Genomic DNA, 143,389 nt, shown 5'->3' with positions numbered 1-143,389 from the left:
AAATCCTGCTCTCCAGAGTGTCACCGATTGGTATTTTTCCTGGTCCCAAGGCTTCAGTATCTTGGGATTTTTTGGAAAGAGGACAGTCTAGATCATCTGGTATTTAATTCAGCCAAGAGAACGTGAGCTCTCAAGATGGCAGTTCTTTCAATTTCTCATGCTTAGTCTTTTGGATTCAGGACCCCTCTCATGATGGGATGGCTGAATTGGAAGGAATTATTCTAATTTTCACACGGGAGCAACCCCTCTTTGCATGCCTAGCAGGGTTCTAGCACTGAGCAAAGACCATCTGTTGAGACTACTCCTTCCCTCGTGGTCAATCTCCTTTGTGTCCTTTCCCTGTGAGTGGATCGCATTGAGGACAATCTCAATGCAGTGGAGGTCTTAAATGGCTAATTTTAGAGTCTAAAAAGAGGGATCAGTGTTTTCTTGTCTCACCTACAATAGCGCCCAACTTTGCATGCCAGGGGCAGCTGCAGTTAGCTGACGAAAGGTCGTGTTATTTCTGTAAGACAGTAGATTATATTTAGCTAATTAAGGATCCACTCTAGAAGCTTCCTATTCATAACAAAATCATACTCCAAGATAACTTGTCTCCACTCCTAGACTTAGGGAATCCAGTCATAATTTTACATGTTTTAAATATGTGTGTATATTAAACCTGGTTTTTCTCAACCTCTTTGTAACACTTGCTCTCTGCAATCAGACTCTCTCCTTTATGAAATACTCTCGTCCTGCCTTCTCGATTATTCCTTTTCTAATTCCTCTTTCACTGACCTAAATGGAGCCATTCCTTGAGTTATATCCTCTGCTCTCTGCTTTTCCCTCTCTACCCTTTTCCCTGGGGTTTTCATCCTGTGTCACAACTTGAAATATTACTTGTGTTCCTCAGCCATTTTCTCAAGCCAGAATTCCTTGCTTCTAATATACCTGACCCCCACTCTCCCTGTCTCTCCTAGATATCCTGTATTTTGATTGTATCAAATGGACAGACCTTCCAGCTTCTATAACTACAAAGATTAGGGAGAGTACATACATGAGTGAGTGGTATAGGCAAGATAAAAACAAATCAGCCTCAGTGGCAGGACAGCAGAAAGAGATGGGGACTGTAGAGCTTCTGGCTAGAAGGGCAGCTGCTACTCGGCTCCCGTGAATTGTTTTTCAGGTTTTCTGTTTTTAACTGTCTTGTCCATGGTCATGGTCTCCCCGTTTCTAAACATCGACAACTAAATTTTGAACTTGAGAAAACACAGTGCAAGCCAAAGAAAATATATCTGGCAGCCATATTTAGCCTCCTGGAAACCAGTTTGCAATTTCGGACCTAAATGTAGACCGTGGAAGAAACTCCCTGCACAATCCACACTCCTACCCCCACTCTCTGCCTACTCCCTCTCATCCTACTCGATTGCTAGGTTAATCTCCCCCACCCCTTTTTTTTTTTTCTTTTTAAGAGAGAGAGAGATGAGAGAGAGCCAGTGTAAGTGGGGAAGGGCAGGGGGAGGAAGAGAGAATCCTACGCAGGCTCCACGCTCAGTGCAGAGCCTAACTCGAGACTCAACCCCAGGACCCTGGGATCATGATCTGAGCCGATGTAAGGAGGTGGACCGTTCAACAGACTGAGCCACCCAGGCGCCCCCTTAGCAGAGCTCTCAATGCTTCCTTCAACACAGTCCCGATTTTCCCGTTCAGCTGTATTTCCCCGGCTTCTCTACGTGCATCTCATGCCTCTGGACTGCAGTAGAGGCTTTCTTAACAGACTTCTCCGCATAACTGCCTCATCAGACCAAGACAAGATCTCCACTCCCAGGTTAATTCACATTCGGTGTGTTCATCTAACTTTTGTTGAGGTTATGCTCTTCAGGGTTTGGTTGCTTGTAATTCCCAAGTGTACTTGCTATTTAAAAATGTTGCTGAGGGGCAGGCACCTGGGTGGCTCAGTCAGTTGAGCATTTGACGCATGGTTTTGGCTTAGGTCATGATCTCACCGTTTGTGACGTGGAATTCCCAGTCTGTCTCTGCACTGACAACACCGAACCTGCTTAGGATTCTCTCTCTTTCTCCCTCTCTCTCGGCCCCTCCCCTGTTCGTGCTGTCTCTGTCTCTCTCAAAATAAATAAAGTTAATTTTTTTAAAAAAAATTGTTACTGAAATTGGGCAGGACAGTATAAAACATTGGAAGAAAATAATAAAAGTCTCAAATTCTGCAATTGGTTTGCTTCGCAAGTGTCTATGAATTCACCTCACACTTTAAAGAAATTGGGGCTGGATATTCTAGATAAATGCTTTATAAGAGAATGATGCCTTTGGAATTCCAATCCATACTCAAAGAAGGGAACTTGGTTTTAGGTTACAATGTTGGTGAATGAATATACACCTATATCTTTTAGATGAAATCTTCCGGTTTTTATGATCACCTGCTTTAACAAAATTTGTAGATTGATCGAGTGCATGCCAAATTATCTTGGATTGAATTTGGTATTTTGCACCGTCATTTCACTCCCAAGCTTTCTCGACATTATTGTTTTATTGATGCCGTTCCTTTGATCTACATATAGCTCCCCCCCTCTCCGTTTCTAATTTTCTCAAATTCCATAAATTGTGTGTAAATGGCTCAGATGCCACCCTCCCCATCACACCACAGATGTGCGAATACACATATGCATTCACATCCACACACGCACCCACAATTTCCCCCTTGATATCTCCTCCTTGATGTGAGCTGTCCATCCTTTGCACTTTCCTTGGTCTTTGCGCTTCACTTTCTTAATAGCACTGATTGTATTTTTTTTATATTGTATATAACAGTATGGAATATATCGTCATACATGTTCTTACCTTATGCCGCTAAAAATGCTACCTTCTTTGACGGCGGATTTGCTTACTTATTCATTTCTGTGTGTCCCATAGTACCTAGCATTGTCCACGCACGTGCGAAGTTTTGAAGCTGGCTTTGATTCTTGGGCCTCAAAACTCTTCTCTCTCTGACTTGGCACCAAATAATGCTAATGGGCAGGCTCTTCGGGGCCTCAAATGGGTGCTCAAACCTATTGGTAATCAGAGGGTTTGGGATCGATCGTATTTAAATACTCAAGAGACTTAGAATCTGTCTCAGAAATTGTAGGCCAGTTGTAACAAACGAGCGTCTCCCCTTTCTCTGTCATTGGAGGTGACAGATGAACCAGCCCCTGGTAAAAAGATACAGTTAGATTAGAAATGGTATGTTGCCAGACCACTGTCGAGTTGATGTTCATTGCTTTTAACAAAATCCTTGGATTTTAATGTGTGACCGATCATGTTTGCAGTTTCTCTGCTGATTTTACAATTTGAAGAATTACACACACACACACACACACAATCTGCGTGCTTTCCCTTTGTGTCATTTATTTGGAAGGTTTTGATTGTTGCTCCTTTAGGGGGGAAATTTAATAAACAAAAGGATCCACAAGATACTTATTGACCCTCTTGTCTTACAAACAACAATAAAAAGCTAAATGTTGTGTATGCATCACTAAGCATGGGACACACAAAATTTGGCAGTCATTTTAGAAAGCAAGAGAGACATGTGTGCCCTTTGGGCTCATTTTGGAAACAAAAATTTTTTTTTAAATGTCAGGTTTCTAAGAGCAAAATCCTCTGTGAGGTGCCAGAAGAGGGAACATGTTTAACACGAGTTAAACATGGATTAGGAGACTATCCTCAAACGAGAACGTTCATGGGCATCGTTGCTTGGCAATGACAAAATAATTTTTATGCTTTTTGTTTTTTTAGAGAGAGAGAGAGCACAAGTGGAGAAGGATGGGGGGGTGGGGGGGGAGACAGAGACAGAGAGAGAGACAGAGAGACAGAGAGACAGAGGGAGAGACAGAGAGAGAGAGTCTTAAGCAGGCTCCACACTCCGCACAGAGCTGGTCCTGGGGCTTGATCCCACGACCCTGGGATCATGACCTGAGCCAAAATCAAGAGTCAGACAACTCAGCCGACTGAGCCACCGAGGCATCTCAGGGCTTTTATTAAATCAAATAAAAAAATGTTTCCAGTTAACGCCTACTCATGTCCTCAGAGGTATTGTTAATATTTTAGTGAGTTTTCTTACAGACCTTTGGGCATGTCTATATGAAATTGTACTGTAAAAAATATAATTTATGTATGAAATTGTAGTTTTTAATATCTAAATACCGTAAACATCTAATACATTTACCGAAACTGCATTTTACCACATATAATGTTCCACAACTTTATTTTTAAACTTCATCAGATGCATATGTTCTGAACCTTTGATATATGAAAACACCTCTTCTTTGCTTTCTTAAGTGAATGTTCTACTGGTGGGAATTGTGCTTTAGGATGACAGCCCTTTCTCAAGACGGTAATAAATATTTTCTCTCTTTTGCGTTCTCATTTTGCATGTAAACAATCCAAAGCCAGTTTGTTTCCCTTATAAAGTATATTTTGAAATACGTACTCTTGGAATGCTTGGGTACTTATTCTTGGAAAACATTCTCGGATACATTTGCCTATCAGACTAAGGAGCATCAGTGGTGTCTGTGTGCATTACACGTGTTTAGATTGACCATTCGATCTGAACAATTCACCTCCTTTTTCACCCAATGGTGGCTTACCCTTATTTTGTTTCTGTGATTATTGCCTCTGCTCTATCTCTGCCTTCTCTTTTTCTTGAATTCCCACTTTTTATAGTTTAACAATCTGCGTATTCTGTTCTCCAAATCTTTTCTCTCCCCCCCCACCCTGGGTTGCCATCATTTTTCTTCATTTTTTACTTGATTTATGATGGTCTTCCTTCATAAATCATGGTCTACTTTTCTTTTTGGTACATCGACTTATTTTTGTAAAACTCAGAATCAAGTTCTTAATATCTGGAACGTTTTAGCATTGAATTATATCACCTTGAAATTACCAATTATGTTTCTAAATATTCTCTTCTAATTAGTATACTCACTCTATCCTAGTAAGAGTCCCTTGTTCACTGTGATGGCCCCTGCACATGCTAATGATTCCTGGTTTTCTTATTCCTTGTCTATGTTGCAGGTACTCAATCACCCCCTCCCACCCCATTCTTCCTATCCCATCTGAGGTTGAGGATTATCCCAAATTTTTGGTACTGGCCAGAAGTCTTCTCTGAATCACCTTCATTTTCCTTATTGTAGCTCTGGGACCTACCAATCAGTCTAAGGATTGAATCAAGGAGTGTTTCCTCTTTTTTCTCTTCTCCTGGTGAGTCTCTGAAAGATAGGCATGATCTATTCCTTGGAAACTTCGTAGTATTCAACTGTAAAGTCATCTGGGCCTGCTATTTACTTCTCAAGAAGATCTGTACATTTTTACTTGACTTTATACACTAATTATAGGATTATTCAAAAATTCTGTTTCAGGCTGCCTGGGTGGCTCAGTCATTTAAGGGTCCGACTTCAGCTTAGGTCATGATCTCACGGTTTGTGAGTCAAGCCCTGTGTCAGGCTCTGTGCTAACAGCTCAGAGCCTGGAGCCTGCTTCGGATTCTGTGTCTCCCCTTCTCTCTGCCGCTCCCCCATTCATACTGTTTCTAGCTCTCATACATATATAAAAACTTTTAAAAAATTAAAAAGATAGTTCTGTTTCTTCTTGAGCGATTTTTAATAACTTACATACTTCTAAGACTGCTCATGTCATGTAAGTTTTGAAAGCTTTTAGCATAATATTCTGCATGGTATCATTTGATTTTCTTTTTGTTTTTGTTTTTAAATTTTTTTTAACGTTTATTTATTTTTTGAGACAGAGAGAGAGAGACAGAGCATGAACGGGGGAGGCGCAGAGAGAGAGGGAGACACAGAATCGGAAACAGGCTCCAGGCTCTGAGCCATCAGCCCAGAGCCCCACGCGGGGCTTGAACTCAGGGACCGCGAGATCGTGACCTGAGCTGAAGTCGGACGCTTAACCGACTGAGCCACCCAGGCGCCCCTTGATTTTCTTTTTAATCTTCATTAACTATTTAGTTATGCTATCTTTAAAAATCCTAACATTTGTTTGTCTCTTCTCACTTTCCCCTTTCAGTTTTGGCTGAGGCTTGTCTATTTCAGCAGTCTTTAAAGTATACATGTTATCTTTGTTGTACTTACTATATTTTGTCTTTTACTGATTTTTGCTTTCAAAATTTTCTCCCCTCTACTACTTTCTTCAAATTTAGTCTACTGTTATGTATCTAATTTTTTAGAATGGATTTGCGCTTTTTAAAGTAATTATTTAAGGCTATACATCTCTTTCTAATTACTAGTTCGGATGGATCCCATGGGTTTTGACAAACATTGGATGTGTATTTTTTTATTGTTTTGTTCTAAATATCTTAAATTTGCATTATGAATACTTATTTTGCAAATGAGCTATATAGAACTGTGGCTTTTTTTTTAGAATTGTACTTTATATTTCTAAAAATATAGGATACTTTATTTAACTTTTGTGTTATTTTTTAAAAAAATTTTTAATCTTTATTTATTCTTGAGAGAGAGACAGGGTGTGAGCAGGGGAGGAGCATAGACAGAGGGAGACACAGAATCTGAAGCAGGCTCCGGGCTCTGAGCTGTCAGCACAGAGCATGATGTGGGGCTCGAACTCACGAACCTAGAGATTGTGACCTGAGCCAAAGTCAGACTCTCAACAGACTGAGCCACTGAGGCACCCCTACTTTTGTGTTATTGAATCCCTTAATTACACTGCAGGTAATATAGTTTGTATAATAATTATTGTTTACGATTAGCTGGGATTTGCTTTTAGCTTGTTACATGGTCGCCTTTTTTGTTGTTGTTCCATGTGCATTTGAGCAGATGTGTATTCTCTAATATCTGGATGCCAAATCAATCCAATTCAATTTTTTATACTTGGCCATTAAATGGAGACAGATGTTTAGAAATCTTCCACTTTTTAGATTTGTCAATGTCTCATGTTTAAATAAAATGTTGCTTTCCATATTTTGGAGTTATTTTATGGGCGTATAAGTGTCTAGAATTATATTTTTCTGATTACTGGAAACTTCTTTTTGTTTAATGTTTATTTATTTTTGACAGAGAGAGAGAGAGAGAGAGGGAGACAGAGAGAGGCATAGAGCAAGGGGGACACAGAATCCAAAGCAGGCTCCAGGCTCTAAGCTGTCAGCACAGAGACCTACACAGACGGGGCTTGAACCCCTGAACTGTGAGATCACGACCTGAGCCGAAGTCGGATGTCCAACCGACTGAGCCACCCAGGTGCCCCTGGAAACTTCTATCACTATGTAGGGATGTCTTTGTCTCTAATACTTTTTGGACTAAAGTCCATATTTCTAATATAAAATAGATATTACGGAGTTTTTTTGTTGCAGTTCTTGATTTGGCATATCATTTTCCATGTTCTTAACACATTTGGATCTTTATTTTGTAAATGTGTCTCTTGTAAACATAACATAGCCAGATTTTTAAAAGTTCATCCTTAAACAAATCTATCTTTTATTTGGAAAATTTAGTTTTATTTTATTTGTTTTGGTTATTTACTTTATTAGTATGTGTTCTAATATCTTACATTGTGCTATTGACTTGTTTTTTCTATGCTTTTAAAAATTCTCCTTTAGGGACGCCTGGGTGGCGCAGTCGGTTAAGCATCCGACTTCAGCCAGGTCACGATCTCGCGGTCCGTGAGTTCGAGCCCCGCGTCACGCTCTGGGCTGATGGCTCAGAGCCTGGAGCCTGTTTCCGATTCTGTGTCTCCCTCTCTCTCTGCCCCTCCCCCGTTCAGGCTCTGTCTCTCTCTGTCCCAAAAATAAATAAACGTTGAAAAAAAAAAAAATTCTCCTTTCAAAAACATAGATACATAAAAATAAATAAAAAATAAAAATTCTCCTTTTTAAATGAATGTATTTTGCCTTTGCTTTTCATTCCATCAGGTTGGATTTGAAGGCATACATTTCCAGTTTGTTCTTTCAATGCACATGCTTGAACTTGTACCACGTGCACTTAATAATCTAGCAAGGTCTGAAGTTAGTAGACACAGTTAACCTCTTCTTTTGAAGAAAGCAAAGATACTACCCATTAACTGTGATCACCCTTCTCTTGAATTGTATGCTATTGTTTTCCAGTATTTCAATTCTTTCTTCCAACCATACAAATATGATAATAATGATTATTTTGTAAATATTTATTACTCTCATCCTTATTAATTTCTTACCATTCCTTCTGGTATCTCAGATAGTGCTTCTGACATCATTTTCTTTCTTCCCAATATTGATCTTTTCAGTGAGAGTCTAATGGTGAACTTACATTTCTTAATGTAAGAAAATCTTTATTTCACATTTTTTGAAGTAAAGATTTGCCGGATTCATGATTATAGGCACATAGCAGTTTCTCTCAAAACATTGAAGATTTTATTTTACAATTTTCCTTATTCAATTTTTGCTCTTGAGAAATCTGCTCTTAATTTATTATCTTTGCTAGTTTTTTTTTCAGTGAATAATTATAATGTCCTCTTTTTATCTTTGATAATATACCTTTTCACTACAATATGTCTAGGTGTTAATTTCTTTTGTTTACCCTGAATGGCATATTACATTTTGATTTCATTGCCTAAGGCTGCTTATCTTGCAAGTCAGGGAATTTTTCAGCTGTATCTCTTGAATATCACCTCTCCTTCATTCTTTCTATTCTCCCCCTCCACATTTTGAATTTGATGTGTGCTAGAAAATCCTATTCTATACGTCTGTGTTTTCATGTAGTTTTTGCATATTTCATCTCCTAGTTTCACTTTGTTTTCATCTTGATTTCTTCATAATTACTTAATTCTTGATAATTTCTTCACACGGTCCTTTCATCTCTGCTTAATCTCCTATTTAATCCATCCACTAAATGTTTAATTTCAATGCTTCCATTCTCTAAATATCCTACCTGGTTCTTTTTCAAATTTTCATCATTACTTTTTTGTCCTTGTGCATTGAAAGAAAAGTCGGTCTTTTATTTTTAAAAATACTTAGTACATAGCTGTTTTATATTCTGTATCTGATAGCTCCAATATCTGAAGACTTTAATAATACTATGTGTTACTTCTGGTGACTCTTACATAGGGCCACATGTTTTTATGGTGTTTTTTGTTTGTTTGTTTTGTTTTATTTGTTTCTTGAGAGAGAGAAAGCGTGTGCATGTGCACACCTGAGCGGGGAGGGGCTGAGAGAGAGAGGGAGAGAGAGAGAGAGAGAGAGAGAGAGACTCCCAAGCAGGCTCCATGCTGTCAGCACAGAGCCCCACGAGGAGCTTGAACTCACAAACCATGAAAGCATGACCTGTGCCAAAATTAAGAGTTGGTTACTTAGCCAATTGAGCCACCCAGGCACCCCTTATGGTATGTCCTTGATCACTGTAGCTCTTCACCAAATCCCTTTTGAGAATTTATAACCCCTTGAATATGAATATGCTTATAATCCCTTTAAGCATAGAGCAGGATAGTTTAATGGTTTTCTATTTCTTAGTGTATTATCTTATTTTCTTCTCCTTTTGTTCATTTACAAAGGTTTTTGTAGCTTCTGGTTGAGGGTCTCATGTTGGACCCTTTATGTTTGTTACTAGTCTTGAATGAAGAAATTAATGTTACCAGCCCTTAGATTAAGAGCAGTGTGGAACACACTAATGGCTTGAGTCAAGGCCATGGACAGCTTCAGATTGGGAATGGTGCCTCACCAGTCCTCATCAACTCAAAATTGTTTATTGACCTTGTTGCATGGTTCTTTTGGGGGTGAGCAGGTGAACTCGTCTGAGGTCATCTTGGGTTTCAACAGAGCCTCTTGGCTTACTGTGGTTTTAGAAGTGATCACTCTGGATTTATTTCTGCTCAGTTGCATTCATCTTTAACTACAAATCTGGTCTTTGTTCTCTTTCTTCTTCTTCTTCTCATGTTACCTCCAGATGGATTTTTTGAGGTCAAAACTTTTTGAGCCTCGGTATCAATTACTTCTATGCTATTTGCGTAGTGTTGATGTTGACTCTCTTAGGGCCATTCCCCAAGTCTTTTGTGGACTGCCATGCCTTTATTCCTTCTTATTTTATTTAAAATATCATTGGAAACATCGTTAGCAATTCTCTGGCTTACTTTAAATATGTATGTTTATAGCTTTTGCCTTCATTTTGGTCAACATTGTACAGAAACTGGTAGATTTTGTGAATATGGTCCCATGATTTTTTGTTTCTATGTTTGTTTGTTTTATAACTCTTTTCTGAACTTGTAATTGCTCTTCCCCATTTAAAAAGTTTTTGACACTTTTCATAGATGCCAAGGAAAAATATAGAATAAATATGCCTTTAATCTAATATTTTCCAGAAATTCCAAATCAAACAATTTTAGAAGGATAGGGCTATATGTAAAGCCTGTTTCTTTTTTAATGTAAGCCTTCAGGATAGTCCTTTGATGTGGTGTAAAATGAGATGCCACCTAAGGTGGCCAACCTGAATGGCAAAGTTAGAGAAAAAGTGCATATGCCATTAACTTCTTAGAAAACATTTTTAGGAGGGTCTCTTTCCCATGTTACTTTGATCATAAAGAAATGGCACCTTGCACTCCCGTTTCCATACACCAGAGTCTTATAAATATTTTGGATCACAAAACAGTATAGGGGCTTTCACTTATAGCTTCCTTTCTCCATAGAAATTGGACACTAGTTCACATGGACAGTGGGATTGGAACCAAAGGACAAATCCAAGTAGGATTAACCGCCAACAACTGTAGCATTTTAACAGTGTGTGATCAGATTGAGTTCTTTCCAGAAAGGTTCGCTCTCGTTACTGTAACTTGGTTCTACATGGACCTCAAGAAACACACAAAGATATTTATATAGAGTTTAGAATTTCTACTCAAAGAACATTGTTGGGTAGAATTAAAATTTCTCTTAGCATTTATCTAATGCTTACTATATGCTCTAGCACTTTTCAAACTCTTATCTGTACTTTATGTCATATCTATTCATCTTACTTTGAGAGCCAGTTATATTATTGTTCCCATTTTTCAAAAGAGGAGATTGTGGAACAGTGAGGTTGTATGTCTTGCCCAAGAGTGTAAAATGTAAAATGTGACTTTAATCAACTTTTACAATGATCAACTTTACAATCAACTTTTACATGACGGAGACTTTGGGTTTGTAGGCGCACAGCTCTGGAATCAAATCTTGCCACTACTCGTTGCTAGCTTTGTAATGTCGGGCAAGACAAAAACTTACCTTCTTTGAGCCTGTTTCTTTCGCCATAACGCGGAGATAATAGTAGTGTCTACCTGTAGAGATCTGTAAGAATTAAATGGGATAAGTTATATATAAAGTTTAGCACATACTAAGCTCTCAATAGATGTGAGCTACAGAGACGGTAACTAATTATTACCTCTACTGAAAGCAAGAGGTTACCTCACAGGAGAGAATTCCTGCAAAACAATCTGACAATTGGAGTTCACTGAAATTTGTACCTAATGATACTTACAAGAGGAGAAGAAAATGGATTGTGTTGTTTATAAATTCACTTAAAATAGGAATCCCAACATGAGACTTTACAGGCTGTTAAAGAAAACAAGGACAAATTATCAGGCTGTATCCCATATCATACTGCTCCTTTTGAAGAATTCATTCCCATAAAATATGGCTAAATACCAGGAGGCCGTGTAAGTGGAAATGTTTCAGTGGAGGCTTCATGACATGTACTGGTGTTACCGAACAGTGCAGTGAAGTAGTCAAGAGCTAGGACTTTGGAGTCAGATGCTGGTATCCTCTGTCTAAAAATTATATGATCTTGGCCTACTTTGTTAACTTTATTCTTATTTTCTTAATATAATGTATTGTCAAATTGGCTTACATACGACACCCAGTGCTCATCCCGACAAGTGTCCTCCTCAATGCCCATCGTCCATTTTCCCCTCTCCTCCAGCCCCCCATCCACCCTCAGTTTGTTCTCTGTATTTAAGAGTCTCTTATGGTTTGCCTCCCTCCCTCTCTGTTTGTGACTATTTTTCCCCCTTCCCTTCCCCCATGGACTTTTGTTAAGATCCACATATGAAATCATGCCATTTGCAGCAGTGTGGATGGAACTGGAAGGTATTATGTTGAGGGAAATAAGTCAGTCAGAGAAGGACAGATATCATATGTCTTTACTTTGTTAACTTTAAGCTATTTTTTTTTTAATTTTTTTTTTTTCTTTTTCAACGTTTATTTTTGGGACAGAGAGAGACAGAGCATGAACGGGGGAGGGGCAGAGAGAGAGGGAGACACAGAATCGGAAACAGGCTCCAGGCTCTGAGCCATCAGCCCAGAGCCTGACGCGGGGCTCGAACTCAAGGACCGCGAGATCGTGACCTGGCTGAAGTCGGACGCTTAACCGACTGCGCCACCCAGGCGCCCCTACTTTGTTAACTTTAAAATGGATGCCAAGGGGTACCTGGTTGGCTCAGGCAGGTAAGTGTCTGACTCTTGATTTTGGCTCAGGTCATGATCCCAGGGTTGTGGGATCAAACCCTGCATTGAGGGCATGGAGGCTGCTTGGGATTCTCTCCCTCTCTCTGTATCTGCCCCTCCCCTACTCGTTCTCCCTCTCTCTCTCTCTCTCTCTCTCTCTCTCTCTCTCTCTCAAAATAAGTAAATAAGCTTCGAAAAACAAAGAAGCTTTCAGCCTAGTGCCTGATCCACAATAAAGATTCAGTAAATTTAACTACGTTTAAAAACTGTAACACTTCAGTTTCTATCTTCCCAACCCTTTTAAAAAGGTGAAAGGGCAGGGGCGCCTGGGTGGCTTGGTCGGTTAAGCGTTCGCCCTCAAACATCCGACTTCTGCTCAGGTCATGATCTCGTGATTCGTGAGTTTGAGCCCCTGGTTAGGCTTGGTGCTGACAGCTGGGAGCCTGGAGCCTGCTTTCAGATTCTGTGTCTCCCTGTCTCTCTGTCCTTCCCCTGCTCATGCTCTGTATCTCTCTGTCTCTCAAAAATAAATGTTAAAAAAAATTTTTTTAAAAAGGTGAAAGTGCAGAAATCTTTTTCATTGGTTCTAGAATTTCTTTATTCATGGCTAATCCTACTTGAGTTCTCAGAACTCAGGTCATTATCCAACTAATAAAAGTCACCTTAAATAATTCCACATTTGGTGCTCTTCTCTAGCAGCTCTGATCCCCTCTCTAAAAGTACCACTGAGAGAGAAGAAATTGCGTATCTCGTTAGCCTCTTGCTTTAACTTATTTCCTGCATTCCTAAACCTGTAAAAAAAAAAAAAAAAAAAAAAAAAAAAAAAAGGCAAGTTTCCCACTGTCTTTTATCCTGAGAGTCTAAGGTAACAGGAAAAAGTGCATTTATATAAAGGGTGGTTAATTCATTGCCACTAATAAAATCCCTCAGTATACTTACAGAGGAAGATACAGTATATTAAAGGGAAATGAAAATATGGAACTCTTTTAGTTTTCTTATTTCTTGCATTAACGCAGATTTCTTTTAAATACAAATTGATATAGTTTTGCTATACTAGTGAAGACACTGTGAATTAGATGTGAATGTGTTTTAGGTATTATATACCATCGGTCAGCTGCTTTTAAGGTGATATCTCATTTATGTCCCCCAATAGCTCCATGAAATTCATTTGGACTCCTAATTTTAGAGTTAAGGACATCAAGGCTCAGGAAGGTGAATTAACTAGCCCTAGATCACCTGGATGGTAAATAATGGATGCAAACAGGTGTTTCCTACTAGATACCAGTGTTATTGATTGATTGATTGATTGATTTTTTTGCAAAACCATGTGGCCTTCTATAAAGTGACCCCAAAACATGAATTAAGCCTTCATCTTGCTTAAGCATCTCGCTTTTGATATTTTCTCCCAGATTTTTCTTTCACCATCCCTATTTATAGTTCTTTTTCCTCCACTGATGGAAAATATTGCTTCTAGAAGAGCAAACTGGTACTAGAAAAAAAGAAAACTTGTTCTCTACTTTTATATCACACAAAAAAATAATGTGTCCCTCCCTCCAGCCCCATTATCCAATTTACCTTGGCCATTTTACCATTAATAATATATAAATACTTATCTAGTGTAGCAACACCTCCAATTTTAATTCAAGTACCACTTTGTGTTATTTATTCATGTTGACAAAATATCTTCTGTAATTGTTTAAAAAATGAGTTAAGAGAGTTCAGGGCTTTGAACCTTTAAATTTCTTCCTGTCTTTATTCCATGACTAAAAGCAGCTGGCTTATTTCCCAGATGCAATGAACTGATAAAACTGGATGTTTACAATTACCTTGAGACTTACAGAAGTAAAGCCTTATAAAATGTTCTACAACCCAAGCCTACCTTCATGACCTTCTTATTGAAATTCCCTTGCATCCTTTATAAGGCTATAGAACTAGGTTTACCAAAATACCAACGGTCACAAAGTTCAAGGAAGAAGTTTTCTATGGGAAACCTTGTGCGATCATATTTGTACTTCAAAGACTTAGCTGGCGATGCCACACTATTCTTCCATTAAGTACAATGGGTCCTGGTCATTATCCCTGTAATACAAATACAGATTGCAGACTTTTTCTCTTGATTGTTACTGTTTACCTCTACAAATACAAAGCCTTGACAGACATAATGTGATTATTTCAAATTCCCGTCACAAAGAGTTCAGACCTTTGCATTGCCTGGCAGCCTGACACAGAGTTCTCAGATTAGCCAACAAAGAAGATAAAAAATAAAATAAAATAGATCAAGGGGAAAGGCCTAAACTGCAATGGTTTGCAGCCCTAATTCTCTGCAACATTTTCCTTTCAGCGTTTCAGAAAAGTTGGTTCACTAGACTTGTCTTTCACTAAAGAGAACTAACCTAAAGAATTGGGTTCAGATATTTTTTTTCCCCCACTGAGAAATTCATTAGAGGGCTTGTAGATATGCTTCTCTTGAGTAGATTCACTTTAAATTTTTCGATTAGCAAAGACATTTTATCCGTCTTGGCCACCGTTTGAACTCACTCCGTTCAAAACCCTCTCGGTTCAAAAGTACACAGAAACTGATGATTAGAAGTGAACTTTCTTTGTATTCCCCAAGCGTGTGTCAGGCTTCTCCCCTCTCTTTCTTCCATCCTCTTTGCTTTTGCATATTTTTGCACTCTTATTTTGTTTTTTCTTTTCATTGTCCACATCGATGCTGATCAAATTTTGTTCTGTTTTGTTGTTTGCTTTTTATGCTGATGACATTTCATTGAAATTAGATAATAAGGCTGTGTGCTTAAAACAACATTGTGCAAAAATTATAGTCTTTTTTTAAGTTTATTTTACTTATTTTGGTAGGAGCAGCAGAGAAAGAGGGAGAGGGAGGGAGAGAGAGGGAATTCCAAGCAGGCTCCGCTCTGTCAGCGCAGAGCCTGACATGGGGCTTGATGCCACGAACCATGAGATCATGACCTGAGCCAAAATCAAGAGTCGGAGGCTTAACCAACTGAGTCACCCAGGTGGCCCAAAAGTTATCATCTTGGGTAAAATGTAAAGACAAAGTAGAGTCATCTGTTACTATGCAGGAAGGAAGTAGAAAATTCCACAAACTCATAATCTCTGCTCTTCCTACAGTGATCACAGAACCAGAAGGCTCAACCCTTCTATTATGTGACTACTCTTTTTTTTTTCTTTTAATTATTATCATCAGCTTTGAACTCCTACTATGCAATGCAGAGACCAGTATAAAATAAACTGGTCCGTGTTATTCAACGTTTCCAAAACGGAAATGATTTCCCTAAGTCCATTCCTATCGCCAATAATCAGAAGAAACTAAAACATGTAGCTCTGATGGGTGCCTTGCTAAAGCTCGAATTGCTTCCCATTGAATTTAGATTAAACACAAACCCCTCATCACGGCGCACATGCGCACATAGATTCTGGCTGTTGCTTGTCTAGCTGACCACATCTACAACCGCGTTCTGTTTTCTGTGCTTCAGCAACATTGGCCTCTGTTCCCTGAGCACACCCTGCCCCTGTGGTTCTCTACGCTTTGACGACTTTTCCTTCCAGTGTGCGAGCGGCGGGCTCCTCATCACTTGGTACCTCCCTTCTGAGGGCCCGCCATCTTCTCCTCATCTAAATAGGTTCCTCCCTGTCCCTGTTGCTTTTCCTTACTCTGTTCCCCACTTTCTTTTCTTTCTAGCATTTTATTCCATCTGGAATTCTCTATTATTTCCTTGTTTACAGTCTGCCTTTCCAAAACAGAATTGACAGTTTACCAGAGGAGAAGACTCATCTGTGTTTTTGACTGCAGTATCCTTAGCCTGGGAAGAAATGCCTTAGCCCGGTGAGGGCTCAATAAATGTTGGTTGACTGAGTGAATATCTCAAGATAATACTGTATTGAGAAAAACAATGCATAGCCTCTCCTACTCTGATGTGAATTCTTTATGAGTTAGCCACAATGGGACGATTGATCTGAAACAAATCTATTGTCATAAACATAAAGATATTTAAATAACCCATCCATTTGTCTTTTTAGTAATCAAAAATTTACTGCAGCTTCCCAGCTTCTCACTGAAATGATTCCCAGAGGCTAAATGTGGGGCATATTAAAATAAACATTTAAAAAAAGGCTGAGATGCGTGTATGACAAAAACCACACAGGAAATCTATATTTAGTGTTAAGTCATGTGATTCTTAATTATTATCTCTGCTTGTGCCAGAGAACAATGTGTCATGACAGTCTCTTGGGTATTTCCTCTAGGATTTATTGTCCAGATTGTAACTCAACTTGGTTTGCAGAGATTAATATGAAATATAAACTAATTGGTGGTTCTATACTTTTGAATCATGTAGGAAATCAAACAGCAGACTATGAGGAAGAGAAAGATAAGAATCAAGGCAGAACTACTGGCTGGTTATAAATTCATCACCTAGAAGGATGCCTGAATTTATTGTGCTCCTTTGAAAATTTCAAGTGCCCAGTTTTCTTCTGGGCAGAAAACAAGCACTGTGCACTTGCTTGAAAGAACTTATTTTGCTAACTGGTTACTGAGGGAAACAAAATCCTGTGATTTGAATCATTTCCGGGTTATCGGTTAAGGCATTACAGACATTTTTACAACTTATACAGAATTCCCATACTCATAAAATTTGATTCTCACACCCTGAAAGTCAGATCATAGTCTCCATTTTTCAAATTAGGAAACCGAATCTCAAAGATACTGAGATCTACTTAAATTCAGCAAGTAAGAGCCAGGGTGGCTTATGTAAAATAGAAACTTGTGTCCGTGTATATTTACAGCTTATTCTCATTTCTCTCTTTTGTCTCACTTGTTAATAAATGTTCTGGATTAGAGAATTCTATTGGAAGAAGTAAAATTATGTTCAGTTATGTTTTGTATCAAACATGCTACCAGTAATCCATTATACCTATAAGACTTAAGATTTAGTTTTTCAGTATGAAGAAAAAACAATGGGTTAGAGTTACGCTCTAAGATAATAGAATATTGGTGTTAGAAGGGACTATACGAAAGGTATTATTTACTCTCTCATACAAAGCAGAAGTACCTTCTAGAGCATTCCTCTGAGATGGTGGTGTTTGGTGGGCCATCTAATGTGTCTGCCACTTATAGCCCCTCTTACGAATGTCTCTCATACAGGTTGCGGTGTTTTTATCACATCACCCTGGCCACAACTGGGTAGATCATGGCTGAGTGGCTGTCTCAAAGGCCGCTGTCCGGAGAGATCAGTCTGTAAGGCATTTGTAAGAGAAATCTAATGGTAATGTGCTCCCCTGGATGGTTAGCAGGAAAAATCCAATAAGATGATCTTTCAGGAGGTTTTAAGGTATGTCATAGAGAAAATCACTAGAGAGCACAGATGTCAGAAGCCAAACAACAGAGAAACTAGTGAGGAGAAGCCACCAGGAAGGTTCTCCTGCCTTGAAGTATAGGAAGCCATGAAAGGGAAAGACGTTAGTCGGTTGTGGGGCAGGTCAATGCAGTTACAACAGCAAAGAGGAGAAGCACTGTAGCAAGCATAGTCAATGACTGAAGTCGCCATGGGGTCAACAGAAGAGTTTTTTGATAAACAAAGATGCTATTCAATTCTGGACCAGTAAATACACTTTTATTTCCTTTTTGAACATGGCTATGGCATTAAAAATATTTTTTTTTATTTTAATGTTTATTTATTTTTGAGACAGAGAGAGGCAGAGCATGAGCAGGGGAGGGTCAGAGAGAGAAGGAGACACAGAATCTGAAACAGGCTCCAGGCTCCAAGCTGTCAGCACAGAGCCCAACGTGGGGCTCGAACTCACGGACCGTGAGATCATGACCTGAGCTGAAGTCAGACGCTCAACCGACTGAGCCACCCAGGCGCCCCTTAAAAAATATTTTTAATGTTTTTATTATTTGTTTCAACAGAGAGACACAGCACAAGCAAGGGAGGGGCAGAGAGAGAGGAAGACACAGAATCTGAGGCAGGCTCCAGGCTCTGAGCTGTCAGCACAGAGCCCAACCTGGGGCTCAAACCCACAAACTCTGAGATCATGACCTGAGCTGAAGTTGAACGCTCAACCGACCGAGCCATCCAGGCTCCCTTGGCATTTTTGAAAATTCCTTTTTCACTACAGCTGAATTTTCAGAGTGTATTCCCATTAAGTGAAGTAACTAGAAAAACACCTCTGCTCCTTGGTGACTTTTAAGAGACTAACAAGCCCGATCTTTCATCCGTCCATTTTCTTCTGAGTCATTTTGTTATGTGACAACTAAACTTAATCCCTTATAACTATAAAGTGTTACTCCTCATTCAGGACTCTAGGAAAATACCAAGTAAGTCTATTATCCTTAAGTAAGTAAGTCATTATCCTTATCACAATCTGTTAACTATGGGAAGAATGTTAACTACCGAATCTTAGCAACCTCAAACCTCCAAATAGTTACATCAATGAAATAGTCCCAGATTCCCCAGTAAAGTCATGTGACATAGTTTCCAGAACTTTCAACTTCACTGTCAATGTCTGATCCTCCTTTAATTTGTCAACATTCTATTTCAAGGTTTCATTTATGGCCAGACATATACCTTACTCTCCCTTGATATAGACAGCATCCTCTTATTAAGGTGTCTAAGATTTCATTAACTTTTAGCTTTGTCATCATCTTTGGCTTGTGGTAGTCCTTCTCCTGGGCATTTTAAAATACACTGTTGGCCTGAATTTTGTTCTTATATAATTACACTTTTAAAATATCTAATATGTGATTTAAATTTATCGGTATTAAATTTAGTCTTATTGGTTTAGTTCCATTATAGCATTTTGCTGCCTTTTCAAAATGCTTCTAGTAGAACATTCATGTGCTCACAAAGGTGGTAAGTACACACACACACACACACACACACACACACACACACATTTCCCATCATGTTATGAGTTTGAGAAGTTTTGAATTAAAGAGATATTTAAAAAGTTAAAAAGATTGATCTCTGCATGACCTCTCAGAGTCTAATCTCTAGAAGAGAGAAACAGTATGATCTGCTTTTCAAAAAAATTATGTACCATGGAACTCTTTTTGTAGAATACCTGCCAATGTTTGCGGGAACACAAATATCTTTGTGACTTCAGACATGTTATGAATCTTCCAGAATCATGACCTCCTAATCTCTAAAGTAGGAATAATAATATTCACCTCCCAGGTTCTTAATGAATATTGAAGGAGGTGGTGGTTTGACCCATAGAGAAAGCTCGAAGTTTCCTCATGTTTTATTCCCTTAAGATTTTTACTTCATGATTTATGATTTTTTCTTGATGTATTGTCACATTTAGTCATCTCGGCCCACAAAAATGTTTAATTTGTCTCCAGTTGTCCGATGGCATTATCAGACTCCTCTAAGACTCTTTCTCTATTCTTCACAGTATTCACTTTTGCCTAGAGTTATTTTAGCCTTACAATCAAATATGAAAAAATCAGGTTGAAATTCCACTTTGTTAGCTAGTTTTAATTAAGTTCAATTCAACCGTTGTTTCTGGAGAATGCTTGCCAAGCATGTTGACATGGCCTTCTTTGCCATGTATCATGTTTCATCATATCCCTCTCCATCCTCTTTTTACATCGTAGAGTGCAATCACGTTGAGTCCAGGGGCTCTCAGAGTTGCTTTGACGGTCTCGCCCCAACCTCTACATCAGACATGCAGCTCATTCCTATTGACATGAAGAGCTGGTTGCAATACAGTAATTATTTCGATTAAGAACTCAGCGTGATCTTGGCTGATATTTGCAAAGCCTTTTCAAGGTTCGGTTTCGTTTGGTTTTGTCCCTGTTTTTCCTGTGGTCGAAATTGAAAGAAGAATTAAAGAAATGCGTGAAAATGAGACAGGGATCAAGACCACTTTTGCAACTTCTCTGTTTTGGTGGATCCCCTTTTCATCTAAAAGTACCGCTGCCTCCCCTATCTTACCCCACCCAGGTGTCTGGGGCAGTCTCAGAGAAGGCCACAGCTGCTCCTTCGGCTGTGGTGTGCAGTGACCCAGAAAAGACCAAGGTGGTGAAGGGAAGCAAGCCAAGGCATGGAGAAGATGTGGCCGGGCTAACGCATTTGCTCTAAAATACAACTCTTACTCATTTGGAATGTTAGAATCCATTTTACTTTATTTTCTCATTTCCCCCTTCTGGTACTAATTAGTCCACAGCAAAATTTATGGTAGGAACTTATGTGTATTGGCAGAACTCTTGAAATTACTCTGAGTCCGCCCTTTTCTCTCCTTTGGGAACCTGTAGTCCCCAGGCTGGATTACTATGTTGGAGAATTTTATATGTGCACATTACCCTCAGCCCTTCACCTGCCAGGTAGTGGATGCAGGTGATCTGCGTGCTCTGAAGCACACAAGGGAAATCGGCTTACCCACTTTTTCATGCTTCACTCTTTCCTTTACCGTTTCAGAGCAGACTTGCTTCCTCAATCCTAAAGAAGGAAGCTGTGTTAGACCCATAGTTACATCACTATATCAGTCAGGATGCAACCGGAACAATAGAAATCACTGTGGGGGACATAGTGGGCTCCTTATGACTTAGAACACACTTTGCACTTCAGAGAGATGTGGAAGTCTGTTCTTATTGAGAACTGAAGAGGGGTGGTAATAAGCTGTTCCAATAAATGATAATAATAGTGGGCTCTTAAAAACTGTGGTCCGAGGACTGCCAGAACTTCGTAAAAACATTCTTGGTGTAAGAGATCCTGTTGGGGCTTCTAACAATTGGTTTGTGAGAAGAACTCAGGGAAGGGTGCACAAATATACACATACATACACACACACACACACACACACACACACACATACACACACATACAATCCATGTACTTCAGGCTACCTCTACATGCCATAAACAGGTGCCAACATACATTCCTGGTCAGAAAATTTGGGAGTCACAGACTTACATATGGAAGCTTTCAGAAGGAAGCCAGTTGTCCCAAGCTTTGTTTTTCTCTAGGTGAAACTGTGTCTTCTTTGAGAAAGCTGAAGGAATCATAGAATATTTCCCAAAGTTCAGTATACGTACATGGGAGGAGTATTATTTGCAGGCTGCTCATGCTTATTCCAAGTGCTGTTGGTCTGCTAGAGATGCTGTTAATGAGCTCCAGACACATGACTTTCTTAAACTTGACAAATAAAGAAACAGTGAAAAGTTATGCATGGTAAACACACACACACATACACACACACACGCACACACAGAAGGTAAGTAGAAAAATAGAACTTGAACAGAAGCTTGGGATTCTGAATGATGGACCAATTATAAGCATTAGTAAGATGAGGGAGTCCATTTATTGTCTGTTTTCTGCAGAAGGGACAAGGGCATGGTAGCCATCTTTGTTTCTAACCACATGTATGTGAACTGACAGCAATAGCATTTGAACAGAAGAGCTGTTTCACCATCAAAAGTTGCCAGAGAGGATACTAAATATCCTTGGAGAGTTGAATTTCTGATTGGACAGATGAGGAAGAATAGTTGCTTCTTAAGGCAAGTGATAAGCTAATATTGGATGCAAGTCAATTGAAATACTTCTTTTAATATTCTAAGACATTCTTAAGATTGACATTATGAATAACACTGTTATGGAGCTGGCTGTCGTAATAGGAAGAGAATGGATTTTGTATTCAGACAGACCTGGATTTTAACCTTGCTCTGCCCTTCACAGTTCCATAACCTTGAGTAACTTATTTAACTTTCCAAGTTCAGGTTTCTTACGCCATAGAAAACAGCCAGCAAGTTTACTTCACTGGGCTGTTGGGAGGATGATGGGAGAAATTAAGGGCAAAATGGAGCTTGGTCTTTCACAAAGTAGTTAAACCAGATTCCTACCGGAGGGCAGATGGGAGTCTGGTGGAAAGCCTGTTATCGGCGAGCAGTCAGCCAGCCCAATATTCAAAGGATTCAGAAATCTAGGCTCCAATGAACAACCTAGCATGCCAGACAAATGTCAGAATTTTGGATTCTAGCCAATTATGTTATTTTGGCAGTCATCCATGTCACTTTTTTATTAAGGGCCTTAAGACCAGGAGTCAGAAATAAAAGGAAAAGCAAAGTACTAGTTGAGAAGATTATATAGGCTTAAAGAAGAAGCCAGTCAAATGGAGTTGGTGTGAACCCTACTGCCCTGGCTTCAAGGGCAGCGAATTTTAAATCCACCTCGGGCTGGCCTTCCTCTGCAGCTTTTGGATTTCCTTTTAGATATTCTAATGACAAATAATGCTTCTCATGAATATTTAAATATCTTCCATGATGAGGTTCTGGAAACATTTTGCATTTCTTTTTGGCTTAGGACTTTGAGCAACCTTCTTTGTGATTAGAATGTAGAAGAGTTATTTCCCTTTTCCTATTGGTTATTTGGAATTCAGGTATTTCAGACATTAAAATGTCAGGATCCCACAGAGAGTATGGATATGGATGAGATCCCTGAAGAGTAACATCAAAGGTCTTACCTTACCTGTTGATAAAGGTTCTCTTTATAAGATATGTGTTGTCATGGTGATGGGGGTAGAGACAGAGTTGGAAAGGAATTAGAGAAGACAGCATAGCATGGTAACCAAAGGCTTAGCATATCTAAATTATGGAGAAAGTACACTTCCTTGAGCTGGTCTTAGACATCACACACACTGCTTACAGGCTACTGGCTCACGATATGAAATCAACAAATAGCTGAAGAAATGGTTTCTTTCATCTCTGCTTTATCTGAGCTATAACTTCAAATTTGAGAGAGTGGAAGTTAGGTGTGGAAATTGTTCTGGTAGTTAACATCTGAGAAGAGCAGGAGGTATTCCTATCTTAAACAAATTTTCTTGATACGTCTAAATGTCAACTCAAACATTTGAATATTTAGTTAGCAACAATTGTGCATTCAACGCTCAGATGGTTACTGCAGGTCATGCAAAGGAGGCAGGATATTACCCTCAACTTAAAGGAGATAAAATCAGGTATCACATGCAAACTGTATTTTCATTATTTATTGATGAATCCTTTTAAAATTCTGCGGAGGAAGCTTTGAGAGTCAGTCTTAGGAATTTGTGCCAAGCACCAAAGAACTAGTTTCTTTTATTAATAAGAAACAACTTGATAATAAGAATATAACTTCATTGGCTGGGGGCGCCTGGGTGGCTCAGTTGGTTGAGCATCTAGCTTTGGCTCAGGTCATGATCTCGCAGTCTGTGGGTTCGAGCCCCACGTCAGGCTCTGTGCTTCGGATTCTGTGTCTCCCTCCCTCTCTGCCCCTCCCCCGCTCATGCTCTGTCTCTCTCTCTCTCTGTCAAAAATAAATAAACATTACAAAAAAAAAAAAAGAATATAACTTCATTGGCAATGCTACTATAATACATTTAAAAATGTGTACATTGAGGGGCGCCTGGGTGGCGCAGTCGGTTAAGCGTCCGACTTCAACCAGGTCACGATCTTGCGGTCCGTGAGTTCGAGCCCCGCGTCGGGCTCTGGGCTGATGGCTCAGAGCCTGGAGCCTGTTTCCGATTCTGTGTCTCCCTCTCTCTCTGCCCCTCCCCCGTTCATGCTCTGTCTCTCTCTGTCCCAAAAATAAATAAACGTTGAAAAAAAAATTTAAAAAAAAAATGTGTACATTGAATTATAGACTATTTCCACAGTCTTTTATACACTAAGTTCATGATTTTTGCCAAAGCTCAACTCACCTGTACTAGTTTTCACTTGTTATTTAAAATAAATCAATTAAGGGGCGCCTGGGTGGCGCAGTCGGTTAAGCGTCTGACTTCAGCCAGGTCACGATCTCGCAGTCCGTGAGTTCGAGCCCCGCGTCAGGCTCTGGGCTGATGGCTCAGAGCCTGGAGCCTGTTTCCGATTCTGTGTCTCCCTCTCTCTCTGCACCTCCCCCATTCATGCTCTGTCTCTCTCTGTCCCAAAAATAAATAAACGTTGAAAAAAATAAATTAAAAAAAAATTAAAAATAAATAAATAAAATAAAATAAATCAATTAAAAATTTTTTAAATTACTTTATTTGAAAAAGAAATGGGAAATTGAAAACAAATATTGCTTGGCATAAATAGAAGGCAATGGTAAAAAGAAATACAATTAAAACAAAATAATGTAATCAAATCGTAGATAAATGCCATTGCCTGCTGAAGAAAGGCCTTTGACCTAGTTTCTCTCTGTTTAAAAGGGAGATTAACAAGTGCTAGAAAGGTGTGAAACCGTACTAACACTGAACGCAGACTTTTTTCTTTACATAATTAGAAGGACTAAAGAGAACTGAAATAATTTTCTTACTATGTGACTTAATGCTATTTAGTACATGTCCAACAGCTGTGTAAAGCATCATGTTCCAAACTTTGGAATTCACTGTCTTGAGGCACTAAGGTCAAGTTCATGTAGTTTGTTTTATTTACCCTTAACCTTCTGAGGTTGGCACTAATAGCATATTCACTTATTTATTTATTTTAAGTTTTGTTAATTCTTTTGAGAGAAAGAGAGAGAACATGCATGCAAGCAGGAGAGGGGCAGAGAGAGAAGGAGAGAGAGAACCCCAGGTAGGCTCTGTGCTGTCAGTTTGAGGAGGGGCTCAAACTTAAGGAACTGAACCATTAGATCATGACCTAAGCCAAAACCAAGAGTCAGACGTTTAACTGACTGAGCTGCCCAGGCTTCCCAGCATATTCATTCATTAACCCAATTTTAGACATGTAGAAGCAAAGGCACAAGAAGTTACAAGGTCCCTTCTATGTTTAGTCAGTGGTGGACAGCAGACAAACCCAGATTTTTGAAAAACAAAGCCGTTTCCATTATAAGATCCTGTATTGTATTATGGTATGCACTATGCAACAAATATTTCCAGCTCTTTTTTATTCTACACCCCCCCTGCTTTATTGAGATATAATTGACTTACAACGCAGTGCAAGTTTATAGTGTACAATCTGTTGATTTGATACACATATATATTGCGAAATGATTACCATAATAGCATTAGCTAACACCTGCATCGTGTCACATAATTACCTTTTTTGTAATGGGAACATTTAAGATTTACTCTCTTAGCAACTTTCAAGTATATAATACAGTATTATTTACTATAATCACCATGCGGTACAATAGATCCCCAGAACTTATTCATCTTGTAACTAGAAGTTTGAACTTTTTTTTTATGTTTATTCATTTTTGAAATACAGACAGACAGACAGAGTGCAAACAGGGGAGGGACACAGAGAGAGAGAGAGATAGAATCCAAAGCAGGCCCCAGGCTCTGAGCTGTCAGCACAGAACCTGATGCGGGGTTTGAACCCACGAACCACAAGATCATGACCTGAGCCTAAACCAGAAGCCTCAACCAACTGAGACACCCAGGCGCCCTGGAAGTTTGAACTTTTTAACCAACATCTCCCCATTTTTCCCACCCCACAGCCCTGGGGAACCACCATTTTACTCTGTTTCCATGAGTTCAGCTCTAAAGATTCCACATATAAGTGATAGAATACAGTATTTGCCTTTCTCTGACATTTCATTGAGCTCTTTTATTAATAAATATCTCATATAAGTAACATAGAAATTAGCAATTTTTTTTTAATCAAGAAACAGGAAACTGAGCTTCCTTATATCAATACCTTAATGATAGGCATTTTATTAACTAGAGAGATATTCAACGTCTGCTAGTGATTTGTTTCAAGAGGGATATAGACTGGAAGTGAGCTTTATTCATCTGCATTTGTATATAGTGTAATAAATGTATGGAGAAAGAAGAGAATTGATATGGGTAGCAATAGAGAAATCGTATTAGACTTCTCCAATTGACCTTAGATTTACAGCAATGGAAACAAGGGCTCCTAATATTAAAAATATATATATAAGGTGACAACAGAGGGGAAAGCAAAGTTCTGAAGATCAGATTTAGAAAGGCTCAGGTCCAAAATGGGTTGCAACTTATGATAAAACCAAAAACGATCAAAAGATCTTAGCTGCAGGGCGCCTGGGTGGCTCAGTCAGTTGAGCTTCCGACTTTGACTCAGGTCATGATCTCGCGGTCTGTGGGTTCGAGCCCCGTGTCCGGCTCTGTGCTGACAGCTCAGAGCCTGGAGCCTGTTTCAGATTCTGTGTCTCCCTCTCTCTCTCTGCCCCTCCCCCGCTCAAGCTCTGTCTCTCTCTCTCTGTCAAAAATGAATAAACATTAAAAAAAAATAAAAAAAAATCTTAGTTTCATTTAGGACAGGAATAAGATCATCATAAGAACAGACTCAGGAATAGGGCAGTATTTCACCATTAGGGTATGAAGCCAATGGCTGACATAATGGAGTAGAACCTTTAATTCCTATTTTGCTTCGTCTTTTTCTGTGAAAGAGACTGACTTCTACACTGGACTATGCAGAGTAAGCACTGGTATGGAAGAATAAAGATAAAGATGAGATAAATGGTATAAGATGATCCTGCTGCTAAAAATGAGCTCAAGTTTTCTGCTGTGGGAAAACCAAACCCCAGAGTACAGTATCCTAGGGTGCAAATGAGGAGAGTAATATATGAAGAAATTTTAAGGATAAAGCGGGAAATGGAAGATAAGAAAATGCAAATGTAGATTCAAATTTTAAAAAAAGGAACAAAAAAATGTATTCTGCCATTCCAAATTAGTGAACTTTAAACTAATGTTGGGCAAGGTTCCAGAATGAATTATTAAAGAGATGATTCATAAAATCCTAGAAGAGGATCCAACAAAAGTTCACTATGATCAACTTATGACAGAATTCATCATTTTGTTTTTTAGCAAAAAACATTGCCTGTTTTATATCTGATATCCACAGGCATATTGGAATTTTTTCATAAAGTTTCTGGGGAAAGGATGAAAAAGTATGCATTTAAAGCAACCTATTGCAAGATGGTTCACATATGTCCAAACAAGGGATGCTTAACAGAATGATGTCATTCAAAGAGGATTTTTAATGTTGCCTCCCAGGATCTGTGCCTGTTTAACATTTTGTGCAGGACAGGTCTGCTGGTGATGAATTCAGTCAGTTTTTTTTTTGTCTGAGAGAGTCTTTATTTCTCCTTCGCTTTAAAAAAAAAATTAATGTTTATTTATTTTTGAGAGAGAGAGAGCAAGAGAGTGAATGGTCAAGGGGCAGAGAGAGAGGAAGACACAGAATCTGAAGCAGGCTTCAGGCTCTGAGCTGTCAAAGCAGAGCCCAACTAGGAGCTCAAATTCTTGGACCATGAGATCATGACCTGAGCCAAAGTCAGATGCTTAGCTGGCTGAGCCACCCAGGAGCCCCATATTTCTCCTTCACTTTTAAAGGATAATTTCACAGGAGATCTAGGTTGGTGGATTTATTTTTTTTTCTTTCAGCAATCTATTTCATTCTACTCTCTTCTTGCTTGCATCGGTTGTGATGAGAAGTCTGCTGTCATTCTTATTCTTGTTCCTCTACAGATACACTCCCCCTCCCCCAGCTTTTTTCATGATTTTCCTTTTTTGTTTGGTTTTCTGCAGTTTGAATATGATATGACCAGGTGTTTCTTTTGTTTATATCATTTATCCTGCTTGGTATTCTCTGATCTCCCTGGATCTGTGGTTTAGCGTCTATCATTAATTTGGAAAATTTGTGGCCATTTTTACTTCAGATATTTCTTCTGCTCCATTCCTGTTCTCCTAATAGTTGAACTATACATATATTATGACTTTTGAAATTGTTCCATAGTTCTTAGATGTTGTGCTATTTTTTTTCCTCATCATTTTTCTCTTTACATTTCAGTTTAGGAAGTCACTGTTGACCTATCTTTAAGTTTGTTGATTTTTTTCCCCAGCTTTAGTGGGTCTACTAATGAACCAATCAAAGACATTCTTCATTTCTGTTACAGGGTTCTTTTCTTTAAGTATTTCCTTTTGATTTTTGTTTGATTCATTTTTCTTCTCGCATTGTTCATCTGTTCTTGCATGTTGCATACTTTTTCCATTAAGGCCCCTAACATATTAACCATAGAAATTATATTATAAAATCCCTTTCTGATTTTCAATATCATTTCAATATCAATGACATATTAAGTCTGGTTCTAATGATTTCTTTGTCTCTCCTGACTATGTTTTTTGTTTTCTTTTTGTAATTTTTTTGGAGGGGAGGCAGTCAGACAGGTAAATAGGTAATAGGCTTTTTCTGTAAGGATTTATGTGAATCTGGCTACAAACTGGGCTATGCTTAATGTTCACTAAAGCTTCAGGTGCCAGAGGCTTCAAATTCTTTCTTAAAGGTCTCCTCTTTTGATTTGGGCTTCCCCATGCACTTTTCTTCAGAGATACTCTGTGTCTTGCAACTCCTTCATCTGTAATCCTCTGTTATCATACCAGAGCCCCATTGCTGTGGTGGGAAGGTATAGGGGAGGGAAAACATTCAATAATTTTATGATTAAATCTCAGTCTTTTCTTTGAGGGGGTACTGTTTCTCTGGGCTGTCACAACTGTTTCTTCAGTGGCATCACTTTTTAATTTATCCCTTAAAATTAACTGGTACAGTGAGATGAGAGGGGGATGGGCAGGGGGAATGGCCTCATTCAGCTGGAATAAGGCTCAGGGAAAGACTCCCCCCCTTTCCGTGGGTAGGCCTTTGTTATGGAGAAGACTACAAGATATTTCACAATGACGGTTTTTCCCCTTTTTCCTCCAGAGCCAATGGAGAATCTCTCTCAGATCTTCACCATGAGAACCTGGCTGGGTTTCTGGAGGTGCACTCAAAAATATGTGGGGCCACTCCTAAGACTACGGCCCCAGGAGTTTTTCCTCTCACACTAATCCTGACTTAGCCTCTAGCAATTTATCAGACCTACTCTATAAATGTTCCTAATGGCTTATGGTCCCAGTGCCTTCTGTTCTAAGTAAACACTTATAGACTTTGTCTCTCCAGATTACAGAGTAATGTTTTGTTTTGAAACCTGAGTTCTCTGATGGGTACAAGAAAAGTCACTGAGTTTTAGTTTAACCAGATATTTTAATCAGAAGGATGGAAATGATGGCTTCCAACTTCATTACGTTGAGGCTGAAAGTGAAGGTCCCAATTCTTCTGTTTAACATCTGTAATTCTTTGTCTGAAGATTTAGAGACTATGGTCAGCTAGTCTGAGGATGAATTATGCCAGGAGGAACAGTGACTCTACAGGATGACGGAGTTGTGATACTGACAATCTGAACCCATAGCATAAACTTAACTAAATATAATACAGGAGGGATAAAATTAAGTTTTTGGCCTTGGGTTCAGAACACATTTTCCAATGGTGGGAAAGGTGAATGGGTCCTTAACAATGACATGAAAATAATATGGGGCTCTGAGTCACCATTTAGATTACCATGACTCAAAAGTGGGGATCAGTTTAAAAAATAATTAAAGCATTGGTTCACTAACATGTTTTGGGGTATTAAACATCACAAGGGGAAAAACTCAAATACATTAGATAAACCACTTCCTTTATTGAAGACCATCTTAGAATCTTTAATGTGCTCAAGTTCAACATGATTTTGCAAGAAGATAAAGAACTGGCCGTACTCCCCAAATTTATTTGACCATTGATCTGTTTTTTAACTTTAACTCTGGCATTTAATAGTTGTGAAACAATGGATACAATATGTATCCTCTGAGGATCTTAGTTTTCTCATTTATAGAATAAATATAATGATGACTGCTTTACAGTCATGCTATAACAACAAAATGAGAATAATATTTGAAAAGACTTGCCATTGTGCTAGGCACAGAAGTGCTGAGTAAATGCAGGGTTTTTTATAAAGTTTTTTTTTTCCAGGCATTACTTTTAAAAAAGACACTTAGGAATGGGTCATGTTTAAAATAGTTAGCAATTGATATGATTTGGTCATTTACCAATCAAAAAGACAGTGGTCTAAGAACAATTCTTAGCTATTGGTCATAAAGATGTCAGGAGGGTCCCAGTTGATAGGGGAGGGCAGTGGTGAGCACTCAGGGAGAGTCTTAGAATCATGGTTTTTTATTCATTATAGTGAAACTATTTCAATATTTTGATGCAGTGTGTCTATAGCAGTGTCTCTCTGTCCACAATCAGCTCTGTATACGGGCAAACAAGAATATGTTCAAAGAACAATGTTGAACAGTGCAAATATACTCAATATAATGTAATATGAGGGATAGCTAAAGGAACCAGAGATGATTATTTCAGAAAAGGGAAGATTTGGGGGACAGGGATGGGCATAAAAGCTGTCTTCAAATATCCGAAAGATCGTTAGGTGGAAGACAGATCAGATTTGTTCTGTGAGGCTCAAAGGGTTTAATCAAGAACAATCACTGTATGAAAGGTTCAGGGCACGAAAGTTCAGCTCCACACAAGAAGAGGTTTTCCGAACTGAGAGCAGTTCAAATCATGGCTGCCCCCACGAAGTGCTGAATTTTCCATGACTTAGAGATGTTTAAAAAGAAAATAGTCAAATGTTGAACAGATGTTGTAGAGGACATTAAACTTTTGGACAGTACGTTTCATAGATTCAACTCAAGTTGCCTTCATCCCTGAGCATCTGGGCAGGGGACACAAGAGGCAGGAGTTCTCAGTGGTAATTCTTCCATTTCCATGAATTTACACACTCTTCCATTTTCATGAATTACACATTTATATATAAAATATAACCTATGTAAAATATAAATAAATATGAAAACATAAATTATTATATGTAATATAAAATAATTTATACAAAATGAAAATATGTATAAAATAATAAGTGCATTCTCTTCTTTAGCCACTAAAATAAAATGAGAGCCAGAGAACTACATAAAGTAGCCAGCAAGGTAAGGTGCTGGTAAGTTAGACTACAAATTGAGAACCTCTTCACCCCTGAGGTGTATTAACCCAAAGACAGACAAATAAAAGCAATTTGCTATTGTAAAGATGTACAGAAAAAACTCAAACCCAACTGAAGTCAGCTTATCTTTTAAAGATGTGTGTTTAAATGCTTTAATTTTCCTTAATTCACTACGTAAACAACGTATTTTAGTTACTGATTAATGCCAGTTAGTTTAATGAACAAAGACCCAAGGGAGAATAAGAAGGACTCACAGACATACAGACAAAGGGCGAAAGAGAACTGGAAAAAAGGAAGGTAATTGCCAGAAGCATGTTCTCCTTTATATGCCTGGCTCCTTTTCCTCTCTCCTGCCTTAATTTCTGCTTCACAAAACTTTCTACTTCTATGAAGGTCGAGTTTTTCATTTGTAAGAGAAGGAATTTGGGTAAGACGCATCATTTATTCATTCAACAAACACTTATCAAGTGCATATTTAGTGCCAGGCACCTTGTTAGTTCTCTGTGTATGATGCAAAAGTGCAGGTCCTTACCCTCTGTTTCTCCAAGCCCACATCAGTTCAGTGACAAGATGTCTGTGATCCTGGTTTGCCAGGAATTGCTTTTGGAAAGTTCCTTTTTTTTCTTTTACATTTATTTATTTTTGAGAAACAGAGTGAGACAAAGCGTGAGTGGGGGAGGCGCAGAGAGAGAAGGAGACACAGAATCTGAAGCAGGCTCCAGGCTCTGAGCAAGCAGTCAGCACAGAGCCTGATGCAGGGCTCGAACCCACAAACTGTGAGATCATGACCTGAGCTGAAGTCGGATGCTCAACCGACTGGAGCCACCCAGGCGCCCCAGCTTTTGGAAAGTTCTTAACTGGACTCAGTATGAAATGATTTGCTTCAGTGATATCAAATGAATGCCTGGTTATGAACCCTGGAATGCTCCATCTATACACACATAATTATCCCAAAGCCTGTGCACAGACCATGCGGGGTTAGAAAGGAGAAATGAAAGAAATCACTGTTGAATTGCCACCAACTCCCCTTAAGGATGACTATGAGTTCTGACTACTATCATTTCCTTACTTATTTTCCTCTTCTCCCTTGGGATTTTGGATGGAAGGAGTGGCAAGTTGTTCCTTAAAATTGGTTGCAAAATCCAGCCCTATGAATGAATTTTATTCTTAGCTATTGATCTCCTAAAATACAGCCCAGGAGATGCTACCCATTAAACTATGTCTCTTGCTATAGTTGGTAAAAATGAGGTATAAACTTTAAGCTTTTAAGTACACATTAGCTCTTTCCACCAAAACCAGCCTTCTATAGAGGTTGTTAGGACTCCATCCCGTCAGCTTCTGTGAACCCTGACTTTCAGTAAGGATGGGTTGGTTTTGTTAGACAGCTCATTTTTAAAATTAGAGGGCAGTGCCTGAGTGGCTAAGTCAGTTGAGTGTCTCACTGCAGCTCAGATCATGATCTCACAGTTCGTGGGTTCGAGCCCCGTGTTGGGCTTTGGGCTGACAGCTCGGAGCCTTGGAGCCTGCTTTGGATTCTGTGCCTCCCGCTCTCTCTGCCCCTCCCCCACTCATGCTTTGTCTCTCTCTGTCTCTCTCTGTCTCTAAAAAATGAATAAACGTTAAGAAAAAAAATTTTTTTTAATTAGAGGTGCACACATGTATACAGACTATTGCATGTCTATCCATGAACATCAGACTAAAGCATGGTAACAACAGTAATTCAGCATGGGGATATTGTAAGGTAAAAAAAGTGGAGAGCAACAAATGAAAAGAAATAATAAAAAAAAAAAAAGTTGAACGCAGTAAAAGGCTGTCATTGACTACAGTATTAGTGACCTGTTCTCCTGGGGACTTCATTAAATAGAAAAACTCTACAGAAAACTTAGTCCCTCTTTTTGAAGAGTAGCTGTTTAGTCCATGTGATTTGGTTTAGCAGAGAATATTGCCATATTTGTGATGAAGGGCGGATCTGTGTTTAAGAGCATCAGCTCTGGAGCCTGACGTTGTTTGGTTTAGAACCTGGCTCTCTTTGCTCTGTTCCTTATAGAGAGACCTTGGCAAGTGACTTAAACTTTCTGTGCCTCAGTTTCCTCACCTGTAAAATGGTGGCAACAAGAGTACTTATCTCAAAGGGTTATTTTGAAGAATAAAGGGCTACTGTATTCAAAGTGTTTTGACCAATCTTGGTGCATAATAAGTTCTAGAGTGTGTTGGGTGTGCTTATTATTATTGTTGTTTTTTGTCATTACTGTTCCCAGAAGTTTGTCTTAAAGCTTTAAGTTCTTAAGTAATACAAATAATGAAAGAAGTTTTATCCTTCAAGAGAGTTGCTGCTTTTTATTTTTCCTTGCTTAGGAGTGTGTTGGAGGTCAGTTATCATAGGTGTTTGTTAGAATGTATACCCAAATCACCCAGATATTTGTTATCATATATATGCTCAGGGACTTAACCCAATTAAAATATCTAAAAGCGTTGTAGAAATTGTGTTTTAAATGAGGAACCCAGGAGATTTGAGACAAACCGAAATTTGATGGCAACAAGAATATCCTGCATTAGCTTAACCACAGAAGCAGGCTCTTTCTAGAGAATATGTTAGATTCCAACTACTGAGCTCTCTGGACATGATTTTAATCTTCACAAGAGGCTTTAAAAAAATTTTTTTTAATGTTTTTATTTATTTTTGAGACAGAGAGAAACAGAGCCTGAGCAGGGAAGGGGCAGAGAGAGAGGGAGACATAGAATCTGAGGCAGGCTCTAAGCTCTGAGCTATCAGCACAGAGCCCGACGTGGGGCTCGAACTCACAGACTGTGAGATCATGACCTGAGCTGAAGTCAGACACTTAACCAACTGAGCCGCCCAGGCGCCCCTTATCTTCACAGGAGGCTTCTATGAACAGGTCCTATCATAATCTCAATTTTTCAGATCAGGAATTGTGGCTTTCAAGAGTTAAATGATTTGCCCAAGGTATACTAGTTAATAGGACTTTGAAAGATGGGATTGGGTCTATCTGGCCACAATCTGGTCTTAAACACGTCAAATAAGTCACATCCTGTCTCAGCACAGGCTCTTCCTCTGCTGGGGCTTCCTACTCTGAGAAATTTGACCCAGAATATCCATCTTCAAATTAGTCAGGGCTGACTTAGAAATCCCTCTAATACATGATACACAATACACTCTTTTAACATGAAGAATGTATTAGCCAATGTGTATTTTACCACGAGGGTCTGTCCGGTGAGCAGCCAGGAGGTGAGAGAGAACAGCATTCTGTGTGGCCTTAGGGCTGTATTTTTATTTCATTTTCTAACTTAAATTCTGCCTGTCTGCCCGTAGGTGGTGTCTTCTAAATCCTACATTGTAGAGAACCCAAGGAACACTTAGATCCTGAATCACTAATATTTGATAAAAGTGTATTTATAAAAGAAGGATAGGGTGGCTAGATCAGCACCAAACCATTTTGCACACCTAGAAAACTGATCTGAGGACTAACACAACAATATGCATAATTTGAATCAGAGAACTCAGTAAGTACATGGCACAGTGAGCTGAACTGGGGGAGAGATAAGCCCTGGAAGGTAGGGAGCTGTTTTTGTTTGTAGAGAGAGGGCAGAGACAGGGAGGAGAGTATAGGAAAAGCACTCCCTCCGAAAGCAGCTGGAGAGAAAGAGAAAGAGGGGAAACACCCAAAAGGAACTGAACAAGAAAGGGAGAAAGGGAGAAAGGAGAAAGGAGAAAGGAGAAAGGAGATGGTTTCAATACCATTAGGACTCTATAAACAAGGGAGCACAGAGTCGGAAACCCCGCAGCTTGATACCTGGTGGTGCTCTGGTGGAAAGGGTGAGTCCCCAGGAGCAGATAGCAAGGTCTGACGGGTCCTTGGGTCACACAGGGAGAGACAGTTCCCCTGCCGGGAGGACATTTGCTAGAGGCCGTGCAGCCTCCCCATAGACAAAGGTCCCAGCAGACCCCAAATTACAGCCACATTCGCTGGTGTAGGAACAAGAACCCTAGGGTGCAGTGAAGCCTGGCACAAGATGTCTTTAGTGATTTACCATAGTCCCTTAACCGCGGCTGCTACACAATCATGCAAATTTTGGGGGGGGCAGGGTGGGCACCCAGTTGCAGTCTCTGGGCCTCTGCAGTGACATGGTAGCATGAGCATTCCCAGGAGTGGGATGGTACCCAGCAATTGCTGAGCAAGACCCTCTCCCAGAGGGTCAGAGTAGGTTCAATCCACAAGGCCCTTAGAAATGAGGGATTTGGAAACATAACCCCACCTGAAATAGGGAGGGAGGTGCGGTTTGGCAGACTGATGACTTGGTTGTGAACAGTGTAAAGACAGGGAATGGATAGAAGCCAGAGACAAAGGAGGGGGTGCTCAATTGCTGGTTGGCGAGAGCACAGAGTTCTGATGCTAGAAACTAGGAAACTGGGTGATGCCATTTTCACCTGTCCTGTGCATATGCATACACACATACGTGCCACACCAGTCCAACCCAGTAAGCTAAGCATTGCCACCTAGTGGAAAACGGAGCTGTTACGAGCCTCGTCCAAATGTGCCAACTAAGCTCTAGAGGACCACCATAAGTTTCTCTGTCTGCTTAGTTTATGGACTATGAAGAGCTTCACAATTTGACTTCTAGGGGAAACTCGATGTAATTTCATTTGGATTTCATTCTGTTCGCTGGTCCATCTATTCAAATTTTTTTTTCCTTTCATATTCTTGGACACAGAAAGAGGAAACACATATTTTTATTTTCCATTTTTATAAAAAAGATTTTTCTTTAATTTTTCTGCTATATTTTTTATTCTTTTTTGTAAATTATTTCAATCTTTATTTTATTTTATTCTACTTTATTATATACTTTTTTATTTTAAATGTTTTCTTCCTTTTTTTTCCCTTTTTTCTCTATTCTATCAAGCTTCTTTCGACAACCAGACCAAAACACACCTAGGATCTAGCTTACTTTCTTTGATTTTTTGTGTTGTTTTTAATTTAAAAAAAATTTATATTTTCTTAATTATCTTTCTTCCTCCAAAATGACAAAACAAAGGAATTTACTCCAAAAGAGAGAACAGGAAGAAATGACAGCTGGGGACTTAATCAAAACAGATATAAGCAAGATGTCTGAACCAGAATTTAGAATCACTATAAGAATACGATCTGGGGTTGAAAAAAGCATAGAATCCCGTTCTTGGAGAGAAAAGAAGTAAAATCTAGTCAGGATGAAACTGAAAATGCTAGAACTAAAATGCAATGCCTACAGGATGCCATGGCAGCAAAAATGGATGAAGCGGAGCAGCAAATCAGTGATACAGAAGACAAACCTAGGGAGAATAATGAAGCAAGAATAAAAGAGGGAAACTGAGGCAAAAGAACATGATATAAGAATTAGAGAACTCAGTGATGCATTAAAAAAGAATAATATAGGGGCGCCTGGGTGGCGCAGTCGGTTAGGCGTCCGACTTCAGCCAGGTCACGATCTCGCGGTCCGTGAGTTCGAGCCCTGCATCAGGCTCTGGGCTGATGGCTCAGAGCCTGGAGCCTGTTTCCGATTCTGTGTCTCCCTCTCTCTCTGCCCCTCCCCCGTTCATGCTCTGTCTCTCTCTGTCCCAAAAATGAATAAAAACGTTGAAAAAAAAAAAAAAGAATAATATCTGAGAAAAAAAGGGGTAGAAGGTTTATGTGAGCAAATCATAGCTAAAAACTTTCCTAACCTGGGGAAAGACACAGACATCAAAATCCAGGAAGCACAGAGAACTCCCATGAGATTCAACAAAAAACGACCATCAACAAGGCACATAATAGTCAAATTCACAAAATACACAGACAAGGAAAGAATTATGAGAGCAGTAAGGGAAAAAAATCCTCAACCTAAAAGGGAAGACAGATCAGGTTTGCAGCAGACCTATCCACAGAAACTTGGCAGGCCAGAAAGGAGTGGCAGGATATATTCAACATGCTGAATTGGAAAAATATGCAGCCAAGGATTCTTTATTCAGCAGGCTGCAATTCCACATAGAAGGAGAGATAGTTTCCCAGACAAAAAAAAATAAATAAATAAAAATAAAAATAAAGGAGTTTGTCACCACTAAACTAACCCTGAAAAAATTTTAAGAAACCAAGCCCTCTCTGAGGGGAGAAAAGACAAAACAGAACCAAAAAGACCAAAAGCAACAAAGACTAGAAAGGACCAGAGAACACCACCACAAACTCCAACTCTACAGGTAACACAATGGCAAAAAGTTCATGTCATTCAATACTCACTCCAAATGTCAATGGACTAAACACTCCAATCAAAAGACATAGGGTAACAGAATGGATAAGAAAACAAGATCCATCTATATGCTATTTACAAGACTCATTTTGGACCTACAGACATCTTAAGATTGAAAATAAGAGGATAGAGAACCATCTAGCAAGCTAATGGTTGCCAAAAGGAAGCCGGAGTAGCCATACTTATATCAGACAATCTAAACTTTAAAATAAAGACTGTATCAAGAGATGAAGAAGGCAATTATATCATAATTAAGGAGTCTGTCCACCAAGAAGATCTAACAATTGTAAACATTTATTTCCCCAACTTAGAACACCCAAATATATAAATCAATTAATCAAAAACATAAAGAAACTCATTGACAATGATAAAATAGTAGGGGACTTCAACACCCCACTTACAACAATGGACAGATAATCTAAGCAGAAAATCAACAAAGAAACAATGGCTTTGAATGACACACTGGACCAGATGGACTTAACAGATATATTCAGAACATTTCATCCTAAAGCAGTGGAATACACATTCTTCTCGAGTGCAGCACATGAAACATTCTCCAGAATAGATCACATACTGGGAGACAAATCAGCCCTTGACAAGTACAAAAAGATCGAGATCATATCGTGCATATTTTCAGACCACAACACTATGAAACTCGGAATCAACCACAAGAAAAAATTTAGAAAGACAACGAATACTTGGAGATTAAAGAACATCCACTGTGTTACCTATAAAGTTGCTGTTCCTGGAGATTGCCTTTGTTCCTTTCTAGTCTTTGTTGCTTTGGTCTTTTTCCTGCTCAAAGTGTTCCTTTTAATATTTCCTTCAGAGATGGTTTAATGTTCATGAAGTCCTTTAGTTTTTGCTTGTCTTAGAAACCATTTGTCTCTCCTTAGATTCCGAAGAGAACAATCAACAAACTAAAAGGCTACTTATGGAATGGGAGAGGATATTTGCAAATGACATATTGGATAAAGGGGTAGTATTCAAAATCTATAAAGAACTTACCAAACTCAACATCGAAGAAACAAATAATCCAGTGAAGAAATGGACAAAAGACATGAATAGACACTTCTAAGAAGACATCCAGTTGGCCAACTGACACATGAAAAAATGCTCAACATCAGGGAAATACAAATCAAAATACAAATCAAAACCACAATGAGATACCACCTTACACCTGTCAGAATGGCTAACATTAACAACTCTGTCAACAACAGATGTTGGCGAGGATGTGGAGAAAGGGAAATTATTTTGCACTGTTGGTGGGAATGCAAACTGGTACAGCCACTCTGGAAAACAGTATGGAGGTTACTCAAAAAATTAAAAATCGAACTACCTTATGACCCAATAATTGCATTACTAGGTATTTATCCAAAGATACAGGCGTGCTTTTTCAAAAGGAGACATGCGCCCCCAATGTTTATAGCAGCACTATCAACAATATTCAAATTACAGAAAGAGCCCAAACGTCCATGGACAGATGAATGGATAAAGAATACGTGGTATGCAAATACCATGGAGTATTACTCAGCAATCAAAAAGAATGAAATCTTGCCATTTGCAACAACATGGATGGAACTAGAGGGTATTATGCTAAGTGAAATTAGTCAGAGAAAGACAAATATCATATGACTTCACTCACATGTGAAATATAAGATATATAACAGATGAACATAGGGGAAGGTAAGCAAAAATAATATAAAAATAAGGAGGGGGACAAAACATAAGAGACTTTGAAATATAGAGAACAAATAGGGTTGTTGGAAAAGTTGTGGGTTGGGGATGGCTAAATGGGCAAGGGGCATGAAGGAGGCACTTGTTGGGATGAGCACTGAGTGTTATACGTAGGGGATGAATTTCTGGATTATATTCCTGAAATCATCATTGCACTATATGCTAACTAACTTGGATGCAAATTAAAAAAAAAATAATAATTAAAATAATTAATTAATTAAGGATGGAAAACTGGGTCAGGGATATGTTCAAGTGAATTTTCCTGTCACATTCCAATGCCAGAATCTTCTATGGCCAATTCAAAGCATACATATATAATGTAGACCATGAACTGGATGCAATGCTTGCCCCTGCAGAAATACAAAAATGAATCACACAAAACTCACAAGGACCTGATAATATATTAATAAATAGCATAGCTATTATAATTCAGCTCTCGTCATGTGTCAGGCACTGTAACAGGTCATCTACATTTATTTTGTCACAAAATTTAATCTTTCCAAAAATTCCATAAGGCATTCTTTGGATGCTTTGAGGTCCTGAAAATTACATAATTTTCCTAAGTTCACATAGCATTTCAGTAGGAGAACTGAGATTTAAATGGAGGTCTTTCAATTAGAACAAGGTTTTTTGGTAGTGAGATAAAACAATTGCACAAATAATAATGCAAGGCAAAATAATGAGATATCCATAAAACAATATAAAGATAAATTGTGAAGGAGGCTCAAAGAAAAGTCCAAGTAGAAACCGTGGCTAAAAATGTCATAAAACATTTGGTACAAGATGTAATGTTGGAGCTCCTGGGTAGCTTAGTTGGTTAAGCTTCCAACTCTTGATTTTGGCTCAGGTTATGATCTCACAGTTTGTGAGATCAAACCCCACATTGGGTTCTGTGCTAACAGCATGGAGCCTGCTTGGGATTCTTTCTTTCTGCCCCTCCCAGCTTGTGCTCTTTTTCTCTCTCTCAAAATAAAGAAATAAACATTAAAAAAAAAAGAAGATATAATGTGTGTGATGTACCTTGAAACATGACTCTGACTTTGGTATTAAGTGAAGACGATGCTAGGGGATGTGAGGAGGAAGGTGTTCCATGTGTGGGAAAGAATAAACCAAGATATGGAAATGGGGCATCATGTTTAGTAGTGTAGAATAGTTGTCTATTACTAGTCTAGAAAAAAAAGTGCTGGGAAATTTTTAGTGATAAGCCTGAAAAGTAGCTGTATCATGTTATGAGTTTGTACTCAAAATGATAATCAGTGGGGCAATGGGCAAAAGCTAAGAGTGTGTGTGTGTGTGTGTGTGTGTGCGCGCGCGCGTGTGCACCCACATGTAGGAAATTATGGCAAATAGAGAATCTTTTAAAATTTTCCTTTTCTATTAGATGTCTATTATAATGTACTAAGGGGTTATTCAAAATATTTCAATTGGGAGGTGGGGGACAAAGGACTGGAGACTGGAGGTGCGGAGCAAGGCAGAAGACTCTTACAATGGTCCATGTGGACAAATCTGAGAGCCCAAATTTACTTTACTGTGTCGACCCCACTGATTGAGTGTGTTGTTCTTCTCCCCACATTTCTCTTGAGTTGTTCAGCTCCTGTAGTGCATTTTCTGTCTTCAAATGCTTGGGGATGAGTAGGCGAATCAATAGAGCTTTAAAATCATTGCCCCCCTCATCTAAAGGTCAGGAGAATCTACACAGCTGTCAAATGTTCTTTTCTTGGACTCAACACAAAGGCTTTACAAGAGATGCTAATACATCTACAGATTTATTTCACTCATTGGGAGTATGCGAATTTTTCCTGCTCACCCTGAGACAAAGTTTATGAAACTAAAATGTCACAGGCATCTTAGGAGAGAAATTTTATTTGTTCACGGTCACGTCACTATCACCTTCTTTCAAATGTATAGATGACTTACTTCTTTTTTTTTTCTTTAAGGAAAAATGTGTTTAATTATTTTGTTGCCTTTCTCCTCTGAAAAACATGTTGCCCTAATCTCATAGTAACATTCAACATAGTTCAGGAGAGATTCTGCCAATGGTGATACTACTTTCATACAGCTCTGCTTCCCCAGGAGGATTATAAAATGCTTTTAAACTGCCCAACAGTGTATATGCATATACAGCTAAAATTCTCTTTTTGTGGTTTTATAAACACCTGTACACATTCCATTTCTAGCCACTGAACACTTAGGGACTCTTCATGAATGGTGAAGCCATGTTTTCCACTAAAATGCATCAAGGGAAATCCCACTGTAGGACAAGGTTATAATTTTCTGGCCCAAAGCTCTGGAGAACCCTGTCCACTGGGGACATTTCCTTATGTATGTAAGATAGTATACTCTGAAGCTTATTTCATGGGGCTTCCCTTTTCCTTCCTTGTGTGATTGCTCTCCAATAATCTCAAACACAATTCATTCTCTACTGCATGGATTTGTATGAGAGATAGATCTATGGGTCAGGGTTTAGAGAGTCACCCTATTATTTCATACACTTTTAGGATCAGTTTCTAGCAAGGCAGTGCACTGGGGGGTGTTTGTAGCGGCCATAGGCTGGGACTCACACACATTCCAATCCAAGATGAGAAGGATGAAGTCATGGTACTCATTCCAGTGTGTGTTATTAGATGGAACAGATACCACCATTGTCTGCAATGATCTTCTACAACAAGCCATTTTAAATGGTTCCAGTGACTAAAATTTTCCTGAAGACGGCAGGAAGGGACAGGACTGAAGCCATATTAAATTCAAACTTCATGTATGTGCAGAAGTCTCAGGAGCCGGCATATCACAGCCTCCAGTTTGCATCCTACTGAGTAAAAAACAGCCCTTTGGTGATCTAACTCCACCCAAACTACAAGTTTCAATCAAGCCTGTACTGTCAAAAAGATGAAAAGAGAAGAAAATACAACCTTATTATGGGAAGTCTTTTTGGCCTGTAGCAAGCAGTCCATGATAGTTGAGATTCAAAAATACATATCCTGCAAATGGTTTGGAAAGCTAAATTTTCTTCCCCTAGCCAGTCAATGAAAATTAAGGCAGAGAAACAAGGAATTCAGTGTATTAGTTTCCTATTAGTGCTGTAACAAATTATCACAAATTTAGTGGCTTAAAACGGTACAGATTTACTCTCTTTCAGTCCTGGAGGTTAGACGTCTAAAATCAAGATGTTGACAGGCCTGTATTTCATTTAGAGGCTTCAGGGGAGAATCTGTTACCTTGCCTTTCCAGCTTTTATGGGCTATCTTGTCACATCTAGTACTCCCTTTCACCTTGTAGCTTCTCTTCTATAGGGCCCTTATGATTACTACATTGGGTTTGATCTGATATTCCAAGACAATCTCCCCATTTCAAAATCCTTAATTTAATACATCTGCAAAGTCCCTTTTATCATGTAAGGTAACAATTCAGAAGTTATAGGAATTAGAACTTGGACACCTTTGGACACCCACTACACTCAGCTAGAGATAGTATGAGACATGGAAAAAGATTGAACCCTCAGGTTCACCTAAGTACCTCCTAATCTCCTAATACTCACCAGCTTGTGGCGGAGAGAGAAAGGTTACCTGTGTCATTGCTTAAATACTTGGATCCAAATAAGTAGGAAACCAACTCCGGACTTTCTAGTTAAATGATCTGTTATGTTCACAGAGTTTAAGATCCTTTAAATTGTGTTTCTTTAATCTGCAATCCAAAGAGGCCTGATTTGTACACTTGCCAAGGATTCCAAGCAGCAAAGCTAGGATTTCATGTCAGGTCATCTGATGCCTGAGTCCCTCCTCTTGACCACTATAGGGATCAGTGATGATAATGTTCATTTGTCCTCTGAGGGGACAAATTCTAATCCCACACGCCTCCCTGCCTTGGCCACAGGAGCTTATGCTGTGGCTTCTTCTTTTTTCGTCTTCAAGAAATACCTAGCTTGTTTCTACCAGTACTTTTCTTTAAAAGCTATACTGGGAAAGGGTCACTGGGTGGCTCAGTTGGTTAAGTGTCCAATTCTGGGTTTTGGTTCAGGTCAGGATCTCATGGTTTGTGAGTTCAAGCCCCGCATCAGGCTTATCACTGAGCATGCAGAGCCTGCTTGGGATTCTCTCTCGCCCTGTCTCTCTGCTCTCTCTGCCCCTTCCCTGCTCACGACCTCTCTCTTTCTCTCTCTCCCAAAATAAATAAATAAACTTAAAGAAAAACTCACTAAGGTAGCATTAAAAAAAAAAAAAAAGGTGTACTGGGGACTCACTGGGATGCCAGGCTTTAGACTCTAGGACCACAAAGAGATATACCTTCACTGGGGTATAAGAAAGTCTGTGTCTTTATAGAGATGATGGACAACACCTGCTCCCAACCCCGACTTGCCTCCAAGATTGGAAAGCATGTTTTCGTAAGATGTGGTTGAATTGTCAAATTCTATTACATTAAATTTTTTAAATGTTTTATTTATTTTTGAGAGAGAGAGAGAGAGAGAGAGAGAGAGAGAGCATGAGTGGGGGAGGGGCAGAGAGAGAGAGAGGGTGATACAGGATCTGAAATGGGCTCTGCACTGATAGTGGTGAGCTCAATATGGGGCTTGAACTCACGAACTGTGAGATCATGACCTGAGCCAAAGTCAGATGCTCAACTGACTGAGCCACCCAGGTGTCCCTATTATAATAAATTTTAAAATCTTACATGCTACTCATAAACTTCACTCTTAGCTTTTTGAGGGAAAAACCCCATCCTTTATACTTTGAAATCTTATTATTGCCAAATGAAAGTGTGGTTTTATACCAGGCATAAATATAAACACAAAGTATTAAGATGGCATCAGATAATCAACTTAATCTAATTTGTACTAAGTGGCAGGCAATTACTTTTTATGGATATATGGATACTGATAGATTTTATTATGTTATGTTTTATATTTCTGTTTCCTTTAGCTGGGTTGTCCCTCCAATTTGGAATGTTAATCCCTTAAATGAAGCGATTCGGATTATCCTGCCTCCTTCAGGACTGCACATTCCCTTGAGGCATTACCTATTCCCTATAGAAGGTTCTATGGGTTTTTGGTAGGATTTTGAGCCGAAAGTTTGCCTGTAGTACCACCCCGGCTCAGAGAGGTGATGAAAGTCCATTGTGCTGATGTTATGTATCAACCTGGCCAGTCTAAACTACATTTCCCCAAATTCTCTTTCCTGATTGTTTCGCTATTCTGTAACGCATACACTCTTATTGACCTGTTGGCTTACCTGTTGCATGGCGGTACTCAGCCTGCAAGTGTCCCACCTTCTCCTGGATCTTCCTTCAGCTTCTCTGAGTTCTCGGCCTTGACAAGAGGACCACCTTCTCCTACAGGACACTCCTACCACTGAGGTCAGAGGCAGCGAGAACTGAGGTTTCAATTAGTCCTTGTGTGTTCCAGCTTGTTCTTGTTTTTCACATCCATCTTTCTTTCCCAACTTCCTGCCTTTGTAGACTTTAAGCTCCAGGACCAGACTCAACCACAAACCTACAGAGACCCCTTAAGCAGCACGCACCATTGTGTAAGGTCAAAACCCTTCAGATAGATAGATCACAATAGATCAAGCTATAGATCCCTTAGTGCTTCTACTTTTCTGTTTCACCCCTGATTGTTGAAATACCCCTTTTCCAGCCATACAAATCAATTTGTATAAGAATTGACTCCAAGCTGTCAGGATCAAAAGCTGATGTTTCAAATTTATTTCTTGTTTTTCTCCAGTGATCATTGGCCATCTTTTAGATATAACACTGACTTGTGGCTTGGCTTTTTACATATTATTAAAAGTTAGGATTTTATGACTTTTCCCCAAATATTATTTCTGGACCTAATATAGCCTTAACATTTATCATTTGGTATTTGACAAATGGAATATGGGTATTTACATAATTTTATTTTGATACTTTACATTCCCAAACGATTATCCTTTCATTATTATCATATTTTACTATAGATGTGATGATGGTTACATTTATACAATGTCCTATACCATTCAGCATTATAACCAGGAAAAAAAGACAAACACTCCACTAAGTCATCTAAAAAAGTCATATTTCATGCAGTGGAGATCATGCAATAGTATTTGAATTAAGGACTATTAGTGCAAATTCTAAAACTGTACAAGTCATAAGTTTTTACTGAAGAGGAGAAAATATTGTTATCCCAATATATACTTCTGGAATATTGATTATTTTAAGCTGGTTACTTTTAAGAAACTGCAGAAAAAATAGAGACGTTTTGAAAAACAAGTAGAAATTACCCTCTTTTAAGAGATATTCACCTTTATAGAGGAAATTTCCATTTGTAAGGGTGTCTGTCTGCTCTACCAGAAAGAAGGGAATGACTCAATCTCTAGAAACTCTTATCAATGCAGAAGCCTATGACTTAAATCTGCATAACAAACTTGTCCTTATTTACTGTGCTTTTCCTGGTAAATTCCCATTAGTAACTCCCCATCCCCAATATCTTTTGTCTTGAGCTAAAGATTGTATTTAAGGTGTGACTTCAGCTCTTTTGGGGAATGACTCAGTTTTCCTGGGTCTGTCTTGTGTATATGGGAGGTATATGTGTTATTAAACTTTTGTTTTTCTCCTGTTAATTTTTTTCATGTCAATTTAATTCTTAGACCAACCAAAAGAATTGTGAAAGGTATAGAAAATGATTTTCTCCCCAACATTACAGACAATCGGTGACAGTTTATTACTATTATATCTTTATGGATAAAACATCCTATGTTTTATTTGGTAGTTGGATAGACTCATCTTGGTGCTAAATGTATCTTGTGTCGCCATGTGCTTGTAGGAAAAATAATGTACATTACAAACGTCTACCTGACCTCCTATTCTGTAGGACAGCATAAAGACTCTGCTTTTTATAGAGGTGAACATGCTACATAGACAGAACTCTGGATTATTTTTTTATGTTTCAAAGCTGAACTAATTCTAATGCCAGAAAACAACTGTCAAAGCAGGGCATTCAGAAAGAAGATAATCCAAAGAAGAAAAATAAAACTCCCACAAAAACTAAAGTATAAGTTGCATGTTGTTACAGGGTCACGGAAATATAGGAGTAGGAGAGAGACAACTTAAACTCTCTAAGCTCTGCCATATCCTTGAATTGAAGTGTATGGCAGTCTTGAGGGAATGGAGAACGGGAATTGGAGTCGGGTCTTTAAAGCCAATGCGAGCATTTCTCTATGTCTATGTTTACTGCTGGGCATTCAGTTGAACTTGTGCCCCTTCCTGCCCTTAAGGGCCTCACAATTTAGTATATCCCCACATATTTCTAGCTTTGGTCTTAGTGTCTTCATTTCCCCTGATTCCATTCAATATTTTCTTCTTTCTCCAGATCAAGGGCTATTCCAGCTCTAAGTTGTGAGGCCGTCTGACCTGCCTTTGAAACTTCAGATTCTGATCTTGGAATTAAGTGGCTAACCCTGTTATTCCTGGTGGGAGGAAATTTCCTGGCCTCCCAACCCTGTCCACAGCAGCTGGGCTGTCTGTCTTGGGAAGGCCTTGATATGACCTCAGGCCCTCTGCTGCCCTCTCCTGGCTACAACTACTTCTCTGCCAAGGAGATTAATGCATCAGGCTGGATGGAGCCCACTGAGACCTCTGGCCCAAGGAAACATTAGTAGCTAGGCCAAGGATGGCACTAGGTTTCATTTATGCTGCAACCTCATCAGTGAGTTTACTAGCTCTGTGACCTTGAGCAAGTTCCTTTATTTCTCTGTGCTTCATTTCATTAGTGTGCAAAATGGGGATGATAATAGCACCTACCTTATAGCACTGTTATGAAAATCAAATGTGTTGCTATTTGTGAAGCAATTTGAACAGTGCCTGGCATATAATAAGTGATATATAAATATTAAAGAAATCTTTGAAAACTAAGTGAAGGGTACCAGATTATGCCACCTCAAAATACATCTCTTTGGCATCAGGATTATGTTGAGCCGATTATTTTTGAGAAGCAGCAGACACTGAAGAAGCTCTGAAAACAAATGAGAAGTTACTCTTTCATAGGGGAAACTGACATTTATAAAGAAAATTTCCTGTTATCTGTCTTTCTCTCTGTATCAGGAAAATAAAAATGACTTTAAATCACAAGAGAATCTTACTAATGGAAAAGGCACCCACTCAAATGTGGATAACAAACCTCACCCTTGTTTACTATGCTTTTCCTGGTAACCCTTCATAACTGCCCCCACACCAACCCCCAATATACAACTTTTTTTTTCCTTTTGTCTTTAACTGAAGATGCTATTTAAGTTGGTAGCTTGGGCCTTCAGGGAGTTACTCAGTTATCCTGGGTATCTCCCTTGTATATATCAGGTACACATGTTAACCAACTTTTGTTCCTTTTTTCGTTAATCTTTTATTGCAAGGGTCTCAGCCAAGGACTTAAAAAGGTAGAGGGACCATTATTTTTCCTCTCCTACACAAACAATCAGTGTGTTGGGTAGGGAAGAGCCGGTGATGATAAGGGAAAGCGTTCTAGGGTCTGTTAGACATGTCTTCCAAGGACATGTGACAAGAGGATGAGGCCAGAGTGTCAGATATTTGTCATCCCTGCTATAGATCCTAATGGGCTCAGCCCTAAACACAATTTTAAAGGTGACAATTTTTAATTATTTGCCAACCTCTATTATTATTCCCTTTAGAAATTACCTAATAGGGAGTCAAATTTACTTAGTTATTCAATTTTATCTATCTATCTATCTATCTATCTATCTATCATCTATATCTCTTACTTACCTAGTTCGAAGCAGATACTACATGCTGGAGACCTATGTATACAAGCAAACCATGGTCCCTGCTTAGAAAAATCTTAGATTCTGGTTGGTGAAAGAGATGTCATGCAGATAATTGTGCACTTACGTGTTTAATCATAACTGTGAAGAACACTCTGAAGGACAAAATAATGTGAAACAGGAGTCCCATCTTACCCCTGTGGGTCAGGGAAAGTGTCACGGAAGAGACGATATTTCAGCTGAAGAATTGAGATTTAAAGGAACTGGTTAGGCCAGGGATTTGGCCTTGAGGAAGAGAAGGGCATTCTAAGCAGAGGGAGCAGCATGGGCAAAAGTTTCTGGAATCATTTGCACTATATGAGATCCAAAAAAAAAAAAAAAAAAAAGAAGAAGAAAGAAAAGAAAAGAAAGAAAGAAAGAAAAAAGAAAAAGAATTAGCATCTTCCTTTAAAAAGGAAAGGTTGGTAAGTAGCAGGTGTTTTCCATAAGTACCAGTTTCCCTCAAGGGCAGACTGTGTTGGTGCTCTATAATTTTACCAGCATCAGGTAATATCAATAGGGAATATCGAGAATAAATCTAACTGGGGAAAGGGAAAATTTCACGGAGGAAGTTCTACTAGGGCTAGAAAGGATGGCCTTGGGCTTCAATAGACATAAATAAACTAAAGGAAAAGAAGCTACAGACCAAGTGGATTATTCTGACATGTAAAATTTTTGGTGTTAGCAAGATACAGCAAGATTTGTTTTTGTTTTTGTTTTTGTTTTGTGTTGTTTTGCTTCTACTTCAGTCTTTTCTCTGAGCTCCTGAAAGTACACCATGGAATCTGCTGCCAGAACCACTTACAATAAGGTCGCCCTGTTTACAGGTTCGGTAAGCTGTTTTTATTCTTTAATAAATGAGAAATGATGCCATTATCCCCTACAACATAGCTGAGGTTTTACTTGAACAAAATCCGTTTGGAAATGTTAAGCTGGTGACACAGAACTAATATGCCTCAAGGTGGTCATTCTCTCTGGATTAAAGCTGTGGAACAATTGTGGCTCCTGTTACAAGGAAAATGACAAAGGGCCATTATGAAAAGGGACAAAAATCTCTGTTCCCAGAGGGGGGACTGACAAGCTGAAAGTCCCCATCTACATGCCAACACAAAAGCCTGATTGCCTCAGATTGTTTGTTTATGTAAATCAAAAGGCTGCCATTAATTCAGCAAGTGGGGCTGCTCAGTGACAAAGAAGGTGGTGATTGGCCGGATGCTTGCTCGTGGGCTGGTGGCAAATCTAACAAATCCTATTGCTTTGGTTCTAAGCTCTATCTGGATACCTTTAAGAAAAGCAGCATTTATTATGTACTAAAGTAAATACTCTGTATTCTTAGAGTAGGGGTTGGAACGCTTCTATCAAGGACCTGTTCACTCAGTTTCCCCAAAGCTGTCTCCACATCGTCTAGCTCAACTGCACATCATGACAGACGTTCCCGGGACATTCGGTCAGGCTGAGTGCAACGGGGATACACCACCTGAAAACGGTCAACAACCAATCCCTAAAACAAATGAGGGAGCCAGTGATGTGGATGGCACCCCACCATACTACCGGGTCGAACGCCGTCTTGAAGACTTACCCACAGAAGGAAATCAGGAGAAAAATGAAAAATTACAAGGGAATAGGCTTGTCAGCTGGTCCACCGATGGGGAGCTTCTCAAAGGTAAAGCATTTTCCTTGTCTTCGATTTGCTTGATTTGGCATATAAACTCACTCAGGATTCTCTTTTGATAAACCATTATGACAGGAATGTGCTGTCCTTCCTCCCACCCGTGTCCCAGACCTGAGCAATTGTTCTACTGGAGCTGGATAGCAGAAGGACAAAACTTTTGCCTCAGGTCAAATTAAGGCTTCTTCCTTTGATAGCTCTGGGACCCTAGACATCTCCCCTAGCCTCCTGAAGCCTTAGCTTTCTCTGTTAGCAGAAGGCAGAAATGACAGTACTGACATTTGTACGGTTGTTGTAAGGATTACTCAGTGTTGCTTAAACGTTTGCTGCCGTTATTTATTATTATTGTCTACAGCCCACATATTACTTAAGCAAAGGAAATTCAGTATTTCAAGTTTTTCTTCTGAAATATACCTGAACGTATCCCAATTCATGGTTCTATACCTTATATAGATGTAAAGTGAGAGGTTATCCTTATGTTTATAAGCAGGAACCAATGAAGAAATGAATTGGAAGAAGTGAAATGGTTACTTTTAGGGATCACAATTGCAAATCAAATAGATCTACCTAGCTAGAGTCTAAATTGATAATTTATTTAATCCTGAATGGCTTTAAGTATTATGGGATTAATCTTGTGTGTGTCTGTTGTTTTTTGTTTTTCCCCTCAGAAAAACCAGAAGAGAATCTTTTTATTGTTCATAAGGCTGTGGCAGATCTTTCTCTCCAGGAAACGAGTAGTGATGAAATGACATTCAGAGGAGGTAAGACGAACTTCCATTTTGTACACCGAAATTGTTTGACTGAATATGGATGGCAGGTTTTGCATGGGATATTGCGTGAGTGTGGTGTTGAAAAAGCAATCCAGGCAATGCCTTCAAAAACTCAGAGCTGCTAGAGATAAGGGAGTAGTCCTGATTATCTGTGGGTTTCACCTTAAGGAGTATTCTAGGAAGATCAAGACTAATACTGACTGGATTGGCATAACTGATTGACATGCCTTGACCTAACCATATGATATCAGTTTCTCAGTAAGTTAGTCCACTAAATCGATCCTTTACCAAAACAACAACGACAACAACAACATCAACAACAACAGGTTTATTTAGTGTCTCCAAATCTGTGTCAGGTACTTGCAAAATATGAATGTTTCATAAAGGGGTTTGTCCTAAAGTTTTACCTAAAATAACACTATAAATTTATTTGATCTGTAGAAAAATTCCAGGCCTCTGATGCAAGCAGAAGATGGTTATCTAATTCTTGTTAATGAAATCTCCCAGGTGATGAAGTTAATTTTAATTGTGTTCTTTCACAAAATGAGAGAATATTGATTTTTAAATTTTTTTAACGTGTATTTATTTTTGAGACAGAGAGAGACAGAGTATGAACGGGGGAGGGTCAGAGAGAGAGGGAGACACAGAATCTGAAACAGGCTCCAGGCTCTGAGCAGTCAGCACAGAGCCCGACGCAGGGCTTGAACTCACGGACCGCGAGATCATGACCTGAGCCAAAGTCGGACGCTTAACTGACTGAGCCACCCAGGCGCCCCAAGAGAATATTGATTTTTAAGAGACTTATATTTCAAATAAACTCAAGAGACTAAGAGACACAAAATCTTTAAGACTTTTCTTCTGAGAAGATATCTATGTTGAAGCAATTTCCAAATCAAGTACAAGATAAACACCTATTAATGAAGCACTCATTTCCTCTTTTGCCGCCATAAACATCTTGCCTCAAAATTGAAGTCAGTTCATTAGACCTGAGCGATTTAGCTTAGTTAAGACCTTAACAGGAAACAATGTGGAAGAGATGCATTTTTTTTTTAAAAAATATTAGAACATCGCATAAAATAATAGATACTAAAAAAGACAGGGATGTAACTGGCAGTTTCTTGGGTTTGTCCACTTTGCCTGGATGCCTCTCAGACTATCTACTGTCCATATGTAGTGGTGGAACCTCCATTATTGTAGTAATGTAGTAAGGAACAACCATTTTTAAGCTTTTACATTATCACACGTCATTTATAAAACTTATGCCCCGTGAAGTGAATTAAATAACTTCTTTGCCCTAATCTTTCTGTTCCCAATGTAGCAAGTTCTCAGAGGCAGGGATGTCAAGGTCCATCAGGAGACCCTTTCAAATTTCTGATCAGGAAGTCTGCTGGAGACAACAGTTTGCTGGAATCTTTCACTTTTATCAAACAGAGAATGAATGCAATCTGGATTTTCAAGTAGATGGTCTCAGGGTGAATTTTTCCCAGAATAAATCCTTTTGTGTTTGGTGGAACATATGTTTTTCCTGTAAGACACATGTTGGTGTCTCCTGTTTTCACAATGACAAACAGCTATAAAGTCTCCAAAGAGAATACTCCTGGGTTGAAAATAGCAAGATGCTAAAAAAACTGAGGAAAAACTGTAATTTAAATTCAAGAAGTAATTTCATGCGTGACAACTCCAGGCCTGAGTCATGATATGAGCAAAAAGATCAGCTTTTTCTTCTTCTTCTTCTTCTTCTTCTTCTTCTTCTTCTTCTTCTTAAAGATCAGCTTCTTTGTTTCTGTGGGGGGAGAAAAGTGAATAAAAGAAAGCTTAATATTATAGCAAACATTCTAACATATATTTATTTATAATGTAAAGAACATTGACTAGACACCAACATGCTGATAGGAACCGTGTATAACTAGTTAGGAATGATAATCTATCTTTACTTCTGTCTCTTTTTACGAGTTTACAATCTGGTTCCTGTAGTTGGGAAAACAAAACAATGAAAAAAGGATGAAAATTCTTAACTGGGCATGGATTTGTGAACATCTTTCAGTAAAAGTAGAAAATCGTGGAGGGGAAAGGCAAAGAGGAACATTGTCTCTCATTTTATTTTAAAGACTCTTATGGTGTTGAAAGGGAATAGTGAACCCAGGCCCAACAAGGGACACAATCCAGACAATATCTTGGAGTCATGCATACGATAGACTGAAACTTCCCACAGAAGTCCCTTTAGAGGGGCACCTGGGTGGCTCAGTGGGTTAAGCATCTGACTTTGACCATGATCTCATGGTTCCTGAGTTCGAGCCCTCTATTGGGCTCTGGGCTGACAGCTCAGAGCCTGGAGTCTGCTTCAGATTCTGTCTCACTCTCTCTCTGCTCCTCCCCCACTCACGCTCTGTCTCTCTGTCGATGATAAATAAACATTAAGAAATAATTTAGAAAATATATATATAAAAGAAGTTCCTTTAGTGGTGAAAGCCTAGAGAACAACTTCCATTCTCCATTCTCTTATAATTAGTTCTCTTTAGCATGTAAAATATTGTGCTGATATGCTGTGGTAATTGTGCAGATATGCTGATGTGATCTGCTTGAAAAGTGAAATTTGTGACGAATTAAGCCGTGTAAAAGTCACTCCATGATACCAAACCACTTGATTCAGTTGTCTTTAGGGACATGTCTAAAATGATAGGCCAATCTAGCTATATAGAGATGATCTCATCATGATTTTTAAATCTAGGCTCTCCAGAAATCAGAGGCAGATCTTAGACTACATTGTGTGTGCTTTGGGGGGCTTGGTGTTATAGTTAGCCTAGCATTTGACTCCTGACCACCCATGGCCCAAACTAATTAGATGGTGCAACCCATTTTATTGTGTAAAACATAACCATAGCCCACAGAATAATATCCTATGAAGAATATTGTGGGGAAATGATTGTCCAGAAAGGTAATTTAAAGAATAACAGCTGGGTATTTCAATTACAAATTGATTTTGCTACAGGGTATCAATGGAAGAAGATTCCTCTGAGCGTCAGTAACCAGGAAATAAGTAGACAGGAAAGGATTGCTGAACAATCTCTAGAAGAGAAAGGAGAGGAGGATGGGAAGAACAAAGCTCATCAAGCAACTGAAATTGAATGGTTGGGATATCGGAAACCTAGCCAAGTCGATGTGTTGCATTCTAAACATGAGGAGGAGCAAGAGGTTTGGGATGAAGAAATTAATAACGATGATGATGATGGTTGCAATGATGATGAAGATGAAGTTCGAGTGATAGAATTTCAGAAAAAAAATGTTGAAGATTCCCAATTAAAAGATGAAGGAAATGCAAATGAGGACTCCCCACTGAGCAGCCCTAGTTCCCAACCTGTGACACCTGATGAGCAGCCACCCTTTGGGAAGAAGAGTGATATCTCCAGAAATGCTTATTCAAGATACAATACAATATCCTATCGGAAAATCAGGAAGGGGAACACCAAACAAAGAATTGATGAATTCGAGTCAATGATGCATTTATAAACTAAATGGAACTGAGAAGTTCTTGTGCCCACTAAAGCAAAAGCTAATTCTATTTTCCTGAGATGCGTCTTTGCCTGCCTTATTTGAGTCATCCCCTTTAAAGACGTGAGAGGTTAACCCCTGCTTCACTGTAGAATAATATGGAAATAACCCTAGACAAAATTCAGTCTGGTAACCTCAATCAAAATGCTTTAGATTCATTCTTGAGCATTTGCTTTTTAAAACTTTACTAATATAGCCTCGTGTGGTAAGCACTAGATAGCAAATAGCAAGCACTCTTGCAGACTGTGGCATGATTTGGCTTTAAAAGTAGCAACACTGGAAAACACAGTCTTCAAATGAAAGAGGACTCTTAGAAATGACCTGTTTTTCTTTTGGTATCTTTCTTCCTGTACACTGAGGGTGCTGGAAAGACTGGTTCAGTTCTCTTTCTTTTAAATATGCTTTTATAGACTCTGGCAATAAGCTTTCCAAAATACTTTGCCTTTCCTATTATCTTCAGAAAAGATTTTAAGTGGTTTTCCTTGGCATCTACAGAGTGAAAACTCTTGTATAGGCCTCCTTCCTAGGTGTTATCATTCACTGAATTTTCTCACTAGAGGGGCTGAGCAATTGTCAGTCAGGACGATTGTGTTGACTAAATGTTGGCTTTATGTTCTCAGGATGAATGAAATTCATTGTAAGGTTGGTACAAGGAGGGGCTAGAAGATGGGTGGGCAATAGATTAAAGAGTCAGATAGTTTATTTCTGTGACGGAAAATAAAATCTCATCTGGCATAGTTAAATTCATTAAAAATGAAAATGACAGCTTCGGTGAAATTTTAAGAGGATACCTTTCTCTATTACTATACTTGCTCTTATTAAGTCTCTCAGAAGAATTTTCTTTCCTTAGAAACCCAAGAGAAGTCTCGTCATAACTGTACTAGTTACTATGAAAATGGAAATAATTATCTTAGGGTATTTTCAAAGTAGAGCGTGAGCCTGTATTTTTAGTGAGAGAGCTCTGATAGTTGGGAATATATAATTTACTGGACCTCAGCCCAAATCAAGATGCTTAAAATTGTACTTATGGAGCTTCACTCAAACCGGTGTGTCAAATAATGTATTGAATATTTATGAAAAGGGAGAGTCTATATTTATATTCTTAGATAGTTTCATAATTTTTCATTTCATGCTTCCATATATATCACTCTGAACTTTCTGTCACCACCGTTAAAGATATTTTTGGCCCTGCAAATAAAAAGACAATTCCTTATTGTCTGAATGTAATACAGTCTTCATTGTACTATTCAACCCTTTGTTTATTTCTTTTTCATTTTGTGAAAAACCCTGGGTTAGCCCTTCTTAGATTATTGCTTATTTATGTGTAACAAATCCTGCACATTCTAATGGAAATTTCTTTAATTCTTCCTGGTCATATATTTCCAGGGTATCATGTACTATTATTTACTGTTTACAAGACTCAATTTTGAATTCAAGATTGAAGTGCTCCTTTTATTCTTTCAAACAGATATTTTGCAACCTGATCACGTAAAAGTTCTGTCACTCTTCATCGGTGGAACTTAAAGATTTCATTCTTGACAATGCAAGTTCTCAGAATAAAGCCAGGGAAATCGGGTCTTTCTTGATAAATTTAGGTAGAAGATTAGTGCACTAGGACAATTTCCTATTTATTTAGATCCTCTAAATCATTCCACCTGGACAACCTATTTTCTTTTCTGGATTACTGATGACCCCTACAATTTTCCACTTAACTTCAAAACACAGTATTGTGTTATCCATCATGGAATAGGAGCATTTTGTTAACCTACCATCAGCAGAGCCTATATTATGAACTGTTCCAGCAGAAGTGTTGAATCCCTGTGGAATTTGAGTGAGGTGGGTGGGCTACGGCCACCATCTATAGTGTGACACGGCCAAGCAACTAGCTCTCATGGGGATCCACCGCCTAGTAACCGTGGCCTTTTTAGCTTTGTGCTCTTACCAAAAATTAACCAACCACAAAATATTTTGTCAACAAAGACTTTTTCAGGGTAAGCTCAAGGAGTAAATGCTTAGTGCTCATGGATGAGGCAGTGTAGTTGCAGAAGAGCACTGGAACCATTCTTTGACATTAATGCCCACTGCCCTGTGCTGCCATCTTACACGAAGGCCACAGACTTGAGTGATTATAAGTAACAGGATGGGGTTAGATGACTGTTTGATTCTTTATAACCTAGGAAAAGCAAGGGTATGATTCAGATTGCACGAGGGATATTTGACATATTAGACACTCCTATGGGATAAATTAGAACACAAATTGGTAATTATACTGGAAGATTTACTGCTTTTGTGATTCAAGCTTTGAGGGTGCAAGAAGGACTCTGGTACCTGGTAGGAGGGAAATTGGTTTATTGTGAGAATGTTGATATTTCTTACACGAGTTTTAATTTTTCTTAGTTTTTGGGTGAACAGGAATTAATAAAAAGCTCTGTTTCACAGTCAATATAAAATTCACCTTTCATATAATGCTACATTTAAAGGCATGGAATATGTCCGAATCTATCATCTGTCTACAACTTAAATAAAAAAACTGCTGTGTCTGACTTGCTCTCAATAAAAGTTTTTGTGTCCTTGTTTTTGGTGTCTAGAATTTATTTTCTTTAGCTGCTTTTTAAAATGTAGAAAGAGCCCTTGCATATCAACAGCTACTAAAGATTATTCATAAATGCTGTTTAGAAACCAACAGAACACCTTATTTAAAATCAAAACAACATTATTTATTTCAAAAAGGTCTTAAAATGGTTGTGTAGGAAATTGCAAAAAAAAAAAAAAAATTCTGGTGGATACATATGTAATGTTCATTAAAGAAATCTTTATTATTTTTTACAGGAACTGAGCCCTTGTTTTAGATACATCTTAATATCTTAATTCCAATAACTTGAAAAACATATATATATATATATATATATATCTTTACAGTCATCAAAGTAATACATTTAAACCATGATGACACTTTTATAGTAATTGTTTCTGCATATTCACATGGGGTAGTACTTTTGGTACATTTTCTAATGAAGAACGGACATTTAAGTTTTTCAAAGTGATAGGAAAAAAATATTTAAAATACATAATAATAGAGAATTATGGAAAAAGATGAAGCACTGGGGTATCATAAAGAAGAAACATGTTTGACCATATGAGAAAGGCAACTACTTTTAAAGCCTTACCTTTCATTGCTCTATAAAAACAAGAGGGTTATAAAAAGTAATGTCAAAAGTTACAGCAAACATTTGCCAATATTAAAATATCAGACAGTAACATAATAAATATGAATACCAAAATGTGTATATAGCTCATGAAGAACACGAGGCGACTAAGCCACACAATCAATGTAAACACAATGACGTGGGCAGTAATCAACAGCAGCGGTCACCGAACAGATAGATACGTGGCAAGTTACAAAATCAAAGGATGATATCTAGTAATTAACTGCCAGTGTGGGAGAGTTTTGGACAGGAATTTGGAAAGTAATTTGCGGTTTTAGTTCGAAACGTAATATTACGCATTTGATTCTTTCTTTGTAATGACTTCAGTTGGGCAGAGGCAGGAAAAAACGGATACTTCAAAATGTTCAAATTACTCTAAATTCCTTTTTGCTCCGTAGTTTTAATCTCGTTCTGTTAACAGAACGAACAGATGTTTTCATTAACTCTACCTTTGCCTTCTCTTGTTTCTCTGCCCACTTCTTCTAGATAACATGTATAAAACTTGCAACATTTAGGCAGTTGTCTGAAGGAAGAGAATTAAGGCATGTGCATATTCCTGAGTGAATAAGCATCTTGATAATTTAAAGTTTGGTTACTCCCTTCAAGTATGGAAAACAATACCCAGAGTGAAAGTCTACTGGAGACGTTTTTGTCCAGAAGGCCAGATTCAGACAAGGCTGTGCACCTAAAATAATTCAAAATATCTAAACACATTTCATAGTTTTCTTTATTTGTGAGTAGAAACTCTTGGTTTTATTTTCTCTCACTTCAAAACATAAGAGATAGAGCCTCATATATTTACATATACACGCATATATATAAATATATACACATATTTATCTATATAAATATATGTTTATTTACATATATATTTACAAAGATTGATTTTTTTTTTTGGTCAAGTAATCTGTGCTCTCAAAAATTAGTGTTAATATCTTATATATAGGCTATATTTTATATAGATATTTATGACTGATATCCTTGAACTGGCAAATACCAATCAATAATAAAATAGAAAGCCTTTGTTATCAAAAAAATTATTTGTTACTTATTTGATGGCAACTATCATCATTAGAAATGCAACATATTAGAAGCTTGCTCTATCTACTGAAAAATGAGAACTTTCCTGTATGTTTTTGCAAAGTGATGATTCACATAAGCTTGCAAACAGACCCTAATTGGGATGGTAACTATTAGCTGCCCCATTAGGTTGAAAACAGAGGCATTAAATCTGCTTGTTGTGATGGGGTTCCCCCCCCCCCTTTCTTTTAGGTCCTTTCTTTTAGGACCACCAACACCTGAAATATCCATTAAACCTCAGCAGGAGTAGATAATGCTTTACATTGGCTTACTCAAATCTGTCCATGGAATGACTGTTTGCCAGAAATAAATATTTTGTGTACATCAGCTTTGGTTACTGTTCCTTTTCTCATTTCAAGGCATGCAGCTTGTAGCAATGTTTGAATAACCTACACAAAAGTTGTAGAAGCACTATGGTGACAATCTGCACAATGTAGTAAAAGTTACAAGACTTGGTTTGTATTTTAAATTAAAGGACCCTTCAATTTTTTACTTCCCACCTCTGTTCAAACTGGACAATCTTTCAGCTTTGATTAATGGTTGGTAGAAGAAAGGGTCGGCAGTATTATTTACAGAGAAGCAATTTCTCTATGTCCGCTTCTCCTTCTCATATATGTTATAGGAAATGGAAAAGAGTATGTCCTCCACGAAGTCAAGGAGATGGGCTATTGCAAAGCATGTGGGCGTAGCTAACCTTAAGCCTACATTTCGGCTGATTAACAGAAAGGATGTAGCCTTTTATCCTATCTATACAACAGCCAAGAAAGACCTAAGAAGCTTGACGTCACAATGAAGGGATTTTAACTGAGTCCACCTGAGTTGACCTCTCTAAAAAACAAATCATAGCAGCATGCTGTAGTCAAAGAGATTCTTTGCTTCTCCTTCTCCTCCTCCTCCTCCTTCTTCTTCTATCTTCTTTTTCTTCCATCTTCTCCTTCTCCTTCTCCTTCTCCTTCTCCTTCTCCTCCTTCTCCTTCTCCTTCTTCCTCTTCTTCTTCTTCTTCTTCTTCAGACAGAATGGAAACTAAATTTTAATCTCTTACTCATGGGATGATCTTAGACAATCCCTCTCAGCCATCCTCCTTGTCTGCATATTGGGGAGAAAAAGACCTAACTCATGGAGTTGTGCACAACAGTGAGATGGGGTGTAAACAGTGCCTAGCACATCAAAGATATTCAAAGATAATTAGTTCTCATCTCTTTTCCCTTTATTCCCTGTAAATTCCTTGTTTTTTTTATGGAAGATATTGGGACCCTCACCTGTGGCATATTTCTTTTCTGTGTTTGAATGGGAAGTTAAAGTTGTTAAAACAAATAAAATGGTACTGGCTGGCTGGCCTCAACCCTACTCTCTTACATGAGAGCCCCTTGAAAACCATTCTAAGCCATTCATAAAATCAAGGTGGACTGGAGAGATTGAATTCCTACGTACAATAGCTGGTATCTTTTTACTCCTCTACAATCCCTAAGGCGATACTATAAGCAAGGCTTTTTCATATCGAGAATATTTCCAGATTAGTTGTGGAGAAGCTAACAATACATTGTGATTATGGCATATGGTGGTTTTGGGGCCCTGTGAATGACAGCTGATTGAACATCAGCAGACAGAAATGAGCAAATTTGATGCTAGTGATGAAACATGGCTGTACCAACAACAGCTCTGTCATCTTTTAGGGAGAAGTTCTGGGTAACTGTTGAAAAAGAGAAAGAAACTGGGCAAACTGAAAGGTTCAGAAGTACTTCGATGGTCTGGTAAGTTAGCTTTTGATCAAACAAGTCCTGTGAAATATTACCAAAACTATGCTTGTGTTTAAAGTAACAAAATGTATAGACGCTTTTCTAAGAAAAGGCAATGACTCAAACCAATTCAGGGAAAACTCTGAAGTCCCTGTAACACTGCCTCCTACTGATGGATTTAGGGCTGAAGAGGACCCTAATGTGTCCCATTCAAGGTTTCTCACTAGAAGTACTAGAGACCTAGAAGCATTTACTCCTTTACTATAGTCTTCTAAAAATAGAATTTAGAGGATAATGCTTAAAAAATGTTGGTAGGAGATTTCACAATTAGTCAATACTCTTAAATTTAGGTCTATAAGATTTCTAACGAGTGATTCATTGCTTGAATCTCAGAGTAATAGAAAAATATATGGTAAAAGCTGTTTTAAAATTCTAAGAATAAACATGTCACATATGAAAATAATCCTCTGCGATATTGACAGTATGGATTCAAATATAGCTTCATATTATGAGCATGTCATGGTGAAGTCGGGGAGAGTGTGCACTAAACAGACTATAGAAGTTTTGTTTTGTTTTGGTTTTTTTAGTGAAAAACATTCCAATTTCTTTCATTGGTATGCCCAAAGATAAGTGAATCCAAACCATAATTTGTCTTTTTCTGAACAGAGTTGATGTTTTTCATGGAAACGTTTTTTGAATAAAAAGAGAGTTTTTACACTGGGGGAAAAAAATAAAATAAAACCTTTCAACATTTTTGCAGTCACACAAATAATTGCATGAGGCACTCAGCAGATTCATTTTGGGTCAGCAATTCAGTTAGTCCTTTGGCAACTGGCTTGTGTTTTATCTGTTTTGAAAAGAATTATCTCATTTTCTAGTCATTCTCTTATCTCATCTGCAATGTCAATTATCAGAACAAAACATCTTAAATACGATGCAAATAGGCAAACCTATTTTCCCTTCTGAGTCATAGTTATAGTTCCGCTTTTGTGTAATTAATTGGGAGATAAAATTAAATTTTAAATAGGAAGTCAGAATTAAGATGCCCAGTTTTACCATCAGCTCGACTGAACAAAGTTTCATTTGTTTTTATATTAACAAGCGTATACCATGGTTATCCTCCAGAGACCCAACTCCAGTGAAAAGCTTTATGTATCTCTATCTTAAGAATGCTCTAGATCATATTTGTTTGGGCCAGTGGCTTGGGGCAGTGGAATGAGCCCTCTCTTTAGAGATCCAAATTCTAATCATCACTAACTGGTGTGGGATTTTTAGACACATAATTCATCTTTTGGGTATCAATTTTCTTACTAAAAAACCAGTATAAAAGATACTAGGATTTCTAAAACCTTTTCTAGTATGCCTAAGTATTGGCATCCCTAAGATTAGGAGCTCAGTTTGGACCAAAGAAAAATTGGACTTTGTCCCCAATTTATTGGTGTTATCACTAGGTCCACATCTATGGCCTTATTTCCCACTCCCACCCCACCCCATAGAGGTGCTATATTCCCTTTCTTTTTTGGCCAAGTCTAGATCAATTTTTTTTTTTCTTAACTCTCTTCCTGAGGGTTGTATATTCTTATTCTCTTCCCCTTTCATTATGTTTACTTCATTTTATTTCTACTTTGGAATCTTTTAGAGCTTTTTAAACATATTTCAACCCTGTGAATGCTGTTAAATCTAAAATACTATTTTATATAAATCTTTAATATTTTTCAGTGCTTTATTTCTTTTTTTAAAAAAAAATATGTTTGTTTATTTATTTATTTATTTTGAGAGAGAGAGAGAGAGACAGCACAAGCAGGGGAAATGCAGAGAGAGAGGGAGAGAGAATCCCAAGCAGGATGCAGGGCTCTATTCCATCATGGGATCATGACCTGAGCCTAAATCAAGAGTCAGAGGCTTACCTGACTGAGCCACCCAGGTGCCCCTCATTGCTCTATTTCTGCTTTATTTATTTCAGCTCCTCTTATCTGATCTTGCATTAGAGCGTGTTCAACGATTAAGTGTATTTTTCGTGACTACTGTGTATTGTGACCCACCCAGTCTTTTTCTTTGCCTTTTTTCTTTCTTTTTTAACGTCTAGAAGGTTGCTACTAAGACTGTTTTTTTTTAAGTGTAGTTTTAAAAGCACAAAATGAATTAAAACAATGTCTATGTCTAGAATTGAATCAGCATTTGACTTCCTCACTGAAAATTTTTTTCCATTGACTCATATAGGGAAAAAACAAAACAAAACAACATTATGTAGTCCTCTGGATTAAAGCTCTACCATTGGGGAGTATGATATTGATACTCTTCACACTGGTAGGCGAACATGAGTGTAGTTGGAAGGGACTTCATCAAGATGGCAGCTGCGTGTGTTTCTAAGGTCTTTTCACCATAGGAACTCAAGTAATTGTTTTATTAAAAATAGTAAATAAAGGTCTAGGTTCTCATTGATGATACCAACTTGTGAGGCCCAAGGAGCTGGTTGTTATCAGACTCAGTCATCATGAATATCACTGTGCCTCCTCCAGTACATTTGGCTTCATTTCCAGTTACCTGTTTGATCACATAGGGAAGCTTGCAGGCTGAGGTCCAGCACAGGACAGGAAGCAGGCAATTCAAAAGGCCACCTAGAGTTGAAGAAGGACTCCAATCCAATGTTAGACTGTTTCCCTGAGCTCACTCTTGGTTTCTTAACTATTGTGGGTTTTTTAATCTCCTACTCAAGGGCTATTAATTTTGAGAATGTAAACTACCACGGAGAAACACAGTCCCCACCTCCACTGTAATTTTCACAGTGTCTAATGGGTTTACTGGATAAAAAATATTAGTTGCTCTTTAGTCTTCATAATATTTTTCAAATTTCCACTTCTGATACTGCTTCACTGGGTCACAAGCAGCAACTTTCAGGGTCTTCTGAGAAACATTTCCTTCTAAGCATAACAACTGATGATAGTTTCCAAAAACAATGTGATTCACCTAGAAAGAAAAAGAATCTGGAATGAGCCACAGAATGAATTTGACAACTGCCATATAAAGAAATACAAACTAATAAAAAAAAGATAATTATATTTTTGATTCCTCAGGAATTCTTCTTGCCTAAATTAACAACATGCACACAGTCTTTAGACTGTATTAAATTTGTCTCTATCTCACTTCGCCAAGCTACAAGGCTGTTAAGACTTTTATGACTTCCTCAGGGAGGAGGCAAAAGATTTATTTTCTGACAATAGGTTTGATAACTCTATTATTTAAAGAAAATAAGTCCATACGGCATTTACTATATTTGATGGCTGATGGTTCTCTAATTGATGGTGATCATGAAAAAATACCCATTGCAAAAAGTGAGTTAGTTAGTGTCTTAATTGAGTTCATACCTTAGAATGCAAACTTGGAATACAAAGTGCTAGAAATGATGTGTATATTTATAATCTTTCTACCATAATCTCTGATAATACATAATACCTGATGTTCAGAAAATCCAGAGGTAGTTAGAAAAAAGTCAAAGGTATTTCAGAGAAGTTCTATTATTGGTTAATATTTACTGAATATCCTAGAAATAATGGATAACCAATTTAGAACATGCTTATGGCTTTATATATTTTTTCACCTTTTAATTCTCTCAATTTTCCATGACTATGACAAAGGTAATCTTAATCATACGTACATTGTTTTGAATTATTCAAAAGAATATATCAAACAGGGGTGACTTCATAATAGTTTGTTTTAAAGATGTTCCTACAAAAACATTGTCATCCTGTAGGACTCTGGTAAGACGATGTTTGAGTATGCTCAAGATTTTGTAAAGGAGTTGGCCTTGAGCAAAATCATCCTGGATTATCTACAATGTTCTGCCAGTGGATTATAAAGTGGTAACTGAACAACTTGTCCCCAACCTAAAGACATTTGATGAGGGAACCAGTAGTGGAGGGTCATTCCATGCCCCAGTATTTAGAAGCTACCTATGAAATGATTTCCTTTTAGGTGTCCATAATCCAGAGCGTTTGGGTGGGTGGGCTTAGAGAACATCTTTGAAATGCAGGTTGGAAATGTATCATTTTAACAATGCATTGGTATTCAGGGTCAAACTCACTATTACCCTACTTCCTTCCATGAAGCTCTCAACTCCTAATGCTAAAAGAAAAGATATGTTCTTGTTACTCATAGTCTTATTCTCCATTTCTCTTAACATGCTTTGGAGGATTCAGGAGGTTTAGTATAAAAACTACCAAAATACTGAAAAAATAAGGAAGGCTATTATTAAGATATTCGTCTCCATAACATCTAGCAGCATGGAAATGGGGAACCGAAGGCAGAAGGCAGCTATGTGGCATGATACAAAGTCACAGGCACAACCAATGTCGGGAAACAGCTATCCAAGTTTTGCTATCTTAATTAAATTACTCTCTTTACAAACTGGTTTACCATTTAGAGGGACCAAAATAAACCTGTATAAAAATCAGCTAATGAAGGCTTAAGTTCTCAGTGGGGTCAAGCCAGTTTGTAAATAAGACCTATGTGATTTAAGGGCTGCTTACTCCTAAATATTTTCTCACCAGACTGAATTTTTTTCCTGGTAACAGATTCACTTCTGGAGATGAAAAATGTGTTCTCATTCTCATCCTTTCTCTCCCCTGCACCCACCGCCTCCCCCAACACCTCCCCCATTCCCCCACCACCTCCTGCTTTTTTGGCATAAGGTTAAGGAAGCCAAAGAGAATATTCAATAGATGTTTATGCATTTTCCCAACACCATGAAATATAAAATTAGTAACTTGTACACTAGTAATATTTCATTTTTCTGAATAAGTCAACAAGAGCCATTATCACTAACAAGGAAAAAAAATGTCCAGAAGGAACTGAAATATAACAGAGAAAATTAAAAGGGAGGAAGGTTGGGAAGCGTGTTGCTCAGACCCTGGTTTTGATCCTGAGCAGGAAGAAAACTATCATGAAGGGAGTGGTCACTGGTTGTGACATCAAAAGGAATGGAGGCACTCTAAGAAGAAAAAGAAGCGTGCTGACTTTGGGGACAGGCTTGAGCAAAATGATGGTCTTCATGCATCCAGTACATTTTGTGGATTTGATGGCTACTTGCTAGTGAGATAGTAGAGACTTTAGGAAGGCCCTCCTGAAACTATTCTTGTCACCCCAAGATCTTACACCAAAGCTTACGATTTGATATCTTGTTAAAATAGAATTGGGGAAGGGGTGCCTGGGTGGCTCAGGCAGTTAGGCATCTGACTCTTGATTTTGGCTCAGGTCATCATCTCACAGTTTGTGAGATCAAGCACTGTGTCAGGCTCTGTGCAGAGAGCAGGGAGGCTGCCTGGGGTTCTCTCTCTTCCCCTCTCTCTGTCCCTCCATCTCTCTCACACACATACATGCACTCTCCCTCTCTCAAAAGAAATAAATAAACTTTAAAAAATACCATTGAGGAAAACTGTCAGGACTTTGAGAATGAAGAAGATATAGCAGGGGTGGTCTAGGAAATATTAACAGCTGGACCTCTGGACAAACACCCCCAGATCTGTAGCATGGGTTTATGTAATACTCCCATCATGGCTTGTTTCAAGCTACCAATGTGATGTCATTGAATGTGAAGTTAGCGCACAATTAGCTCCTACAAACTGGTGGGAGCTGGTTCCAACACCTGTTGAGAGCCAGGTCTCTGGTAACCAGGGTGGGGGATGAGGAAAAGTCACCCCTTGTGGAAAGGAGGCAGAATGCCAAAAAAACCGGATTCATCCTAAAGTGCAGGCCTTGTAGAAAGCACGCTGGTTCTCGTTTTCCCCATATACTCGCCTTATAGACTTTTCTGGTGACCATTGAGAACCAGTTCTAGCCCATAAGCGTTATTTTTGCCGTTGTTAGTTGACTGAAGCAAATGACTTACAGAAACAAAGATGCTGATAGTAATGTAACCAAGGAACCCGGTGACTTATATTTAAAACAACCTACCTGAAATAAATTTTGTAAAAGAAAAAGAAGGACTTGCCAATTTATAAAAAAAAAAAAAAAAAAATCTGTTTATCTCTCTGTATGAACTTTTATATTGCCTCGATCGTCACAAACACATTTAAAGGTTCTGAGTGAGGAAGCCGACAATGAGAGTTTAATGTCCCCTTTAATTGGAAGTTGGATTTGTGATAAAGAAGAGGTACAAATATTTTGCTTACCAGTTCCGGATGAAAGACTGATGTTGATTTATGCAGCCATTTTAGCCCTTTGTTTCTGTTATCACAAGGGTGCAGCCTCAGGGCCCCGGTATCAGGGACTGGAGCTAAGCACCACTCTCCATGTTTAATAAGTCTTAGCCAGGTATAATTAAATTGCTGAAGCTGTCGGGAAATGAATAAAGAAAAGGTCACTTTCAGCAGCAAACACAGGTAGGGTCTTTGCTTCACAGTTTTGTTAGCAATGGTTAAGGAGATGGGCACTCTGATCAAATGTTTTGTACCCAAATCCTGGTATTGCCACTTCAGTTCGGACAGTACGGGCGTGCTATTACCATATCGCATTTCATTCTTGTCATTTTTAAGTTGGATAGCAACAGCGTGTATCTCAGAGAGTTGAGGTAATGACTGCTAGGTGTTTATTTAACACACAGTAAGCCCTCAATAAATGTGAGTTGCAATAATAAAAATTATTTAGTGCAGTTAGTACATAGGCACAAACGGAGGTCATTTCAGGTAACTCGGGACCCCAGATAAGCCTGGTGTTCTGAAGCAGTGAAACATTCAAACCACCTGCAGCCATTAGGGCTACAAGGAGGTCTAAGTCACAGCCCGAAATTACTTTGGTGGAAATGATTATGCTTCTTTAAGAGTATCCAGATTACTGGACTCCTAGAGGCTTTGTAGGAAAGGCCCACAATCTTTCTTAAGGGTAAAAAATGTTTCTAATGTAAGCAATGTCAAAAATCTTTCTCTGCTGATAGCAGAAAGACTCATCGGGCTCTGCTCTGTTAGCATCCCCTAGTTCCCAAGAATTACTCTTGGAGAAGTCCAGTTTGGGAGAGTTGCTGAAGTCTAAATTAATACTGATTCAGGTATTGAAACCAGGTTTTAGATTTTTATAAGTCCTTTCTCCAGTTGTTTACAACCTAGTACTATCTGTCTGGTCAATTACTTTATGGCTCTTGGTCTGGGGGACGTCTGTTGTTTTGCACGAATATAAACATAAAAAATAGACTTCTGGTAAAATCTATCTAAATGTTTTTATCTAGTGAATCATTTGTAATGTAACTGAGATGTAAGTTAGATTATCACACTTGTCATTGGGTTAGACCTCACCACTCAAAGGGTACTCCCTGGACCAACATCAGTATCACCGGGGAGGTAGTTGAAACGCCTGACTCTCAGCCCCATCATGAACTATTGAATCGGAATCTGTATTGTAACAAACTTTCCAGGTGATTTGTGTGCACATTAAAATTTGAGATGCATGGTCTTATGCCATAGTACAAGGAAGTGAGGTGGCTACAAAGAGAAGCTAGATGTTACCTTTAGAAGGGACATCTCAACTGGTTGGAAAGTTAAGTGTTAATGAAAAGCTAATAGGGGACTTTTTAGGTAAGGTGAAGGATAGAGCTTGGTGGTTAATCCTAGAAATTTATTCCTTTTGTGCTTTTTTTGGATGAATGTTATTAACTGGCTTGGTATAAAGTTTAGTTAATTCGGCCCCAGATAAGTTAACTTCCTCCAACTTTCCCTTACTTCTTATTACTCAAACAAACTATAAGAAGCAGAAGCTAAAAATGAGTAACAAGACAAAAAGGGAGATGGGTGTTTTTTTTTTTTTTTTGAAAGCAGAGGGCTGCATATTCATATTTTCACCTCCTAGTATCTCCTTGAGAGGCTCAGTGGTTATCCAGACTACAATTTGGGTCTTCAGGTGAAATACTGGTTTAATCAGGCATGGAAAATCACTAAAATGATGAGTCTTGAAGGACTGAGTTAAATAATATTTTGCTTTCATATGATTCGGACTACTTGTGGTTTTATAATTTATGACTTTATTTCCTCTCGGAATGGTTAATATGCAAGTTGTGTATTTCAAATGATTTTTTGACACATTTCTCTTCCCTCTACCTCCCTTCTTTCCTAATTAAAAAGAGAGTTCCCTTAGCTTCAAGTTTATAATCCTTAGCTGAATTATAGCAACACAGATGACAAAGATGCCTTTCTTCTAGTAGCAGCTTTGAATTAAGAGTGGAGAGGAAATGTACTCAAAAATATAAGCAATGTCTTGGGGTGCCTGGGTGGCTCAGTCGGTTGAGCGTCTGACTTCGGCTCAGGTCGTGATCTTGCAGTCTGTGAGTTCGAGCCCTGCATCGGGCTCTGTGCTGACAGCTCAGAGCCTGGAGCCTGCTTCGGATGCTGTGTCTCCCTCTCTCTCTGCCTCTCCCCAGCTCATGTTCTGTTTCTCCCTCTGTCAAAACTAAATAAACATTAATATATATATATATATATATATATATATAGGCAATGTCTCTAAGTCAAAGCAAACAAGTAAGTCTGGGCAAGCCTAGATTGTCATCACAAAATAATTTCTCCACCAAAGTGTGATCTACAATTTTAGGAAGCTGCATTGTACTCATGTACTGATGTTCCTATGAGTTTTATTTGGCACCCAAACCAATAATATCCCCACAGAATGAGAATGGGTAGGGGACGCATGTTGAAGAGGGAGGTCCCATCACTCAGAGCTCACCTCCAGCACTGCAGAGTCCTTGCCCTGTGCTCCTGGGCCCTCCTTCCTCCCCTATCCATTGTGTTCTGAGTTTGTCAGAGATTTGTTGAAGGGTTTTCCATCATGGATCATGGATTATGTAATTTGCATTATATATGCAAATTACACATGCTCCTTTATATGTATGAGAATGGGGAGGAGGGGACAGAATCAAAACAAAATTTCTCCCTTAGATTATTTAAAAATATGTTCTTCCTTCATTTCCTTTATTATTTTATCTTTATATGTAACTTTTTAAAAATTTTTCACATTTCGTGTCTTTATCATTATAACAGTGAACATTTGTGGAGCACTAAGTGTTAAATATCGTTCTACATGCTTCATCGGTATCACATAATTTGATCTTCAAACCTGTTTTAGGGGTAGGGACTGTTATCACGACTATTTACCTAAAGGTTAAAGGGTTTGCAAAGTTAACACACTTTCGAAAGCAGTGGAGCCAGCACTGGGTCCCTGGTGGGTTGACTTCAGTACCCACACTTGTACTCCCTTGCTCGCTGTCTGTACGTTTAGTTGTGGGCTCTCTTATCGCCAACCGTATGATTATGTAGAAATGTATAAATTCATTATTGTTTGTAAAAGCGAAAATAAATTTCTCAAGCGAGCAGTAAATGTGCCATACCCTGCACTTATCACCTACACCTGGGCCGTCTATCCACTGCACCTATGAGAGAGAAAACCCAGGCCAGGTACCTTGCTGCTTCCGTCACAGTCTTCCAAAGTGGCTGTGGTGTTTTCAATGGAAATGCATTTGCCCAAGGCCACATTAATAAGCTAGGAAGCAAAATATAAAATATGCATTAAGAAAAAAATATTTTGAAGTAGAACAAGACATTCAGAAAACACAGGCCATAAAACTATAATAAGGTTAAAAGATAGTTAAGTTGATAGCTTAGCATTACTTAGCACTATACGATTTTATTGGTTGCTATCTCTAACAGAGACATAATGTAATCTTGCTAAAGTACAGCTTCAATCTGTCAATTTAGGCCTATGATTCAGCCACAGAGCCAACAAACAGAAGCTTTTAATTAACCCTTGCCTGGAATGCTGAATAGGGAATGAGCAAAAGGTAGCATGAGAAGTAGTTATTTTCTTGTCTCAAGTTTTTCTGATGCATACATTAAAAGTCAACGCACATTCTTGCAATTTAATCAAACCAACAGTTATGGGCTCTGTTCCCTGGCTGACCCCTCCAAGCTATTTCACTGCTTAGGCACTGAATCATAGATAAATGGAGTCCTTCAAAGAACAGCAGAGTCCAGCTGATTCCCTGTCAGAATCTTCCTAATGACTCAGGCAAGCTACAATTCATTATAGGAAAGTCATGAAAGCTAGTACAGAGCCAAGCTTAAAGACACTATCTGGCAGGCCCCCCAGGTTTTTAGTGGATTTACAGGGTCAAATATGGAGGCAGCTTTCTATAAGTCACCATTTAATGCAGAAAAATGTTGATTCCCTTGCCCTCTTTGACATCTTGGGGAAGGCTAATGAGATGGTGAGTTAATAGGGCAATTTAGACTTCTTAGATTTCTAGAAGAGCTGTGTAGAGTCAAATCTACACTCAGGAAAGCCTTCTGAGCTGGGAGTGGGGGGAAAGTCTTTGTTGGCAGGGACACTATTTGTGCCCTTTCCTGTTCTATCGTGCCTAACACAGAGCTCTAACTCCAGGGTGCTTTATGATGCAACTGTCCAGCTCACAGAGTTGTGAGCCTTCATAACAGTATGCTCACTGGTTGGTCCTCACTTTTACATGCATAGCTTAGGTTGCAAAAAGCAAGGCAAATATTCAGGGACCACCAAATGCAGAAAACAAAACAAAACAAAACAAAACCTTTTAGCAAGTGGAAAAATCACAAATACTGGTAAGCAACGGACTGATATTGTAAGGACAGGAGAAAAAACTTGGGCATGGACAAGCCAGAGAGTTGGGATTGCAGTCTTTCACATAAAGATGGACAACTGTAGACCCTCACTAGAATGGTGTCCTGGGGAAAACAATTTACCCAGTGGCACAGGGAGACAACAGGGAAGCTACATTCTCCCTTGGGAATCTGAACCTTGCATTGACCTTCATTTGGGTTTGAGATGCAAGTTGAACTACTTGCATTGGATAGGAACTTTGACAGACATAAAAATAGTGCCAGGGTGGTTACTTCTAGGGTGGCTGGCATGGAAAAGAACTCTAGAAGGACAGAATTTCCATCAGAAATCTCCAAAGAAAGCTCCATTCACAATTTAACGTGACAAATATGGGAAGAGACAATCCACCACTAGTTAATGGAGCAGTCAGGACACACAGAAGGAATCAACTTCAGAGAAGAGATTTAATAAGAATGCACTGAAGGAGGATAATCCTAGAGATTAAAGAAGGGAAATGCGATCCAGTTGTTGTCTGGATTTTCACTGAGATAAATATAAACTTCTGTATTTGTGGATTACTCAGAAAATACCTTCCCACGTGTTTGGAAAACTCTGGCTTCACTACAGCTGAACAGGTTGGACTGCTCCAGAACCTGGCAGAACCCCTAGGACGGTAATGTTTAGTTGTCTGCTACACGAGGGAGTGCAGTGTGTTTGCCAAATATATTTGGCCCTGGGATCCTATTTCTGGCAGCACAACTAACCTTGCCCAGAGCAGTGTATGGGAACCCCTGGTTTAACTGATTACTTTGTATTTATTTTGTACAGTCCCTTCTGCCAAACATGGAAAGGCATTGGATGGAAGGAGAAGATTTTTCTTTCCCTTACTTACCACTCCCCCCAGTTCTCTGAAGATTTGTTTCCCTTCCTCCTGATCAGAGATTTCTGGAGAAACTGCTTTTCTTCATGTATAAACGATTTATGAAGTGCTAAGGGGTTGTTATTCTTTATTGACTTGCGAATGGTTTTAAACATTGACTTGTATTCAGGGGCGCCTGGGGGGCTCAGTAGGTTGAGCATCTGACTCTTGATTTTGGCTCGGGTCATGATCCCAGGGTCATGGGATTGAGCTCTGCCTCAGGCTCCATGCTGAGCATGGATCCCTGCTTGAGATTCTCACTCTCTCCCCCTGTGTCTCTCTCCTGCTCATGCTCTCTCTTTGTCTCTCTCAAAATAAATAAACTTAAAAAATTATATTTGTGTTTTTAATGTAAACCATTTCAATCTTTTTTTTTCACCAGGCAGTATGTAAATTTTTCAATTGTTTTTCAAAATCTATCCATTTTGAATTCTTTCGTTTTCCAATTTAGGAGGTGGAGTTCCCCACAGTTTATCACAGCATTTGCTAAACATTAGGCTATAGACTGCTTACTAACCATTTAATCCAATGTGTGTAAAGACACATTGTTAGTGAGGTTCTTTTATTCATCAAACATTTTTGGTTCAGCAATAAACGATTGGTTCTTATAAAAAAGAAAAGAAAACAAACAAAAACCTTTTCACTGGATTTAAATTGTAAAATATTTTCTTGGGATTTTTCAAGACTCTCCAGCTAAAATAATGGTTCAGTTAATCTTAAGTCTGAAATGCCTAGTGAAAGATCTTCTTCTTTTTTTTTTTAAGTGGTAATAATACTCCCTACTAGTTGCTTCAAAGAGAAGCCAGTGGCATCTTGATTATAATTTGTCTGAGGAAGGCAACAAATAGAATTCAAAAAAATAATTTAAAAATATTTTGTGCCTTTTAATATATTATAGCTCAGGCATCAGCAGGCTGTTCATAGAAGAGCTCTTCAAAAATTTCATGGGAACTCTTATACACATTAGCCTCACATAGGAGGCAAAAGGTAGTTTTTTAGTTCCCTCTGGTGGTTAAAGTTCAGTAATGCTCTTGCTGAGATTCTGTGTTAGGACAGAATATGGTGAGAATTTCTTTTTTCCTTACTCAGGAGTTGGAATTAAAAAAAAAGTGTCAGTTTATTTTACAGACAAATAATTTGAATAGTGTATAAATCCACAGTGTTCTCCCTAATGAGTTACCTAGAAAAAAAAATATCAGGATAAACCACCTGAAATAGCTGTTATTCTATTTTGACCTATAAAAATGATCATTTTATACTACATTATGTTACAAACAGATCACTTTTACTATTTGTCAATTGAATTTTCAAGTTTCCTCTTTTTTATACTCTTCCAGGATCTTCCCTACACTGGGAGAATGGCTCTACCACGTCCTTGCCATCAGGAATTTTCCTAGACAGAGAGTGATTGGTTTGTGTAATTCACCTTCTAGGGAGAATTGAAAAAAACATGGCCTAAAATAGCAGGCTTACTGATGGTCAAGTCTGAGAACCTCTTGCATGAAGAAAAAGAAAACTCTGAAAGAAAATAAAATAATGCTGGGAATATTTATAAATAAAAATTAAATGAGAAAGCAGTAACACGGATTAAACATATACATGACTGGGAAAAGCTCTAGGTCAAGTCTTGACTAATCACCTCTAAACCCATTTTATGATAAGTATCCTCACGTCTTGCCATCCTCTTCGAATTAAGCCCCACTCCTAGAATGGGTTTGGAATGGCTTTCATCCAGTTTCTCTACTTTCTTGCTTTAGTTCATAGATTTTGTACTGTGTCCAACCTGTCTAGCTCAGTTTCTTCCTTTTTGGTGCATTATGTTGTGCCCTGGAATTTTCTCTGTCATTGTCTTTTATTTTCAGTTCCTGTTTGAAATCTGTGAAAATCTAATTAAATCATGTCATCCCAATCTTAACCCTACTCAATAGCTCCCTATTACATTCAGGAGAGAGAAGAAAGAGAGAGAGAGAGAGAGAGAGAGAGAGAGAGAGAGAAAAGGAAAGGAAAGGAAAGAAAGGAAAAGAAAGAAAAGATAGACAGGGGGGAGGTGGGAAGGAGAGAGGAAGGAAGGAAGGAAGGAAGAAAGAGAAGGAAGGGGAAGAAAGAGAAGGAAGGGAATAAAGAGCAGGAGAGAGAGAGGGAGGGAGGGAGGAAAAAGAAAGGAAGTAAGAAACAAGAAAAAGAAAGGAAAGGGAAAGGAGAATCCTTAGTCTGCCTATAAGGACCCATGGGACCACTCTTCCTTCCTCTCCCTCTTCATCTGTTGCCATTCTTTCCTCCTTCACACCCTGACAACATTCATCTTCTTTCCAGTTCTTGAGTGCCTAGACAGTCATCTAACTTAGAGTTTTTGTACAAGGGGCATCCTCTGCCTAGGGCTCTCTTTTTTGAAGTTTGGCTGACCCTTGTCTTTGAGGGCTAGCATTCAATATCTCCTCAGAGTTGAATATTCTAGCTTAGAAGAACTGGTCACTAGGGACCAGTTCCCTAAATTAGAGCCATTTTCCTTTTTATTTAAGCGTTACATATTTGTACATGGTTTCCCTTACTCACCTTTAAGCTCCACAAATAGGCATCAAGTCTACTTTATACATATTTACCCTATAATCCACTTCGGAAATACTGTGTGGTTTATTGATATCCAGTAGGTACTTGCCGAATTAATCAATGAATGTAGCTGCCTAAAAGCCTCCCTCAAGTTCACCTATATTTAATCCTTAACCATGCTCTGTCTCATCTGCCCTCATATTGGATATTTTTTTTTAAATTTTTTTTTTCAACGTTTATTTATTTTTGGGACAGAGAGAGACAGAGCATGAACGGGGGAGGGGCAGAGAGAGAGGGAGACACAGAATCGGAAACAGGCTCCAGGCTCTGAGCCATCAGCCCAGAGCCCGACGCCGGGCTTGAACTCATGGACCACGACATCGTGACCTGGCTGAAGTCGGACGCTTAACAGACTGCGCCACCCAGGCGCCCCTTGGATATTTATTTATAGTGTAATCCTTCATTCTTTTCCACACTTTTTCAAGAGTTTTTAAATTTAATATTTATGGACTCACAATTTAACTTGCTCCTTGAACTTACCACACCATTAGCCCTCACAATGGGAGCCTTCAAATCAGGAAAAACATTCTCCAAATACCATTTGAAACTTTTGCATTTTAGTTTCTTTCGAAGTTTCCGTTGTTCGGTGAGGTTTCCAACATCTAAGCCTTGGTCTATGAGGTGGTCCCCGTGGCCATAGAATAGCTCCTTGTACTCATCAAGCCACACCTCAGCAACCCGCACCAAGTTCCGCTCTACTGTCTTCATCCGGTCCTTGGGGAAGGTATATGGATTGTCATTTCTGAATATGTGGCCTACTCGGGAACAGGGAATGATCTCAATTTCACCACCACACATCCATACCTGTAACAGTTTGATAGGAAGCATCAATTATCACATGACTGCCCACAATTCATGGGCAATTAGCAATGACAGGAACCACCTGGTGACCACCCCCCCCCCCAGCTTGAAGTACTACTGTCAACGTCTAAAATCTTTTTCAATGGTTTCAAATTAAGCTCAACAGGTTTATTTAGCTTTGTACATTGCTGTGGAGCATTTTAGGATTCGTAAAATATATATTGTTTTCCTCCCTACGCTGCAGTGTACATCTTTTTTTAATAAAGAAATTCTCACAGAATCCCAATGTATAAAATATATCGTATGAAGTCCTGCTTTGGTTGGATCAGGGTAAGGAGTATATATTTCCTTTTTTTTCTTTCAATTTTCCCTCCTTACATCTTGGGGTGATCCATATAACTTAACGGAACACAACTTGAAAATGAGCTCAAAGTAATACCCCTTTTACTATATACCAACCCACTCCCTAAGAAAACAGTTGCCTTTTGGATTCTCTTCACTCTGGCTACTGCCAAGGATTTCTTAGGTGTTGATCAATGACCATAAATACCCAGAGCTGTCTGAGATGTCCAAAGTTGCTGCAAGATCGCCTGTTGATGGCCTGCTCTAAAGGCACTTTTTGTACCTCTGTCACTTGCACTAAGATGACCCATTACTGAATGCTTTCATTACTTCTGATATATCAGAAAAATGTTCCTGGAGATATTTGGTATGAAGTATGAATCTCACATCATTTAGGTCAAATGGCAGACAATATTCCCTCTATATTCAGATGTAGAAACAGTGTTATAAAATACTAGGGAACTCTGATAAATTTCGTGGGAGCTATTGGTTCTTCCAAATTCAATCTGGAATAGAAAAACATTCATCTAGAGACCCTAAAGTTTCTGTGAAATTTCTTCCCAGAGACTGTCCCATAGCTGATTATGTTAGTAAAATGAAACCAAATGATAAACTCTTAATTGTAGAAAGAATTTGAGGACCGCTTGGTAATACCTTGAATGAGAGCTCCATATTTTCTCCACCCCAGACATCAAGCCCAGGGTCGTATGTTCCAAGTTCAAAAAAGTAATTTTTATCAATGGAAAATAGTCCACCCGCCATGACGGGACACCTACAAAAAGAAATGTTTGTTTTTTTAAACTTGCATGTCATGCGAATTCAACTTTTTAGAGTGGGTCCCCTGTGCAGTTGTGGTGGAGTTAAGAGACATTTCAAAATAGCTATCGAGGGTGGGGAGGTCTTGGAAAGGAGTCACAAATAGCACTGAAGTGATCAGTTCCGTGGTTCATGGTGGCAGAGATTGATTGGAGTTAACAAAGATGGGGTTTGGAAGTATGATTCTTATTGTCTTTACTCTCTGACCAAATTCTCCGAATATGTTATTTTTAAAAATGCTTGTTTAGTGCTAAGGGAGTACCAGGCACTGCTCTAAGTATTATATATATATACACACATACATATACGTATGTATGTATGCGTATATATGTATGTATATATGTGTATATATATGTGTATATATATGTGTATGTATGTGTGTATATATATGTATGTATGTGTGTGTGTGTGTATATATATATATATATATATATATATATATAACCTCAGACTTTACAAAAACCCTGAAACTATATACCATTAAGAAAGGACAACACAGAAAAGGTTAGAAATGTTCCCAAGGCCACAGATTAGTATGATGTACATCTGGGGTTCAATTTAGGTGGTCTGGTTTGATGTTATGATCTCTCACTCCACCACACTGCCTCAACTGTAGACAGACTTAACTGACAGCTTGTTATGTGGTAAACACTTTTTAAAGCATGTTATATAATCAGATTTAATTCTCAGATAATGGAGGTAGCTACTTCTATTAGTCTTAACGCAGAACTGAGGAAACAGAGATTCGAAGAGGTTAAGTAACCTTTTAAAGCTCACGCCATCAGTCAATAGTACAGTTGAGATTTGAATCCAAAGAGTCTGACTCCAGATCCTTCATTACTGTTATAGATCATGGGGGATAGAAACTACACTTGAATCAGCAGTAATCACTTCCCATGGTGTTAAGATTGAGCCAGCTGAAAGGGGTTTGTGTGGAGAGCTTGCCTTGTGTTTAGAGTATACAGCAATCTCAAGGGTAAAATAATTCCTACCCCACACCTACTTCCCTTCCCCTTAGGCACATATTCTGTCTGAATGACAAATGTCCTTTCCCGTCTATCCAGAATGCGTTCTCTTCCCAACGTTATGTTGGATATAATCTGAGCTCGATCAGTACATTGACCCTCCAAATGGGAGTCTGAAAAAGGCAAAGATGTTCTTTAGGTGTGGGATCAGAGCAAGAGTGTTACATTCAGGCAGATATGGATTTGAATCCCAATTTGTTCTTTTACAAGCTATATATCCCTGGGAAAATTATTTATTTTAAGGCTCAGTGTCCTCATCTCTGTAATGGCAATCCTACCTACCACCTTTTCTAGGGTTATAGAGAGGGCTAAATGCAGACTGCTTAATAAATGATAATAAGCCTACTTGACTTGCTAGGAATATCAATTCTGAAAGCATGGCACCTAGCAAAGGATAGGGGGTAAGTTCTGAGAGATAATGCCACAATGCACAGTCTGGGCTGGGCTTTCTCTTTACATTTGTCAGTTCAAGTTCTCTGTCCAACTGGGGAGTCTTTGGGACTCCTGCTGCTCTGCCTGAGGCTGGCTTCATGCAGGTCTAGACTCCTGGGGAAGTGTTCAGAAGTCTTCACTTTGACTTCAGGTCTAAGCTGTGTTCTTCAATCCAGCTTCTCTAGCAATAAAACCCCACTTTCAGTTCATATCTGCTTCTGTTTATATTTCTCAATTCACTTACAGAATATGGCACCCCTCCCCCATGGAAGGGGTAGGGTTAGACACCAAAAGAAAATCCTAACAATAGTTATTATTACAATAATACTTTTATTACTATTATTTACTCTTCTAATTTTTACTCATGTTGCCTTTAATGTTAGGTGTGCTTATATAGCATTTATGCAGCATATTCAACTAGCTTATATTTCTTAGGTTGTAAATCCCAGGGAGAAGGAATAGTGTTAGCAAATTTCTCTGGATTCAGGGCTGAATAGGGTGTAATTGACCATTTGAAAAAAATGAGTTTTGGTAGTGGGAAACTAATTTCTTAGGGAAACTTTGCTTGCTTTTGATCGTCTATTGGCTAAAACCATAATTCTTGATGGTCTATAAAACGACGGGAAATACTTGTTTCGTGGGATTGCTTCCCATGCCCTTGCAAAAAGATACACGATTGCCTCCTAATCTTAAATCTCACACGCTTACCGTATTATATCAGTTTCTTTAATTCTGTTTTTTGCAACAACATCTGGAGGAATTGTTCTCCAACCAAAGTTCATGGGCCACACGAAGATGCCTCTTTGAAAGTTGTCCACTGTCATGTAACTAATCCAGGAAAAGAACACAAATGCTGCTTGAGATCATACACATATACTTGATCAACCTGACACCATGTCTTGTTAAAATGAATGAAGCAAGTGCTTACACAAATGACTCGAGATTATCACAAACTTTTTATAACATTTCAAGAGAATTTATGAGTACAACTTGCATTAGTGACTAATTGGCTGGATTGCTTGTTTTTAACTTCCACTTTTCTTTTAATAATGTTCTGGATATTGTTGAGGGAAAAAATTAGGAGCATATGTATATTTCCCGCAAAAAAGATGAATGAATCTTAAGGGAGATAAATATTTTGGGGCACAGCTGAATAGAAAGAGGAAAGAACTGGACAATGGGTATTAGGAATTCTTGGTATTAAGGGTTAAGCATTTTGATGATCAAGTAAACAATTGGATTGACTTTCTCTGATCTCGACATATCTATTATGTGTTTCCATTTATGTAAATGGATTAACTGTGTATTTCTCAGATTTGTAAAAGTGTGCAGCCTAGGAATATGGCCAGTACTTTCTGCTGCTGTTAGTAAATGAGTCACTTAGAGGTATCTTGTGGAATATGACAATATTACCTCATATCTTTATCATTGATGACTTCGATTACTGGACAGGCTACCTTCTTTCTACTTAAATAAACTCTTTCCAGAAGAGGTTCCAACCAACCAACGTTACATTCCACGTGAGAATCTAAGAATGTCAACACATCACCTAGAGAGCCAGAAAAAAAAAGTTCATTTGAAAAAAGTGATATACTGAGTGTGTGTTTGTTGTGTTCAAAGGTCTTGGAGATTGCTCCAGAAAGGTGATTGCAAAGGCAGTACATTGTAAAGGCCGGAACTATCACTGAATTCCTGGTCCCTATATTTTCATTCTCTCATGAAATAAAAGAAATTTTGTTTCTGGAAGCATCATTTTTGTTTGCAAAAAAAAAAAAAATTGATAAGCCACTTTGAATGGGTAGCCAAGACTTTGAAGGGAATCCTTAGTATTAAAAGGGTGGCTGCTTTGTCTCTTCTAAGGAGGGTGGGTCCCATTACCCTGGGGTGGGGGTGGGGGGTCTGTGGAAAACTGAGCTTTGTTTTTCAGAAGACCAGGCAGAGTTTGATAATCCAAGGTTGGCATCAGAAAGGGGAAATACCATTTTGCATAATAGGAGTACAAACAGGCAAAAGGGGAGGAATCAGCAAGGCTAGAAGGCAGTGTGGAAGGGCTACAGGGGTGGGAGGAAGAATAGGGAATAGGTTAATGGGTAGAGAGTTTTAGTTTTATAAGCTGAAAAGCATTCTAGAGATGGGTTGTACAACCGTGTGAATATACTTCAGAGCACTGGACTGTGCACTGAAGAAATATAACTGAGACGGTAAATTATATCACCCGTATTTTACCACAATAAGAAATACGAGCGTGGCAGGAGAAAGAGAAAAGAAAGAGAAACTTGGAGGCTAAAAAATACTCATTAAACATCCTTGTTCTCCTCTTCGTTGTGTGCAGCAGTACTTTCAGCTCAATAAAATTCTAAGCAGCATCTACATTGTTCCAAATGATTTATGCAAGTGGATTGTGTGTGTGTGTGTGTGTGTGTGTGTGTGTGCGTCTAAGATTAATAATAACCTGAGGAATCTGAACTATGACGGAAATCCTATGTATCCTTTCAGGCCTGACCAGAGGCAACCACAGAAGCTTCTCTGGCAGGCCTCGTGGCGGGAGGCCGCCCTCTCACACCAGACACGGTCTGCAGCCAGCGCGCCCCAGCCTCTGAAGGGAACTGCAGTCAAGAGCTCAGGCCCTCCCTCCCACTCAGTGGACATGCCCTCAGCAAAGCTGTGTTTCCAGTCCACATTCTTCGGTTTTCCTCCACCCCGAGGACCGAGGACCGCCTCAGGCCAGGAACTCGGCTTCACCATGTGGGAGATGGGTAGATCTCCAGCACATTTGCCTCCACTCTGATTCAGCATTTGGTACTTTCCCACTCCTACCCCTCTCTTTTCTCTCACCCTAGCCCCCAGGGCTATAAAACAGGAGGAGTCTTTTGTTCTGGGCTCCTTTAGGCAGTAAGACGATCCTCACATCTGCTCAATCCATCAGTCCATTTCTCTACAGGGAAGAATGGAACATTGAGGGAGTCAGCACTTTTCTTCTGTTTCAATTCTTACTTACACTTCTTACTTACATTATTGGAGGAAATGATTAAAGACTTGAGCGTTACTTTCATTTTGTCTTGTTTGAACTGACCACTCTAATACCCGGCTGCCCCCCCCCCCTTAGCTCTTGACTAACCAGTAATAACATCAGTTATTTTCAATTAAGTGTTTTTTTCTATGCCAGACAATGGTTCTAAGCATTCTACATGGCTGTCTTGTTTAATTCATGCAACAACCCTAAAGTATAAGTCTAATTTTTTTTTTTAATTTTTTTTTCAACGTTTATTTTATTTATTTTTGAGACAGAGAGAGACAGAGCATGAACGGGGGAGGGGCAGAGAGAGAGGGAGACACAGAATCGGAAACAGGCTCCAGGCTCTGAGCCATCAGCCCAGAGCCCGACGCGGGGCTCGAACTCACGGACTGCGAGATCGTGACCTGGCTGAAGTCGGAGGCTTAACCGACTGCGCCACCCAGGCGCCCCAGTATAAGTCTAATTTTTAATCCCACTTCGGAAATGAGATGTAGGTCTAAGTTTTATTCCTTTTGAAGAGAAACAAAAACTTAAACTTTTCCAAGTTTGCACAGCCAAATGGCAGCCTGATATTAGAAAAGAGCTTATTCCATTGCCTGTGTGCCTAAAAAAAGAAAGAAAAAATGGCCAGAGAGAGGAAAAGCTATTAGACCATGAAGGCTTGAAGTAAAGGCAGAAGACAATAGCAGGCAAAGAACAAGGTGAAATTAGATACCTGGATGATAGATCATGATCCACTAAAAACTGTAACCAACCTCTTAATTAATGGTTCAATATTTTATCAATTAACTGATCAACAATGGAATTTTTGAAAGAGGGTGAAGAAACCGAACTTAGCCAAAACGTTGGTGAGGCATGTTCTTGAGAAGTCTCTTTAGGCAGAAGTGGGTTGTGCTAGACCAAAGTCTCCGTCCCCGCTCATCTTCAATTGTTGGGACACAACGGTTATAACTCCTGATCATGCTGGGGGAGTCTTATTTTCAGAGATTATGGCTCGTTTGATAATGAAAGATCATTATCTCCTAAGGGTCTCCCCTTGCACAGCCCGCTCCCTGTGTGTGAAGGTTCACAGGGGCCATCTAGTGTGTAAGGTATGTAAGCATGGTCTGCTAAGGTCCTACTTGGTATATATAACAGGTGCAGAAGACAGTCCCTTTCTCTTACTACTTATTTTTTTTAATTTAAAGTCAAGGTAGTTAACAAACAATGCAGTATTGGTTTTGGGAATAGAACCCAGTGGTTCATTACTTACATATAACACCCCAGTGCTTATCCCAACAGCTGCCCTCCTTAATGCCCATCACCCATTTAGCCCATCCCCCCCACCCATGTCTCCTCCAGCAAACCCTTTGTTCTCTGTATTTAAGAGTCTCTTATGGTTTGCCTCCTTCTCTGTTTTTACCTCTTATCACTGCTACTGCTGGTCCATTTAAACCAAAGAGCAGTCTCTACTAGACTGCCTGTTCCAATCCTCAGGATACGCTTATAGGGTCAAAGAGTCTGGATTGACTTTCTCAGTCCTTGGTGGTAGCTAGATGGGTCCCCAACCCTACATTCACTTCCCACCTGGCCCAGATCCCCATACAGATTTTCATTCACTTGTTGCCAGGACCCAAAGGAAGCAGCCTCTGCCCAAAACATAGACTGGAATTTTATACTGTTTTATTTTGGGCAAGAAGAGAATCCTCCTATGCGTGAATGTCATTGCTCCATTTTCAGACACTTTTTAACTTAAAATAAGATCTCAGGAACTAGACCAGGGATCTGTCTATGTTGCTGGTTAGGATTTCCACTTGTGGTGGATATGGTCTGGGGACATTTCACGCACTATTCCTATCCTGGAGAGTCACTGTGAAATAGACGTAGGACTGAGGTCACGCAGCTCTGCTTTCCTTAGCCACACTGGATAAGTCACTTAACCTTTCTGAGCTTTACCTAATAGAGCTACTTCTAAGATCTACTTAATACCTAAATTCCTTATAAACGGCTAGTATTGTTACTGTTTGTCAATGAGTATTTAAGCAAGAGCTCAAAATAATCTTCTCTTGATGGCCAACTGGCAGGTTTTTCTGTTTCCTAAGAGTAGGTCCCAGCAATGTTGGATTGTTTGCAGATGGATTTGATTGTAACTTACTTATTTATTTACTTTTTGACCAGCCCAGAGATGCTTAATGTGCCTAAAGCTTTGGCTTCTTGTTGAGTATGGGCTCCCAAATATGTTTAGCTAACCAGCTTGGGATATTGGTGCCAGCACCAGTTAGTGTTGGTTTGCTGTGTGTTGGGTTCCTTGAGGAATGTGAACCTGTCTGGCTGTTTAATTTTCATAATAATTTATAAATGATGCTAAGGAAACCATCTGTTTTACCTGCAGCAAAAAACAAGTTGTAGAAATTTACGGAAGGATTGTTGCTTTTCAGGAGACCTCAGGGTTGTCCAGGAATTAGATGCCACTTTAGTCCACATACTTAAAGTTAGCCAACTGATTCTTTGGAATGCTCATAGCAATGTCAAATATTTCCTAAATGCCATTGTTATAAAGGAAATGAGAATCTGATCTCTATTCTGACTCCCTGGAGTGTACTACTGAACCTTCCTGACTGCAGACTCTTCTTGGCAGGGCAGTAACTTGCTCTTTCATTCAATACTAGCATGAGATCCTGGAGGTTGGCTTATACACTTTGCACCTCAATCACTGTGTCTCTTTTTACTTCTGTGGCTTCATACAGAACATTTTCCCTAGAGATCCATTGACCGTGGCATACCCTTCAAGTTGTTTTTTTTTTTTTTTTTTTTTTTTTAATTTTTTTTTTTTCAACGTTTATTTATTTTTGGGACAGAGAGAGACAGAGCATGAACGGGGGAGGGGCAGAGAGAGAGGGAGACACAGAATCGGAAGCAGGCTCCAGGCTCCGAGCCCTCAGCCCAGAGCCTGACGCGGGGCTCGAACTCACGGACCGCGAGATCGTGACCTGGCTGAAGTCGGACGCTTAACCGACTGCGCCACCCAGGCGCCCCCAAGTTTTTAAATCCTGTTTGGCCAGTCTAACTCCTCATTCTCAGGAAATAACTGATTGGACCTGGACCTGATCTTTTTGCCTGAATCAGATCCAGATGAAGGACGTATCGTGCCCTGAAAACTGAATATGTAGTGAACATTGCCAGTTGTCAGAGAGTTACTGTTTTTCCCTTAATATTTTGTATTATGTACTTTCAGAGAGTCTAATAATACCCTGGGACCAAAACAGGGCCACTTGACCAATTTTTGCAGGTCCTTGGATCTTTGATCTCATCCTTCCTTGTCTGTGGTTTCCCCTTCCTTTTCTCTGAATCCTAAAGGGTAAATCTTTAGGAAATCATAGCTATTAAGGTCTGTCAGATTTTGGATTCAGATTCTGGTCCTTCATCTCTTTGTTTGGCTGAGGCAGTCTAGAGACATTTTCTGCCCTGATACCTTTGCTGATCTCTGATTACAGAGACTGTTCAGGTCCAGGGCGTCTCCTACTAATGCTCTATTTGTGATGGCTGGGGAATGCTCAGAGGGGAGTCTGGGAGAACTCACCAGGTTGACCAGCCTTGCTCAGTCCAGACCCTGAATAGTCCTTGAATTATTTCCTCACCTAAAGCTGGTACAGGATTCTGAATCCCCTTGAATTTTTCACAGGACTCAAGTACACTTCAGGGCCCTTGGATATATCCTTGGACAAAGCCATTACTAATCCCATTGAAACATACCTTTCTACTTCTTCTTCTACGATAGTTTAGAAGCAACTCTTCATTAGACAGTGACAAGCAATTAAGATGCACCTAGCTGGACTTTCCAAACTAAATTTGGGACCCCTTAGCAAGTCACTACCACAACATAGTGGGATTGGCCAGAATCTAAAAAACAAATAAAACAAAAAGAGAAGATACTAGAATTTGTTGCACATGTTATTTCATGAAATGTCTATTGTAGTTATATGTGTAACATAGGTATGCAGTAGGTTCTGATGCAAAATTTATTTCTTAACATGGGTTATGGTCAAAATAGTTTTAAGAGTTACCAGACTAAAATTGAGCTAATGTGCTCGAGAGTATTAGGGACAAAGAGCCAAATTTACATTATTACATTTGGATTTACTAAATTCAAAGAATGATTTGATGGCTGTAACCGTAAGTACTTGAACAGGCCAAGTAGGCAATTGCTTTCACCAAGTTCATTGCACCCCATCTGAAGAGGCCTCCTGTGTTGTCTAACAGTATGGACTATTGCGGAGATCATCTCCAGCATGCGTCGTGCTCCATGCAAGGCAGAGAGAAGTTTTTATAAGCATTGCATTTCTGGTTCTGCACTTGGCAGCTTTCTCTACATGGATATCTCATTTTCATCTCAAATTTACATGAACAAAATTGGAACTCAACTGCAATCCCAAATCTGTTCCTCTGGTTATGAGGAACATCCACCAAGTTGCTCTGATTCCAGTCCTAGGGTTTTTTGTTTTGTTTTGTTTTGTTTTATTTTTTGACTCGTTTCATTATTACTCTCTTTATATCTTACTTGATGACAAGTCCTGTGGGCTCCATATCCACAATATATTCTTACTCTGACCACTCCCTTCTTCTGTCCTAGTACCTCCCTGGTGCCTGGACAACTGTAATAGCCTCCTAAATGGTCTCCCTACTTCTTCTCACATTTCCCTAATACCCGTTCTCTACAAGGCAGCCAAAGTGGCTTTAAATTCAGTCAGACAATTTTATTCACCTGTTTAATGTACTTCATTGGCTTCATATTATACGAAGAATAATGCCTACACTCCTCAGATGACTCATAAAACTTTGAGAAAGCCTGCCTTTGCCTTGCCCCCCAAATGAATCTCATACCACTCTCTTTATGGTCAGCACCCATCAACCATAATAAACTTCCTTCTTTAGCTTGAATAGACAGAACATATTTCTACATCAGGACATTGTGCTTCTTGTCCCACTTGCCTGGGGATGTTCCTTATCCAGATCTTAGCCCCGAACTTGTCAGTTTGGACTATTTCCTCACTTCCTAGTTTTGTATCATTTGTGGGTAATTACTTCCCAAAAGAAGTCAAACATGGATTTTTACTTAATTTTTCAAATGCAGTCTATCATTAAGAATCTTATCTGTTCCTGCAATGTTAATTTTAGTGTGATGTGTTTTTTGTTAGTTTAAAATTTCCATTACAGGCCAAAGAAATTTGTTAGCAAACCAGTGGGATGTGAAAAGTTCCAGATTTGTGGTCTAGTTACAAGGTGGTGTAACTCAGGTTAGTAGATAATTTACTATTAGAACATGCTTAAATACAAGCTGGTGGAAATCTGCAATGCCATGGCTTACAGAAGAGAGTGATATCTAAATGTCTAGAGGCAGCAAAATGTAGTAGGTAAGACTGAGGATTCAGAGTTTTCTGGGTTCCAATCCTGCTGTATCACTTACTAGCTGGGAGAACTTGGGCAAGTCATAACCTCACTGTGCCTTTATATCTTCATCTGTAAAATGAGGAAAGTACTTGTACCTGCCTCCTAGAGTTATTGTGAAGATCAAATCAATTAGTCCAGAAAGTGTTTAGAATGGAACCTGGTATGTAAGTTCAGCTATTATCATGGCGTACAGGTCTTTCCACAGCAGGATGTAAAAATGAACCTATATGTTTGGCATTAATGTTAGAGTACTCATGAGAGAAAAGATTTGCCTCCTCCCTTTCACTCCCCAACACCCACACACTAAAAAGAGGTGAAGAAAAGAGCATATTGCTCTTGGGAAGGTAGAAATTGCTATCAGAAGAGCAGACACAGGTCAGGGAAGAGAGAAGTAAACAATTCTAAGTTCTCAAATACAGATAGGATCAGGCCAAGACAGTTTAGGCTTGAGGGGGCTCCTAGTGATCAGATTTGGGACAATTTGAGTACCATAAATAAATAAAGGAAAGAAGGAAGGAAGGAAGCTGATAACATACAAATTGAATTTTTGAAAGCATAAATTAATAGTGGGGATTTCCCTATAAGAGGGAAAGAGTAGGGAGGGAGAGAGGGGACGTGTGGGAGAAAAAGAAGAGGGAGGGAAGGCAGAAGAGATGAACAGACCTCAGTGCAATAAATGATCCAAGCAATGATCATCAACGGGTGCAAAACCATTGGGTAAAATGTAGGGAAAACAGAGTATTCACGTGGATCAAAGTATTACCTCACAAATTGCTTCTTACTCCCCAAAGAAAAATCTGACTGTCAACATTTTAACTAAGTGCTCAAATTTACCATCACCAACAGTTGGACAACTTCACATCATGTGTCGCTTGATTTGAAGCCATAAGCAGTACGCAAGTCCTACCACCTACAGAGTAGAATTCTATCCAGTATGCACGCCAGAAATGTTTAGCCTGAGTGTAACATGAGGAAACAGTGAGGAAATTTCGGAATGTGGTCAGATGTTCAGAACAAATGGCCTGGACACTGAAAAAAACACAAGTCAGTGATAAGTAGGGTGTTTTCTACTCTAGATTGAGAAACCAAGAAGAGTAAATAACCAAATGCAGTGCATGAAACTTAATTAGATCTTAAATTTCGAAAGACAGAAGCAACTATTAAAAACATTTCAGGAGCAATAAGGGAGTCTGAAAAGAGCATAAACCAGACGATATTCAGATATGAAAGTGTGCTTATCTAATAGAATGTCTCTATTTTTTCAGAGATGCCTATTAAGGTACACAGAGTTGTAGGGTCATGATGTCTGAAAATTCAAAAGTTGAGAAAAAAAAGTGTGTGTAAACAAACGTGTGTATGTGTGTGTGTGTGTGTGTGTGTGTGAGAGAGAGAGAGAGAGAGAGAGAAAGCACATATTGCAAAAAGCTAAATATTGGTGGAATGATGATGGCATTATGGTTGTTCCCTGCAGTATTATTTCAAATTTGCTGTATATTTGAAAATAAAAAAGAAACTAAAACAAAAATATAGCCAAAATACAAAATTAACAGCTTCTTACCTGTTGCATTCTGTGCTCCTGCCAGCCTGGCTCTTATTAAGCCGTGTCTCTCTTTGAGGTGAAGAATTCGAACTTTTGGAAACTGAGACATGTATTTATCCAGATTATCTTTTAGGTAGTCTGTATCACAGCAAGAATAGATAAGGAAACACTTTGAGTAACTAGATCGGGATAATACTAGCAGTGCCTCCTTAACACCAAATTCTAGAAACTCTGATATTTACTATCGTCGATAAATTTTATTCCTTGGGCCATGATTTTATTTTCTGATGTCATTTTCCTGGATAGGTTTTTGTCTGTATTCAATTCTCTAAGCTATCTGTTTCTTAAATCTAAAATCCTTTTCAGGGTTGCCAAGTTACAGAGGAGGGCTCACCTATTCTGAGTATTTGTCAGGACAGGGCAAATTTGCCTTGAAATAAAATAAGCTCAGGTTTCTGTACAAACTTCCCAGCTTACAAACCAAGCCAAGTCAAGACCCAGGCAGAAGGCTAAATAAACATTGTATGCAAATTGAAAAATTTGTGAAAGAAAGATATTGCAACTGCAATTGGTTAAGTCCACTGTCACTTCCCTACTATGATGCCCTCTCCATCATACCTCTTTTGTCTTGTTGGGTGGCCAAAGAGGAATCCATCTAAAAGAATGTTGTTGGGGTTCTATGGGGTATATTTATATGACTTGCAATCACTTCTATGTGTAATTAAGCTATTGACAGATATTCTAGGTAAGAATGGCTTCCAAAAGTACTTCTGCTGCTCACTGTCCTACTAATTTTGTGGGACTTTTTCTTTCTTTCTTTTTTTAATGTTTATTTATGTGAGAGAGGGAGAGAGCAAGCAGGGGAGGGGCAGAGAGAGAGGGAGACACAGAATCCGAAGCAGGCTCCAGGCTCTAAGCTGTTAGCACAGAGCTTACGCAGGGCTCGAATTCATGAACCATGAGATCATGACCTGAGCCGGATGCTTAACTGACTGAGCCATCCAGTCATCCCTGTGGGATTTTTTTCTTAAAGAGGACCCTGAAACCATCTAAGCTTTAGGTCCCTCCAAATCTGGACCTGCCATTCATACAGAAGACTATCATTTGCTTGGTGACTAGATACTATTTCTTTGTATGTTCTCAAGGCCCCTTCTCAAAGTTTTCAACCAGTTTTTCTCATGGATTTTCCCTGCTCCCGGACCTCAGTGTGATTCTGGTAGGCACTTCTGAGGCTGATGAAACTGGCCCATGTCATTGTGGTCATGATCAAAGCTACGTTGTTCTATTAGGGTTGTCCTCTCTTTGTTATTCGCTAAAGTTTTCTGAAGTGGGTCGCATTTTGGAAATTTGTGGTGTGGTGGGAAGGGGACTTCAGGTGGAAAAGGTCCACTTACGTACACAAATTATGTGATAACCCCAATAGAGAGATTCTTCACTTCTTCTGCACCATAGTGGATTCTGCCTTTGCACTCTGTTGAAGCTTCCTCTGTTTGGTCCTATAGACAATTTGTCTTCTCAACACTTAACATGTAATGTGCTTTGCTCTTGAGGAAGAAACCACAGACCGTCCATACCTTTGTTTTCCACGGAGTCTAACTCTGACTTGTAACATATATACCAAAGTTTAATTTTCAGGAGTGTTTTTCTTACCTTTGGTGCTGAAGTCATCCACCAGAAGAATCTCCTTGATGAGGTGCGGAGGAGAGCGATTAAGTACACTATGAACAGACCTCAGCAGAGTGGACCACACTTCATCCACAAAGCACATGATGACACTGGTGGTCGGGAGGTTGTTGTGAACTAGCTGCTCTGCACACCTGGGCCAGGACACAAGCAGGGCACAGTGATGTGCTAACAAGAGCCATGGGATGGTTTTAAAAGTCACAGAGTACAATTGTATGTATATACATATAGACTCACACGCTCTGTTTATCTGTGGGTATGTCTATCTGTTTTTCTATCTATCTGTTCATCCATCAATCCATCATCTACTACATATATCAGTGATAATTTTATCATGTATCTTTCTTGAGGAAGGGTATAAATAAAATAAACCGCAGAGGAAGAATAACCAGTAACAGTAGTTGCTATAAAAACAATGCAAGCCATGAGAAGTTCCTGTGGAGGCATCTCGTTGTAGTGGACAGGACATAGGCTTTATTGGTTAGACACTATTTTGAATCTCAGCACCAATATTTCTCAGATCTTTATCCTTTGATACCATACTTAATATCTCTATATCTCAGTTCCTTCATCTTTAAAATTAGGTGAAAGTTCTTATTCAATAGAGTTTTACGGTCTAGAAAGAATGCACATAAATTGTCTAGCACAGTTCCTGGCACAGAAATTCACCAAATGGTAGCCACTGCTATGCTAATTAGACCATATACCACAAGAGAACACTCCCACGTAATTAATGTTACCAAGTAGCTTATGATTGCCCTGCCAACTGGCCTCCTGCCAAGTGCCAAAGGAAATATTCTTTTTCTCACTCTGCACGTGAATGCATGTATGGAGATATATGGAAATATATAATTAAACTCTTCATCTTCCCTATCTACTTAGGGGTTACTTGCTGAGACTCTCTGTGCTACAGAGTAACCACAGTTGAAATAATTTTGCTGGCATAGAGAGGAGGATAAGGCTCCAGTGGGAGTTGGTATTCAGGTAGGTTGTAATTAGTCTTGGTTTTTTACCTTGCCCTGCAGTGCCTACTGCCTCACTGCTGGTTTCTTCCATCCCCTGCCTGTGCTACACTTCTCAGGAGGGTGCCCAGCAGAACCTCACAAAGAATATTCACCATCCTTCTAACATGGCTACTGTTAGTAATGTCATAATTAAATTATGATGATCATAAATAAATATTATGGGCACTCTGTATCATTTCAATTTAAACCAACAGGATCTCTTCCCCCTTTTACGGGTGAATAATTGAAATCATGGCGAGGCTAGTTCATGATTGGACTGTTAGTGAATGACACAGTTGGGACTCAAACTCTGCTGCAGTCTGGCCCTAGAAATAGCCATTCAGGAAGCCTTCAGTTCTGGAGAATAAAAGAAGCTGGCAGTCTATGTATCATTTTGCGGGAGTAGACACTTCTGCCAGATAATATAACTACCTTTGCTTAGTCTGTAAAGAAGAAATAGATAAGAGTAAAAACCATAGTAAAACCATATTTGCATGCATCCACCATTTACCCATCATACTTAATAAAGTACTATTATGCAGATAATTGTAACAACTGGTTGTGATCCATATTATTAACCTCTTCTCTAAATACAGCAAACTGACGCTTGAGGAGTTAGATTACTTACTCAGCATGATTCACCTGGAAAAGATATATAAGGAAATGCGAACGAATGGTCTTCATTTCACTGCGTTATGCTGATTTTTCTGTACTAAGAGCATGGGTTTTGGCAGCAGATAGATAAGTGGTCAAATATCAGTTCCCCTAATTACTGGCTTAGATAAATTGTACAACTTCTTCAAACCTCAGTTTGCCAGAGATTAAGAACCTCCAAGCAGAGATTAAGAATCCACTTATTGTAGGATTCAATGCAAATATTATATAAAACTCACCTAGTATATATCTGACACGCAGCAGATACTTAAGAAAAGGTAGGCAAATCCAGCTTTGGTCTGTAATTCCAATGGTTCCCTAAAGTGGATGGTTATTATAGTGACCTACAAGAGCCTCATGAAAACATAAATATCCAATCTCCGTATCCCCAAAATCAATTCAGCAGTAGGCCCTGAGAATATATGTCTTAAAAAACAATCAGTATAAATAAAAATCTACAAACAAAAGGACAACTCACGAGTTGTTAATAGGCCAGTTTGGGAACTTGAGTTCTAAGAGAAAGTGGATTTATTTTACTTATTTTTTGGTGGATAATCTTTAAAAAAAATCAACTGAGTGCTGATAGGAGCATGACCTGAATGTTCAAGTGACATAAAATAAAACAAACAAACACATTTTGATCAGGTATCGTGATCTAGTGATCAGGTATTTAATGTTAACATTAACTAACAGGCAGCCTAAACTAATCTTATCCTACACTAAAGATCCACAGATTGGCATTTCTGAATAATATGAGATATTCTTGACTTCACTAAGGGCTATATTAGTTTCCTGTGGCTGCTGTAACAAATTACAAGAAAAAAAAAAATCTGCTTCTCAGTTTCTTCCTCAATTTATCTTTCTTCTCACATTTTACTATGAACAGAAACACCAGGCCACACCTTCAACACTTGGCTTGGAATTTTCCTCAGCTAAATATCCAAGTTCATGATTACACATTCTTCTTTCCACACAGCTGTAGGACACAATTTAGCCAAGGTTTCTGCCACTATCTTGCAAAGATCCTCTTCCCTCCAGTTCACACTAATGCATTCTGCATTTCCTTCTGAACCCTCACAAAAGGCACTTAGAAAGGTCATCTTTTTACCAACATTCTGTTCAAGACAATATATGTATTCTTAAAGCATTTTTTAAATGTTTATTTATTTTTGAGAGAGACAGAGAGACAGAGCGTGAACAGGGGAGGAGCAGAGAGAGAGGGAGACACAGAATTCAAAGCAGGCTCCAGGCTCTGAGCTGTCAGCACAGAGCCTGATGTGGGGCTCGAACCCATGAACCACGAGATCATGACCTGAGCCGAAGTTGGACTGGCAACCAACTGAGCCACCCAGGTGCCCCAAATGTATGTATTCTTAAAGAGGACAGAAACTTTCTTTTCTGTGCTCCTCACTTCCTTCTAAGCCCTCACCTGCAGCATCGCTAACGTCTGTGTTTCTGCCAGCAATTTTCTTCAAGGTAAATGGATGACACTTTCACAGTTTTAGGTATTTATTATAGCAGCAACCCACGTTTTGATTCCGAACTCTATCTTAGTTTCCTGTGACTGCCCATGATGAACCTTCTGGCTTAAAACAACAGAAACATGTGGTTTCACAGGTTTGGAGGCCACAGCATTAATTTATTGATTTTATTTCATGTCTTCTGCATCTAGGATTTCCTGCTTACTACAACGCCACAAGCTTGTAGCATAGTTGCACGTAATTAGTATTTGATAAGTATACATTAAATGGATGGATGGAAAAAAACGGAGATGGCATGGAGCTTAAATCAAAAGATTAATGGTGGAAGAAGAGGTATTTTTCTCTGAGATTGGAAGAAAAAATGTGGTAATGTATATAGATGAATTTATGCACATGGGATGAGAAGTTGAAAGAATTTGTAGCTCATGTTGGAGAAAGGGTTATTTGTTAATGTAATAGGGTAGGGTGTGGAGAAGAAGAGAGAATATTGAGACACTATGAATAAAGGGAAGGAGTACTGACTAACTACACCTAAAAGGATTTTTGAGGAGTGTTGAGTACACTCCTGAATTGGGAGATTTCAAACCTCTAGTGAAAATACCCGGTGCGATTTGCTCCACCAGGGTCGGTCAGCCCCCGGCGTAGGAGAAGATAAAAGCAAATTGCTGAATTAATCCAAATCCAGAGGTCATCAGAGAAAATGAGGTAGAAAAGTGATAGCGGATTTTGAGGATACTGGTATAAAATAGATAAATGTGCCATTGTGGGCTCTAGGCTGGGAGAGAGGAAGTAAAGCTAAGAGGAGTGTAATAGCCTGAGCGAAAGGAAGCCTACAGAAGACGTCGGTGACTTCCTGTGACTTCCTCATTTCTAATCTTTTTTTTTTTTTTAATTTTTTTTTTTTTTAACGTTTATTTATTTTTGGGACAGAGAGAGACAGAGCATGAACGGGGGAGGGGCAGAGAGAGAAGAAGACACAGAATCGGAAACAGGCTCCAGGCTCTGAGCCATCAGCCGAGAGCCTGACGCGGGGCTCGAACTCCCGGACCGCGAGATCGTGACCTGGCTGAAGTCGGACGCTCAACCGACTGCGCCACCCAGGCGCCCCAACCTCATTTCTAATCTTATAACGCAAGTGGATGTAAAATGCATTTCACACTTAAACGTTCCTTATAACATTTGGTGCTGAGAAAAAAAACAATTCTAAAAAGGAAGGGTCAGCTGCCCAAGTTCTACCTGAGCCATCTGAACCAATAAGCCTCCACTGGGAAGTCCTGAGAGTTTCTTCATGGTTAAAATTTGGGTGACATTAGAAAATCTAGCTACAAATGAGAATACACTGGGGAGGTAAACAAGCGGGCTAACAGATGAATCTTCTTGGATAATAAATCAGTAGATTTTTTTTATGTCTCTTTTAGAAGGAAGTTCTAAGACGTGTCATAATGCTAGACAGTTTGAAACTGGAGGTAGAAACAGCTCTCAGAGATTTGGGAGATTCGGGGAAAGCGCCTCCCCTGGCCAAATATCTGAGCTTCCATTTACCCTATCCTATCATGGTTCCTTCGTTTCACCATTAGGCATCCACATGGGTGGGTCCTGAAGGATTCTACTAGATGCCAGTTTCCTAAGAAATAAGTAGGACCTGTGCCAATTATTGACAGATACATATTCCAGATGCATGGACGGAATCCATTCAAAGAAGGTAATATTGCACAGGCCATACTGGTGCCCGGAAAAAGGGGGAGCACGAAAGGATGGGGAAAAGGGGCACAGAAGGAGGTGAAAGAGGTTTGAAGTACAAAGTTGCAGAGCGTGCCTTGCTTCAGGTGGCTGGGATATCAGGGCACTCTAGCATTTATAGGTACCTGGTTTCCTGCACAACTCAGCAGGTTAAACGTGTTTCCAGGTGTCCAGAAAAACCAGCAGGCCAGTAAGACTTTCCATGTTAACTCTCGCTCCCTTTCTTATGTACAGTCATCTAGTTTCTGCAGTCTGTAAAAACTATTTCAAAACTGACCCAACTAAAACAAATTTCCTTTCTTCCAATGTGCCTGTAGGAAACCTTTCTGCTGTACTGAAGGGAGGAGCTGAAGCCCAACTCAAGCCTTATTTAAATGCAAGATATTTCTGGGTTGGTAATGTTTTTTGAGGTTAGGGAGCCACATCTTTCTTCCGTATGCTCATCCGTTACACAAATTAGGTGTTTAGAGTCCACAGATTTCATGCTGCACCTAAAAACGAACCCAATCTGTATTGCTTGGGGGAAGCCTAGACTCACATTATGGCAGCCAATCTAAGTACTTAGTACAAATGGGGAGTACCGTCGTGGGACAGCTTTCTGGACTTTGTCTAGACTTGGGAAAGATGACGAGGGACCGGGTTTTGATTCCTTTCTGACACTTATTGACTGCGTGACCATCAGTAAGTCGCGTAACTGTGCAGACCCTCAGTTTCTTCACTTTTAGGGTGAAGATCACAGTGCCTCCATGACAGAATGCCTGAGAAGATTTGATGTGATAATGGATATAAAAATACCGTGTAAGTTCCATAGTCAAAACCCGCGTGAGGACCTGTGATTACCTACAATGCAAACACACCCATTTTGACTGGGTATATTGACCTTTTCTCAGGCCAACCTTTAATTCAGCTCTATCAAGGGCTCATCCTTTATCAAGAGACTCAGAACAGTGATGCGTTTTGCCTTCTTGGCTTGTGAGGCTGAATGCTCAGCCACTCACCTGATTTGAATGTCGTCTCTCCAATAAAGAAGGTTTCAAATCATAAGATTGGGGGAACGATAACATTCTCTCATTTTTATGAATTTTTCATTTTATTCCAAAACCATCAAAATGCACTATGTGGGTCAAGTCTCAGTCTTCTCAGGTTTGAACAGAAGGTCGAGGAGAATGTTTCTCAACTTTGATTTGCAATTCAACTAGTGCCTGGAGGTGAGCCTTCAGGGGCCTTCACTCCCCAAGCTCTGCTATCTTCGGGAGGATCAGAAGGAGAATCGGGCATTCAGCTGAGGAGCTCTGTCCAGTATTCTATTCTTTTCTATGAGAACTTAGCTGTATTGGGGCTTCTTTTCCTCTCCCTGGCCACAGGGCATAGTTACATAAAAAGTTTACTTTTATATGTTTTGTTCTTTCTAGGGTAGACTACCTTGGCATTCGGTCAGAATTGCCCAACTAATTTATAAGATTTCAGTCACGCTCACCACCTCTACTCCAAAGGCTTTCGCCAGCTGAGGGAGGCTGTGGCTCCTGAAGTAACTGTATATCCATCAAAGCCACTGGACTCAGGATCCACATAAACCACTTTAACAGTAGTCTATTTTGAGCAGGCAGCTGTCAGAGTGAGACTGGGATGAAAGGGCGAAGAGCGGGGGTGGGGTAATGTGGCAGAAACAGTTCTGGGTGGAGGTCAGGGCACCTTGGGGGTAGGTAGCTCTGTCTCTCCTACGGTGTGTGACCTTGAGCAAGTCACTTCCCTTCTCAGACTTCTCTGTCACATAAGGGACTGGATTAGATGGACTTCGAAGCTTCATCCAGTACTCACGTTTATACCGCATTAGCCTCATTCACCCATAAGTGATTCTTTCTGGGTCATGAGACCTTTCAGAAAAGGGAAATTAAATTCCTATTACTATGGCTTTAACCCCTCCCACCTTTTCTTGCTGGCCCTTAGAAGAACCTTAACAAGATCCTGAGTGATCTGGATTTGGCTGATCTTCTGTGGTCTCATTTCCACGGCCCTCTCCCACCCCATGTCAGATTTCCCTCGGTTTCTTAATGGATCATTTTTTAAAAATATCTTTCCCCCACTTCTCCAACTTCCTACCCCTTCAGGTCGCATTTCAAACACCTCTGTCCTCTCTCAGGCCGGGTTTGGCCTTTCTCTTCCTTACTCCAGGAGTACCCAGTGCTCCCACATAACGTTTTGCTGTATGCACCTTGGAGGCAGGGGCCATGTTCAGATGTCAGATCACATAGAGGGAGCCTAGGGATGTTCACTGCTGAGGTTGTTGGCAGTGTTGGACTCACCTTTGCTTAGTGCTGTGCAGAAAATAATTTCCTACAAGTTTTCTCTCTGAAGAGGTACCTGACATGCAAAACTAATTCCCTTCCTACACCTCTGACCCACGTGTAAGGAAGAGAAATAGAGATGTCTTTATTTCTGTCAAAGTTATAGGATTATAAGGAAGCAAAAGAAGGAGGAGCTGTATCTTTATGGAAAGACCACTAGAATTAGCTGTCAGGAAATTTTCTTTTGAATCTCAGCTCGGCTGTTGGCTTGCAGGGACAGGAGATATATCATTTGTTCCTTTAGAGCCTCAGCCTCATTTTTCTCATCTGTAAATCATACGAGAGGGAGGATATCTTTCATAGCGCTGCTGTGAGGATTGGTTAGAATAAGAGCATGCACACACACACATTTAGAAAATCTACACACACACACACACACACACACACACGCACGCATGCACGCACATCACTGCCCAGAACATAAAGGAAAGGCACTGCCCCCCGGGGAATTATCTGCCGCCGTCTCAGATCTCAGGTGCCTCTTCTAGGTCCTGTTTCTCCATCGGCAGAGCTGGGACGATGATACCACCTGCCTTGGAGAATAGTCTTAAGGATCAGATAAGAGGAGGCAAGTCAGAAAGGCCCTCGTAAATACTGCTCCTTCTCACACGTGTCCACACATAACATTTTAGAAGTGGAGCCCATTTGGAAGTTACTTTCATTTGGAATAACAGAGATTTTTTTTAAACATAGAGGGGACTCTGCAAAGCCTCTTTCACTTTGAGAGCAAACAACAAAATAGAGCTTCTAAACACTGTTATTTTCCCCCAACTTTCTGACCCTCGAGTGAACAACGTTTCATCCTTGAGAGGCTCTGCTCCGAATGGATCTCCCAGAACAGCCCAACAGGCACTTATTTTCTGAGACAAGAGCAGCAAGAGTTTGATAAAATTAGGTTATATTAGACACATGGATTAGATGTGTAAAAGAGACGTGTAAATAGTTTCGGATTCCTGCCTTTACTAATTATTCTCTCCCAGAAATATTTCTAAGTCTCTGGCAGTGTTTGGGAGAAAAAGTCCCCGATCTGCTGCAACAGTTTTCTCAGTTTAACATTAATGAGGCATGGTTTAGCTGTTTCCTTCTCTCTGAGCTAGTAGCAGAAATGTTTTAGGTCCTCTGATCATCTTTCTCCTTATTACTCTTGCGTGATGGGGAGGGTGTGATAAAGGAGAGAATGGAAATGTTCTGTGTCATCTTTTGGCCCCATTTAACCTTTGTCATGCTATGGTCTAGTCTGTACCTTTTAAGCAATTTTTGCTTTTTATTTCCTGCTCTCCGCATGAAATAGCACATACAAACATGCAAATGCACACAAATGAGCATACACACACACACACACACACACACACACACACTCCAAAGCACCAGAAATAACCCTTTTAAATCACCTTGTCAGATTTTTCTTTCCCACTCCTGTTTCATTTTCCAGGGAGATCCTACAGCATCACCAGTCAATTCTAGATAATAGTCCCTGATCACTGTTAGTCACAAGAGTGGTCTCATTTCATCAATTAAAATATCTATCCCATGTAAAAATAAAGCATTTGAACTTTATTTAACTTTAAAGTTTCTCTTTTTTTTCCCAGCCTGATGAACTTGTAGGAGCCCAATCCTTGGAAAGATATGTGGTCAGTTTTTATTTTTTTTTTCCCTCCCGATCGTTCCTCTTCCTCCAGTAATTTATTAGTTATGGTTTTTGACCTCAGTAGGATTGAGAGGGGAGGAAGGGGTGGAAATTAGGGTTCTAGAAAGGTTTTTCTTTCCCCTCAGTAATTTAGACTGGTTTGTGGCAAATGCCCGGTGCTATCGTTTGCTTTTCGTATGAGCCAAAAGAAAACTCTCCGTAGCTGTGTAGGAAGGAATCAAATTATTGGTTGACAATCCCAGGACTGGGCTAAGAGAGTAAAGACTGGTTTTAATTGCTTTATAGAGGGGCTTGCCAGAGTTCTGTAGGAAAAGCAAAGCATTAAATTAAGCAATCGAGTAACCTCATGACGACGCAGCAGTCGTAGAACAGCATGCTGTAATTCTTATTGTACTTTAAAAACCAAATGCTGGCAGCAAAAACCTTCTTGAGTCATTTTCCTCTAAAACAGATTCCGGAAGTGCACTCTGAAAATAAGTTCATTTTTGGACTTTCATCCTAACTATATAGCTGCAGGCCAGAAGACAGACTTCACTCTGTAGCATGGCCCTACACTTTCCATGGACAGAGCCACGTTTTAGCAAAATCTGTGTGTATTGATTGTTGCTGACTGAAACAAACTTCAGTAACTAAGAGCAAGACCGTAAGGATTAGCTTTTTATAAAGACAAAAAAAGTTACATGTGGAACTTTAAAATGACTATCAACAATTGTTTTATTTGAAGAGTATTTTATAGGCAAAACTTCTAGGCAAAAAATGAAATTGTACTTTACTTATTGACATAAAGCATCATTGTCAATAAAATAAGGAGATTTTTTTTCCTCCCTTGAAAGTCAAAACACTGAAATGAGAAACCAAACAACGAAACTATGAACTAAAGAATAATGAATAGATAAAATAGATCAATGAATAGATCATAGTGTTAGAACAGGATGTATTTACCTTAAACCAGATACTAATATAGTCTATATATTCAAAATGAAAAATTAGGTCGTCATTGTTAATTTATAAAAAGACGTCTTGCATGCCGTAGTTGAATAGCTACCTCTCATGTACAGTTTTTTTTTTTTTTCAACGTTTATTTATTTTTGGGACAGAGAGAGACAGAGCATGAACGGGGGAGGGGTAGAGAGAGAGGGAGACACAGGATCGGAAACAGGCTCCAGGCTCCGAGCCATCAGCCCAGAGCCCGACACGGGGCTCGAACTCACGGACCGTGAGATCGTGACCTGAGCTGAAGTCGGACGCTCAACCGACTGTGCCACCCAGGCGCCCCTCATGTACAGTTTTAAGATAGGACGAATTTTCAAAAATCGTTTCTGAGAAACATACCTTTTAAAACCATGTTGCTCGATGCTAAGGGGGTAGAAAATGAAGGAAGAGACAGAGTTTCCTTCAGAAGCTTACACTTTTAGTGAGAAGACAAAACGGATTCTCGAGGCTCCAGTGAAGAAAGAGCACACAACAAGGAGTGGTTCAGTAAATGTGAGCACATTAAAGGTCATTGGAATTTAGAGGTCGGAGTCGATTTATGGTCTAGGAGGAGATAAACTACAATTGGATTTTGAGCGATGTCAGACTAAGGTGTGCAGGAGAAAAATGATGTCAGACTAGGGTCCGCAAGGTGGGGATCTGGGAGAAGGTGCCAGTGAAAAGGAACATCAGTAGATGGTATGAGCATCATAGGCAGGCAAGGGTAATGAGATACTTTCTTAATGCTAAGGGCCCACAGAAGAGAGAATGTCACATGCAGAAAGCTATAGCCACATTGCAAGGGACAGAGACTTGGGTGGCACTGAAAAGGAGAGTGAGAATAATGCTGATGACAGACAGGAGCCCTTGTGCTTTTGGGAAAAGCCACGACTGCATCTCAACAGCTTAGAAATGGTTCTCTGGGACTCAGGAGAAAAGGAGGGCAGGGCAATTTTGGAGAAGAGAGTTTGATTTTGGAACTAGAGCAGGTGAAAGCGTCCTGGGCATCCTGCCTGTCTCCTGTCTTTGTCAGGGCCAACGTCCTCCCTCCTAGCATATCAGTTAAATCATCCTGAAGAAGTTATTAGCTGGTAACTGGTTAATATCTTTACTCAGGGGAATTGAATCCAAATGAACATACTAGCAAATCTATGGTCTTTACCCTTTTCTCTTGGTTCAGTGTGCATTCAGTAGGCAGTTATGATATGCCAGTTATTGTGTTAATCATTCCATAGCAGTGGATTTTTGGAAATATCAAGAACAGTGGGGGAGATATCCCCCAGAATTCTTAACATTGAAGGGTTTCAGTGGGGGGGGGCTACTGTAGCTACTTTTAAGGCAAGCCCTCCTGTCCACCTGTGTTCTTAACAGATCTCTCTCTGTGTCTGTCTCTGCTCTCTCATACACACACACATATTTTCTTGCTATATTCTATAACAATTTCCCCCCTCACACTGACTTTAAAATGCACTAGCTCCAAAACTCTTCTTGTGTGCATTCTTGTAAACCATTTCACAAACTTTTTGAGCAAGGCTGAAAATAAATAAATTCGAAGTCAGAAGGCCACAGATCACGGCAACCTGACGAGTCAAATGGTTTTCATTTGTATTTTCTTCCAACTTTATCCATATGAATACATAATTTGCACATATTTGTAGGCAGTGTGTTTGGGTAAAAGAAAAGCAAAATAACATATCCTCTTTCAAGGAAGAGCGGCACACAAGGGCTGTAAATAGTCCGGTGGGCCCTATACCTAGGATCCCTTGTGGCTACACCGTCCCCTCCACCCTGCTGGCATAGAGCCCGAGGGAGGCAGCTGGCCGAGAGCGCCTATGTTTAGCCAAGGTGGGTTGTGTGACAAGAGGGAGGGGGCCTGGCCACATGCTGCCTGACTCATCCTGTCAAGCCTACGTGTCAGTTCCTCCTCAGCTGGGACAGCCTCCTTCAGAAGACAGAGCCTGACTGTGACGTTTCCACGAACTTCATCTTCCACAGACCAATTTGCAGAAGCTACGAGGTGCTGGGCACCACTGAGCCCTCAATAAATCGCATGGCTGATAACATCATTATTACTTGCTGTTGGCCCTCACACGATTGCCCTTTCTCTGGTTGGGAACTGGGGTCCGTGCTTCTGGGCGCTGCCTGACTCTTCCCCACGCTCCATAGCAGTCTGCCAGACCACGGTAGGGAGGTAAAACTGAAGCCGCTTTGCCTACTGCTTCGCTCTCTGGCATTTCGTGTTCAAAGCTGGCAAATTTATGTGTGCATACATAAAACAAATGTGTGATATGTGATATCCAGGATTTCAGATCAGAGCTGGTCCAACATAATTTTTAGGATCCTTTTGGGCGGGGGGGGGGGTGGGGGTGGGGGTGGGCGGTAATCGGCAAGAGATAAGCGATAAAGAGCACAGCATAATTTCGGGAACGGATTTTAATAACTTCTTTAAATGTACTGCTCTCTGCCCACAGACAATATAACTTCCCAGGGCTTCACTTTTACCATGTTTAGTTTGGGCATGTTTGTGTTCTCCTCCAGGTTGTGAGCCCCCCAGGGTGAGGGACGTGGGGGGCACAGTGCTTGGTCTCAGCAGGCGTTGATGCTTGGCTGAAAGCTACTTGCCAGTTGCTCAGAGAGCTGACAAGGGCTTCCCTTAGCTGAAGAAGCTCCTTTTACTAACATGACAGGCACATCTCTGTCTGCCTTCCTCCTAGGAACGCTGACTATCTCGGTCATAAACAAGAGTTTTCCACCGAGGATAAACAAGGCCACTGTTTACATACCACTGGTGCTAAGTCTGAGTCTTGACGTTCCCTAATTCCGACCTTTAGGCAAACATTGTGTGGCTCAGGGATTGCATATCCAGGCATTCATGGATCTGTATTATCAGTTAACTGTATTAACGGTATTGATGGAGAGCGAACATACGCCTACAACGTACTTTCATTTATGAATGGGCCAAAAGGGACCAGGAACCAAAATGCGTTTGAATCAGAGGAGATATTTTGTGATTTGATCCACCTCCCGTTGATGTAGTTAGAGGAATTTAGTTCATTGAAGAATTGGTTGGCGAAGCCTCATCGGGAAGCTTCAGAGTTGTGCTATCCTGGGGAAGTGATATGATTTCTGAGTGTCCTCTATTACCTTGAACCCATAACAACTGCCGGCTCCTTTCTAGGTCTCTTATGAAGTTCGTGTGATGGGTATGCAGGCTCTTTGTAAATGGTGAAATTCTAAACATTTAAGTGGTTGGGAATAGGCACTCGTACACCCTGCAGGTGTTGTAAGTTATTGACCGATTGACTTTTTTGACATTATTTTTCCTGTAGAAATGAACTCCCAAAATGTCTATCATCCCACCTACAAAGGATATTAAGTTTTAGGGAGTAAAGTCATTTCTTCACTTGCTAGTCTGGTGATCATTAGTCACGGTTAGGCAGAATTCTCCTGGTTAAGATATAATTCCAGGGAGGCCTGGAAGGCACCTTCTCTATGCTCATTTCCCAAATACATTCCTGACAAACCCGCTAATCATGTATAAGTTCTGAAATCGGGAATTCACTTCGTTGTCACTATTTTAATGGAATTGCATTTTAAGCTCTATCATTCATATATACCTTATTAGGAATTAAGTTCATCTAATAAGTTTAATAGGTTTTCAGTAGCAGGAAGGAATGGAACATGAGCTAATAGAGGTGGGAGCCAAAGTCTCAGAGAAGTTAAGTGTAGAGAGAGGACACCGTGGGTGTGGTATATCAGAATTATTCTCTCTGTGGATGGTAGACTATTTGGACTGTGTCTAATGATTCATGTTGCTTTAATTCTCTAGGTGACCAAGACTCATGCAAAATTGTCTAGAAATATATATTCTCTACATAAGAGCCAAAATGCTTTGGGTCGAGGAAAGAGAAGAGAAACGGATCTTACCCAGCAGGTCTTGTGTCTTCAATGGCTCTGTCCACTGGAATCAAATCACTGAGGTAGACATTGAAGTTTCCTTCCTTCCATCTTCTTTCCGCCTCCTTCTCTTTGCCCCGGGGGACAACTACAGGACGTCCAAATTGGCCTGGAGCTTTCGGGTCCCTTGGAGAAAGTGTCAGGTCAATTCTTAACACATGGTGCCTTCCATGTTCTTCAGGTAAAAAAGCTTTTATATGGTTTTGGTTGACTTCTGCAGGTTGGGCCTTGGCAGTCAAGTTGATTCTTGCTCGCTCTGGCCCCTCAGCTAAGGCTTGATGGGTTTGAGATACTGTCGCTCTCTGTAGAGCAAGTGGAGAGAGAGATGCCTCACTTCTGTTCCTGGAAATGTGTTTCCCTTGGCTTTCACCCAATACAAGAGGGAGTGCAGTTTTGTTTTTAGGATTGGGGGCCTCTTTGGAGTCTGTCTTTAGCTCCTCCTCCTTGGTTATAATCACAACGTGGCTTTCAGAGAAATTGAATTTCTTCCCACCAGCCACTTTGGCTCGATCGTCCTTTGGCAAGCCCCCCAACTGTGTTTCATTAATATATTGCTTCTTTGAGCGATTTGAATTGGCAACCAACTTGGAAAAGGGAAGGTTCTTGTTGGCTTTGTGTTTATTTGAGTCTAGTTCTTTGCTCTGAGTCTCAGTTTTATTTAAGGCTACGGCTTCCCTGGGTTTTGGCACGAGTGGGCCGGCAGGGTGTGCCCTCTCATTTGCTACCGCCTGTGATTGCTGCTTTGATCTGTCAGTATTAGGCCCGATGGTCACATTTGGGTTTCTCTCGGCTGCTTGTTTTGATGTGTCACTGCTGAGACTATGACTCTTCAGGGTCTCCTGGTTTATACTGACAGGTCTTGCCTGGACGGATGTTTCTGCCAATTGAGTTTCTGTGAATGGGGTTTTCTGAGCCCCCCGAGTGCCCCCTTGCTTTGCCAGGTGGCGAGAGTAGGCTTCAGGCTCGAGGTCCTGCTTCTCTGTCTTCTGCTTGGTGAAAGTCACTGGAAGGCTCTGGAAATACGCAGGATGCCACAAAGGGGCAACCTTGCCCCTTCCCAGGGCGTTCGGCGTTTTTCTTTCCCTCTGGGTTTGGTCCAAGTCATCCTCAACCTTGACCATACTCTTCTCAGTTTTTCTAAAGTTCTCTTTGCCCCACACACCCTTCCCATGTGCCCTCAGTGGGGGCTTCATTTCTTTCATGCTACTGTAAAGGATCTTCATCTGGTCTGGCTGAACTCTGAATCCCATCCTCTCCCTCCTGACGATGTCTTCCTTGAGGACCCGAGTGTTGATCTCGCTGAATGACAGGCGGAGAGCTGCCATGTCAAAGAGCAGCCAGATGACAGAAGCGACAAATATAAATGCCAGGACTCGCCCACTTCCTCGGAAAAACTTTCGAATCTTGTTCATGGTGCAAAGGCTCCGCTTGCAGCCTTCCCTCCCTTTGAGCCTGCTTACCTTGAGTGGAGAGAGAGCTCAAGTAGCAGCAGCGTGGCCAGAAAGCGCCCCCTCCCCTGAAAACAGCAGGAAACAGCAGTCCAAGGGGGAAAGCTCAGCTCCTAGTGCTTGTCAGTCTCTGCCTGCGTGGCATTTCACAGCAGAGCATCGCTGCCTGCTTGGCTGGCCCCTGGCTACACTGTGCTAAACACTGCCCTCAGGTCACCCTGGGAACAGTTGACTGCAGCCACCAGACAATTCAACATATCACTTGTCTCCCTGAGCCCACATCCACCTTCCTATAAGCCCAAGGAAAGGTGGGGGCCGGGCTGGGACGGCCACTCCTCTCCTCCCAGCTCGCCCGTCTGCACGCTGTAACTCAACACCACTTCTCATAAGGAAAACATTTCAAGCCGTTACCCAGAAAACTTCATTCAGCTCGCACCTTCCGTGTTCGGTGAGTGTGTGTGTGTGTGTGTGTGTGTGTGTGTGTGTTTTCAGGGCAATTAAAGGGAAAGAAAACTTGGAGGGCATATGTTCCTGGTTTGTAACCCCACCTACCCCATGCCTGCTCCTTAACCCTGTTGTCCCCAGGTCTCTGAATGATTTGCCCCAGCAAATAATCACTGACCTTAGTGGTTCGGCTCTGAGACGTTAACAGTTTAAAGAAGGTGCCATAATCTCTGTGTGCAGAGGTGGATGTTTAATTATTCAGAAGTTTTTCTCAAGTGGGTCTCAGAATGTTTCTTTATAAGTCAACGGATCTTTAAATTGGCTCCATTGATTTTTATTATTAAGTTCACCAGACATAAAGGTGACTTGTCGCATTGCTGTCAAAGCTGCTAAACGCATACTTACTCTGGGTTTCAGTACTCATCTTGTCACGGATCAGGATCGAGTGCTTTGCAGATTGGACCAGCGGTGGGATCGGAGTTGGAATAGCCCTGGTAGACCCCACCCGGGCTTTGCGTAAGAATCATTCTAAAGGGATGCTTGGGTGGCTCATTCGGTTGAGCGCCAGACTTCGGCTCAGGTCATGATCTCACGGTTGGTGGGTTTGATCCCCACATTGGCCTCTGTGCTGACATCTCAGAGCCTGGAGCCTGCTTCGGATTCTGTGTCTCCCTGTCTCTCCGCCCCTTCCCCGCTCATGCTCTGTCTCTCTCTCTCTCTCTCTCAAAAATGAATAAACGTTAAAAAAAATTTTTTTAAAGAATCATTCTAAAGATGTCCCCCCAGATTTTGATGGACTGATGGGGGTGGCGACAACAATGGCAGCTGGTCTGGTCTTGTGTTTTTAAGAAGCTTCCCAGGTCTTTATAATGTACAGCCAAAGCTGAGGCACGCTGGTCTAGAATAAAATACCTCTTATTTTTGTGGTTCTGGAACGCTGCTCATAGTTTTTGAGAAATTCCCTCCCAAACAGAGTAAAACTGCGTTTTAACATCACCTGCTATAAACATTGTCCATAAAGTTTGAGAAGCACTTCCCAGGAGCACTGTTCTCCCACGAGCTTTGAGTGATCGGTGGCTGGTGTTACCATTACTACTCTAGTGTCAGGAGGGGTATAGAGTCTTTGCTTTGAGATAAATTTAGGCTCCCAAAGACTTGGAAAGGGACGAAGGACAAATTATTATTTTTTAAGGTTTTAAAATTTTATTTATTGAGACAGAGAGAGAGAGAGAGAGAGAGAGGGAGGGAGAGAGACTGGGAGGGAGGGGCAGAGAGAGAGGGAGAGAGAATCCCAAGCAGACTCTGTGCTGTCAACACAGAGCCCAACACAGGGCTCAATCTCATGAACTGTGAAATCATGACCTGATCTGAAATCAAGTTGGACACTTAACCCACTGAGTCATCCAGGCACCCCAAGAAGGACAAATTCTGAATTCTCCATACTTACGCATTGCTGTAGCATTTGGTCTTTAAATTAGCACCTTGACCCAAAGCAGAGAACTAGATAAGTGCAGCTACAGTAACATGTTTCTTGAATCCCCAATTCTCCTTTTTATTCAGCAGCTGCTCACTCAGATTTGGGATGTCCACATGGATGACAGCCTTGGTACCTCAGCCATTTCCTCCCTGCTGTGACTCATCCACCTTTCCAATATTTATTATGTTTTATGACTCAGGGCCTGTGTTGGGTGTTGAGGGATATTAAGTAAAGGACATAGTGCTTGTCTGGGATCTCACACTCTATTGGTGGACGTGGACAAGTAGGCACATCTATAGTACATAATACATAATATGAGAGAATAATATACTGGATTCTATGGGGACCTCACTTAGTTTGGGGCTGCATGATAATTTTTGAAGAAATTTTCCTTAACGTTGAGAGATGAATGACAATATAGTTATTTCTGCTCATATTGTGGTCTGAGAAAAGAAATATTAGTTGGATGGTGAAAGGCAGATAAATTAACAGAATCACAGGGGCGCCTGGGTGGCTCAGTCGGTTGAGCGGCCAACTTCGGCTCGGGTCATGATCTCGCGGTCTGTGGGTTCGAGCCCCACGCCGGGCTCCATGCTGACAGCTCAGAGCCTGGAGCCTGTTTCGGATTCTGTGTCTCCCTCTCTCTGACCCTTCTCCGTTCATGCTTTGTCTCTCTTTGTCTCAAAAATAAATAATTAAAAAAACGTTAAAAAAATTAACAGAATCACAGAAGTGAAGAGACGTATAATACCTGATGGGAAATAAATTTCTGAGAACAAGCATGATTGGAAACACAGGCTTTGGCTTGAGCATGCATGAGTGCATGCGTGTGTACCCAATATGTTCCAAACACTTTACTAGTCTCTCTCCATTGAGCATCTCACTTAATTTCCAAACAATCCAGTAGGGAAGACACAGTTAGAACTATCACTTTGTTGGGGCGCCTGGGTAGCTCAGTTGGTTAAGCATCCGGCTTAGGCTCAGGTCATGATCTCATGGTTTGTGAGTCCGAGTTTTGCATTGGGCTCTGTGCTGATAGCTCGGAGCTCGGAGCCTGCTTTGGTTTCTGTGCCTCCCTCTCTCTGCTCCTCCCCTGACTCTACTCTGTCTCTCCTCTTTCAAAAATGAATAAACATTAAAAACATTAATAAAGAAAGAAATATCACTTTTTTTTTTTCACAGAAATGCAGCTTAGAGAGGTCAAAGAACTTGAAGTGGAAAAGGAGGATTGGGATCTCGAATAAATGACTGTGTGGCACGACAGTCCACGTGACTAAATGCCACAGAGCACTGCTTCTCTCGCTGTATAATCTTGTAAGTTAGTTAATTTTGTGTGTTTACTCTTCCATTAAAAAAAAAGAAGAAGAAGAAAACAAGTTTTGCCTTGCAGGTGAATGTAAAGATTAGAGAAAACAAGTTAAAATTCTTTTTCTTTTTTTTTTTTTTTAATTTTTTTTTCAACGTTTATTTATTTTTGGGACAGAGAGAGACAGAGCATGAACGGGGGAGGGGCAGAGAGCGAGGGAGACACAGAATCGGAAACAGGCTCCAGGCTCTGAGCCATCAGCCCAGAGCCTGATGCGGGGCTCGAACTCACGGACCGCGAGATCGTGACCTGGCTGAAGTCGGACGCTTAACCGACTGCGCCACCCAGGCGCCCCTAAAATTCTTTTTCTATTGAATGATAGTCACTGTCTCTAATCTGGTTGCTGATCTTTTGTGTGATAGCAGTGGGGGGTGCATGTGGGAGACTGAACGCGCCCTCTCCTTGAAAATCAGATAAGAAGCCTGATGACTAACATGATTTTGGCAACAGGACAAGAAGTATAGTTGAGTATTTTATTTTTCCTTGCTATTCTTATTTCCTTTATTTTGGGTTCAGTGAACCATTGCTCACCGAGAACTCACTACAGACCCAAAACTTGGAAGTTGGTAACATTGTTTCTGCCCCTAACGGCTTTAAAACTCCACTGAAATAGAATACCTTCAACATAAAACATAGTGCAACTAATTGGGATCCAAGTTCCAAAATAAAGTGAGAAGTTATTTCTCATACCGTGGATATGTGGTTTATGTTACAATATTGCTTTAAATATGAAAATAGGATTCTTTGAAATATTTTACTATCCAAGATGTAAGTCTTGTCCAACAACATCTCCACCTCAAACGGCATCTGGAATTAATCAAACTCATGTTAGAAAAGTGAACACTTATTACATCCTTACTTCATCTTGACAGTTGTAAAACACTGCTCGAAAAATATCCTGAGTCTTCAATACTCATTTGATCAAAGAACAATGATTTCTTTCTCCCTCTGTCTCTCTGTCTCTGGTTTGTCCATACAAATCAAAACATAAAGCACTTGCAACAGGAGAGAAAATTGTTAAGAAAATGAGAGTGTTGGCTTATCTACTTAAGGTAAAGTTCTGTATTAACTCTGCCTTAGTCTTGAGTTCCAGCTGATATAAAATACAGAATAAGATGTGAAGAGTACATAAGAAAGGAAGGAAGCATTGACCCAGTCCCCTGTAATAGAAGGAGTGGATTGATAGACTTGGTCTAAAGTACTGACTTGATTATTAATAGACATGATTATGGGTACGTTACATATGAAAAAGCTCCTCTACAGGCCTCTTTCAGCCTCTTCCCCCTCCCCCCCTTCCCCCCCCCCCCCCCCCCCGGCCGGTGAGTCTATAAGAATCTAAGAATCTGTTAGGATGACAAAAGTTGGTTTTAAACTACATTACAAACCCAACACTATGGATCTTCAGGAACCTAGCAATAATTTCTGTGACCCCCGACAGCTATACATCTCTCCTCTTTTTCTTTTCTTTTTTTTTATTTAAAAAAAATTTTTTTTTCAACGTTTATTTATTTTTGGGACAGAGAGAGACAGAGCATGAACGGGGGAGGGGCAGAGAGAGAGGGAGACACAGAATCGGAAACAGGCTCCAGGCTCTGAGCCATCAGCCCAGAGCCTGACGCGGGCTTGAACTCAAGGACCGCGAGATCGTGACCTGGCTGAAGTCGGACGCTTAACCGACTGCGCCACCCAGGCGCCCCTCTCCTCTTTTTCCTCTCTTGTGTGGACACGTGATGTTCATATGAATGACAAAAGTGTAAATATAAAGAAATAGAAAATAAAGAAATTAAGAAATTCTACACTTAATAGAAGTGAATACACACACTATCCAACAGATGACCTTTCAAATAGGTAAAAGGTGCTGTTTTTTTGTTTGTTTGTTTTTGTTTCTTGTTTTAGCTGTATTAATGTCCATATTACCAGCAGAAAACATATATGGGTGGGTTGGCTATGTAAGATACTTCTAGCTGTCATCCCAAATGGTAGCTTTAACTGATCAAATTTCTCAAGAATCTGCACACACTTTGTTGGGGTGGATATCAGTCTATAAATCTTGAGTTATCAAGTAGTCCTTGGGAGGCTTTTGGAGGCACTGTTCTAATTTTCATTCTGACTCTGCCTGTGTAGTAAAAAAAATAATTTTTTTCTTCTGTGAAATGGGTATATCGATAGGAAGAAGGTTGTCCTTTACTTGGTTGCTGTCAAAATAATTATATTAACAGCAAACAAATTTGAAAATTTACTGAGTTCCTGCCACTAGGTTCTCCCAGACGAGTTCATGGACTGTTCAGCAGGACAGCGCTGTGTATAGTGTGGGACCTGAACCTTTATTCTACTTCCATGGCAAATGTCTTTGAATCATCTTCATTGTTAATCAGTGGAGATTAATAAACATGTTTTTAGTTCTGTCCTTAAACTTCTCCAGTGGAAATATAGGATCTGAGAAGCACGAGTTCTAGTTCTCTGGCTTTGCAGTAAAATTACTTTCTCAGGGTATTTGAATAGCTCTTGACTATATAAGTAAATTCCAATTACTTGACATCTACTTTCTTTTATGATTTTTACTCAACTGCTTACCTCTAATTACAACGGCTTTAAAAAAATGTATTTAGACATATATTTTACCGAGAATAATGATAATCTATGGATGCATCACTGAATTTGAAGTTAGATATAAATTTATGGGTTCTACTTAAAGACAATATGGGATGAAATTATTATTCATTTGGGAAATTCAAGTAAGAATGCCAAGTATATGTTACATATAATTTTGCTTTCTTGTTTTAATATGGTTATGTTTTTTCCTTCAAAATTCTTTTTTTTTTTTTTTTTGGAGATAAAGAGAAATTGTGTTAACAGGATATCACCATCCTGTGAACAAAATCCACAAAAAAAAAAAAAAAAAGAGAGAAGATTGAATTATAATTTAAGGCTGGAGTTATTGCAAAATCCATGGGTAGACTGAAAATACAAATCAGAATCTCATTCCATTTGGACCAGTTCCTCCAAAGAAGACAATTGACTATAAATTCTGGCAGCCATTTAAGCATTGGTATATGTCTCCTTCTTTAGAATGTTTGAAAGCTGGTTAAGAAATGGCCTCAGTGTCTAAGGCCCAGAGAAGGAGAGCTGTTGTAATATTCCATTAGACATTTGTTCTTGAAAAGGGTCTGGGGCGCCTGGGTGGCACAATCAGTTGAGCGTCCGACTTTGGCTCAGGTCATGATCTCACAGTTGGTGGGTTCGAGCCCCACAGCAGGCTCTGTGCTGACCGCTTGCTCAGAGCCTGGAGCCTGCTTCGGATTCTGTGTCTCCTTTTCTCTCTGCCCCTCCCCCGCTCACGCTTTGTCTCACTCTGTTTCTCAAAAATAAATAAATGTAAAAAAAAATAATAATAAAAAAAAAGAAAAGCGTTTCCTATATTAATGGTGGTGAATCACAACCAGTTAAGCCTGTGTTTAAAGAAAGCAAGACCTTCCTCAAAAGAGATTATACTGTGCTTGGACCTCAGTTTTCACTGATCATTGAAGAGTAGAACCAAGTCAACATTTGTGCTTCTATTGTAGGCCCCTGGCCAATTTTAATTCTGGATTATTTTATTTTGATTAGGAAAAATTTAATAAATTTAAATGGAAGACATTAATGGAGTATCTCCTGTGGATAAAAAATTGCACTAATAATCAGAAAAAAGAAAATGAAAATGCCCTAAAAGTCAAGTCGTCAATGAGCCCAAGACTTGTAACTCAAATATGAAGCTAATAGAGCCGTTGGTATTGTTAATTATGAATTTGGGGATAAAAAAAGAAAATACTACAGGGTGACTCTTACAAGGGCTTCACTAACTCAGACAGGTAAGGCAGGGAGAACAAGGATAGTTTGAGAGAAAAGAGAAGTTTAGACTTAAGCATGTTGGGTTTGAAATATATAGGGAGATTAACACCAAAAAGAAATCAAATAAGTTAAAAAATGGGCAAAGGACTTGAATAGACATTTTTCTAAAGAAGACAGATGGCTAACAGACATGAAAAAAATGCTCAACATCACTAATCAACAGGGAAATGCAAATTAAAATCACAATGAGACATCACTTTACACCTGTGAGAATGGCTAAAATAAAAACACGCAAGAAATAATACGTGTTGGCTAGGATATAAAGAAAAAAGAACCTTTGTGGACTATTGGTGAGCATTCAAACTGTTGCAGCCACTGTGGAAAACAGTATGTGAATCCCTCAAACAATCAACAATAGAATTACCTTATGATCCAATAACTCTACAATATATGCACCCCTATGTTTATAGCAGCATTATTTATAATAGCCGAAATATAGAAGCAGCCCAACTGTCCATTGGTAGATGAATGGGTAACAATAATGTGATACACACACACACACACACACACACGAATATTACTCATCCATAAAAAAATGAAATCTTGCCATTTGCAAAACATTGATGGACCTAGGAAGTATAATGTTAAATGAAATAGGTCTGTCAGAGGAAGACAAATACTATATCATTTCCTTCATATGTGGAATTCAAGAAACAAAATGAACAAAGCAAAAAAAAAGAGAAACAAAAAAGACTTTTAAAAACAGAGAACAAACTGATGGTTGCCAAAACAGAGAGGGTGGGGGATGGGTGAAAGATAAAGGGATTAAGAGCACACTTATCTTTATGAGTACTGAGAAACGTATAGAATTGTTGATGATTATATTCTACATTGTACACACGAAACCAATATAACATTCTATGTTAATTATACTTGAATTGAAAATGCAAAATATATATGCTGATTATATAAGTGTGTGTGTGTGTGTGTGTGTGCGCGTGTGTGTATCACATTATTGTTACCAAATATTTATTGAGTACCAATCATGTACTAGGCTTTGGGAAAACAAAAAAACTCACGCTCAGAGTTTAGTATAGTTGTTCCCAATTTTATTGTATATCAAAAAGCTCATGGGGAGGGATTGTTAAATTATAGATTGCCATGTTTTACCCTCAGAGATTTTGAGGTCAGAATCTAGGAATCTAGATTTTTAATTATATTATTGGATGATTCTGATACAGGTGAACCAAGAACCATACTTTGAGGCTCCATGGTTCAGTAGAGGCAGCAAATATATTAATATTAAAACTAAAGAAAGTGAAACAAGCCACTGATTTATTGGGGGGTGGCTGAGAAGGCTTCTGCTGGTGATGATTGTGTATGAATTCACCTTATGGATAGGGAGGGATTCCGGACCCAGACCGAAGATGGAAATTGTGCCAGGGCCCCTTTCCAAGAGTGATGGTGAGGGCTTTAGAAGTATAGAAAGAGGGTGAAAGTGGGTGGGGGTGCAAGAGGTGGGAGAACAGACCTCAATGGTTAGGAGGGTTTAGTAATCAATTATAATTTCTCAGTGAGTGAGACAAGAAATATGGAATAACCCCAGGGAGTATAGAAGAAACTCAAGATTTTTACTTGGGTGACTGGGTAGCTATTATATTTTTATCCAGTGGTTTCCAAACTTTAGCCTGAACCAGAATCACCCAGGGCTCTAGTGGCCTTAAAGCCAAAGTTTCTGATTGAGTGAGTCTGCAATGAATCCCGGAATTTACTAGTAATTTAAAACAAATTCCTTAATGAGGCTAATTGCTAAGAATGAGGAGCGTAGAGGAGAAAGAAGTCTGTGGAGGATGATGATAATTTTGATTGGTCATGCTGAGTTTCATATGCCAATGGATATTTGATTAGAGATGCTTTGTAAAAAAAAAAAAAAAAAAATTGGTTTGGATTTTTGTAAAGAAGCCAAGACTCAAGGCCTTTGTAGAGTCATAAGCATATATTTAATATTGTATGCATAAGATTACTATAAGATTACTCTAACATGGCAGAGAGAACAAGACCTGAAATAGCTGGGAAAATCATACAAGGAAAGTAGAAGTGTATAGTAAAAAAGAGAATGAGAAAGAATAGAGAAGAGGAAGTCTGGACAAAAGTAGTCAAGAAATCCCAGGAAGGAGGGAACAGAAGACAGTCAACAGGGTCAGAGGCTTCTAAGAAATTAAGCCAAATGTATTCTAAAAATAATCCTTTAGATTTGCCAGTTAAGAGATCTTTGGTCGTTTTCAAGTGAATCTGTTTTTATTGAGGTGAAATTCATATAACATAAAATTATTTTAAAGTGAATAATTCAGTGCCATCCAATACATTCACAATGTTGTACAGGCAACAAAAAATGTTCATTACCTCAAAAGGACACCCTGACTCATTAAGCCTTCACTCCCCACACTTCTCCTCCCCCAGTCCCTGGCAGTCTGATCTGCTTTCTGTGCCTATGGATTTCCCTATTCTGGATATTTCATGTAAATGGAATCATGCAATATGCAACCTTTTCACAACGTTCTGGGCACTGAGACTACAAGAATGACTAAACCAGAGAAGGGTCCATGCTTCTATAGTTCCACTCTAGTGGGGGGTACACAACTAAATAACCTGAGGAAAAATACAATGTCAGGTACTGATGCATGCTAGAAAGAGAAAAGGGAAGAGAAAGAGATCAATAAGAATATAAATCAGGAATGCCTCTTTAAAGAGATAGTATCTAAGCATAAACCTGAACCAAGTGCGGGAGTGACCCATGAGAACATCCAGGGGAAGCGATTCCAGGTGGAGAAAACAGAACGAGCCAAGACCAGAAATTGGGCCCAAGCCCGGAGTGCGGGGGATTGGTGGAAATGCACATGTAGCTGGAAAAGAAGGGGTGAGACCTGGAGTGGAAGGAGATGAATTTGGAGAGGTAGGCAGGGGCCAGATATCATAGCTAATTTATTGTATACATGATTGAATTGGCTAAAAGAGCAGGTTTGCATTCCTGGCATTACGTACATTACCTCAGGTAGTCTTTTTAAAAAATCAACGGTATAGGTGGAATTTAAGAGGCAAAACAGATGAACATAAGGGAAGGGAAGGAAAAATAAGATAAAAACAGAGAGGGAGGCAAACCATAAGAGACTCTTAAGTACAAAGAACAGACTATGGGTTGCTGGAGGAGAGGTCAGTGGGGGGAAGGACTAAATGAGTGATGGGCATTAAGGAGGGCATTTGTTGGGATGAGCACTGGGTGTTATATGTAAATGATGAATCACTAAATTCTACTCCTGAACCCATTATTACACTATATACTAACCAACTTGGATGTAAGTAAAATTTAAAAAAATAAAAAAAGGGAAAAAAATCAACTGTGTGTGCTAATATCCCTATTTTACAGATAAGAAAACTGAGGCATAGTGAGGTTAAGTAACCTGCCAAAGCTCACACAACCAGTTGAGTATTGGTGGGTCCAGGATGTGAACTCAGGTAGTCTGGATCCACACCAGTATTTCTCAATCTCCTTTTCATTATTGGACCCCACTCCTTGGGAGAAAAAATTAAATTAAAACTCCCTAAAGAGAGATAAATTAATTACTCAGAATTACTATTTTGTTGAGTAGAGTTGAGCTTTGGAGGGCCAGAAACAATTGTAATATTTTAGAATTTTTTGCCCCGAGGTCCAATTATTGCCCCCTTAAAGGCAACATCTCTTCATTGAGAAAAATGTATGCACTACATTGTAATGCCTCTCATAAGCATAATTTATGGTAAAATTTCTTGTAAATAAATCTTATAAGTAAGTGAATGCTTTTTCTTATAAATAAGTAAGATCTTTTAATAAATGCTTTTATTTAAAATTTTCTTACAAATAAGGGAACAATAGGGATAAGTCAGTAACTTGATGAGACTGTCTTTTATTGGAGGTTAGAGAAGAGCTGGATGTGTTCCAGACTAAGGCAGGAAGATGGTAAGATTAAAGATGAGAGTAGATAAGGTCTTATCAGATAAAAGTGAAGTCCCAGAGGAGACAGATAATAGGCTTACAAACCCAGGTGGATTCTTTAATTCATTAGAAAGGACCAGGGGCAAGTCTCATTTTGAAATTGTACCTGTTCCAGGGCAGATAAGGATGAGTGGATAGGAAGCAAGGGAAGTTGAGAGAATTTGTGCATGAAGCCTTCAGATTGTTTTAAATAAGTACAGGGCAGACATGACAAGTTGGGAGCCAATGACATTTAAACCAATGTCTCTAATCCAGGGGAAAACCCACTGAGTGACAACAGAACAGAGTGGGGATCTGGAGAGTCGCATAACATTCATGAGGCCCAGTGACAGAGGGTGAGGGGGAAACAGATATGGAGTGTGATTTCTGACCACCTTGGTGGGAAGCAGGATGTCACGAAACACTTCTTACCTCTTGGAGGAAGTGGAATGGTTGGATCTCGAAGCATTCATAGAACTCACACAGGTTAGAGTAGGAGGGAGGTACTAGGGTTTTTTGCTGTTGTTGCTGTTTGCTTTTTTTGGTGGAAGGAGGCGTACTTAATGACCACAGGTGTGTAGGGGCTTTACCTTTGAAAATCTATTACCAATGATAGAAAAAATTCTGCCTCTGTCTCTTTTGGGAGAAACTGGATTAATCTTCAGCTGCTCTCTGACATCACTCCCTTAAAAGTTTCAGTGACTTATATGCAGAGTTTGGGTTACAAGAACAAAGACGTGGCCAGGTCTCTTTAGGGCTTGGCCAGAGCAAAATTGCCAGGTGAAGTGAAAAGAGTACTGGGTGCCCAGTCCTCTGTCCTGACCCCCAGGGAGCTCCACATGCCCAGTTTGGGCCACCTCTGGGTTCTCCAGGAGCCTATACAAATAATACTCTCAGAACATGTCCTGACACTTCTCTTCTCATCCTTCCTACCCTGGTACCTTTCTGTTCTCTTTATGACCTCCATTTTAACAAAGAGGAGTAGAAAAAGAAGTGTCATGGGAGGGGCAGATAGCAAGAGCTATGGAGGGCATTTGAGGGCACTTTTCATGTGCTATGAAGAAGTGGGATGAAATTAAAGCCTTTCAAATACAGCAAGTTGCTGTCCCCCCCGCCCCCACCAACTCAACTCCTGCCCCCAGGAGAAAGATCAAAATAACTGTCTGTGGGCTGAAATGATGACAATGACTTTGGATCCAATTACGTTATCATAACCTTGAAACAACCCTCTCATTTGAGGCTTGTTAAAGTACTGAACTGTGAAACTCAAAACCGGTGTGAGAAATAAAAGAGATTTGAACTCAGGGCCCTTTGGACATTTCCCGCAATATCAAAGTAGATTTTTAAAATCTGAAAACAGCCTAAGAAATGGACAAGTGATATACGAACTGAGGTACGGTGGAAGCAATACCTAACTGGAAATGTAGCTCAGAGCAGAAAAGAAGAATAGATTTCGATTAATGTCAGGCTTGTATTTTATCACAGAATCTGAATTTTGTTTACATTATCACATAGCTTCAGAGTTACTCTGCTCTTCTGACGTGGAGCGTCTAAGTGTTTTCTTTCCCTTTGGAAGCTGAGGATTAACTAATTACGCAAGGCTGGAAACACAGGAGACAGAAGCGTGCACACATCCATTCACAGTTGACTTGAGAGAGGAGAAGACAGCTCTAAAGCATCCCCTGCCCCTGATATTTCTAGAGGGATCAAATCACTCTGGAATTAGGGGAACTCCCCCCCACACACATATTGGGGCTGAACTGGACCCACGCAAAGAAGGAACATTTGAGAGCGAAGGAGAGATGAGCAACATGTAGATTTGACACGTGTGCACACATCTATGTCTATATATTTACAGGCAAACACACAAACTCCATGCGACGTTTATGTTTGTGGGCACACATCCGTCGTTACATGCATATGCATGTATGGAGTGCACAAAGCACACCCAAACAAACACACACCAGATGTGCTGATTTGGAGCTCTGGAAGAGAAAGGGTACTATTGAGAAAGAAATGAAACAGGCCTTTTGAAGACACACTCCTACTACCAGGTATCCTGGTTTTGGAGGACATGTCGTATGTTTTGCGTATGTTGATTTTGGGTAAAAGAAGACTCGGGGCAACATAACAACTGCTTCAAAATTTTGGAGCAGTGGCATGTGGAAGAAGGATGCAACTTATTCCATATGGTTGCAGAGAGTCGAAATGGGGCTGAGGCGTAGCCTTTTTCTATTCCAAGTGAGAAAGACTTTCTAACAATTAGTACCACACAAAAGAGACACGGATTCCTTCTAAAAGTAGATAATGATCTGCCTTGCTCTTGGAAATGACATGCGGCAGAGGCTGCATGGCCATCTGTCGCAAAAGTTGTCAGGGGCCTTCTTCCATTTGGTGGGCGTTTGGACCGCAGTCATTTGCTGGGTCTGAAATCCACCATTCTGAAATTCAATGGTTCTCGAAAATATATAAACATATTTTGAGACAAGTCACATCAGCTGATGGATTTGGCTTTGTGACTGCTTTTATCTTGTTCAGTGACTTGTGAGCAGTTAGTTCCTATCTCAATAGGGCGTAGCGATAACATTTTTTTGTCTTCTATTTGATTTCTGTTCTTCCCACTTCTTTTCTTCACCTTTACTTTTTATATTTTCTGTTCCTTTAAGAATTTTTTTTTTACCTTTCCTCTCCTTCGTCCTGCCTGTGCCATCTAGACATGGGGGATGGAGTAAAGGCAATGTTTGTTGAGAAAGGAAAATGAGGAAGAAAAATGTTTGACTCAATTGACTTTTATTTCCCCTTCAAATTCTGGCTGTGTATGAGTACGTGAATATGTATATGTATACGTAGTGTGTGTGTGTGTGTGTGTGTGTGTGTATGTGTGCATGTGTGTGCGTGTGTAAATGCTCAGAGAGCTGTGCTATTGCTTGGAAAATAAGGCTTGTAGTGTTTTTAACCTAGACAGTTCCTCTCCCAAGTGCGTGTTTGGAAAAACTGGGAATTGGGAACCACTTTTAACCGTCATAACGTATGAGGGCTATGAGTTGCATTTAATGGGAGAAGGGAAGGAATGTTTAATGTCCTAAAATGTGTGGGACAGTCTCATCTAATCAAGTATTATGCCTCCACAAATGAAACTAGAACCCCATTCATCCTGTAAGCGAAGGCTTTGGTGATAGACAACTTGGGTTTGAATCTCGATTCTGACTTTTTTCCCTTTGTGATACTGGGCAAGTACTTTAACTTTCCTGGGCTTTTGTTTTTCTCATCTGTAACATGGAGCGTGATAAGAGCATCCACCTCACGAGACTGTTGCAAAGAAGAAATGAACTAACAAGCCAAGTGATCAAAGGAGCACAGACAAAGAAAACACACACAACAAGTGTCAGCTCTGAGTTTCATGGTTCTGAAATGGCCAGGAATAGGCTACTTGGATTCATTGTAAAATTAAGTCTATGTGAGTTTTTACATGATTTAACCAGTTTTTAGGGCACTAGGACATGATGGACCAGTATTTGCAGAGGTGTGCCTCACGGACCACTTCAAGTTGTGCAGCGGCTATGATACCACCACGGACACTTCTCTGCAGTGAGCATTGGCAAGATAAAATGAGTCTTTCTTTTTCTTCTCTCACATATGCAAAACATCCCTAACCATTTCCCTAGCACGCGCGCGCACACATACACACACACACACACACACGCACACACATGCAGCTGTAATTGATAAAATGTGAATGCACTAAAAGTCCTAGGAGTTTTGTCACTATGCATTTGCTCAATAAGTGGATACAAAAACAACATGTAGGGACTACAGAATTTTGAAAAAGATTTTTCTTTAATTCCTTATGCTTAGGTTACAATTCATACCACAGACCATTTTTAACCATACCCCGATAATGAAGATTCTTTTTTTTGTTGTTGTTTTTAAATTTATTTATTTATTTGAGAGATAGCATGAGTCGGGGAAGGGCAGAGAAAGAGGGAGAGACAGAGAATCCCAAGCAGGCTCCACACTTAGCATGGAGCCTGACTCAGGGCTCAAACTCATGAATCTCGAAATCATGACCAAGCCCAGATCAAGAGCTGGATACTTAACTGCCAGGCGTTGCAGATTATTTTCTTTCTAAAGAATGACTCAGAAGGTATTTCAAGATTTGCCATATCCCAAGGTCATAATCATGGACTTTAATGATAATTCTGTCATAAGCCAGCTCTGGAAGACAGAGTTCATTAAGAAAATCTGTTCAAATATTGTACTGACATAGAAATTCCTTTTAGGAAAATACAATCCCTGGCATTAGCTTGTTTACTTTTCATTTTTAATCTATTTTATGCAGAGTCAAGATCCTTCATAATAATATATATTTTAGTATGATGAACAATATCTCCAACTGATTTTGTCATTTGTTTAAATAATTTCTCTTTCCATTTTATGTGGCCATTTGGAGGGAAACACAAGTACACATGACAATATGTGGTATGAACCGTATTATTCCCCCAAGATATGACTATTGTATTTTTCTATAAGTCTAGATTGATTCCCTGCCTTTCCTGGATGCATTAGCTGATCTACCTCTGGCACATGTAGCTTGCATATGTGGATGCCACAAATTCCATGGAGAGAATGGAGACATTTATAGTTGATTAAAATATGTATACTCACCCACTTTTCACTATTTGTTAGGAGAATTAAATGACTTCTTAGAACTCAAGGGCTAGAAAAGCACAGACAAATGAAACATTCAGCAACTGTCAGCTACAATTCTGATATTTCTGAAATGGCTGGAGATGAGCTATTTGGATTCATCTTACATGTTGATTATATGAGAATTTCTGTAAGCCTTAACTGGTTTTCAGGGAGTTGGAACATGATGAACCAGCACTCAACAAATTCTATGGGAAGGATGGAAGTACTGTATACCTTATTAAAATATGAGTACTCTATGTACCACTCTGGTCCATGATCTTGATAGTGGGGGTGGCTATGAATGTTGGCGGACAGGAAGAGTATGGGAACTCTATGTACTTTCTGCTCAGTTTTGCTGGAAAATAAAACCGCTCTAAAAAATAAAGTCTATTGGGGCACCTGGCTGGCTCAGTCCGTAGAGCATGCAACTGTTGATCTTGGGGTCGTGAGTCCAACATGCCATGTTGATTTGGCATAGAGTTTACTTTAAAAAGTCTACTAAATGCTCAAACATACTACCAGGACTAAGATTCAGATTGTGAAATAATAATAATGAATAGTTGAGGGTTTATAAAACCAATACTTTATTTAACTTATTTCTTTTCTCTCATCTATACCTTCACCGGTAACTCCCTTGGGGATGTCACCAGAATTTGACTCTATAAGGAATTTTTATTTACTGATTTCTGTTTGTCTGCCCGTGAGGAAGCCTGGCCTAGGAAGGAAAGCACACAACACCGGTCTTCCTAGGTGTATGGTTGGCCAGCTCAGGGTACAGCTGGTCTGTCTAAAGTGCTCTGGGTTCATTAGCGTACATGGCTATGAGCTGGCTATAATTTGCATTGTTTTCTTTTGTCTTTACTGTTCTGTTTGTTGGTGTTCTTGTGCATTAAAGGTCTAGTTGCATTGACAAATGAGTATTTACCCATAATTTATTTTTTGTAAAAAACCAAAACATTGAGTAGAGAACCACATGTACAAAATTCTCTTAGGGAGACAGCTGGGTATAGTGAAGAGCTGACAGAGTTTGAGGTCACTGAGTCTCAAAGTTATATCTTAGCTGTGCTGTTTTTTTCTTTTTGTGTGTGTTGGGGCTTAAGTACCCCGGTGTCCTCAGGTACAAGCTGTGGATTTTGATGCATATTTGATGCATATTTTGATGCGTATTTGTGAGAACTGCAAAACACCGAGCTCTGTGTCTGGTTTTGGTAGATGCGCGTGGTAGATGCTTAGCAAATGCTAAGGTGGCAATTCATGGCAGTTGCCATGATTCTCTGCATGTACATTTTTTTGATAAATGGTTTTGTTAAATATTGTCATTTTTTTTTTCAGTTATGACACTATAGAGCAGTGCTCGCAGCAGTAATAACAACAACAAAAAGGTTGGAAACTAAACCCAAGAACTCACTATATCGTAAGAAAGCAGAAGCCCATAGTTCCCAGACCACATTGGCCACAGACCTTAGGGACAAGGCATATAAATACTACCCTATGTGCCTGAAATGTGTATATGGTGAACCTACATCGACGCATTGTCATCACTCCAAGTCCATAGTTCACATTACAGTTCATTCTTGGGGTTATTTATTCTGAGGATTTGGACAGATGGATAATGGCATGTATCCATCGTTATAGAATATAGACTTACGGTATCACAGTACCATATTTTCACTGTCCTAAAAGTCGTCTGTGCTCTACCTATTCATCCTTCCTCCTATCTACCTCCTGGCAATCACTGATCTTTTTACGGTCTCCACAGTTTTGCCTTTTCCGGAATGTCAAATGGTTTGGATAAAAGAGAATGCAGCCCTTTCAGATTGGCTTCTTTCACTTAGTAGTAATGCCAGTTAAACCTCTTTCATGTCGCCTTATGGTTTGATAGCTCACGGTTTTAGTGCTGAATAATATTCCACTGTCTGGATCTGTCACAGTTTATGATCTACTCACCTACTGAATGACATCTTGGCTGTTTCCAAGTTTTGGTAATTATGAATAAAGCTGCTGTAAACATCTATGTGCAGGTTCTTGTGTAAATGTAAGTCATTCTCAAACTTCTTTCTTTCTTTCTTTCTTTCTTTCTTTCTTTCTTTCTTTCTGAAAAAAGACCACTGAGATAAATAAAGAATGGAGAGGAAGAAATACCTGTACTACCCCCAAATCCTTTAATGTTGAAACTGAAAATAGGCCTCCATGAGTGGACTGGCATCATAGTAGACTGACCCGGGGGACATTCTGAGAAGAGGGGTCTTTGGCTTTTCCTTAAGTCACTCAACCCAAAGAGGTCACTGATTTTGCTGCACTGAGGAATTTCCTTAATTTCCTTGCTAAATTCAGTGGTTCTCATTCTTTTTGATTTCAGAGTTTGCTACAAATTTTAGTGGTCTACTTAAAAGAATTACAAGACCCACAATTGCACTGGACAAACCAGCAATCGCTATTGCAGTCTGACAATATTCCGGTCTGTCTTGAACAGAACGTATAATTATTAAACTCTTGACTTTTTCACTAATCAAATCCTTTCTTTTATCAGATGCAACATTTACAGCCTTGATCATATCATATATCCTCACCAGGCAAGTTCTTAGAGGAAATGCCATTGCATGATTCTGGCAAGCACCACCACTTTGTTCTTCGAAAGTGGTGCCCTTGGAGTTGTGCGATACTATAGCTTTGCGTGGTCTGTAATTACACAATATTTATCTGCTTTTGGCTTGACTGTTAGTCCATTCTTCCTTAACTTGTGCCTTTCACTATCTTTTCATACACCTGATTCAGCACAGTGTTCTATCTGACAAATTACAATAACATTGCCCATATTAATTAAAATAAAATGGGATCTTCTTGTTCTTGACTTACGACTAGTCTCAGCACTGAGTCCTAGGGGGTCCGACGGAGTGGGTGGAAAGTGCCATGATTATTTGTTCTCTGATAATTTTGTCCTTATTATATGCTTCCACGTGAATGGAAATTCACATGTAGATTAAATTAAATTAAATTGAAATTAAATTCAAATGTAAATTTTACATGTAGATTAAAAATTATCCACAATAACTTTTAAATATTTTGAACACAGTATCCTACCTTGCAGTCAGAGAGTTTATATATAGACATTTATATGGATAATTTACCAGCATAACCACCAAAGATCATAAACCCCTCAAATCCAGACACTTGGTTTCCCTTTTTGTTGTTTCCTTTACCTTATATAATATTGGGTCCTCATTTTTTATTTCCTTTTAATCATTAGCTGAAGTAGCTTTCTACTTCGCACAGAATATTTATCTTGTTCTGCTATTGTCACTACTTTGAAGAGTATCTCATCACTTAAGTAAGAAACTCCTCATCTTTGAGTGTTGAAACACAGCTCTTCATGCTATTTTAAAATTGGACCAGTATGGGCTTAACTAATCAATTTATCCATACAAAGATGACTGTTTTCTCAAGGGAGGAAGTGCTGTTCAAATAGACAGGAATATGTGTTGTATTTGTGGAGAAACTCTGTCTATAATACTTGCAGTGGGAATGTTTGGCCAGGCTAATAGAAGTATTTTTCAGAGTTCAGGCCAAGAGCACAAAGTTGAAAAGTATAGAGGGTTGGGGCACCTGGGTGGCTCAATCAGTTGAGCATCCAACTCTTGATTTTGGCTCAGGTCATGATCCCAGGGTCCATCCCAGAGGAATGGAGCCCTGAGTCAGACTTTGTGCTGAACATGGAGACTGCTTAAGATTCTCTCTCTCTCTCTCTCTCTCTCCCTCTGCCCCTCTTCTCCCCTGTCTCTAAAAAATAAAAATAAGTTTTAAAAAGTATAGAGGGTTATCTATACTTTGGTGGATGATCAGCTATCCATCTGAGCTGTGTCAAATAATAGACTTCATTTTCTCCAGAAACTTCCCCCACCTTTCCAAACACAATAATTTTTTAAATGAAAATACAGTGGTATAGTAACAAATTGCTACTGGAAATTTAATTTAGAGAACTTTATAATTGGCAGAAATGTGCATTTTATTCTTTCCTTTCTTAGTAAAGACAGCTTCTTATTTAATTTTAATATAGAAATATCTACCTCATTTAATGTCAGGGTATTCCACCAGGTACTGTATTGAACCCAGCTTTAAGCCTCTAGTCCCCCTCCCACTCAAGAGGAGAAGAATTTTATTATAGGAACCATTTCATGATCCTCGAGTATCTGGAGAACCTTCCTTATTTTCTTTTCTCATTTATTCACTGTATCCATGTGCCTGGTATGGTGTGAAGAGGGAATGTGGGATACATTTTTATTCCAGCTACCCAGAAGTTCCCTAATAATGGGGGGATGCAGACATCAAAAAATACCTAAATAAATACCAAGGAAATGGGGCATCAATGGGTCAGTGGAACCACTGAGAAAGGAGATGTGGACTGTGAATATTTGACTTTACTTTCCTGCTTACTCTTTGACCAAGGGCTTCTTTGTTGTCTTTGATTGTGAATTCTCCACAGACCTTTCTGTACTCTTTTCCCAAGAGTTCTGCCTTAGCATTATAAATCCTGATTTCCAATACGTCATTCTTATCATTTATTGCCCAAAGATTAGCCAGTCATTAGCCCATGGAATGTAGTGGCCTAGTTATTATTTGCTTAACCAAGACCCAATTAAACAAATATTGAGCCTACTGAATTTATGAGTTAAATTATAAACAAAAAGAAAGAATACTAATGAAGAGTCAAAGTTCTGGAAAAAAAAATGTATGTTGGGAGACATAGTCATTTTCACTCCTTACATCCCATTCCCATTCATAGAGCATGAACCCTGAGGTGAGATGATGTGGTTTTGGTTTGAATCCTGGCTGTGACACTTTGCAATTGAATAGCTTTGGGCAAGTTGTCATTGGGTGTTAGTGAAGAAAAAGTAAGATAATGTAGGTAGAGAATACAGCACATTCCTACTTCTATAGTAAGTGTTCAGTAAGTGGGGGCTGCTGTAATTTCCTGATTAGCATTGTCACAAACCTGCTCCTGTGGCTGACGGACAACCCTTCTGCTCAGGGATGGACTTAGGGGGTTACTTGTGTGTTTTAATTTGAGGGACAATTTAAAAAAAATGTGTCAAAATATTATCCCACAAGTCTGTAATATCTTGAAGCTCTGTTAACTGTGCTCAGAGTACTTTTGAACTCTAAAGCTTTTTCCACATTTTGTATTCTAAACCATTAACATCCTTATATGCACAGAGAAAGATGATTGATTTGAGGCCCCAAGACATCCTTTCCACCCTATTCTGACATCATTGAGAAAAGTTACGGGCCTTGCGAAAGAGAATCCAAAAAGACACTCACTAAAGGCAAATTTCACTTATCTCAGTGTTATGGAACTATGGATATCTTTGTCTCTGCTTCTTCACGTTGTAGGTATCAGATATAACCCAAGAAACCAAGGGTATCAACCCAAAAAAAGTACTGTCCATATACCTTTCTAGTTCCGTAATATGGATGTCTTCTCAAATTTTGAGGATGATTCAGCCAATGGGAATGTAAGTGCATCAGTTTTTTATATATATATAATATATATATATAATATATATATACACACACTATAGGCAGAGGTGTCGGTGGATGAGGTATATGCAACCTATCCTCCTGCTGAGAAAAACTAGAAAATTTAAACAAAATATAAAAATTAAACATTCACTTGAACTCTTTAGAACTTTAACAAAATAGAGAGAAATATGGACAGTATGAGAGACAAATAAAAGTGGGGCTGGAGGTGGGGAGGGCAGAGAGACAGGGTTTAGGGATGATTTTCCCCGGGGGCGGGGGGGAATTAGGTAATTGCAGAGGGAGGACACAGAGAGGATTAGAGGCTGAGCGCCACTTCAGACAGTGATGCTCAGAGAGAGGAAAGAATGGAATATATAGAAAAGAGGGTAAGAGATGGGGGAATACAGTGAGAAGAGTTAACATATGTTTAACCAAAGTCTAATAGGAAAGAAGAAAAAGTATGAGGCAGAAGCAATAATTGCAGAGATAATTGATGATAATTATCCAAAACTGCTAAAAGACATTAAGCCAAATATTTAAGATACTAAAAACCCCAAGCTATGATGAAGAGGAAACCTAAGAAAATCATGGTTAAAAATCAGAAAACTAAAGCTGAGAAGAAAAACTTAAATGTCACTAAAGAAAAGACACTGGTTACCTTCAAAGGAGTAACAATTAGCTGATAAGTGATTTCTCAAAAAGTAAACAAACCAAAACAGATAAATACAACCAAAACCAAGTAAAAAAAGAAACCAAAACCAATACAATAATTTCTTTAAAGTATTATTAGCAAAATAATTGCTGACAGATGATTTATCCATAGCTGATAAAAATCTTTAGGAAAAAAAACAAAGAAACAACCCAAGAGATTTATGACCAGCAGACTCACATACTAAAGGACATACTAAGCGATATTTTTCAGAGGAAAGGGAAAAAAAAATAATTCTACATAGAATTCAGAGAAATTCTTGGAGATTCAGAAAAGAACAAGGAGTAATAATAATAAAATTATAAAATATATATAAATCTAAGTGGAATTGACTGTATAATCCAATAGTAATAATAATGATATAAAATTTAAAATACACAGAGAATTAAAATATAAAACAATGGCATATAATATGGGGGTAGTGACTTAAAATAATCCAAGGTGCTTATATTGTTCAGAAAGTGGTAAAAGTACCATGTTAGACTTTGATATGTTAAGAATGCACACTGTAATTTCTAGGCTAAGTGCAAAAAGAATTTAAAATCAGTCTAAATGAAGGTAAAGTGTGAGAAATGAAGATAAAGTGTGAGAGAAAAAAGAAAGAACAGGTAAAAAAATAGAAAACAAAAAGGCAAAATAATATATTTAAACCATGAGTATCAGTAGCTGTGTTCAATGTAAAGGGATTAATGGTTTCATTAAAAATATTTTCAGATGACAAACGTTTCAACAATATGATATTTCAAGAGGCACATTATATTAGACTGCAAATCAACTCTCAAATATTTCAAAAGAATGAAAACAGAGTACGTTATTGAACTACAATGCAGTTGAGCTAGATAGAAATCAGTCAGGAAGATAACTACAAAATCTTTATGTATTTGGAAATCAAAATGCATATTTCTAGGTAAACTATGGTTCCAAGAAAAAAAATTACAATAAAAAATGGAAAATGTATAAATAAAGATGGTAAAAACACTATACATCAAATCTTATGATACATGTATTAGAAACAAAGAATGGTTGAAAATCAGTGAGGCAGACATCAATCTCAAAAAATTAAAAACAGTAAGTTAAACCCCATAAAAGTAGAAGGCAGTAAATAATTTTTAAAAAGCAGATAACAATGTAACTAAAAGCAATCATAAAATACAAATCAACAAAGCCAAAAATTAGTTTTTTGAAAAGATTAAAACATAGGTAAATAGTAAGAATGATCAAGAAAAACAGTAAGAAGGCACAAATAGCCAACATAAAAAATGGAAAAACAAATGACATTGTAATAGATCCTTCAGAAATTAAAAAAAAACAAAAAAGGATATTATGAACAACTCTATAATAATAAATTTGAATATTGGTAAATTCCTAAAAATACAAAACCTACCAAAACCGATACAAGAAAAAAAACAGGGATGGTTCTTTGACTGTTAAAGATATTGAGCTTTTTTTTTTTTAACTTTTAAAATGTTTACTTATTTTTAAGAGAGAGAGCAAACAGGGGAGGGAAGAGAGAGAGGGAGGCATAGAATCTGAAGCAGGCTCCAAGCTCTAAGCTATCAGCACAGAGGAAAATGTGGGGCTCGAACTCACGGAGTGTGAGATCATGACCTGAGCTGAAATCGGACGCTTAACCAACTGAGCCACCCAGGTGCCCCAAAGGTATTGAGTGCGAAATTAAAAAAATAAACAAATCAACAAACAAAATTCAATTTGCCACAAAGACTACTCCCAATTCATTTGTCATCTTAGATGAATCCTATCACATAAATTAAAAAGAAACACATCAATTTAGATAAATTCTACCAGAGAATAAAGGAACACCCCCCCCAACTTGTTTTATGTGGCCAGTGTATAATCCTGACACTGAAAACTCATAAGGGCATTATAAGTAAGGAAATTTATAGGCCAAGCTTACTCATGAGCATAGATATTAAAAGCCCTAAACAAAATATTAGCAAACCCAATATAGTAATACCCAAAAAAAGGTTCACCATGATTAAGTTCAGTTTATTCTAGGAATGCAAAGTTGATTTATCATTAAAAAACAAAGAGTACATTTCATAAATAAAGGAGAATAATCATGTGCCCACATCAATAAATGGAGGAAACTTATGATAGAATTCAGTTCTTATTATGATCAAAAGTTTTCATAAGCTAGTAATAGAAGATTGTTAATTTAATAAATGGTATCTACAAAATAAATCTAGAAATATCACCTTTAATGGGAAATGCTGAGGCTTTCCTTTTTTTTTTTTTTAAGTGATTGATTTATTTGGAAAGAGAGTGCAAGTGGGGGAGGGGCAGAGAAAGAGAGAGACACAGAGAGAGACTCAGAATCCGAAGCAGTCTCCAGGCTCAGAGCTGTCAGCACAGAGCCTGACGTGGGGCTCAAACTCACGAACCGTGAGATCATGAGCCGAGCTGAAGTCAGGCACTTAACTGACTGAGCCACCCAGTCGCCCCTGAGGCTCTCCTTTTTTTTTTTTTTTTTTTAAATTTTTTTTTTTTTTCCAACGTTTATTTATTTTTTTGGGGACAGAGAGAGACAGAGCATGAGCGGGGGAGGGGCAGAGAGAGAGGGAGACACAGAATCGGAAACAGGCTCCAGGCTCTGAGCCATCAGCCCAGAGCCTGACGCGGGGCTCGAACTCACGGACCGCGAGATAGTGACCTGGCTGAAGTCGGACGCTTAACCGACTGCGCCACCCAGGCGCCCCTAGGCTCTCCTTTTGATTTGAAGGAATGGAAAAGTTAGCTGAATATTTGCTTCTTTTCAGTGCTGCCCTGCAGAGCCTAACCAACGTGGTCAGTCAAGAAAAAGGAGGTATGACAATTGGAAGGAAGAAATGCAATTGTCATCATATTTTAGGTGATATGACTGCCTAAACTAAAATATTTAGAAGCATCTATAGCTAAATTATTAGCCTTTATAAGTTAATTTAGCAAGCTTGCTGTATAAGAAGTCAGTTGAGAAAAATATTGCTTGCTTTCATATATATATGATACACTTGTAGGAGCTGAAATGAACTTCAAAGTGTTAGCTACGCCACTGAGCCGAACGCGAAATTTTAGGCAGACTCAGAAGTGGAAAAAATTTTAATCCAGTTGCATCTGTGGAAAGGTCTATCCCAAATGACGTTAACATTCTCTGAAGTTTGTTTTTTATAGGCTTTCCGCAGCAGAATCCTATAGGTATGGTAAGTTATTTGAAGGATAACTTTAAGTGAAGTAAGTTATTTGAAGAATGAGCCTATTTTTCTTTGATCCGGGCATATTAGTATCTGCGCACAACTTCTTCCAAGATGGCAACGGACAGCCAGGTCTCATGCTGGAGAAGCCATCACGGAGCGTTAAATGGGGTTTTGTTCTGCCACGCTTCCTCACTGCTTCTTCTCAGGTGTCAGCATCTCTTCGTGAACAGGCTCTCTCTTTCCAAGCCTTCCCTGTGGTGAACCCAAATGTTGTTTATCAGATGGGTAGAATTCCACCCACTAAAGCACATCCTTGCCAATGGGATTCGTGCTATGAACTCCAACCCCCTCTGTCTAGTGACATATGCGGGCTGTTCTCAATGTGCGTCATGAAGATCCGTAGGCAGGGGTAGGTGGCACCTGACACATGGAAACTTTTTTTTTTTTTTTTTGAATTTTTCTTTTATCATTTGCGCGTAATGCTGGAGAAAACAATCATTCCTTAGTTATAAAGGATTCAGGGAGAGAGCTGGCTATTGGGGTCACCTCCCAACCCTCACCTGCCTGATGTACCCTGCTTGATCTTTGGAGAGGTAAAACACCATATCAGCCTCACATTCTGCAGTTCATTTTCTTCCCTCTCATGCGTGATTGTATTTCTACAGCTGGACTACACTAATCTACCGCACATCTAACTGGTAAGCAGGGCAGGAAGGCAAGATGTGTCCGAACAGAATCTGGGCCTATAAACACAGCATTTACGTCCACTCTTACATTAATTAAAACAATTTTTTAACGTTTATTTATTTTGAGACAGAGACAGAGCATGAACGGGGGAGGTGCAGAGAGAGAGGGAGACACAGAATCGGAAACAGGCGCCAGGCTCTGAGCCATCAGCCCAGAGCGCAACGTAGGGCTTGAACTCACGGACCGCGAGATCGTGACCTGAGCTGAAGTCGGACGCTTAACCGACTGAGCCACCCAGGTGCCCCACATTAATTTTAAAAATGTGGTTGATATTGGGGCACCTGGGTGGCTCAGTCGGTTAAGCGTCTGACTTCGGCTCAGGTCACCATCTCACCAACGGGAGTTCAAGCCCCGTGTCGGGCTCTTTGCTGGCAGCTCAGAACCTGGAGCTTGCTTCGGATTCTGTGTCTCCCTCTCTCTCTGTTCCTCCCCTCGTTCGCCCTCTGTCTCTCTCTCTCTCTCAAAAATAAATAAACATTAAAAAAAAAGGGTGGTTGATATTATTTGCCTCTATCATCGACACATTTTTAAAGTGACTTCCAGGAGTCAGAAAATATAAACATGTTTTTCAAACCCAGCAACCTCCAATCAGTTTGGCAGAAAAATGAGAAATGTGTGAGAAGAAAATGAGAATATGATTTTAATAAAAAAAATTCTGTTTTTAAAAAAAACAAACCCTCTTCTGGTACCAGAAGAAGAATAGGAAACTCCCAATATTAGGATTTAGAAAGATCCTCTGTTCAATTAAACCCAGAGGTAAACCAAAAAAACTCTCCAAATATGGAACCTATGTCATTACCTCTTCTTTTTTTCCAAAACGTTGAATCCAAGGTGAATTTCTAAATGATGTGAACACTTTTTTTCAGATTTTCCAGGTACTACTGCAAACAACCATTCATACAGTTTAAATAATCTTGAACGCCTGAAAACAAGAAGATGTGGCTTGTTATATCTGAACAAGATCATTTTAGAAATCAGAGTGGTGACATTTGACGAAGGTCTAAGGTTGGCAGAATAATGTCTAGAAAAGAAACAGTAGGTTTTGAAAGTATTGGAAGGCATGTGGTTTGTAATGCAAGAGTTCACTACAGATCAGATCACTTGTTCAAATTTAAATTCTTTCCCTTTCTTCCAAAGAAGGTGCGTGTTGATGCCTATCGTCCCCGTTTCAGATTTGGAACTGAATACCACTTTAGCAACCGGAGTACTGTTTTCAAGTTTTGCTGACAACTGTCGGAGTTGGATTATCTTCTCATGTAGTCAGTAGGTTTGCTGTATTAAAGCAAAGGCGTATTTTTAGAAAGAAGAGAAAGGTTCACGTTTAGTACTTTGATCGCGGAATAAATCCCGAGCTTTTCACTCCCAAGCTTTCGGTCTGTCACCGAACGAGGGAGGACGGCCACTTCTGCCGTGTCCTTGCCTTTTACTTTTGACAGTCTACCAATTTGGGAGTATTGCCGAGACTACCATACTGTTTCCTTGGAGTCCTCCTCAATATCTGTTTCCAAAAGGCCAAGTCATTACTTGAAATATCTCTATTTGTTGACATTAAATCAAGGCCCTATTTCATTGCGTTTCCAATGGCTTAGGGCTTTCTTACTCACATTTCCCTCTTTCTTTTCACTGCACAGCCTTCAGAGCCATATCAGGCAGAGAGTATCGATAGTGCAAAATGTGCCAGAATGCTCCAACACGTGATTTTTGGTGTTATTTTAAGCATAAACCTGTTTCTGCAGCACAGTCCATCATGGATTTCTTAAGACTTGTATTTTAGGGGGCACCTGGGTGGCTCAGTCGGCTAAGCGTCTGACTTCGGCTCAGGTCACGATCTCTCACTCTGTGAGTTTGAGTCCCGCGCCGGGCTCTGTGCTGACTGCTCAGAGCCTGGAGCCTGTTTCAGATTCTGTGTCTCCCTCTCTCTCTGACCCTCTCCCGTTCATGCTCTGTCTCTCTCTGTCTCAAAAATAAATAAAAACATTAAAAAAATTTTTTAAAAAAAGACTTGTATTTTAGAATTGATTATGATCTACCACCTGAAATCCACACTTAAATATACTAAATTCTTAATCTCCTTTGGCAAATGGTCATCTGCCCCCTTGTCCACAACTCATGATGATTTCACCGGATTAGGGTCATAGTACGGCAGGCTCTCACTTTGTTCAGAGCCTGCTCCCTTTCCCTGACTCAGCAATGACTCCGCCTGACCTGCTTTACTTCCTGACCCCAGGGGAGCACTTCACTTAGCCACTTCTACTGGGGCTCCTCAGTCCAGAAGGTAACCATCTTGGACAAAATCTCATGGACTTGATTTGAACCCGTCTACTTTAAGTAGTGATCATTTGGCCTACGGAGAGTTAGGCTTTCTAAGCGTACCAGATGCTGAAAGGACAGATTGATCTCACAGCCGAACTGTCTCCTCTTACAATCCCCCAGATCCTTGCCTTCAAAATTTTCCAAGCAGGAAGCGGATGCCCATCTCTTTGTTCATCCATGTTCCCGGTCTCCATGGGACACTTTACAAACTCTCCAATTACCTCATCATGTCACTAACTTCTGGTCCCCTAAAATCTCCTTAATTTAGCAAATATTTAGCTGGGAAGTTAAATGCCTGTCTGAATTTCAGGCACCTCAACCTTTCTTTGCTCAAGGGTGGGGAGCAGTTCCTTTCTCTACTTGTTAGAGAAAGGAAATGAATGACACAGCATTCTCCATTTGATGATCCATCACAAATCGCTTTTCCAATTTACTTTCTACTCTCTATAGGCAGGAGGTGGGTTGTTGTGATTGATAAAATTGTTACATCATTTCTGCCATCTTAAGTCTAGCATAGGTGTATTTAAACATTGTTTCTTCAGAAGGTGAATATGCTTCTTGCTTAGGACTTTCATTATTGGGGCGTAGGCAGAATTTCCACAATAGGAAAAGTTCCCTCAACATCCTGCTGCATTACCTTCTGGAGTAGTCAGCAGGTTGGCAGTTTTCTTGGTTTTGAGAAGAGTTAAGTATTCCTATTTAGCCATTACTAACTTTCTATTCACACGTTTCTGACTAAATTTCTGCAAACTTAATCCTGTGATGTGATTGAATACATATTAAAAGAAATCATGAAATATTTTTTTTTCCATTTATCCATTCCATAAGTCTTTCACTTTGCCAGGATATATAACATGGCTTGCCTCTTATTGATACAAAATATCAATTGGAGTTGAATTTGGTCTAATGCACAATGGCCTTGAAACTGGGAGTCTAAACCTCTCTATGTAGAGTGTAAAGGTGACTGGCTGGGCTCCTGTGACTAGGTTTGCACTAGTTTCTTCTTCCTTTTCTTTGCTGGAATGATAGCAAGGGCTTTCTATCAGAGGTAACCCATCGAGTCAAAAGGCAGAAGAACATCCAAGTTCACTGGAAAAGCTGAAGCTCAGATATCAGAAGTAGTAATAAAGTCAAGAGTCACAGATCCAGAAGACTGGGGGTTAATAAAGATAGAATGAGAGAATTGATTAGGAATAATTAAGAGGACGCTAATGAGAAAAGCTGTAAACCTTTGTAGATATTTAAGGTTTGCCTTAAGGGTTTGCGTAATACGCACGTATTTGAGTTGGCCTGGTTTAAAAAGCCAGAGCTAACCATGATGGAAATAAACACGTTTTTCTTATTTAAGTGGATTTTTTGGGTGAACACCCAAGATGCCTATGAGAATGACACTTAAAAGTTCCTTAAATATCTCTAAGGCTAATAGGCCATAGCCTTGCCACGCTAAGTTCCTGGCAAGTTCTTATTTCTTATTTATGGTAACACAAGCCGATCTATTTTAAATATATGCGCTCTGGGAAAGCAACAATAACATATACAATACAGTGAACCTTGGTGGGTCCAGAAGGTAGATTTTAGTCCACAATGTGAGATCAAATTATGAAGCAGGGAGTAAATGAATATCCCCTCTAAGTGATAGATGACAGTCCAGAGCTTATTCCAGAAAAGAGGCTGGCACACTTTGAAAATATTACCTACACAATTGTTATAGACGGGGAGCAGATGAAAAGCAGTAACACAATGACAGCCGTGAGAAATAAGAGCTGATTTCAAAGAAGGATAGAGAGCTCTTTGTGCAAAAGAGAAACATATAAGGGACAGTTTACACAGATAAGGCACCCAACCTGTCTCATGAGTTCCTACGTTCAATAATTAATAATCAGAAGGATAACCCTGAGGTTATCATTACAGACGTTTAAATAATTTTCTTTAAAAAGTGGGTTTGGGGGAGCCTGGGTGGCCCTGTTAGTTAAGCATCCGACTTCGGCTTAGGTCAGATCTTGTGGTTCAAGAGCTCGAGCCCTGCATCGGCTCTGTGCTGACAGCTCAGAGCCTGGAGACTGCTTCGGATTCTGTGTCTCCCTCTCTCTCTCTGCCCCTTTCCTGCTCATTCTCTTTCTCTCTCTCAAAAAATAAACATTATTTTTTTTTAATAATTGGTCTTCCTGATAATGCTAGGCATATTAGATTTTGCTGCTTGTATTCCAGATGATGCATTTGAATCTTTGAAGGCTTGGTTGGAAACTGACTGGCATATTACTATTAAGGAAAGCCATTAATTAGGAATTCTACTGTCTCACCAACATAAAGGAATAATACTGCTGAGTAGCTGTGTTTGACATGGCAGTAAAGGGAAGGGGCAGGGTCCAAGGTTTTCACTTACTGCTGCAGTACCTGCAGAGTTAGATCTCAATCTATGAAATCTTTAGAACCAGATTTCTCATTGCCAGTCAATGAGTGGTATTCGCTGGATTTTGTGGTATGTGTCTCCATTTTTATCCACTTCCCAGGTTATGGAGTTCAAGAGTAAGGGATTAGTTTAGGAAAGAGGAATGGAGCCAGAATCATCTTAGGACTCAGTTATACCTAGAGAACCAGCTAATTTAGGGACCCTCTATTATGATTGTCAGGGCTCCTTGTATTCTTCTCCTCATTATGGGAGGCGCCCTCATAAGACCCTGCATAGTGAGAACCATAGAAACCAGTATCTTCTTTTTGCCCTGGCTGAAAGAGAGCTCACAGCTAAAATCAGTGTTTAAATATGGCAGCCACCTTTTGCTACATAAAAAAAATAAATAAATAAATAAATAAATACAACTATTTCAGGTTATGCTAAAGTGCTTGTTTTTTCCCTTTATTGTGGTGTTAATGGGTTGGTTCTTTGTCTTCTAATGTACGTCTTTTATAGTAAATTTTGATGGGAAATTAACTTGAAGCACTCCATAGGCTTCTTTGAATAGAAAGAAATAAGGGAGAAAAATTCCAAAAGAGAAAGGAAAGAAAAAAGGCTGGAGTATTTCAAACAATGGAGGGACTATGATTATGAACAACGTTAGAAAATGGCAAATAAAGCTTGGAAGCTCTTATACATGTTTAATAAATATCAAAGGCACTTGAGCTATGCCTTTTGAAGCACAAGTTGCCCTGGGTCATAATATTCAATCTATTAGAGGCATTGTGGTTTGTATGTGGTGATATTGCCTTGAACTGGGCACACTTTTTTCTCTCATTCATTCATTCATTCATTCATCCGTCCATCATTGACATGGTCCCTAGTGAAGTGCAGATTGATTGGATTTTATGAGTTTAGGTGTGAGATTTACATAATATATAATCATGATTTTTTTTCCTCCCTCTTTTCCTCCCTCATTCCTTCCTTTTCTTTCTTCTGACATAAGTGAGAGAATTTGTCTTTCCCTATGTATGGCCCATTCACAGGTTCTTTCTGTGAACGGGCCATACAATAACTCTGTTATTGAGTTATTGAGAAATGGCAGGGTTGTGATTTGTATGCCTTGCTTTTGGAGTTGTAGATGTAAAATTTAAGAGTGAGTGTTGCTTAGGATGAAATACAAGATATGAATGATGTGCCTTTTTATTTTAAAGACTGAAATTAATTTGAACACAACTAATGAAATAATTTACTGATGAAGTGATTTAAGTGAATGCTAGACTAGGGTGGAATTATTCTCCTTTGAATTGAAAGGGTAGTGCTTTTCAGTTCCACTGCCTCTTTTAGGAGATTTTTAGCCCAATTGTTTAATTATGCAAGCCATTGAATATCCATTGTACAATGAAAGATATTTATATAATAAAAATGCTCAGGTTTAAGGGAGGCCAGACTAGTTTATACTATCATTTTGAGCTTAATCTTTCTAGTATGGTTCCCAATTCTGTTTCATCATTCTTTTCAAGAATCTAGTTCCCATTTTTGAGTTCTCTTTATTACTCTTCTCTGGGTTATTTAAATTCTCTCTCTATACCAACAGTAAAATAGCAATAGTTACCATAAGAATTGCTAAATTATATAAAAATATGCAAATTGCAGGAAAACCAAGACTGCTTAGCATCACATTACAGTCCTTCAACCTATAGTCCTTTACTCCAAACTCAACTATATCAATACGTACTCATTTATCTCTATAAATGATAATATCAAACAAAATCTAAGAATAACTTTTCCGAGATGTACATAAAGGTGTTCTCAGTAGATTCGTTTTAACTGTGGGGCAGGGAAGGACAAACATAATCTGCAAGTTAAGTGAAGAGCAGGGAAGGACTAATGAACAGCTGATGAGCTGTGTTCTGACAATACTAGTTACATGTTTAGTCAAGTTGCTAATGGTCATACTTTGACTTTTATCACGTGAACCAAACATTCTTTAAATTTCAATCTCCTCATGGGTTAAATAAGATAAAACACACATTCATGGAACTGAGCTAAAGATTGCCTAAATGGTATATAGCTAGAGATAATCTGAGTGGTGGTAGAATGAGTTACTTATCAAAGGCTTTTGCGTCCATCTTGTAAACAGACTTTTGGTAAGTACACTTAATTGGTCCTTCGGTTGTGTCCAGTCTTGATGTACCTGAGTCATAGGGTGAGCACAGCTTAGTGTAGGATGGCAATAATTCTATAACTGTAATTATTTTATGATTCATTAAGATTCCAAATTATCTATTTACTCAATTCATTTGGAAGCTTGCTATATATGTTTACCATTATGATTTCAGATATATTTACTTCTTCATATCATTCACTATAAATCAGTAAGCTTGAAAATTCTTGGCTTTGGTCTATGTTATCCAAACAACTTATTGGAGGAGAAATGTGTAAGGCCTTCTATATTTTGCAGCTTTGTGAAAATGTCTTGGATAGGTTATGACATACATCTAGGGTTTTTTCCTCTATAACAACATTTTAATTGTGCATATGGAAACAGAAAGTGGTGGTCACCATAGAGAAGAGTACAGTCGTGAGTATGGGTGAATACATGCGTATGGGTGTATATTTGAACGAAGAGTAGTGGTTAAACAGAGAGCTGCTTAGTATTGATGAAGTAAACTTTAGTATTTACTGTGTATTTCATGAAAACATATTAAAGACATGTTAATATGTTTTGCTTGATTTTTTTTTCTGAATCACCACGAAAATAAACTCCAAATCTTTGGCAAAGTCAAATGAGATTTTAAGTGTTTTATTTGTATAAGTGTTACCAGAGCCATCAAACTATTATAAAATATTAATTTAGTTTGATAGGACTTGTTTTTTCAGGGCCATTTATGTTTTGTTTTTCAGTGTACTGTTTGATTCAAAGTATTTACAGATTAATCTCATTTTAAAAATGAGAATCATGATATAAATGTGTGTTTGTGCATATACTATTTTTTTGAATGTAGCACAAAAAGTGGGTAATAGTATAGTTTGCCTCTTTATGCATTCCACAATTTTGAAACTAATTCTTATGAAAACACACAGTGAACTTCAGATTGTAAATGAAAATAAAATTAAGCCTTAGTAATTTGTGCAGTGGTTGTGTTTCATTAATACGTGTCTCATATAAGCAGCCAGCATGTAAAAATAGATGGCATAGCTGACCAAGAGTTTAAAATTACAAATTATACATAAAATATGTGTTAAATTAATTAGAGAATTAATTGGGAAGCATGAGTTAAAGCGAAAACCAGTAGACACTGTACATTTGATCATCAGAGTCATTTTTCTACAATTGTTAAATATAATTTATCTAATAATGTTATCCTTTGGTAAATTGTTATAACACTGTATGATATATGTAGCTTATTAACAGTTTCATTAATTGCTATTAGAGGAACGAAGCTACGAAAGCTGGTGCACGTAGGAACAAATGTCGAGGCAGATGGTTGAAATTAGTGAAACGCGATCAGTTGCTGAGCTAGTTTACTTAATTAGCTTTCTACATCAGAATAGTTGAAATAGATTTGTGATCTTGTCGTCAGAACATTGAAATTCAGAGGACAATCATCATATAGCATAGCTGTAAAGATAACCAGACAGACAGCAAAGAGCGGTGGGCGCTGACCCATGACCGTTACTTTGCTCTGTAGTGAGTCCGCTGAACAGGTTAGAAAGAGCAAGAAATTTTCCCATCGGGGAAGACCAATTGCACTGCCATCTCTTCACTGCCTGTTAACAGGGAAAACAGAGGGAGAAGAGCAAATGGAAGTTGGCCACTGCCCACAAAATGTCCTTGATGCTGTTACTTCTTCATGAACAATTCTTGAACAATTCCCAGAGAGGCTGAAATAGATTTTTGAAATAAAAATTTTAGAGAACGTTTTCATTGTCAGTTAGGCTCCAGAAAATCTTAAGGCGTCAAAATTGTAAGAATTTTCATGCTCAGCCCATTCTTGGCTATATTACTGGGGAGGAGAGGGAAGCATAATTTTTCCAGGTACTTAAATCTTTGGTTAATTCTTGTAGGTTTGAATCTGGCATCGACACGCGTAGGGTGAGCAACAATTAGGTGAAGACGGTGGAGATTTTGCTGGAAACATGATTCATATATTGGAGAAAATATGATGCAAGTTTAATGGAATTCTCCAAATTTGGGGGGGAATATTACATGGTTTATACCTGCTGAGATTTATGTAATTTTGAAACAATTTATTATCTCTTCCCAAGGGAATGTTGGTATGTATTTTCTTCTAAAGAAACACTTGGCGGGGCACCGGGGTGTCTTAGTTAAGCATCTGACTTAGGCTCAGGTCATGATCTCATGGTTTTGTGAGTTTGAATCCCGCATCGGACTCTCTGCTGACAGCTCGGCTTGGAGCTTGGAGCCGGCTTCAGTTTCTGTGTCTCCCTCTCTCTCTGCCCCTCCCTCACTCATGCTCTGCCTCTGTCTCAAAAATGAGTTAACATTAAAAGAAAAGAAAAGAAAAGAGAAGAGAAGAAAATAGAAACTTCTCTTTTTTCATGTGTTCACGCAATGAATCTGAATAACCATAAACGTGTATCACTCATTAAGGACACATCTCCCCTTTCCCCTTTTAAGATGTAAAGTATGTTTCTTTCTGCTAGTGTTAGTTTATAAATCGTTTGATTTGGGGACTATAGAGCTGCTGCTACTGGTGGTTTGGCCTTTGACATCTTCCCTGCCTTTATTACCACCCTTGGACTTGGGAAAGAAGGTAGGGGTGAGATTATTTTATTTATGATACGCTTAGAGGCATTGTGCCAAGAACCTTTGAATTTGTTAAGGTTCCAGAGAATGTTTGCCTCCTAAACTTTTAAAAACTGATTCTTATAATTTGATACCGAAGTTGAAACTGACAAGTTTTTTTTTTACTTATTTACAACATGTAATTCAAAAACATAATCAATTGCTATTTTACTAAATTCTTCAGCAGTAGTATGTAAATAATCTTTATTGTGGTGTGCATTTTTTTATGTTGGTTATGAGAAAAACTTTAATATAAAATGTAGCCAATCTCTATCAAGCTACCTTCCTCTTTCCATGCTTTTATTCAGCAAAGAAAACAAGGTGCATATTTGCCTCGTGATGAAGGCCATCACATTTTAGCTGCTAAATCTAATACTCTTCATAAAAGACAAGAAGATGCTAAGCATGATGCTTGTTGGAATTTAGGAATAAAATTTAGGGAGCCTAGGGGCGCCTGGGTGGCTCAGTTGGTTAAGCGGCCAACTTCAGCTCACGTCAAGATCTCACAGTTCGTGAGTTCGAGCCCTGTGTCAGGCTCTGTGCTGATAGCTCAGAGCCGGGAGCCTGTTTCGGAGTCTGTGTCTCCCTCTCTCTCTGTTCCTCCTCCACTCGCACTCTGTCTCTCTCTCAAAAATAAATAAAGATTCAAAAAAATTTTTTTTAATGTAGGGAGCCTAGAATGATTATCAAAAAATAAAGAACCTTAATTTTATCCTTACAAAGGATGACAAATATAAGACAAAGAAAGCTATTACAAATATTCTGCATGTGAAATATCTAGAGATAGAAGCATACCATAAATTATCTTTTCGGGCCAATGATAGTATTATTTTAATATTGAGCAACACAGGACTGGCCTTATGCAAAATTTGAGTGACAAAGCTATTTTTGTAGTTTAGAAAGTGTCTGATCCTGGGTCCTAGCTTAAACAATATCATTATTTTCATTATTCCCACTGGACTATTAGAATTATTGTTGCACACCCAACATTCTCATGCACTACATTTATAATGCCTTAAGAGTAGAGACATCGCATCATTACTTGTCTTTCTAGTTACTGTGAAAAAAATAAAAACAAAGCTGACAGGCGTTTAATAAACATGTCCTGATTCAAGTTTTTTACTCTGAATGTTGGGAGTACTTGGGAAAACTGCCTATTCTTTGGATATAGATCATTCCTAATCTAACAACAAAAATATGGGATAATCTATAAAATCATGATTTATTTGTTGGCATCAAAGAACCGAGGTTGCAAAGCAACTAGGATCACTGAATTCCAAAGGACGACAAGTCCCTCTAAAGAGATGAGGGCCACCAAACAGTTACCTTTGGTAGAGCACAGCAAAATAAGGAGGCAGCCATACAAGCAGATAAGAGAACAATTGTGCAGTCTTTATTTTGTGTGTCAACTTAACTGGGCCATGAGATGCCCAGATAGTTGGTTAAATGAGTTTTCTTATTATTAAAATGATTATTCCATGTGTCTGTGAGGATGGTTTCTAAATGAGATTAATATTTGAATAAATAGACTGAGTAAAGCAAATTGACCTTCCCATTGTGGGTGGGTCTCATCTAATCCCTAATGGCCTGAATAGAATAAAAGGTTGAGTAAGAAAGTATTCTTTCTCTTTGCCTGTCTTTGAGCAGGGACGTTGGTCTTCTTTCTGCCTTTAGACTTGAACTTGGACTGAAATGTATACTGTTGGCTCTCCTGCTTCTCAGACCTTCAGACTCAAACTAAAAGTATGCCATCAACTCTCCTGGGTCTGGACTTCTCAGCCTTTAAGATTACATGAGCTATTTCCTTATACTAAATTTCTTTATACACACGTACAAACACACACACATCCTATTGGCCCTATTTCTTTGGAGAACTCTGACCAATAGAAACTAAATATTTAATAAATTCTTAAAAATTAAATATGCACCTATATGACAGTTTAGAAAACTTGAAAGCCCCAGACAAAGAAGACTCTGCAGGCACTCACCAATGCTTGCTCATGGGCCCTAGCTGGATGAGAGTCATGGTAGGAGACCTGAGAAACTCTTTAATGGTGCAGGCATGTGGCTGGTGACAGGTTGCTACTGAGGAAAAGGTGTAAATGTCTGGTCCTGTTCTGAATAATTTTATTGCATGAATTAAAAAAAAAAGGTATCTGCCACTGGGCAAGGGGTAGGTAAATCTATAGCCTCTCACCCCTGATATCAGACAAAACTTGGTTATTATTGGGGTAGGAGTAGCAAAAAAAAAACTTTGTCTGCCACTAAGGAATGGAATAGGAAATTTACTTGAGCTTGGAAATTTACAAGATCTTGTAATTTACAAGAGGAAATTTACAAGATCTTGTACTGATAATATCAGGGTTTTGTTACAGGATAGGACCACATGACTCAATTTTTCACAAGAAGCTCAACCACTACAAGGCAGACTTTCACTATCAACATGAAAGGGGAAGTAATGCTAAGAAAGCTAAAACAAGAGACTGAAAATTCTCAGGCACCCACATAAGCCTTGCACTTAGTAAGAAGCTAAAGCAGATAGTCTGTCTCAGCGGGAGGAGAGAGATTCTGGAGAGAGATCCTCTCTGTGGCACAGGCACGCAGAGTGTGCTAAAAGGTGACGATGGAGCAGAAATACTGATAAAACTCCTCCAGCACTCTACGTCTCACACTGCATACAAGATGGTAGCAGTCAACCACTGGAGGAGCTGGAAGTCTGCTGTGAACGAAAGGTAATTAAAGCAATAACCAAATGCACCTGAGTTCAACTACTGCTTAGATTTACCGAACCTTCACATTAATGGACTGACAGAAGAAGAAATGTACCCATTTCCTGTTTTAAATTTACTTTGCTGTCATTCTTTTATAAGCTGCATTTGCTCATTTATTATACAAAACACACAAAAAAGCAGCATTTGATCTGCATTTGACCGTTTCTCATACAATACACAAAAAAAGCAGCGGCAACAACAACAATAACCAATTAGCAGGAGATAAACTGTCAACAGACTCAAAGCAAGATATGACCCTGATTATGAAATATTAGATGAAGTCCTTTGAGATGACTATATTAAACATCTGAAATCATGTAGAAGAAAGGAACAATACATGAATGAACAGGTGGGAAATTTCAACAGGCATATGGAGATTAAAAAAATATAATGAAAATGGTGGCAATGAAAAACATGCTAACAGAGAAGAAAATTTCAACTGTTGGGCTTAGCAGTCTGGATATAGCAGTGGAAAAAACTGGTGAACTTAAAATTAAACCAGTAGAAATTATCTAAACTAAAACAAAAAATAACGAACTAAAAATAAGAAACAACAGAATAGGGTATCCAGTAGCTACAGGGTAATATAAAATATTTAACATGTATGTGATTATAGTTTCA

The 143,389-nt window shown here is 39.2% G+C and overlaps 2 protein-coding genes across 2 annotated transcripts; one reads left to right on the top strand and one right to left on the bottom strand.

Annotated features, from left to right (window-relative positions):
• Positions 1–49,239: 49,239 nt before the first annotated feature.
• On the top strand, positions 49,240–56,593 carry ERMN (ermin). The gene is made up of 3 exons (XM_045479887.1): positions 49,240–49,692; positions 50,367–50,459; positions 53,458–56,593. Exons 1-3 carry the CDS (start codon positions 49,452–49,454, stop codon positions 53,973–53,975), a joined length of 852 nt encoding a protein of 283 aa, XP_045335843.1. The 5' UTR covers positions 49,240–49,451; the 3' UTR covers positions 53,976–56,593.
• Positions 56,594–62,430: 5,837 nt separating this feature from the next.
• GALNT5 (polypeptide N-acetylgalactosaminyltransferase 5) lies at positions 62,431–104,971 on the bottom strand. Its single transcript, XM_045479886.1, has 10 exons — positions 103,025–104,971; positions 89,221–89,387; positions 87,589–87,708; positions 79,001–79,136; positions 78,296–78,415; positions 75,969–76,086; positions 74,652–74,975; positions 69,476–69,556; positions 66,208–66,369; positions 62,431–63,007 (listed from the first exon to the last, which is right to left on the bottom strand). Exons 1-10 carry the CDS (start codon positions 104,464–104,466, stop codon positions 62,867–62,869), a joined length of 2,811 nt encoding a protein of 936 aa, XP_045335842.1. The 5' UTR covers positions 104,467–104,971; the 3' UTR covers positions 62,431–62,866.
• Positions 104,972–143,389: the final 38,418 nt, after the last annotated feature.

Source organism: Leopardus geoffroyi, chromosome C1, assembly GCF_018350155.1.
Source record: "Leopardus geoffroyi isolate Oge1 chromosome C1, O.geoffroyi_Oge1_pat1.0, whole genome shotgun sequence".
Taxonomy (NCBI): Eukaryota; Metazoa; Chordata; class Mammalia; order Carnivora; family Felidae; genus Leopardus; species Leopardus geoffroyi.
The sequence above is the reverse complement of the archived record's forward strand: the minus strand, read 5'-3'. Positions and strand labels throughout refer to the sequence as shown.

What these genes read in the sequence shown, in the direction of transcription:
- ERMN (XM_045479887.1), top strand. Translation starts at nt 49,452, where the DNA reads ATGACAGACGTTCCCGGGACATTCGGTCAGGCTGAGTGCAACGGGGAT. An exon ending in CGATGGGGAGCTTCTCAAAG is followed by an intron (nt 49,693 to 50,366) that starts GTAAAGCATTTT and finishes TTTTCCCCTCAG; the next exon opens with AAAAACCAGAAGAGAATCTT. An exon ending in TGAAATGACATTCAGAGGAG is followed by an intron (nt 50,460 to 53,457) that starts GTAAGACGAACT and finishes ATTTTGCTACAG; the next exon opens with GGTATCAATGGAAGAAGATT.
- GALNT5 (XM_045479886.1), bottom strand. Translation starts at nt 104,466, where the DNA reads ATGAACAAGATTCGAAAGTTTTTCCGAGGAAGTGGGCGAGTCCTGGCA. An exon ending in TTGTGAGGGCTAATGGTGTG is followed by an intron (nt 69,557 to 74,651) that starts GTAAGTTCAAGG and finishes TTTGCTTCCTAG; the next exon opens with CTTATTAATGTGGCCTTGGG. An exon ending in ACTGTGACGGAAGCAGCAAG is followed by an intron (nt 66,370 to 69,475) that starts GTACCTGGCCTG and finishes ATTTCCCGACAG; the next exon opens with CTTCAGCAATTTAATTATAC.